This window comes from Phascolarctos cinereus, unplaced genomic scaffold (assembly GCF_003287225.1).
Source record: "Phascolarctos cinereus isolate Bilbo 61053 unplaced genomic scaffold, phaCin_HiC Scaffold_3;HRSCAF=262, whole genome shotgun sequence".
Taxonomy (NCBI): domain Eukaryota; kingdom Metazoa; phylum Chordata; class Mammalia; order Diprotodontia; family Phascolarctidae; genus Phascolarctos; species Phascolarctos cinereus.
Genome location: NW_027555736.1, coordinates 73,296,293 through 73,440,471, shown reverse-complemented (window position 1 = coordinate 73,440,471; position 144,179 = coordinate 73,296,293). Strand labels below are relative to the sequence as shown.

Genomic DNA, 144,179 nt, shown 5'->3' with positions numbered 1-144,179 from the left:
GCCCAGGGTCACACAGCTAGTAAGTGTCTGAAGCTGGATTTGAACTTAGGTGTATGAGTCTGCCTGACTCCAGGTCTAGAACTCTATCCACTGTGCCTCCTAGCTGCCCCCATCCCTAATTTCTTTCCCCACCCTTCACATAAAGTGTTTCCTTCATCCTTCACTACCTCAGTCACCTCACCCTGGACACTTTACTTGTATGCTAATTAATGTGCCTATTGGGGTGACCACAATGTCCTCAAGGTTCCTAACCATTGACACTCTATGTCACACCTTTGTGCCTTTTCATAGTCTGCAATGCAGCCCCTCTTCACTTCCACCTCTTAGACCTCCTGATTTCCTCAAAAGCTCAGCTCAAAGGCCACCTCTTAGAGGAGACTTTTCCTGACCCTCTAAGCTGCTAGTGCCTCCCTTACTGAATTGCCTTGTATTCTTTTTTGTATACATTTTGTATGAACAGCCTTTGTGTAAGGGTGGAGTCAAAATCACAGCACCCCATTTTAGTCTCGATACCTTAAATAGGTCTCAATCAAACTACAAGGAGCTTTAGCCTAAGTGTGGACGTCCTTTAGAAATGGAGTGCTTCTGCAAAGGAATCATGTTTGGGTAGGCTGAGGAAACTTGGCCACGACCCAATGACCATCTATAAATTATTGATCAAGTTGAGAAGGAAGTCATTCCAGAACTAAAGCAAGTGTGGCTCTCCAGAATACCCCTGAGGAGGACTTGTCTGAACTTGTTTCGACCTCAGCTTTGACTTTGGCCAGGTCTTCTTCTCCACCCCCTACCCCTCGGGTGGAAGAAGACCTTGTGAGCTCAGAAGAGTTTAAAGAATTTTGGACTCCCTGTCTTCCCAATAGCATTCCAGTATCATCCCGCTGGGACAACAATCTTGACTCTGCCATCATGCCCCAGAAAACTCTCCATCCTGGAAGAGTGCTTCAGTCCTGCAATTCATTCCTCAAGAGTACCCTGAGCCCCTGAGACCCTCCCTCAGAAAGGATGACCCCTCATAAGACCTCCATTTAAGGAGGGAGCTCAGGCCAGCCATCTCTTCATTTCTTACCAGGCTGCAATGCAGACTTCTCCATCCTACTTTCTGGAGCTGGATAACTTCCTCCTCAGTCCCCTCCCCCCACCTGAAGCTTCCTCTTTTATGTTATCTTCCCCAAAGCTCCTTGAAGGCAGACTTTCTTTTTGCTTCTATGTATACTCATAATGCTAAAGTACAATTCCTGGCAAATAGTAAGCTTCTGATAAATGCTTGTTGACTGTCTCACAGCAGAAGTTAGGGACAGTGTCCAGATTTGGAGCTAAGAATAGAATGGATAAATATTCACCTTGTTTGAGGGGAATATTGGGGGAGCTAGGTGGCGTAGTGGATAGAATACAGTGGCTGGAGTTGGGAAGATTCATCTTCCTGAGTTCAAATCTGACCTCAGACACTTACTAACTCTGTGACCCTGGGCAAGTCACTTAATTCTGTTTGCCTCAGTTTCTTCATCCGTCAAATGAGCTGGAGAAGGAAATGGCAAACCATTCCTGTATTTTTGCTAAGAAAACCTTGAATTGGATCATGAAAAGTCAGACATGACTGAAAAACAACAGAATGACAAAAAGGGAACGCTCTTTGGCACCCCACAAATGAGGGACAAAAAACTTTAAGAGCCAGGAATTGTGTGTGACCACTTTACTACAAGTACCCTCTGAGCTGGAGCTCACTTCCTCCAGAACTCTGTACATACTTGTGGGAAAGCATGTCACAGACTTTTGGGGGGCTGCTTCAAGCCATCTGTTCTTACTACACCATCTTAGTAAATATCCCTTTCTAAAAGCTCCTAGCTAAATGATTCTCAACTAATAATCTCGGAGCAAAGCACACAGTGGATGCTTGAGTCAATGTCATTACAGAATCACCTCTGGCTGCCTCTGGAATCCTGAAGGAGGGATAGAGCCAAGCTCTGGGCACCCAAGACTCATTTATGAGAGTGGGATTGGGGAGAAGGATCCTCAGAGTTCATGTGGTTTACACGTGTGTTCTTCTGTGTGCATTGCCGATTCCCTCCATAGAACGTCAGCTCCTTTAGGGCAGGGCCTGTTTGGTTTTTGTCTCTGGTTTCCCAGCACCTAGCATGGGACCTGGCACTGAGCAGTTCTCTAACAAATGCCTGTTGATTGATTGATTCACTGATGGATGTGGTCTGACCAGCACAGAGTACAGCAGGACAATTGTTTCTTAATGGACACTAGAGCAGAGGTGTCAACCATGCAGCTCCAGCTGGACACAGCCTGCAACACTCCTAAGCGCTGCTGAACCAGATTTAACAAAATAAATAAAAATATAATGAAAAGTGGATAATATTCAAATGTAGGTTTAAGTCACTGTGCTGCCTGCTGGCATCCTTATGTATGGTTTGGTATCCCCGGATTAGGTAGGGTGGCAATCCCTAGTTCAATCCCAACCACATTCTTCTGCACTCCTGTACTGGCATGGTCACACCTGTGACCTCCAAGTAGAAGAGTGGTAAGGGAGGAAGGAGATGTTGAATTTAAAGTTAGAGGACTTGGGTTCAAATTCTGACTTTGCCACTTATTACCTGTGTGACCTTGGGCAAGTCACTTTGCTTTGGGTTGTTGTTTCCTCATCTGTGAAATGAAGAGATTGGACTGGGTGACCTCTAGCCAGGGATATGCTGGTAAATGTTTAACAACCAGCTCTCCAGGGGGGGAAATTGTATAGAGGATACACTATTAAGTTTACTCTACATTTCATCTCTTCAAGTCTAGTCAGTCAACCAAACAATAAATCACACTCTGATTTACAAGGTATAAATGCTCACATTTGAACATTTAACTGCTGGCTCTCGAAAAGCTGGTTCCATCTCACCCCTGCCTCTAAATACTCTGTAACTATGTTGTTATTGATGTTGATCTTCAAAATTCCACTCTTCCATTTTTTTTTGTTTAGTAATTTTTTTTTAGTGTATCTGACTCTTTTTTTGGGGGGGAAGTTTTCTTGGCAAAGATACTGGAGTGGTTTGTCATTTCCTTCTCCAATCTCATTTGACAAATGAGGAAACTGAGGCAAACAGAGTTAATTGACTTGCCCAGGGTCACACAGCTAGTGAGTTTCTGAGGTCATAGTTGAACTGGGAAGATGAATCTTCCTGATTCCAGGCCCAGCACTCTTCTAAATTTCCACCTCTTTCACTCCTTCATACTCAGCCTTCTCATTGACTTTGTCATGACCTTCAGCCCCTTCCCCTATCCCTATTCTCCCAGTCTGCCTCCCTATACTCTAGCTTTCCTCACCTCTATCTGGAGTTTTGGTCCCTTTGATCTTCCACTTTTATTCAAAACAACACACACACACACACACACACACACACACACACACACACACATATATATATATATATATATTAAATGCATGCTGTGTGCAGACCATTGTGTGAGATGCTGGGAACTTTGCTTCACTAGCAGCTATCCTAGAATCCCTTGCCCCTGTGCTTTTGCTGTCCCTGATCTACAAATCCTTATCTTCTGAGTAATTTCCACCACTCAGTTTTTCTGTTCCTGCCCTAGGGCTGTGCATCATCCCTGGAGAAAATCACAAAATTGAGCTGATTTCACCCAGTAAAAATTTATGGCATATGACCTTAGTTGAGCCCTTGGTGCTGCTTGACAATCCTTCTCTGCCTTTATCGATTCCCAATCTCATTTCCGACAATGACTGTTCCAAACATTTTCTTCTCTCCTTTCACCCCAACTGGCCCTTCAGTCTTTACATTTATAGTAGAAGGCCTAGTCTTTTCTTCTCTGAGAAATAGAAGCGCCCAGTGTGAGCTTTCTCAATCCTTCTGCCCTTCCTCAAAACTTCTCAGCATCATCAGTCACTCTATCCATCTTCCCTCTAGTCATAGTGAAAGGGGTTTTTTTGACTTCTCACTAAGGCTTATCACTAGCTTCTGTTCTCTCTAGTGTCTCCCACGGGCTCAGAATGCTCTTCCTCCTCACCTCTACCTCCTGACTTCCCTGGCTTCCTTCAAGACTGGTCTCAAATCCCACCTTCAGCAGGAGGCCTTTCTCAGTCTCCTCTGCTACCCCACCCCCATCCCCACTCCCCACGCCAGGGCCTTCCCTCTCAGACTATCTCCCATTGAGGTTGTTTCTATCTGCTATGCACAACTTTTCATGTTGTTTTCCCCATTAGAATGTGAGTTTCTTGAGTATAGGGACTGTTTTTGTCTTTCTTTGTACCCCCAGCACTTAGCTTAGTACCTGGCATATGGTAAAGGAATTAATAAATGTTTGTTAACTTGGGCAGCTAGGTGGCGCCATAGTGCACAGAGTGCTGGATCTGGAGGCAGGAAGACTCATCTTCTTGAGTTCAAATCTGGCCTCAGGCACTCACTAGCTGTGTGACCCTGGGCAAGTCATTTAACCTGTTTGACTCCATTTCCTCATCTGTAAAATGAGCTGGAGAAGGAAATGGCAAACTACTCTAGTTTTTCTGCCAAGAAAACCCCACATGAGACCAGGAAGAGTCAGACAAGACTTGTTGACTTCACCCAAGCCATACAAGAGTGTCAGATATAAGACTTAACCTCAGGTCTTCCTGGCTCTGGTCCAGTATTCTATCTACTGCCTCCCTAGTTACTTTTAGCTGCCTTGGAATGGGTGAGCTCTGGATCACTTATCTCCTTGGAAAGTATTGAATACTTGGAGTAGAGTCATTTGTATCTGCAAAAGGATGTGCTATTGATTGATTGATTGATTGATTGATTTCTGAGATCAAGATAGCCAGTAATCATACCAAAATAAGAAACTGAAGTATGGTAATGCTAACCAGTATTAAGAAAAATTGGGATGGCAATAATTGATAAACAAGGCAACATGCAGTAGTGGATAGAGGATGAACATGAGAATCAAAGAGACCAGGGTGCAAGTCATGTCTCTGATAGATACTAGCAGGTCATTTAACTCTTTCAATACCATAGGCATCTCTTTAAGTCACCAAAGACTTTTCTCTCTGCTTTGGTGGAAGGAATTTCTCCCCCAGGAATTCTCTACACAAATGAAATCAGCTGAAGACCACTGCCCCTTCCCATACTAAAAAACCATTACTGGCATGTGGATACAACTGTATGATTTACATAGTACTTTATATACATTATCTCTTTTTTCTCTCTTTGGTTAATGATTATGGTTTCTCTCCACCCTCCCCCATTGCTTATTAACCTCTTGTTTGATAAACCATTCCAAAATTTTTGTCAGGCACTTGGGCAAGTCATTTAACCTCTCTCTACCTCAGTTTCCTCTTCTATAAAATGGGGTAGCACTTACCTTAGAGGGATGCTGGGGGATCAAATGAGAAAACATATATAAAGCACTTTGTAAACCTTAAAGAGATATATAAATGTTAACTGTTATTGCTATTTTTTAAAATTTGTCAAGAATTGATTTTGCTTACAGGTTTGCAGTTTTTAAAATCTTCTATTTTCTCCTTTTTAAAAATTAGAACAATATTTGTCTAGCTTTAATCTTCTGGCACATTTCCCATTCTCAAAGATTTCTCAGAGAATAGTAACAGTAGCCCTGAAATCTCATCTTGAAGCCCCTTCACCTCCTGAGCTGTAATTTGTCCGGGCCTGGACACTGGAAATCATTAAAGTGACTGAATGTTCTCATACCATTCAATTCAATTTCACAAATATCTATTAAGCCTTTACTGAGTACAGAACACACACATCACTAGGAGCTGTGAGAGAGGGATAAAATGTAGATAAGATGCAGTCCTTTGACCGAAATAAGTAGGAAATGGAGAGGGAATCAGCATTTATATGAAGCCTATTATGTGCCAGGCACTGTGCTAAGGGCACATTTGATCCTCACAGCCACCCTGTAAAACAACTACAATGAAAAATAAAACCAAAGAGGGGGAGAGGGTCTACAAAAGCCCTAGTCTTTTTCTTTTTTTAAGAAGAATTGGGAAAGTATTTTTGTATTTTTTTAATTTATTTTTAGTTTTCAACATTCACTTCCATAAGCTTTTGAGTTTCAAATTTTCTCCCCCTTCTTCACCCTCCTCCCTCCCCAAGATGGCATGCAATCTGATATAAGCTATATATAATATATTACATTCCTATTAAACATATTTTCACATTAGTCATGTTGTAAAGAAGAATTCAAACCAATAGGAGGAACCACAAGAAAGAAAAAACAAACAAAACAAAACAGAAGGAGAAAAAAAGAGCAAGTATATGCTTCGATCTGCATTCAGACTCCACAGTTCTTTCTCTGGATGAGGATAGTATTTTCCATTATGAGACCTTTGGAGATATCTTAGATCTTTGCATTGCTGAGAAGGATTAAGTCTGTCGATATTAGTCATCGAACAACGTGGCTGTTACTGGGTACAAAGTTCTCGTGTTTCTGCTCACTTCACTCAGCATCAGTTCATGAAAGTCTTTCCAGGTTTTTCTGAAATCCAAAAAGCCATGTCACTATTACATGGAGCTGACCTTGAATCTTGAAAGGTGTTTCAGTTCAATTCAATTCAATTCAATTCAGCAGGTATTAGCGGAAAGAATATTGGATCTGGCATCAGAGAACGTGGGTTTGAATACTAGTTCTGCCACTTAACTACCGATGTAACTTTGGATTAATCATTTAATGTCTCTGGGCCTCAGTCTCCCTATTTGGAAAATGAAGGATTCGATTAAATGACCTCCAATGTCTCTTACAACCCTAAGTCTGTGATTCTATGATTATGTGTACAAGACCCTGTGCTAGGAAGCACTGGGGATACAGAGGCAACAACTACTACCACCACCACCATCATTATCATTATCATCATCATATCCCAGAAAGAACAGTGACCCATAAAAATTTAAGAACAATATTTTTAATGGGTGAGAGTAACAAACATTTATTAAGCATTTTTTATGTGCCAGGCACTGTTAAAAAGCACTGTAAAAACAAATACAAGCAAAAAGAAAAACAAACTCTGCTTTCAAGAAGCTTACATTCCAGGGTGGGGAAGAAGGGACAGACAACACGAAAAAGGAAATGTTAAAGGGGGAGGGGGAGAAGAAGATTCCCAGCTTGGGTGGGTGTTGTGTGTGTGGGGGGGAATAGGAAATGAAGAAATAGCTGGCCTGGGTGCCCTCTTTAAATGGAGTTTCTGGGAGGAGCCCTCCACCCTCCAATTCCAGACAGCATGGAATGAAAACCTTTCAGAATATACAGATCCAATAGCAGTAATCACTTACTACTCGTGTGATTTGGGGCAAGCCATTTAATCTCCTTGGGTCTTAGTTTCCTTATTTGTAAAATGGGAGGGTTAGATGTGCCCTAAGACCCCATTCAGCTCTAGATCTGTGGCTCAGTGAGAAATATGTGGGCACAGGAGGAGGCACATATTGTACCTGTCTTCCCATCTGCTACCGGAGTTTGCCTCAAAGATGCCTTTAGTGAGCCTTGAGAAGCTAAGGTTACAGGCTGATGTTGTTATTCAGTCATTTTTCAATCATGTCTGACTCTTTGTAACCTCATTTGGTTTGGTTTTGGGGTTTTTTCATTTCTTTGTTTGTTTTTGGCAAAGATTCTGGAGTGGTTTGTCATTTCCTTCTCAAGCTCATTTTATAGATGAGGAAACTGAGGCAACAGGGTCACACAGCTAGTAAGTGTCTAAGGCTGAATTTGAACTCAGTTCTTCCTGACACTAGGCCCGTAGGTCTATCCACTGAGCCACCTAGCTGTACATCCTAGTACTTTTCAATATTTCAATCACAAAAGGCAACTATTGAATCTACCTATATAATAGTCCACAGAACATTAGCAATTATATTGTATTATTAAATTATAAGAAATTATAATTATATAATTAAATTATAAGAAAAATTAGGAGAGCTAATTGTTTTAGGACCATTTCATTAAGAACTAATTTAACATAGAAAGAGAGAAGAATGAGATGATGGTGATGACAATAATGAAAAGAGGGGCTTCAAATTTATATAGTGCTTTCTGCATATTATCTCATTTTAAAACTAGTCCCTGTCCTCAAGAAACTTATAAATCTACTGGTAGCCAAGTTCAAGTTCTCAGGTTCTCCTAAGAAATAAAGGCTTTGAATAGAGGCCTGGATCATAGCATCATAGACTTAGACCTGTCAAAGACCTTGGAGGTCATCAGTAGATCACCTGTTGTCCAAAGGCCAACTTAGCCATATTTGGAGAAAAGGAGCATCAGGTAATAATTCTTTTTTTAGGAACAGCAATTCATTCAACCTTCTCCTGAGGTGTAAAGTTTCTGGTATCTATACTGAGGATGCTGGCAGCCACACCAGTGAAATTAATTGATTTTAAAAGATGTTTATTAACCACCTACTGCATGCCCTTGTGGCTGGACACTTGGAATACAAGGACAGACACAACACAGGCCCTGCTCTCAATGTGCAGTGCCTGTTGCATGGTAAGTACTTAATGTTTCCTCATCTGTAAAATGAGCTGGAGAAGGAAATGGCAAACCGATCCAGTATCTTTGCCAAGAAAACCCCAAATGGAGTCACAAAGAGTCAGACACGCCTGAAACAATGAATGACGACTCTCTTTCTCTCAGATCTATCTGTCTCTCCAACTGTCTAGCTATAATCTATTTCTAGATTATTAATTAATAATTAATAATCTATTTATATATTTGATAATGGGGAAAAAACAAGTACACAAATAATGATACAAAAGAGATAAGTGAAAGGGACAGGCAAACACTATGAGACATTGGAAGGAGGAGAGATCACTTTGATTTAGGGGAATCAAGGAAGGCTTCCTGGAGGGAGTAGCCCCTGATTTAGGCCTTCAGTGAAGATGTAGAGGTGGAACTAGAGAGAGGAGAATTCATGCCAAACATGCTGTAGAGTAATGTGAGCAAAGGGATGGAGAAGAGTAGAGAGTAAATGAGGCTAGGGAACAGAAAACAGTCTAGTTTGGCTAAGATCCAAACCACACAAAGGGGCATGGTTTGAGGGAAAGAGGCAGGCTGGAGCCACATTGCAGAGAACCTCCAAAGCCTGGAATAGCTTGTGTTTTCTTTTTTAGCTTTGGGAAGTTTTTGAGTAAAGAAATGGCATACTCATAGAAAACCCCCCTTTTTTTTTTTTGGCAATCAGGGTTAAGTGACTTGCCCAGGGTCACACAGCTAATAAGTGTCAAGTGTCTGAGGTCAGATTTGAACTCAGGTCCTCCTGACTCCAAGGCCAGAGCTCTATCCACTGCGCCACCTAGCTGCCCCTATCTCATAGAAAACTCTTGAAGCTGACAAACTTGGGTAAAAGAGGTCCAATGCTATGTTGGTTTGTGGTAGGAAAGATCATTATCCACTTTGGGGATTAGAGAAAGCTTCATGGAAAGAAGGCGATTTAAGTTGGACTTTAATATAGGAGCATAAGTCCATCCATCTTGACCTGTAATTCCTTCTTTACATGGTTTGTTCTATCCTTTCCAGTAGGAATACAATTATTCTTGCTGTAGAAGATCAAAGGAAAAGAACAATTCTCAAATCTCATTATCATTATATCATAATAGTAACGGACATTTCTATCATGCTTAAAACTCTGCAAAGTGTTTAACCTACATTATTTCATTTGAGCCTGAAATAGCCCTCTGAGGTAGATGCTATCAGCCTCCTCTTTTTCCATTTTAAGAAACACAGACTGGGAGAGGTTAAGTGATTTAGTTGCCTGTGGTCACATAGCTAACAAGAGTCAAAGGGTAGAAGTGAGCCCAGGTCTTTCCGATTTCCTGACTCCAAGTATAATGCTCACTACATGCCCTATTCTGACCATATATAACTGTGAGTACCAGGAGGTGTAGATAATAGATAGATAGATAGATAGATAGATAGATAGATAGATAGATAATGCATATATGTATATATGTGTATGTATATATGTATATATATAAAGAGAGATAAATGAGTAGATAGAGAGACTGAGATAGGTAGGAGATAGAAGGAGAGAGACTGAGTGATACATAGATGGATGGATGGATGGATGAATGGATAGATGGATAGGTAGAGAAACAGAAAAATGAGTAAGTAGATAAAGAGAAAGACTGAGAGGTAGATAGGTGGGTAAGTAAATAGGAGACTGAGAGATAGGGAGAGAGAGATAAGAGATTGAGAGAGAGAGAAAGAGAGAGAGAGAGAGAGAGAGAGAGAGAGAGAGAGAGAGAGAGAGAGAGAGATCTTTCCCTCACTATCTTTTTGAGATTTTCATCTCCTTCTGGGCTTTGGTCATCCTGACACTCTACTTACAGGTTTCTGTTATTCTTTGGTGCAATGAGAAAGTTAAAAACTTGGGAAGAAAGGCAACACTGCAGAAAAATCATGAAAAATAGTCAGCCAGGGCCCCTTTAATGTGAAGAACAGAGAGGCAGAATGAAGCCCAGGGAATTGGCTCCTGGTACTTTAGTTATATATGGCCAGGGCTACTGTCCTCCCTGAGATGATGAATTCCCTGAGGCCAGAGCTGCAGGGGACATTGGGAGCTTATGAGCAGCACACTGTCAGCTCAAGAGAAAAGCTGATCGCCAAGAGGGTTGCAAATAAGGGTTTCTATTTTGACCTTCTCAAAAAGTTCAAAGACTCCAGGCATTTGTCTCCCTTCTCAGCCGTGGGCCAGGATCCCTTACATTTGGGTGCATACTGAAAACATGGAGGGGAACTGGAAGCTCTAAATAAGGGATTTTAATAGTGAGGAACTGATTACTCTGAAAAGGAAACTCTTAGCAGGAAGGACCCAAAGACTCATCGTGTTTAGATCCTGTGATTCATGCATCACAGAATCACAGAGCAGAAACCACACTCAAGTCGTGTAGTTTTGCTGACTCTTGCATCCACATATAGCTAAAAATGTATACTCTTATAACTTGTGGAGGGATCACCTGACCATGTTAATTAGTGTACCACTGAAAGGCATGTATGACCCATGGAGCTATATAATAATGACCTATAATAAAAGTACTGATTAGGCATAACATGAGAGCATAGCTGTAACTAGGGCAGGGTGATTGGAGTTTTCCCTCAGGGCTGCAAAATGTATGAGGCAGGAAAATGTAAGATGATTTTAAAAAATCATGCAATATTAAAATTTATTGCATCGACTTTTTATAAGCACTTTCACTTCTACAACTACATAGAAACAATTGAGATTGGCACCAATTATCAAGAATAATTAATTAAAATAGGAAGCTAACAGATGCTTTCTCGATAAATAGCAGATATACAGCACTTCAAAGTTTGCTAAGTGCTTTACAAATATTGTATCATTTTTATTCTCAAGACAATCCTGGGAGGTGAGTGCTATTATTATACCCATTTTGCAGATGCAGTATTTTGCCCAGGATCACACAAATGTCTGAGGCTGGATTTGAACTTAAGTCTTCCTGACTCCAATTCTTCTTCTCTGGTGTAACATACCAGATAAACTCTACTTCAGCCTGGCGCCATCTTGCTTCCCCTCCTCTGGCAGCAGCCTCCTCAGCAGTTTGCTTGTAGTGTCCTTGGGCCTTCTCTCAATGTTTCCGCTACTTGCCCCCGGCACCAAAATTGCTAGTTACTGCTATGTTTCAGAGTTACCATGAGCTGTATTCAGTTACCAGGAAGTCAGAAAACAGTAGATCTAGCTCTCCTTCTGTTTTAGTCAGCAAACAACATTTATTATGCCCCTACTACTTACCCTGTGCAGAGTACTGTACATACTAGGTAGCACTTACCTCAAATGGCTGACCAAATAAGATAATACAGGTAAAGTGCTTTTCACATCTTAAAATACTATATAAATGTCAGCTATTATTATTATTATTAATGTAGCTGTGTAGCCTGAGTAATAAAATCTCATGTTTTACAATTTACAAAGCACTTGTCTAATAATAATCCTGTAAGGTAGTTGCTGGAAGTATGATTCTTATTTCAGAGAAAGAAACTGAGACTCAAAGAAATTAAGTGATTTGCCCAAGATGACCGGCCTACTAAGAGGCAGCACTAGAATTAACTCTAAGACTAGAGTTCTTTGATTTTCTGACTCCTCTTTGTACAATGCATATTTAATATTAATACACACACACACTACATATAGGCCACACTGCCTGTGCCAAGTTTCTCAATTTCCCCTCATGTGTATAACACAGAGACTTATAGAATGTCAGAGCCAGGAGCCCTCACAGAGATCATCATTTTTATTTGTGTTTTTTAAATAGATTTGTACTGATACAGTTTGTTTTCATCCCAGTGCAACCCACTTCTCCCCTTCCCACAACAAAGAATTTAAAAAGAGGGGGAAACCAGTTCAGCAAAAACCAATATATATATATATTTTAAAGTCTGCCACTAAATGCAGTGTTCTACATCCATAGTCCCCCACCTCTACCAGAGGCAGTGTATTCTCATACCCCTTCTTTGGGGCTAAGCTTGATCATTATATGATTTCACAACATTCCACTGCAGTCATTGTCTACATTGTTTCCTTGGTTCTGCTTATATCACTTTGCATCAGTTCATATAAGTCTTCCAATGCTACTCTGTATTCATTATATTTCATCTTTTCTTTGGTTAACCCATCAGCAAGTATTTATTATGTGCCAGGCACTGTGTTAAGTGCTGGGACTATAAATATAAGTAAAAAGAAACACAGTCCTTGCCCTCAGGGAGCTTACATTCTAATGAATGAAGACAAGACATAAATGCAAATTAGAAAGTGGGGGGAACTGGGGAGGAAGGTACACTATTTGGGGGCATGATGGAGGAGTCCAGAGTACAGGTTGGTGAAAACGGAAGACGTGACTGCCCTGGGTACCTTCCTTAGATAAAGGATATGGGAGTAGCTAACCAATCTTCTGAGATATGAATTCCAGAGCTGAAGTGAGCTTTCAGGATAAGAGTTTTCTGAAAGAGTCAGTAGTACAGCCTAGTGAGAAGTGGAATAATAATATTACATAATATTCACATACTACAATTTATAGGGTCATACATCATTTAGAGGTCTGCTCTAAAGAAGTTATCTAAACTCTCAAGTTCAAACCCTTTATCGGACAGGTGAGGAAACAGAGGCCCGGAGAGGTGAACACCTTGCCTACTAAGAGGTAGTAATGTCAGAGATGAGATTTCAACCATTTCCTTTAACTCCAGAGCTATTGCTCTTTCCACCCATTCCTCAATCAATGGAGACTTTGCTGCTATAAAAAGTCTTGCATGAATATTTTGGTATATATGGGGGTCTTTCTTTCCAAGAGATCATCTAATCCAATCTGCTCATTTTTCAGATGACAAAACAGGCCCATAGAGGTAAAGTAAGGTGACCACTCTCTCTATGTCTCTTGCCCAGGCTCCCCAGACCTACACTCAACCTCTTCCTACATATGATTCTCTTCCATCCTTATGTCTGACTGATTTTCTAAAGTATATTGGGGTAAGAAAGAGTCTCTCCTCTTGCTGATGGCATTTAGGACTGTAGACAGAGAAATTTGAATGAGGAATGGATATAGAGAAGTAGATTTTTTTTTCTTTATCACTCTTCCCATGGGACCAGGGAGGTAGAGAGCCAGGCAAGATTTTGGCTAACTGACAGGTTCTCAACAAGGGCTGTCTTCCATAGCTATGTAGGTAGTATAGAATAGCACCATACCAAGGGCATGTATCTGTATCCTTGGCATCCAGGATTTTTGCCTATTAGAGAAGTGATATTTTTTCAACACTTCCCTCAGCAGTTTCCTTGCAGTAAAACTGTGCAGTCGCCTAGGTGCATTCTAGGCTTACTTTCTCGTTCATCAGCACCAAATTCAAAATCGACACAGGATTTAGCAATCTAAATGCTCAGAATCGCTCTCTCCACCTACAATGTTGCCCTGACCAAAGTGCAAGTTGCATGTTGCACGTTTCCCGACAGTAAGAGAGACCCATTAATATTTAGCATGTTACATTTTCAAAGCACTTTACTAACACTAATTGATCTTTTCAGCACCCCTTTGTGAGATAGATTAGTACTACTATCTCTACTGGGGGCACTAAGGCAGAGAGAAGGGATGTAGCTTGCTCTTGGTCCAAAGCTAGAATAGGTAAAACCAGAGGTCAGTGACAGCCAGTTCTGAGCCTCAACACAGAAGCCCCCCAGTGCCCAACATAGTACCTTTCATATCATAAACACTTCAGAAATGTTCAATGAATTGAACTGAGAACTCCAAAGGGTCTTAGGCTTGTGTGCATGAACTTGTTTTTAAAAAATATTTTGATAACTGCTTTGTAATATAATCAATTTCTTTTGTAAAACTATGTCTTTTATTTTATGCATTTAATGGGGAGAAGGGAACAAGCATTTAAGTGCCTGCTATGTGCCAGGCACTGTGCTAAGCACTTCATAAATACTATTTCTTTTGATTTTATTTTAAAATATCATTTTGAGAAGGGTCCATAGGCTTCACCAGAATGCCATAGGGATCCATGACACAAAAAGTTTAATAAGCCCTGCTCTAGATAGATTTCCTTGGATGCCCCTGGAACAAATCCATGTTCTCTGGGTTTTAGTATCCTTAAGGTTCGTTCATTCATTCAATAAGTAATTATTAAGTTCTTATCCCATGTGTTGCACAATGCCGGGCATACAAAACCAAGAAGAAAATATGGTTCCTACCTTTGACGAGTTTATTTAGGGAGACTTACCACACCAGCTTCTGGCAACTAGAGGATTCATTCCAAGGTAATTACTTTTTACATAGGTGTTCACCACTTTCCAGCTTACTTCTGAAGGAGTGGAAAGAAGGGAAGTAGACAAAATTTTGCTTGGAGGTCCAGAATTTTAACATAACTTATTTTTTATTTTACCCATGTATACATCCATCTATCCATTCAACAAATGTTGGACAATAAATGTCACTTCCATCTCTTACAATTTCTTGCTTCCTTCAAGATTCAGATCAAACATCATCTCTTACACAAAACCTTTCCTAATTCTCCCAGCTGCTACCACAGTTAAGCCTGTGTGTAACTTGTTTATACATAGTTGTTTGCATGTTTTCTTGGTCATTACACTGGGATCTCCTTGAGGGCAGGAATTGTCTTTTGCCTTAGTCTCCTTAGCTCTTAGGACAATACTTCATAAGGTCAGTAACAATTGTAGTAACAACAACAACAGCTAGAATTTGTATGGTGCTTACTATGTGCCAGGCACTGTGTGTTGCTGTTTTTTAGCTGTGTCCGACTCTTCATGACCCCATTTGGGTTTTTCTTGGCAAAGATACTGGAGTGGTTTGCCATTTCTTTCTCCAGCTGCTTAATAAATGTTTATTGACTGCCTGCCTGATACCTCCCCATAGAATGTAAGCTTCTTGAGGGCAGGAATTATTTGCTTTTTAGACTTTATATCCCTAGTACCTAATGCAATGACTGCCAAATATTAGGAACTGGATAAATGCTTGTTGTATGCTCGTTTAATTAAACACTTACTGTATGCTATGTTAGATATTGAGGGAGATACAGAGTTTAGATAATATAGGGTTCCTGTCCTTATGGAGTTTACAGTCTGATAGAAGGATAAGGCTACCTACCAGTGGAGATAACTAAAATATATGCTATTACATAATCATTGAATTGGAGTTACAAAACTCCCAAGTGTAAGGATAGGTCCCATTCAGAACACATGTGTATCTGACTGTAGATACAATGTTTCTTTTTTTTGAGAAGGAGAGACAATTATGGTTAAGTGACTTCTCCAGGGTCACATAGCCAGCAAGTGTCTGAAGCCTCATTTGAATTCAGGTCCTCCTGACTCCAGGGCAGGTGCTCTTTCCACTACAACGCCTATCTGCCCCATCCATGTTTCATACCCCTAGTTACTTCTGAAATGAAAGATGCTAGATTTAGACCCAGAAGTGACCTGACCCCTCTGAGTGCCTCCTCTATGAAATTACCTCTGGTTTATCTGGTACATATCTTGTTTGCATGAGATCTTACTTATTAGATTGGAAGCCCCGTGAGGACAGGGACTATTTTTACATTTCTTTGTATCCCCAGTTTAGCACAGAGTATCTAGCACGTAGCAGATGCTTCATCTGTCAATTTGTCCTTCCCTCTACTATTAAATGTCTGAGGCAGGACTAGACCTCAGGTCCTTGGGATTCTGAGTCCTGTACCATATTCACTAGTCACTTAATAGCCTCTAGCTGCTTTAGAATACCTCAACTGCAGCCTACAATTGGGCCCACTCAGTTTTGAATCCTAGGAGGTCCTTTCCAATATAAGAGGAGCTCTCACCTATTCCAAGGTAGCTGGAGGCTGCTGGAAGTTAGGTGGCGCCATAGTGTACAGGGTGCCAGGCCTGGAGCCCGGAACACTCATCTTCTGAGTTCAAATGTGACCTCAGATACTTACTAGTTGTGTGACCCTGGATGAGTCGCTCAACTTCTGTTTGCCTCAGTTTCCTCATTTGTAAAATGAGCTGGAGAAGGAAATGGCAAACCACTCCAGTATCTTTGCCAAGAAAACCCCAAATAGGGTCATGACTGAAAGAAAAAAACTGTTCAACAAAGGGTGTGAAGCTTTGAGTACCTAGTTTGCATATGAAAAGACCAGGAAACTCAGCTTAGCTTCTAGCAAAGACAATGAATTTGCCCCCCAAGGTATAAATTGCCTCTGTTTCTCTGTACATCTTCCTACCTAAACAGAAGGAGAGATTTGAGTTTTAAAAAAATTGGAAAACTCTGAATCCCAGAGCTGTTTGTTGATTATTGGGCAAATTTCCATTGCCACTGTTTTATGGCATAGCCATAAATGTGCTGGATTCACGTGTCCGGAAGAGTCATAGAAAAGAAGAAGCCAAAGATTAAAGGACATTAGCCCTGCCCTCTCACCTCCTGCCTGGGAGTTGTCTGCTCTCCTCTCCAGTCAAGGCCCTGAGGGAGAACTGGGGAGGCTTCTGCTCGTCCTCAGATAAAAGCACCTTCTTGTTTTAAAGGGTACAGCAGTGCCCCAGCCTGAAGCCGGAGGGGGAACAATGACAGCTGACTTTTAGGTCTGTTCAAGCCGGGCCTACAGCTTACAGGCCAGACTTGAAAACCAGACATTGGGAGGATTCTGGAGAAGACGTGAGGAGCGGATACCTCTGGGCCAAAATTCTTTTATCTCCTTTCTTCCCTCAGGCTCCCTCGTGAAAGCCTGAAACCTTTCCTCTCTTCTAGGGGAAAGTCTGTTTACCTTTCTTTGGTTTAAACATTTACTTTGTCTTTATAAACAGCATTAGCTCTGTGTACTTATTGGAAATGCAGTTGGGAGGAGGAAATTGAACATCCCGGGAGAAGGGAGATATATTCAACACTGAGGTGTTTTGTTAGAGCACTGTCTTTGGCGGGGGGCATGGAGCTTAAAAAAAAAAGAAATAAAGAAAAAAAGAAAGAGATCCTTTTGTTACAATTTCCCAGCACAAAGCAAGAGTATTTGTACATTCCTCTATCCAGGTAATGAGTTAATTGTAGTGTGTGTGTTTGGGGTGGGGGGGCAAACAGGAGTGGTCAAACAATCCTGCTTGCTCTCTCACCTACATAAATGATCCAAGAGAGAATGAATCTGGGAAGGAAAGTATCTGGGATAAGGTAGCATCAGAATTGGACTTTGAAAGGATGTTTTGGGTGAAGGGGGATTTGGCTGGGAAAGGGCATTCCGAGTATAAAGAACAATGAAAGCAATGACATGGAAATGAGTGCTTTGTGGAAGGAGGGAAGGAAGCAAGGATTTATTAAGCTCCTTAACAATGTCATCCTGTTTGATCCTCACTTCAGCCCAGGGCAGTATCCCCTTCTTACAGCTGAGGAAACTGAGGTAGACTGAGGTGAAGAGATTTGCCCATGGACACTTAGCTACTAAGTGGTAGGATCTGAACACAGGTCTTCTGGATTTCAGGCTCAGAGCTCTATCTACTTCGACTCCCCATTGCCTAGTCGAGGTATGACCTTACTGGATCTATGCTATTTGACCAGCTCTCTCTCTATAGATAGACAGACAGATGGATAGATAGATAGATAGATAGATAGATAGATAGATAGATAGATAGATAGATAGATATAGATAGATAGATATTTGCATATTACATATATATATTTCTGTTATTTATCCCTTGCCCAGCTCTGCACTAAGAAGTAGATTTGGGATTCCTGATGTCTAGGTCCAAGCAGGTTTTTCTGGTGCCCTGCTGCCTTGATTTTAGTTTTTTTAAAGTTGTTTTTTTTAATAGCATGTTCCTGGGTGAAATGTAGCATTTTCAATCCCACTCTTTCTCAGTCACGCTGATAAGGACCTTCTTGGTTTTTTCTTTTTGGTGAAGGATGGTGAACAGAGGGGACAAAGATGCGGCCTCAGAGGAGAGTGATTCTGTACTCGAGGTTTCACTGTGAGAGGAGATAAAGACAGAATAATGTCTAGGACATTAGAACTACGCATTAGGCAGGGAAACTTCGAATAGCAGTCACGCTTTTTTCCTTTAAGCTGCCATCTTGGAGAAAAGACAAGCATATGTCCTGACTCAAATGTGTCAGTTTGCCCTCTACCACACGTTTCACACCATCCTATGAAAACTTCTGTATTATCTGTCATCATCTGGGGACTTCTTCCTTCTACTGCTGTTTGGGGAGAGAGGGTTGGGATGGAAAATATTAGTGACAAAGAAGTGATTCCTCCCTCACTCCTCCCCTTCCTGCCCCAGGCCAGGTTTGACTCTTTCATAGACTCAAGGATCAGTGTGACTGGATGGGAACTTAGGAGGTGCAATGGATACAGCTCTGAGCCTGGAGTAAGGAAGATTTGACCACAGATACCTATTAGCTATGTGACTCTGGGCAAGTCATCGAACCTTGGTTTAACTCAGTTAATAATTAGTGTCTGCGTCCCAGGGTTGTTGTGTTTGCAAAGTGCTTACTTAGTACAGTGTCTGGCAAATAGGAAGTGCTATGTAAATGTCAGCTATTATTATTATATTTTGCAGCCAAGCCAGGGATCCCTAAGTGGGATTCAGTTGGACACTGAACTTCAGATCTGCTCTGGAACCTCTATGAAGGGAAAAGGGAAGGCAACAATTGTTTATTATGCATCTCTTGTGTGCCAGGCACAGTGCTAAGCTCCACATAACTTCTCATAGCCTCCCAGTCTCCAGCTCTGTGAATTTCCTTACATCTGTTTGTCAAGTCTGGCTTGGAAGCTCCGTCAGCTGGAGTCTCTACAGATATGATCTCATTTGATGGCATGACCTCATAAGGCTGTTACAAAAATGGTTCAACCACGCGTACTTCCCTCCCATATTCTTCCCCCTCCTTCTCAGAGAACCTCTGAGAAATCAGAGGAAGGAATATGGTGTGACGGAAAAGAACAAAAACAAACAACCAGAGTGGAGGGTGGAGTTAGAATAATAACCTTCTTCGAGTAAGGCAGAAAATATAGATATCATCCGCATTTTACAGAGGCTCAGAGATGAAATGACTTGCCCATCGCTACTCAGCTAGCAAGTGCCAAAAGCTGCATCTAAACGCATTTCTTCCTGACTCCACGTGGAGTAGGCTACTGGGGAAGCATTAATCTTACCAGAAAACCTGGATACCATTTCTGGATCTGTTGCTTACCAGCTGTGCAACCTTAGGAAAAATAATTTGATTTCTCTAAGCCTCATTTTTCTCATCTGTAAAATGGGAAAAACAAGTATTTCACAAGGTTGTGGTAAGGATCAAATGAAGTAATGTAGGCAAAATGCTCTGTACCCATAAAACCTCCCATTAACATTAATTCATGATATTCTTTGGTACTCCTGAGGTTTTCCTCCAGCAGAGGGACCTAGGAGTTTACAGTTAGACCTAATTTCCTCTTGAAGTCTTCCCTGCAAGTAAATAGGGAATTGTTTCCCTCTTTTAAAACAAAACACCACCAACTATAGTCTTAACTTGAGTCAGGGAGTCTGCAGGTAGGGGCATAACCTAGAAGGAGAGAGAAAGAGAAGGAGGCTGTTTCCCCAGGTGCAATCCTGGAGTGGCAATCTGTAGATGAGGTAAGAGTCCCACATGGGGCCCTCCACCCTAACCTCCACTGGCAACAAAATGCAGTAAGGGATGTCATGACTGTCACTGGATCAGATCTATAGAGGACTTCAGATTTAGAGCAGGGAGAGACCTCAAAGACCATTGGGTTCAAAACCTCCCCACCCCTCACTTTACAGATGACAAACCTGAAGCCCAGAGACTTTGGATGACCTACCCAGAGTGAGGAGTGCTAAGTACTAACAGAAGTATAATTTGAATATTTGAATCCAGGTCCTCTGGCTTCAGACCCAAAACTATCTTGGTCACATGTCTGTCCGCATAACATTGGCTCTTGACTTGCCCAGTGTCACATAGCTAGTAAGTGTCTGAGGCTGGATTTGAACTCTGACTCCTTCTGACTCCTGGGCGGGTGCTCTATCCACTGTACCACCTACCTGCCCCACCATTCACTCTTTTTTTTTAAAGTGCATTTTTAGTTCTGAGGATAGGGTTCCCCCCCAATTCCCAGCATCTTCTTCTTCCTACACCTCTCCTTCCAAAAACAAAACAAAACAAACCAAAAAAACCCCTTTTCTTGGAATCTGACATGATCACAGAAAATATAGAGCACAGTACTGGATGAAAATAAAATAAGGCCAGATCCAGGGACCTGGGCCAGTGTTGAGTACCTGAGGCCATCCTGGGGTTCATGGTGTGGGCAAATGTGCTCATCAGCTGCTCTGCCCTAAATCACCTGCGGTTAGTGCTTCTTGTCAACAGTGGGGTGTTGAGGGCAGGGGGCAGAACAGCAGTCACTTTGAGACTAATGAGCACAGATCTAAATACCAGATTTCCTCTCCAGAGTCTGTCTGACTCAATAAGAAACCAACACACCCCACTCCCCCAGTGTAAGCTGGGCTCCTGGGGAGCAGGGAACTATGTGTGGAAGTCAAGGTGCCTTAATGCTGTTTCACTTAATGAGTGATGAAAGCCAAACATAGGCTCAGTTAAAATGATCTAGGGCTGGAAAGCATGATAGAGTTTCCTTCTTACTAGGCTAAAATTGTGGCATTGAACCTGAATTTCCAAACTGCCCTTTTACCACCTCCATCTTCTGAAGCCCTCCCTTCAAGGCTCAATGCTATCTTAATGTACCACCTCCTCCATATTACCACTGATACTTTTTTTTTTTTGGTTTGTTTTTTGCTGAGGCAATTGGGGTTAAGTGACTTGCCCAGAGTCACACAGCTAGTGAGCACTATATATCTGAGGCCGGACTTGAACTCAGGTCCTCCTGACTCCAGGGCCAATGCTCTATCCACTGAGCCACCTAGCTGCCCCTAACCACTGATACTCCTGATGAAAGTGTTGCGCTCTCTCTCTCTCTCCTTTGTCCCCCCCCCCCGCCCCCCGCTCTCTGTCTCTATCTCTCTCACTTAAAATTTCTCATAATACTTTCCCAGGACCTCTATACTTGCCATACTTGTATCATAACTGCTAGTGTCTATGTACATTTCTTTCTATTGGATTGTAAACACCTTGAAAGCTGGGTTTGTGTTGTATCCATCTTTCTATCCCCGATACCTCATTCAGTACTTGAGCATAGTAAGGGCTTAGTGTTTGTTGAATTAAAATGAGATTGGATTGGTAGTTCTGGTAAAAGAACATGGGAGAAACATGGAGCAGTGAAGCCAGGAATGTCCATCAAGCAATGACAGAGGGGGAGAAAAAGAGGATGCTTATGTATTATCCGGTCAGACTTTAAACTAGTCATTTGTTTCACTGATACTGAAGTTTGATGGATAGTAGGTGATTTTTAATAGTTTTATAATTTTATCTTTTCTCTCCGCCTGAGAAGCTTAATACAGAATGTTTTGTTTAGTCCTATCTAACTCTTTGTGATCCCTTTTGGGGTTTTCTTGGCAAAGATACCGGAGTAGTTTGCTATTTCCTTCTCCAGCTCATTTTACAGATGAAGAAACTGAGGCAAATAGAGTTAAGTGACTGCCCAAGGTCACACAGCTAGTAAGTGTCTGAGGCCAGATTTGAACTCAGGAAGAGAAGTCTTCCTGACTCCAGGCATGGCATTCTATCCCTGTGCCACCTAGCTGCCTTTATGCAGAATAGTGGCAACAATATTTATATTTTTAAAATTTTTATATTTTACCTCTTTTCTTTTTAAGGGACAAGTGTTTTGGATGTAGAGTTACTTCTTCATTAGACCTTCTTAAGAACTTCTTAAAAACAGGGACTGGTTTTTGCCTTTCTCTATTATCCACAAAGCCTGGCTTGTTCACTTGACCTGACTCTTCTGCATCACTTTTCCCACATCCCCCCTCAAGGTATAAGGGTATAATTGATGACACACCCTCCAATCCTAGGCCACTGAAGCCTACTGCCCCAGAATTCCACCCACCCATCATCTCTCTCAGAGACTTCTGGAAAGCAAAAAGGGGGAAAAAAATAGGGGAGCATTTTTTGGTTTTTTTTGCAGGGCTGCTTCAGTAACAATGCAGAGTACACATCTTATTTTTTATCCAACAGCTAAGAGCTGCAATGAGCCAGTCATTCCTTATTTACTGCTTCTTTTTTTATTCAGTGTGCTTTGGGTTTCATGGCCCCCTACGGTACTTCGTAAGGCACCAAGTACATTTTGGACACTGCATAAGAGTAACCTACTCTAACAATAGCAATTGAGACAGCTGAGAAACTCAAGGAAGCAGTGTCACCATTTTGAATTTAGCTGTTTTTTATTGACAGACTGATTTGGAAGAGACAATGTGGCTCCATGTCTAAATAGCTGGCTGAGACTCTGAGGACTTGGGGTCTAGTCTCGACACAGAGTTATCTCCAGATTCACTTAAATGACTCTAGACAAATAATTTCTTCTAGCTGGACCTCAAATTACCACATGAATCCCCATTATTAATGATACCAAGCTATCCACTAGGCATCTCACACAATATGATGAACAAGACAAGGATGATGACATGGTACTTTGTACACAGGACTGTGGAAATACTGGATGCCACACTCTGGAACTTCTAAGGAGGCAGCTATAGTACTGTATAGAAGGATCTGACTTCCTTCCTGGGACCCACATTCTTAGTAGCCTAGATTTCAGAAAATCCTGGGGTTCTGATCTCTGGTACAGCTGACTTATCAAGTCCCTTCAGAATAACCATGCAGGGTATGCTCAAAGCAGGAGACTAACAGCACTGGGAAAGATCTCAGGAGCCCCTCTAGTCCGTTTTAAGATGAGGAATCTGAGAACCAGGAAGGTTGAGACTGGCCCAAGGTCTCGCCGGTAGTAAGCATAAGAGGCTGGACTGCAGACTAGGTCTCAGCCTGCAGGAAGGAATGGAGAGGAAGGCAACCAGGATGGTGAAAGGACTGGAGCTCATGCCATATGACATAAAGCCCAGCTCTTTAAGGCTTGCAAAGAGCTTTACAAATGTTACCTCATTTGACCCTCACAACCACCCTGGGAAGTTGGTGCTATTAATACCCCTGTTTTACAGGTGAGGAAACTGAGGTAGATAGGTTAAATGACTTGCTCAGCATCACCCAGACAGAAAGTATCTGAGGTGGAAGCTGTGGTCAAGGTCCCCATTCAATTAAGGGTTGGACTATTACTCTGAGATTGTGTGGGGGTCTAGAAGAGGCTTGTTCCCCTGAAGAGGGGTGCTCAAGAACTGCCCACTTTTAGTTTTGGTAATAAGACATAGCTATCCTATAAGAAATGATGAACAGGCTGACTTCAGAAAAAACATAATAAGACATATATGGTCTGATGCTGAGTGAAGTGAGCAGAACCAAGAAGACTTTGTATACAATAACAGCCACATTATGCGATGACTAATATTTTTAAACTGAACCCTTCTCAGCATTACGAGGATCTAAGACATCTCCAGAGGCCTTGGGATGGAAAATGCTGTCCACATCCAAAGAAAGAACTATGGAAGTCAAATCGCTATCACTTATTTTTACCTTCTGTTGAGTTTTGTTTCATCTTTCTGATGGTTCCTCCTATTGGTTTCAGTTTTTACTTACAACTTCACTAATGTGAAAATATGTTTAATAGGAATGTAAATGTAGAGCCTATATCAGATTGTGCGTGGTCTTGGGGAGGGTGGGGGGGAAGAAGGGGGAGAAAAATTTTCAATTCAAAAGCATATGGAAGTGATTGTTGATAAATCAAAATAAATTAATAAAATAAAAAAAAAAAGACATAGCTATCCCAGGACTCCATCCCAGGGCTCTCCTCTATCTCTCCTTCTGGCTCCATCTCTGTCTCAGCTGAGGTAATAGATGTAAAGCATTTTGTGAATCATAATGCCTTATATAAATGCCACTTATTACTCTTTATTAAGCCCCCAGTCCCAGGATGACTTCGTTCCTGGAGTTTCTGCTTATAGTACTGTTTACAGAGCAATACAGGGTCGTGCTGGTAAATAGCCCGACTGGGGATGGAATGGGGGAGGGGACGTATGCACTTGCACTTTTAAGTGTAACCTGCATTATTAACAATTTCTTTAGTTAATTAACGCAACCATAAATCAAGCGTGGATTGGAAGCGTTTGGGGATTATTGGTGTGTAAATGACCACACAGAACATGGGCTCTCACAACCCAGTTAGGGCTTGCTCCAGAGTTAGAGTCAATCAAGAAACATTTATTAAGTGCCTATTATGTGCCTAGCTCCTCGCTAAGCGCAGGCAATACAAAGAAAAGCACAACATAGTCCCTGTTCTCAAGGACCTCAAATGGGGGGAGACAACATGCAAAAGACTACGTACAAACAAGACATGCAGAGCACAAATGAGAGATAAACAGCAAAGAGAGGGCACCAGCTTTGGGGCTCCTTGCAAAAGATGGGATTTCAGGGTGAGTTTCTGGCCTTCCCGTAGTCAGAGACCGCTTTTCCGCTGCCTTCTCAGCAAGGACTACAATTCCCAGCAGGCCTTGCGGAGCTGAGGGGGCGGGGACAGGGCCGGGGCCTGAGTCCGGCGCGCGCGACAGCGGCGCTAGCGGAAGCGCGCGCCGGCGGAGAAGCCTACGGAAGCGGCGAAGATGGCTGGCGCCACCGGGTAAATGCCCTGCCCCCCTCTACCCCACTTTCTCACCCCCCCTCGGGGGAGGGGGACTTTCCTCCCTCTGTTCCGTCTCGTCGCGTCCCGTCCCTTCCCGCCAGTGGCCGAGGCTCTGTTTTCCCCCTGAGGCCGGGGACCAGGCTTCCCAACGCCCTTCCACAGAGGCTGAGGAGCCCTTTCCGCCTCACGTGATGCCGTGGGGGGGGAGGCCCCGGGCGGAGGTTACGGGAGAGGGCGGGAAGGAGGAAGGGAAGAGGGCGGCGCCCGCCGCTCCTCTCTCCACCCCCCTAGGGTGTCGCGTTACGGAGGCGCCGTGCCCCTTCCCTTCTCCCTCCCACCCGGCGGCCTACCCGGCTGAGTGCCGCCTTTGTCCATCCGGACGGCGCCCCTGAAGGGACATTCCGGCTTGGGTTGTCTTCTCTGTGTCTGGGGGCCTCGTGCCTTGGGGACGGGCAGCCCCTCCCCCTGACCCCACCCATCCTCCTCCTTCCGCGCACTCCCCGCCCCGCCTCCCGCCTTCCATCACATCTGCGCTGCCTTCTCCTACCTCCTCCGCCGATCCCCCCTCCCCCATCCCGGCTGCGTTTCCCTCCCGCTGCGTTCCCATGAGCAGCAGCCGTAGGGTGATCCTTCCGTTCTCGAGGGGCCAAAGAGCGTTGGGGCTAGAACGACCTCCCCATCTTCGTCCCTACCCCCACCCCTCGCCTTTATTTTACAGTTTGGGAAACTGAGGCCCAGAGCAAGGAAGTGACAATTGGCAGTACTTGGGGCTAGAATCGAAGTTTGACTCCTGTAGTGTGACCTCCGTGCCACCCAGATGGCAATGATTAGGGAAGGAGAGCGGGGAGAGGACAACTATTTATTAAGTGCCTAGTACTGAAGAGATCTAGAGGTTTTGGGGTGCTGCAGGAACCTCAAGATCGCAGTACCGGACCCTGCTTGAAAGAATTCAACTTAAATCTTCAGCTAGAGGAAAAGTTCATTAGTGATAGAACACATGAGCCAGGTGACGCCGGTAAGGACGGGCGGGCATGAGAAAGTCTCAACCTTTTGGGCATAGATTCTCAGCCCCGATTGAGGGCCTGGGTAGATCTTATATACTAAAGTGACTTTGGGTGCCCAGACCAGGGTCTGGGAAAAGGTGTGGGTGAGAATTCTGATTGGAAGGTCTGAGAGATTGAATAGACAATGGGAATAGATGATGAGATCAAAAAGGTGCGGCTAGGGCTCTCAAAGGGAGATAAGGGGCTGGGGCCTGCAGACAAATAGGAATCAGATTCCCTTTGGGGCAAGCAGGGAAGACCTCCCCTTGGGCTACACCCCATCACTATGTGCTAGGCATTGTATAAGTATTTTTTCATTTGGTACTCTTGGAGGTAGGTGTTATTGTTACTCCCATTTTACAAATGAAGAAACTGAGGCAAGGCAGAGCATCTGAGGCCGGATTTGAATTCAGGTTTTGGTGACTCCAGGACCTACTTATCCACTGTGCCACCAACCTGCTTCTAGTTAGCTCCCAAAGAAGATTTACATCTGATTATTTTTATACCTACTCTCTAGTCTTCCAGTTCCCTTCCCCCATTCCATTTTGTTCAGGACCACCAGATTTCTCTTTCTAAAATCCCAATTTTATCACTATAGTTGGTAAGCTCTAGAACCTACCATGTTATTGCACGTGCAGCCCACCCTCTGAGCTTTCTTTTCTTATCCTGCTGGGACCTCCTGGCTGTCTCCCACTGGCCCTGCTAATTTTTCCCTTCATCCTTTGTCTCCTTTTTACCTCCATCCTTGAATGCCTTCCCACTCACCTTTTCATTTTACCCAGCCAAATTCTGTCCTTAAAGGTTTAGATCCAGTTCTCCCTCTTCTTTGAAGCCTTGCAGGAGTCATTCCCTACTTTGAATTCCTTATATAGGTACCTGCAGGATATTACTTAGTACCCTGTTATCTGTCTTGTATTCTTCTGAAGTTGTTTTACATACATAAGGAAGTCCTACCTTGATTAACTGTCCCCTCCCAGTTTGCCTCTGTACTGAGCACAAAGTAGGTTCTCAGGAAATTCTGTTTTTGTGGGTAGTAATGATTATACTAAGTCACCATTCCATAATCTGTTCCCTGCAGCTCAGCTATCAGGGTTATTGTCACCCATCCTGTCTGTGATTTGTGTCCCTGTAAGTCTCATACTTAAAGCACGGAACATAAATAACCATAGTTCCAATCTAGTTTCTAACTGGCTCACTACAGGACTGGGCAGGTCACATCTTTGTATCTTATCAATAAAGGACAGTTTTTGGATTTTTTCCCCCCAGCTATTCCCTTCTAGTGATTGTTAGGAATATTAATGGATAATGTTAGTAAAGCTGTGACCATTCTTGAAGCCACTGAATGGAAAACACTTAAAATATAGTTAGAGAGTACAACCTTATAGGTAGAGCAGAAAAGCTCCACAGAAATAATTTTGTTTAGATTTAGTTTCCTATTTCTACTTGGAAATGCTAATAACATTTACTGATAGGAAGTGTGACAATACTCTTAACTGAATGTCTTTAATCACTTTGGGGTCGTCAACTAAATAAGGCTATAGCTTTGCATTTAATTTAAGAAATGATCATCACACACCTTTATAGAGCGTGTAAGATTTTTGTAGTGCTTTATAATATTTCATTTGATAGCAACAGTCCTATGAAGTAGGTTCTGTTATTTTCATTTTCCAGATTAGGAAACTGAGGCTCAGAGAGGTTAAGTGACTTGCCCAGGCTCAAATACTAAGTAAAGAATGTCTAAGGCTGTCTTATGACCTGGGTTTTCCTAACTCCTAGTCCTCCACTGTATTTACTATATATCATGCTGGCTCAGGGAAGGATCAAGATGTCTGTTTTGCTCTATGAAGAATTTCTATCCTACAGTTAGGAATAAATAGAGTAATAAGTTTTGAGGCAGAGCAGCTCTTGAAGTTAACTTACTAAGTGCTAGATGAGGTGTGACCTTGACCATGATCAAACCAGTGTGACCATGGGGGTGGGATGTAGCCTTTACAAAGATGTGGAATGCTGCTTTCTATCTAGTTCCTGGAAATTGAACGTTCTGTAGGTACTTTCATGACTTGTAGTAACAGTGCACATTATAACTTGAAGCAGCATCACAACTATTTTTTTTTATAACTTGCCTATTGACTTTCATACAAGTAAAGAATTCTTGGTTTGAAAAAAATATCTGACATTGAGATATAATACCTGAAGGCACAGTCTGGTAGATTGAGATAGAAGAAGGTGTAAGAGGGTGTACTCTCCTGTCATCCTTCCCCTCCCGCCTTCCCCAATTTTGACCAGTGGAGTTATCAACCAGAGTGGTTGATAGGTGAGGCCAAATAGGAATGTCAAGTGGAAGAGGATGATTTAATGAACAAAGAGGAGAAACTAGGCTTCCATTTCGAACTGTTAGGGTTTCCATCAACTGGATGGGGTAAAGGAAGGTCTTGGGGGGGGGGGAGTCTAATTATATATTTATACTCCTAACTGTGCTCTGATACATACAGAATCAGGTGTTTGGAAAAGGTTTCCTTCATATCCACTTTGATTTCCCATCAATACATCTCTGTCTTGCCAGCTGCATTTTTGCTCACAGGATGAATCAGGAATAGTGTGCTATTTTTTCCCATAATGTGCTTGCATATGAAGGCTAAGGAATAGAGCGTTATTTCTATCCACATCTGCTTTGTGTGCTGTAGTGGATGTTACTCAGATTTTCTTTTAGATCTTTGTTCTGTGAATGCTTTTTACTTTTCTGAGACATTCTCACCTCTTTGGAAGGTTAGGGCATCCTCACCTTAAGCACCTAAAGGTATACAGTGGGTACTCAGTAAATATTGAATGACCATATGTCAACTAGTTAGGTAGCTGTTGTTACTGACTCACTATCAGTAGGACTTGCACTTTGAATTGTTTTTCTAGTAATGGTGATGTATTTGGCTAATCCATCTATACTCTTTCACCTAGTTCTTTCCTGTGCCCAATGTAGACATTTGCTGGCTGGGGTTAGGAGTGCAGTCTCTGAAAGTGGAAATATGGATTAGAGCAAGGTTAATTGGCCCACAGGGGGATTGAACCTATGACCTTGACTTCATTATCACCCTGAACTAACCAGCTATAGACAACAAATGTGTGTTATGATGTTTCAGTAGTTCCCGAAGAACTATTTTCTTCACTCAGTTCTTCCTCATTCCCTTTCCATCTGAATTGGGAGAACAAGGAGCTATAATAATAAATAGAGCCTTCCAACTAGTGGTACTCAATGTTTTTTGGTCTATGGACCATTTCACTGAGGGCAGAACCTTCCACTGATCATTTGTGCTACCTGTATACCACAGCCAAAACAAAACCAAAAACCCCAACAAGTACAACCCCAAGTCCTCAGTAAACTGGAAAGAACTCTGACGCACTTTCGATGAGACACAAGTGATGGATATCAGAAATAAATGAACTCATGCCGGAAATAAAAGAACAGAAATTGCCAGGTCATCAACTTAAATACCACAAGAAATCCTTTGAAGTACAACTCATGGTCATAGTTTGAGAACCACCTTCCTAAACCATAGTTTATAGAGATTCTTGCTAGTTGTTGAATTGCTGTATGTATTGCAAACTCTTGCTAGTCTTCTGGGAGAAAGAAGGAGATGCCCACTTCTACCAAACCTTCCTGTAGGAATTGTGCTGATCCCTGGGGGAGAGACAGGCCATTTAGAGCCCAATGTTGATGAGCCTAGCAGGATTCAGGAAAATCTCTGTAACCCTAAACTGCTTGTTGAATGGCAGAGAAATCCCAGTTGTCAGCCTTAGATACAAAAGAAGTTTCGTGGTGTGCACAGCAGGGCAGCAGCATCAGACCTCCATTTGGAGAGTCCTGGGAGGCCTATCCCTTAGAAAACATGCACCTGTTGCTCTTAACCTACAAAGTCTGTTTTTCACTGTCTTCTGGCACTGCCTCTGTACCTTCCCTTCTTCACATTCACTCTTCAGTTATTAATAATAATTAATTGTCATCCTGACTTTTTTCTTTTGTGTTCCAAACCTGGCTGGTCTTGAGCTGGTGATACCTGACAAGAAGTGCTAGAGACAGCAGGCTTTCAGTGTCAGGCATTGTGAAACTGCCAAAAAGTAGAGGCTGTACATGAGTGGAAGCTTCTCAGAAGACCTGTAGCCATATCACTTTACCTTTTTTTAACCAGTATTGGAGGCAGAGTTTTGGAGAAAACTGTGAAGTTCTGTAATACAAGGTATATCTTTTTTCAAATCTGAATATAATAGATCTGGTGATAGTATTTTTTCCATATAGTTTTTATTCTCAGTTTCAAATTCTCTACCTCCCTTCACCCCCTCCTCCACTCATTGAGAAGGCAAGAAATGATACACATTACACATGTGAAGTCCTTTAAAATATATCTTCACATTAGCCATATTGCCAAAAAAAAGCAAGAAAAATAAAGAAAATGAAAAAATGCTTCTGTCTTCACCATCAATTCTCTATCTGGAGGTGGATAGCATTTTTCATCACTAGTCTTTTGGAATTGTCCTGGATCGTTATAGTGATCAGAGTATCTGAGTCTTTTACAGTTGATAATCGTTAGAATATTGCTGTTACTATGAACAATGTTTTCCTCGGTCTGCTCACTTCACTTTGCATCAGTTCATCCAAGTTTCCCAGGTTATTCTGAAACCATTCCCTTCCTCATTTCTTACAGCACAATTGTATTCCATTGCAATCATATACCACAACTTGTTCAGCCATTCCCCAGTTGATGGCCATCCCTTCAATTTCTAATTCTTTGCCACCACAAAAAGAGCTGCTATAAATATTTTTGTGCATATACATCCTTATCCTTTTTCTCTCATTTCTTTGGGATACAGACCTGGTAGTGATATTGCTGGGTCAAAGGGTATGCACAGTTTTATTGCCCCTTGGGCATAGTTCCAAACTGTTCTTGGGTATGGTTGGACCAGTTCAAAGCTCCTTGGTGTTAGTATTGCCTTAGGGTTGTACTGTTTTATGGTCACCTTTCCCTGGGGTGTCAGGAGTCTGTGGCTAGAGAAAAAAGGAAAGTAGACAAGATTTATATTCTCAAATTCAAGCCAAGATTTCTGTTGTCCTTCTTAATAGCAGTGGAAAATTGGTGAGAAGGAAGCCTTGGAAATGTTGAGGTGCATATAGGTAAGAGAGAGACTCGAGGGCAGGTTGGGGAACGTGGAGAATCATAATTTTAGATCTAAAAGGGACCTTAGAGATATTCTAATCCACTTTTGTCACTTTTCAGATGAGAAAACTGGGATTCAAGAAATGTGAATTGATTTGTCCAGTGTCATACAAGTAGTAGTTTGCAGGGCTAGGATTTGAACCCAGGTCTTAATGAATCTAAATCCATCTCTCTTTCCATTGTCCATGCTGTCATGACTTCCAGCATGAACAGCCTCATTCTGATGACACCTAACTCCCTATCAGTTGAGGGAACCTGGTTGAAAACTGCCTCAAATGGAAAATAAAAGAGAAAAGTAAAAATAACATTTTTTAATAATATTTATGCAGAGTATTTTAATAAGGCCTCTTTCAGCTCTAAAATTCCTGATATGTGATCCAACATGGCTTTCCTTTGGTTACTAAATTTGTTTTTCATGCTTGGTATTTTTAAGTTGTGTACCACTCCAAGCTGATTTATGTATTATGGGCTTTTTTTTTTTTAAAGAACCACACAGTTGGCATCATTCTTGGGGTGGCAACATCTAAGCCTTTGTTTTGTTTTTGCTGTTTGTGTGCATCACATTCTGTCCATTTGGGATACTTTACAGCACTGTTGCCCACATTGCTGTTCATCACCAATGAGGATTACTAGTTGGAAAGAAAGGAGAAGTGAAAAGTAGGAAAAAATCAGTTTAGTTAAGAAAAGAAATAGTGATCAATGTGGGTGCTGGTACCCAAATTAACATATTTGGTTATGAGTGTGATAATAATAGTAGCTTACATTTAATAGTACCTTAAGGTTTATAAATTGCTTTATATATATTATGTATAAATGGACTATTGAGGACTCTAAGTAGAAACTAATGTTTAATTATGTCAGCACATCTTACAAGTTAGCAGATAAGATCTACTCAGATGTTGGGAGGGAAGAGCTTAAATCAGGTCTAGATGAAATGAAGCTAAAGAATTTTATTAAATCCTGCAAACATGTATTAAATGGAAAAATAGATTAAAAACAAGTTACTGACTTGTGGTTTTTTTTAATCTATGAGTATATTCTTATTTCTTAATTCACTACCACAGAAGTCCTACTTCAGTGCTTCATCCTTGTGTGGATGGGACCCTGAGTTCTTTTTTTTAAAATTATGTTTGATTGATGCTTTTTGCCTTTATGTCAAAGTCATTTTCCACCTCTATCCCTTACAAATTGAACTTTACTTTTTGACGAAGAGAAACAGCAAAAACATCCAATAGAGACAGTATCTGACAGTCTTACAGAGTATTTTCTTCTAGTAGGACCCCAAACTTCTGCTGTAAGGGAAGTAGTATGTTTTATTAGGTTTTCTACAGTGATATTGATTGGTTTTTTCCTTACTCATCATTCAGTTTCCTCTTAGTGATCTTTTCATTTATGTTGTAGTTATTGCATTTATTGTTTCCTTTGTTCCACTTACTTTGTTCTGCATCAGTTCATATACATCTTTCCAAGTTTCTTTAAATTTGTAGTTATTTACCATTTTTAAAACTGCATAGTAATATTAAATTGTAGGCATATGCCATAGTTTTTCAGTCGTTACTCAATCCATAGACACTTTGGATTCCAGATCTTTGCTACCACTCAGAATGCTATGAACATTTGGCTAAATATTGGGTCTTTGTCTTTGACTTTGGGGGCACGTTCTCAGTAATGGCATTGACCCTGTGCTCTTGAAGGTTACATTGTTAGAGCACGGCTCTGACTGGTCCTATCAAGGTAGAAATGTTTTTGGTAGAGGCATGGTGGTAGTAGACTGTGTGACTTCTAGCCAAGGACCAACCTAGCTAAGTAACACAGAGACTGACTGAAGGCTGACCTCTGGTTGATGAATGTTTAAGTCACAGAGGCCCATAAAAATATATACAATTACAAAATGATCCTCGGTCATGTTTGACTTCCTTGCCCAGTCAAAGTGGTAGAAAAGGGGGCAGAGGCTATTAACAGTCACATAGTTGTTAAACTATTATTAATAATAACTTACTCTTAATGTTCTTAAGGAGTGATTTTTGCTCAATGATCAGTGAGTTGGAACCAAATTATATATTACTATTTCTATTCAATCTAACAAACATTTACTAAGCATCTATGTGCAAAGCAGTTTCAAAACTAAATGGTTCTTGCCCTCAAAGAGCTTACTGTACTGGGGAGATAGTCTTGCTACAAATAAAAGAACTTGCATCCAAGCGAAATGATGACTCACAGGTGTTCTGCATAGGGGATGATTAAGGTTGCCTAAGGAATGTATGGGGAATGTTATTGAAAGGCAACAACAAACAGTTCACGGGACATTTGGTTATTTCCTTATAGTCCTCATGATGAGCATAAGCAGGCAGACCTTCATAAAGAGAATTGCAACTTACATGCCAGTCTGTTGCAGGGGGTAAACCATTCTTTTTTTTTTTTTTTGATTCAGAATCTTCTGAGTCAACATATATCCTCCTTAGTGACTTCATTGGAAATGTAGGAGAGTAGCTAAAAACTACATTGGTTAATGTAGGTCAGAATTAAGAAATGGAAGAAAACAAAGACTTTTATACTACTTCTAAGTCTCATACATGTATATCCTGAATACTTTCTTTAGGAAGAGAGTTGGGTGGCAGATAGGTAGCGCAGTGAATACAGCACTGGCCCTGAAGTCAGGAGGCCCTGAGTTCAAATTCAGCCTCAGACCAGACACTTGACACTTACTAGCTGTGTGACTCTGGGCAAGTCACTTAACCCCAGTTGCCTAAAAAAGAAGAAGAAGAAGAAGAAGAAGAGAGTTGGAAAGCACTGAATATCAAAAAAAAAAAGTGACAAAAAATAGATAGGTTCCATCTGAGATATAATCTTGGATGTTGTTATTTACACAAATCATTTCAAAATCAGTTATATGCATCAACAGGCTAGAGCAAATTGATAGCAAACATTGATAGCAAATTGGAAGAATAAAAATGAGAAGACATTTCATGTAAATATAGATGATCTAACCAAGGTGTGTAATAAAGATGGTGACTCCCTAAAATGAAGAATGGATGAAAGTAAAGGTACTGGCTCATTACCTTTTGTTTAAAAAAATATGATCAGGGCAGAATAGTCATCACAAAGAGGGATCCAGAAGAGTGTGGAAACACCCTTCAGCCATCAAACATTTGTTATTCTTACCCAGTACAGAGAACGGCAGCCACAGGTAACACTGGTTGAAACATTATCAGCAGTATTGCTAGTAATTACTAACAGTATTACTAGCAGTATTGGTTTACAAGATAACAACAAAAACTAGAAGTTAAACAAATCTGTGGAAAGCTTGGCGTAGCCATTTTATCCTAAGAACATTTATAGATGAAATGGAAGATCACAAATAAACATGAATTGGAATAGATCTACTAGTGTTTTTATAGGTAGGTGAGGACGTTTCAGGAGGGATGAGAAAGAAACTAAAAACTAGAGTTTAGTGTCACTTCCACTGGGTAACTAACTCCCTATTAGTAGCTAACTCCATTTACTATGGCATTTGTAGGAAAAATCTAGTAATATGGGTTCACAGATATGGATTGAGGTAGGCAAACAGTCATAATAGCTAACATTTATATAGTTTACTATGTTTCAGGCACTGTGCTAAGCACCTTACAATTATGATGTGATTTGTTCCTCACAACAACCCTGGGAGGCAGGTGCTATTACTATCTCCATCTTATAGAGGGGGAAACTGAGGTAGACAGTGGCTAAGTGATTTGCCCAGAGTCATACAGCTACTAAGTGTTTGAATCTGGATTTGCACTCAGGTCTTCTTGACTCTAGGCTTGGTGCTTTATCCACGGTGCTACCTACTTAGAGCTTCCATAACCTTCCTAAATAGTAACTACTGATGCTCACACATCATACACATTTCTCTATTGCTTCCTGGTTCTGAGCTATCAGCAAAGGGAAGGTTTTGACTCTATAATATTAAAAATAATAACTGGCATTTATGTAGCACTTTAATGTTTGCAAAGCATTCCACACGTTCTCATCTGACACAGTAACCCTGTGAGATAGGTGCTGTACTATCCCTATTTTACAGATGATAAAACTGAGGCTGAAAGAGGTTAAGTGACTTGCCCATGGTCACACAGCTAAGTAAGTGCCTGCAGCAACATTTGAACTCAGTTCTTCCAGACTCCTACCTACCTGCCTTAACTCTTCATTCTTAACACTTTTAAGTCACTAGTTTGAGTCTACCCTGCATATCGAAAGTGTTGCTGATTTCAGCTGTCCAGCTCCTCAATTTAGCACTGCTCTTATAACATCCCACTTGGAGGTGATAACAAAAGAAAACTGATCTTGAATAATCAAAATTTCTCCAAAAGAAAACTGATCTTGAATAATCAAATCCCAGTAACCTGAGGGTCACCTCTGCATGGTGCTTTGCTGTAGTAAGTACTAAATGAATGAATCTTGTCATTGTAGCTATTATCCATCGAAAGTAGTATGGTATCCACAACTATTTTACTTTAGTATTAGGGCAAATTATCTGACCCAGCCTGAGAATGAACAGCCAGCTCTCAGAGATGGTCAGAGAGAGGGGTTGGTAAATCCAGAGTGGCATAAAATAAAAGGGTTGGATTAGATAATCTCTAAGGACCCTTCCAGCTTAATTGCTAATAATTAGCTACAGATATATAGCTTCATGTTTCTAGGAGGAGAGCCTGGCTTGGACTCCTACCTCTGACATGTGGAAGATAAATAGTAAAAAGGGGAGAGGCTGAAAGCTGGGATACCAGTTAGGGAGTCCAGGCAAAAGGTCATGGAGAGCCTGAATTAGGTTGGTAGCCATGAAAATGGACAGAAGGGTTACAGATACGAGGGATTATGGAGATAGAATTGACTAGACTTGGCATCTAATGGGGATATGGAAGTTGAGGGATGAAAGAGAAGAATTGAGGGTGACTGGGATCACAGATATGGATGACTAGAAAAACAGAGCTGCTCTCAAGCAAAAGAGGGGATTTTAGAGGAGGGTAAAGTTTAGGGGGAAGTCTGAGTTCTGTTTTGGATATGTTTAACTTGAGACACCTGTAGGACACTCATTTGGAGATGTCCAGTTGGCTTTGCATGAGGTTGAAGTGGAACTAGGAAGAGATATTGGGGCTGGGTATATAGATTTGGGAATCACCTGCTTAGATCATTGAGTGAGTGGAAGCTGATGAGATCAATGAAAGAGGGTGAAAAAAGAAAGAAGAGGGCCTAGGTTAGAACTTTGAGGAATACGCATGGTACATGGATTATGACCTAGAAAAGGAAGATGTCAAGAAACAGTTTGCTAGGTAGGAGGAGAACCAGGAGAGAGGACTGTCATGAAAGCCAAGGGAAGAGAGAGTATGCATGAAGTAGGGGCAGTCAGACAATCAATATAGACGGTTACAGAAAGGTCTTAAGGATGAGGACTGAGAAGAGTTAATCAGATTTAGGAATAGAGAGATTATTAATAATCTTCATCCCTTTCATCCACATACTTTGAAAGGAAAGATCCCTTTTATCTACAAACTTTAATGTAACCTGGTTTTCCCTTGAGGATACCACATTTCTTTCAAATCCTCTCTACACTTAACCTGACCTCCCACTTCTTTCATAGGAAGGGCCAGGAGGAAAGGTGGGCATATTTCTTGATTCCCAGTACTACTTCTAGACAATTCCTCTACTATCATCTTACAATGATTTTTCCTCTTTGGAGGTTTGTACGGTTTACTTGTTACCACAGTCTTTTTACTTATTGCTGTCATCTCTAGTCTTTTAGGCAATTCTCCCAACTTTTTCAGTCGCTTTAATTACTTGTATCCCAGTCTTCCTCATCACACTATCATCCTTACCATCATCCTGATGACCTAACTTCAGCCTCCTCAGTTCTAGAGACTTCCTTATCCAATCCATATACCAAGAGACAGAGTCATACCTTACACTTTAATTGAAATTTCATGACTTGGAAGAGTTAGAATTTTGAAATTCCATTCTGTAACCCTGACTTTTTTTAAAACAAAATCAACTTTCTTTTATTTTCAGGTCTGGATTCTCTTCCTTTCTACTTCCACCCCCCCACTAACAAAGCAAGAAAAACAAAATCCATTGCAAAAGTATAGTTAGGCAAAACAAATTCCTGCTTTAGCCAAGTTAAAAAAATATGCCTTCATCTGCATTCTGAGTCCATCACTTTTCTCTCTGGAGATAGAATATTTTATCACACATCATCTGGATTTGTGATTGGTTATTGTGTTAATCAGAGTTCTTATGTTTTTCATAGTTATTTGTCTTTACAGTATTGTTGTTATTGTATAAATCGTTCTCCTCATTCTACTCATTTCTCTTTGCATCATTTCATACAAATCTTCCCAGGTTTCTCTGGAAACTGAAACTCTCTGAAGTTTCTCTGAAACTGTGCTGTTCATCATTTCTTACAGCATAATAATTTTCTATCAGCTAGGTGGTGCAGTGGATAGATCAGGGGGAGTTCTTTCCCCAAAGATTGGATCTTTGGGCCTATTACTGTGTTACTGTGGTCACTTGCTACCACAGTAGAGACTTAATAAATGTTGTTGATGAAGTTTTGCCTGCCGTTAAGGTGAACTTAAATGTAGCAGTTTGTCCAAGAAGCCCAAGCTGGAATCAGGGAACTGGAAGTAGCTTGAACTTGTACAATTCACATAGGCATTGGCAGTTTCTCTTCCCCTTCCCACCCCTGCAATGCCCCATTTTTCTAACAAGTTGAAACTTGTTCTGGGTTGTGTGTATTTACCCATATTTGTACAGGCTAGGACACTTTGACTTTAATTAGATTTTTACTACATCCTTGACCTGAAGCCTGAATTTGGGTTGCTATCCCGTAAATACCAAGAAGAATGCAATGTGTTTATATTTTTTAAATAGATCAGGGTAGTGATTCTCAGATTTTCATTACTGCTGCAGAGTATTTAAGTGGTTTGTCTTCATTTGGTTAACCCCAGTCCTCATAACCTTATTCTTTGCCTCAATCATCTTTTATTTAACAGCAGCATTGTGAATGACCAGAAAGTGCCTAGTAACCTGTGGAATTTAATTGGGTCAGGTTCCTAGATCATTTCAAGGATAAAGGCATACAGCTTGCAGAACACTATACAGAAAACATAGAAAATAGTCCTTTCCTTCAAGTGACCTATAGTCATGGGGAGAGAGAGGGGATGAGAGATCAGACTGTCATATAGAAAAGTAGAGAATATAAACAAGCTAGAGATAATGCCATATGACTACATATTTGGTATACATATATCTGCAGACACACATACACAGATACACAGACATATAGACAACATTGTGCTATATATGTGTTGTAAAGTAAAGCAGTGATGAGTGTGATATTAGGGAAGATTATTTGGAGGAGGTAGGTCTTGAAGTAATTTTTGAGGAAAGTAATCTTTATGAATTAACTGGAAAAAAGACAGAAGGGCATTGCAGGTAGGGGCCTGGAGGTCCAGATATGTGTAATGATGGTGAGGATTTTAGATAGAGAACTGGAAAGGCCCTTAGAGATCATTTAGTCCAGCCCTCTCATTTAACAGATAAGGAAGTGTGACCATGATAAATTAATGTGTTAAAGTGCTTTGGATATAATGGAAACCCTATCCAAAAGGTAGACATCAGAAATTATTTCTATGATAATAATGTGAAGCGCTAAGTAAGAGAGGGACAGTTAGTGGAGGGCCTTGAATGCTAGGCTGAGTTCAGATTTGATTCTATCCTTGATAAAGAGCCTTTGTATATTCTAGGGGAGACCCATGATAAAGTAGTGTTTGAGAAAGAGTACTCTGGCAGCAGCATGCAGGATGGAGAAATGCAACAAGAGATTGGTTGTCCTAGTAATCCAGTAATGGGATGATGAGTGCCCTGTAAAGGTTGAGGGGATAGAGTGGGCAGTAGGCATGATACAAGTTAAAGTAGGAATTACTAGAGGATAAGTAGACTAGAGGAGAGAAGAATGGTCAAAAGCTTAGAGCAGAAAACCAGATAAAATAGAGGAGCACAGAAATGCAGTTTAGTCTGCTTTGCAGTCTTGCCCTGCATCACAACCATCTTAATTTCTGGGTGGTGGTTGTTGGAGATGCCCTGCTCTTTCTTTTTATCTTCTCTCCCTTCCACGCCCTCCTCCCCCCATGCTTAACGGTAAATCTGTTTTTCCCACCTTGGCCTCAGACCTATCTAAGGGCTGTGGAATTAAGAAATTTGAGATCAGGACTAGGTGACTGATTGGCTATGGGGAGGAGGGAGTAGGTAGATAATTTTTTAGGTACCCTATGATAACAGGTGCATAGTAGTGCCGTTGACAGTAATGGGGGAAGTTGGGAAGGAGTGCTGATTTGGGAAGGGAGAGAAAGATGATCAGTTCAGTTTTTGAGAGGCGTTTTCAGATGTTGAAATATATGTGATGTGATTATAATAGATTTTTAAAAAACAAACATTAGAAGTTTTTCTGGTCCATCCAAATGTGGTCTGCCACTTTCAATGTTGTTGCCTTTGTAGATCCCACATTTCTGACAACAGTGTAACATTATAGCTCAAAGCCTTTTTTTGGAAAGTCTGTTGAAATTGCCTTCAAAGCAAAAGTCATACAGGAATCTCAGACTCTGTCTGTCCAAAGGAGAACTCATCTTTCTCCTCAAATCAACCATTCTTCCAAACTTCCCTATTACTGTCTAGGGTGCCATTGTGTTCCCTTATTCCTTTTCCCAGTATCGTACTCCAGATATGCCCACCCCTTCCCTCTGTGTCCTCTGGAATGCCTGCTCTGTAGGGAACAAGCTTACTTTCATCCCAGAGCTCTTCCTTTTTCACTCCATCTTTTTGCACTCATTGAGATCTAGCTGTCTTCTGATTTTAGTTTCTCTGGCCATTTTTCCTAGTACTGGTTGCCCATTAACTCATATGCCTGGCTCATAGGTGGTGGGTGGGGGAGTCTGGATACTCCTTGCTCCCCACTGCTTCTTTCAGACTTTTCCTCTACCATCATCACTCAGTAACCACTCCTCCTTTGGATTTCATTCAGTCCATATTTCTCATCTACTCAGCATTTTTGGCTGTTATCTGTTGACTTCCTGGACACTTTCCTCCCTTAATGAGTTCAGTGCCTGGGTCATAGTCTTTCTCTCCTCCCTAACTCCTACCCTTCTACTAGGGGACTTCATTATACATATTGATATTCCATAACTACCCAGTTCAAGTTACTCACTTCTCATAACCTGCTCTTCCACTCCACCTCAGCTGCACACAGAGATGGTCATATCCTTGATCTTGCCATCATCACTCACAAGTGATCCTCTTCCATGTCCATAAACTCTGAAATTTTTTAATCTGATTATAGCCTTTTCTCATTCTGTCTTTCCCTCTGCCTCACAACATTTAACCTTCTTCTTCATCCTCATTGTGACCAGCAGTCTGTCAGTTCTTTTCTAGGACATGACCCCGCACTGTCTATGCCCTCCTCCTTTCCTCACCTTGACCTCTCTTGAATTAGTTCAACACTAATGTAGTACTAAGTGTAGTTCAACACTACACTCTTAAGTGTCTTAAACTGCCTTATGCTATCTCCAGTCTTGCTTTGATGCCCACTGCCTTCATTACTGTTCATGTGCTATGAAGGAAACGGGAGACAGTCAGGAAACTCTGCTCACTGGGTCCTCTATAAATTTATGTTACTTCATCCTAACCTGGGTCCTCACTGGGCCAAGACGTTCCTTTTTATATCTCTCTAATCACTTCATTCTTCTGCTTACCACAGTAGTTTTTCTGACTTTTTTCTCTGTCCTCAAAACTCCCATGACTCCTTCCTTCAAATGTCTCAGCTAAGAGCCTTGCCACGTATTTTATGAAAAACATTGAAATCATTTGCCACGTGCAACTTCATCTCCTTCCTTCCTCATTTCCCATCATTCAGAGGCCTTCCAACATTCTCCTTCACCCCCATCTCACTTGAAGAGGTGGCCCTTCTTGCCAGTACAAATCATTCTGTACCCACAGGTGATTTCATTCTATCCCATCTTCTCCAGGAGAGTGCCCCTTGCCCCCCATCATCCCCACTTTTTCACTAATCTTCAATCTCTTTCTCTCTGCTGGCTGCTTCCCTGCTACCTACACACATGTCCATGTCTCCACCATCCTTTAAAAAAAAAAACAAACCTCTTATTTGAGCTGTCCATCCCCACTAGCTTTCACCCTATCTCTCTCTTCCTTTTTGTGGATAGATTCCTTGAGAAGGCTTTCTACAATTGGTACCTCCACTTCCTTTCCTCTCTTGCTTTTCTTAACTCTGTCTAGTATGGTTGGCTTCTGACCTCATCATTTAACTGAAAGATCTTTCCCTGAAATTACCAATGATTTCTCAGTCGCCAAACTTGACATCTCTGTAGCCTTTGAAAATGTTAATCATTTTCTCCTAGACACTCTCTTCTCTCTAGATTTTCAAGACACTTTGCACTTTTGGTTCTCCTGCCTAATTGAACCCTTCTAAATCTCCTTTGCTGAATCTTCATCCCTACTAAATTGTCTGTGTCACTGTGTCCCAAGGCTCTGTCTTGAACTGTCTTCTTTTCTTCCTCTGCTCTTTTGTTTAGTGATCTCATCAACTCCCATTGATTCGATTAATTAATTCTCTCTATGCAGATGATTCTCATTTCTGTTTATCCAGCCCTAACCTTTCTCTTTGTCCTTCAGTCTTTCATCTTCAACTGCCTACTGTATATCTTAAACTGGATGTCCCAAAGGTATCTCAATGTGTCCAAAACCGAACTCTTTATCTTTCCCCTCCAAACCCTCCCCTCTTCCCAACTTCCTTATTGCTGTTGAGGTATATCCTCCTAGTTAGCCAGCTTCTCAACCTAGGTGTCATTTTTGACTCCCTACTCTCTCACTCCCATATTCAGTTTGTTGTTGAGGCCTTTCAGTTCTACTTTTGTAACATCTTCTCTGATATTGCCACCACTCTCAGAAAGCCTCTCCTCATGCAAGTCCAGCCTCCCTTTAGCTTCGAAGTGATCTTGAAGTACAGGTGTGACCTTCCTATTTGGTAAGCTCCAGTTGTTCCCTTTTGCCTCCAGGATCAAACATAAAATCCTCTGTTTGTGGGAGGAATTTGAAGCCCTTTGTAACCTGGTCCCTTCCCTCCTTTAAAGTCTTGCTATGTTTTATTCCTCTCCATATACTCTACAATCTGATGGTACTGACCTCCTTGCTGTTCTTTGCATAAGACGCTCCATTCCTCATTCTGTGTATTTTCCCTGGTTATCCTCTCTGCCTGGAGTATTCTCCCTCTTCACCTTTGCTTCTTGGTCACTTCTTCCTCACTGCTAGTGCCTTCCCTCTGAGATTATCTCCAACTGTATATATCTTGTATGCAAATGATTTTTTTTGTGTTATATCCTCCGTTGGTTTGTGAGCTCCACAAGGACAAGGACAGCATTTGTTTGTTTGTTTTTTTTTAACTAGCACAGTATCTGGTACATAGTAGGTACTTAATAAAGGCTTGTTATCTGGACTTGTTGACTAATAGATTTGACTATTTCCAAAAGTTAAATTGGCCCCAAAGGATAAAGATTAGTTATTATTGAAATTACTTAGACTATATTAGTGGGTTCTGAAGGCATATTCAAAAGAAGAGTTTAAAAAATGTAATGAGTAATAGCAGCATTGTTAGAAGAATATAGCCTCTCACGGTGACTTCTTTGAAGGGAACAGCACTTATTTGGATGTATGTTTTCTAGTTTGTTTTAAGAAAATCAATCACTATGATTTTTTTCATTTATTTTTTATTGGTGCTTTTTGTTTTTACATCACATTTATTTCTAAATATAATCTTCCCACTTCAACTCACAGAGAACGTTGCCTTGTAACAAAGACTTAAAAATTTAGCAAAATCAACCAATACAGCCATTGAGTCTGACAGTTTTTAGTCAGTCCACAGCCATTTATTAAGCTCTTACTATGTGTTAGGCACTGTTCTACACCCAGCCTCCAATCTCAAGAATAAAAGACAAGAAATGCGTTTTCTCAACTTTTCTCCCAGGACCAACGTTGTTCATTATAATTATGCTGAATTCAGTTTCCATTTATGTTCTTTCCACTCATGTTGATGTAATCATTGCATTTATTTCTGGTTTTGTTATTTTACTCTGCAACAGCTCATACGTATTCTGAAGAATCTCTGAATTCTTCATACTCATCTTATATATTCCATTGCTTTTATGTACCACCAATCTGGCCACTTCCCAAGTAATCTACTGCTCCTAATACTTTGATGTTCAAAAAGTGCTACCATGAATATATTATTGTATTTATGGGACCTTTCTGTTTTGACCTTCTTGGGGTATTTGCCTGGCAATGGGATCTCTGAGTCATGTGTTATGGACATTTTTAGAACAAGTACAAATCACTTTCTAGAATGTTTGGATTAATTCACAACTCCACCAATAGTGTATTATTTTCCCGGTCTTCCTAAATCTGGACCAACATAATCACCTTACTTTATGATCATATCTTTTATAAGTGGAGCTATCCTGTAGACAGTTACAGGTATGGTTGGAATTCCTATGAAAGATCTGGCCTAGAAATGTGCTTTGTAGAAAGGCCTAAAAATGTAGCTTTGGTAGTCTTCAGTACAGAAATAGTAGCTGGAGCTGTGAACATATATCAGCTCTTTTTGAGAATGGGTATAATGGGAAAAGATCATGGGACTAAAGACTGAGCATTTAAGAATTTTCACAGTAAGGAGATGGGAGGAAAAAATAATAATTGAAGAAAACATTAAGATTAATTTGCAGATAGAGAAAACCTGGAGATTATAGTGTCATGGAAATCAAAGGAGGATTCTGACCTTTTGAGGGCAGTGCCTTATTCATCCTTGTATCTACAGTAGTACCATACTTCATGATCATTCATATGTTTGTTGAATTGAATTGTGGAGAACGTTTCAAAAAAAGTCTGCAGTACTGACTAGAAGAGGTATAAAAGAAGATGAGAACTGAGATTGTTGTCTGGACTTATTGACTAATAGATTTGGCTATTTCCAAAAGTTAAATTGGCCCTGCAGGATAAAGATTAGTTATTATTGAAATTACTTAGAATATACTAGTGGGTTCTGAAGGCATATTCAAAAGAAGAGTTTAAAAAATGTGATGAGTCTTCTAGGTCATTCAGTAGAGGGGTAAAGATACAAACTAGACGTCAAAGGAAAGAAGGGCGTGATTAAAGATCACTTATTTCACATTTAGCTCGGAATAGGCAAGTGATAGGATGGTGGTTAAAGAGGGATAGCAAGAGCAATCGTGGATTCTCTCCCCTCTTCCCCATAAGATAGTTTAGCCTATTCAAAGGACAGTGAGTCTTTAGAGGAAGGAAGATAAAAGATGTTAGAAAATGAGATGGGTTTTTCTAGGAGGTGGGAAGGTAGGTCATACAGAGCACATGGTTAGATTTAGAAGGGAGATGTTTATTACAGAGGTCATCTGTGTTGGCACAGTGCCAGGCCTAGAGTCAGAAAGACTCATCTTCCTGAGTTCAAATCTGGCCTCAGACACTAACTGGGTGACCCTGGGCAAATCACTAAACCCTGTTTGCCTCAGTTTCTTCATCTTAAAAGAGCTGAAGAAGGAAATGAGAAACCACTCCAGTATCTTTGCCAAGAAAACTCCAGATGGGGTCACACAAAGAGTCAGACACGACTGAACAACACATTTCCTACAGAATTAGAATATTAGACTGAGAAGGAGTTTAGAGATCACACCTGATCTCTCTCTGCAGGAAATGTCAGCATATCAAGCAAGCATTTTTCAGGTACCTACTATGTGCCAGGATAGATGAAGAGATAACAGCAACAACAATAATGAGTGACAGTATGATACAGTGGATAGGACCTTCAAGTTAGGAAGACCTAGGTACTTTTGAGCTATGTGACCATGACCATGTTTATTAACCTCTCAGGGTTCCCAGCAATTCTTAAGATTCTAAGTTACAAGTAGAGGTGCTAATTTGTAACAGTAGAGAGAGTTTTGGTTTAAGGAGTTTCTAACACAGGTCTTGACCCAAAAAATTTTTTCGATAAGAATGATTAATTTTTATTTAGTGCTTTAAATTTTATATGATGCTTTGTGTACATTATTACATTCGACTTTCACAGTAATCATATGAAGGTTAATTACTGTAAATATTATCTCAGTTTTTCAGATGAAGGAAATTGAGGCTCAGAAGGCTTAAAGTGACTTATTGATGGTCATATAGTAAATGTTTGAAATGGGGATTTGAACCTAGACCTCAACTGATTGGAAGTCCAGTGTTCTCTACCATGCTTTGCAGTAGAGAAAGCTTTTGAGGTGGAAAGGAGCAGTGGATCATAAGCCTGACTTATGTCATTGACTATGGGAGGGTGGCAGGTAATAAATGATGTCTTAAGGAGAAGATGGTTTGAAGTAACTGTTGTGGGGAATAAACCAGGGAACTTGAATATTAGTAAGATTATCTTTCAGAAGCTAAGGCCAAGTGAGCATGAATTGGTATTTGGTCAAATCTGTTTGGTTATATAGCATTTTATTTATTTATTTTTTTGTTTTGTTTTTTTTGGTAGGCAGTGGGTTTAAGTGACTTGCCCCTATATAGCATTTTATTCATCAATGCTTTGCACTTGTATGGGAGTGAAGGAAGGAATTAATTATTCTTTAGGAATTATCCAAGATTGGGATTAACTAAATGTGCTCTGTAAAAGATAAAGGAAATTCTATGATGGTGCTTAAGTATTTAAATTAATCAGTTGAAAACAGTTCAAGATTGACATCACAGGGTTAGTGGGTTAGTTGTTACATAGGTCTGTTTGATCCAGTGGTGGGTTAACTTTATTCTTATTGGCATGGATAGTTTTCAGAGAGGTATAGATGAGTAGTACAAAATGGCCTCAAGCTTCATTGCCTGTTTTGATCTAACTCTTTAATGAGCTACTGCAAAATATTTTTCCCTATTCTGCTCTCAGATCTCAGCAGTGATTTTTAGGTAGAATAGCAAAAGGCCAAGTGTACTTTTGATAGGTTGTTAATCTATGCCACTGTCCAAATGTGTACCATATAGTATCTGATTTTGTTGTTTCTTTTTAGTGTTTTTTATCTTTTTATTATTTTTGTTTCACACTATTCTTAGCCATACTTCCTAATATGGATTAATCAGAAAATTTAATTAAATGTGTTGTTTGCACTCTCTCTTCCTTACTAATGAATGTATAAGTAAAGCCAAATCTAACAATCTTCACTGTGCTGCAGTGATTGAATTCCATGTCTACTCAGTAATTTTGTGTTTTATTAGGTGTTACTTATTTCTCTTCTATCACAAGTGCTGGAGATTATAAAATTCTAGCACAGTGCCTTGCACATAGTAGGATTGATTGATAAATCTTGAAGACTCTTCTCTTTTATGTCTCTCTCCACCTCCCACCCCCCATACTCATCTACAAACAGGAGAAACATACAAGGACAGATTTGTAAAACACTGTTTTTGTGTTCTTTTCTGGAAAAAAAGATATATTGTATGTTTAGAATCATAAAATTTTTTACTACCTAGACTTTATTCTCTAAAATGATCTCTGAGAACTGCACAAATAGATAATTCTTGTAGGTAACTATTAATAGTATCAGACCGTTACAGTTCTTGTGTACCTCAAAGAGTAGAACACAACTGTCAGATACCAAAATGAAGGTACATTTTTTACCTACAGAAAATGTTGCTATTTTTTATGAGACAAAAAGATTCAGGGCATTGTTTGCTTGTGGGTTTTTTCTTGTGGATTTCTGAGTTAGATATTGGTAAACTGGCTCTCTTACCTCAGAGAGATGGCAGCAGAATGCACACTCCCATCCTTTTGTTTCTATAGGTATTAGAAACAAGTGGTTTATTCTCTGTCTTGTTCAAAAGGCTCAGGATAGGGAGAAGTTTTAGATTTAGAAAGAAGTTGGAATTTGACTCTTCTTAGCCTTGTGACCAGATGGTCTACAGTTCATCAAGTTTGGGAATTTCTCAGTTTCTTTTCTGAAAATGACTGCAGAAAATGACTTTACTTGACATTGTGGAACATACAAGGTCCAGAAAATATAACTTTCTGTGTTTTACTATGATGCAGATTTTTTTCCCTTTGCCATCTTATAAACTGGTAAAAACTAAGAGATTCCTTAAAGTTCAGAAGCTTGTGATTTCATTTATAATTTTTTAAAAAAGTAAACTCAATTAGTAATTTTTATGTGAATAATTATTCCACTTTTAAATTTACTAACCTGATACTATGAATAAGCCAAATGATGCATAACATGTTTTTTGTTATTCTTTGTTACAAACTAGTAGTGAGTCTAACTAAATAGGAAGTCTTTACAGTGATCTGTAAAGGGTGCTAAAAACAAATATTGCATATATTTAGTTTTTCTTCTTGGAAAAAAAAGGTAGAAAAAACAAATAAGTATGTGTTTTTTCATGGCTTCAGAATTTCTGGATATTTTTCATGTATCCAGAGCTATTTAGAGCTCTTTCTAGGCTGGCTTGCCTTGTTTCAGTTTTAGCTGATTTCTAAATAATATCTAAAATCCTTGACTATTCTTCATGCCCTCTGTTTACCTAAAGGCAGCTAGGAGGCACAATGTATAGTCAGTCAGCTAGCATTTATTAAGTTCCTTCTGTTTGCCAGGCACTGTGCTAAGTGCTTCGGATACAAAGAAAGGCAAAAAACAGTCTCTATTCTCTATAAGCTCACAACATAAAAACAACTTTGTACAAACAAAATATATACAGGATTAATTGGATATAAAGAGAGGATAAATAGGGAGATATTTCATAGGAACAGCACTGAGAATAAGGAGGATTGGAAAAGGTGTCTTGGAGAAGATGGGACTTTAGCTGAGACTTGAAATAATTTCAAAACCAGGAGGCAGAGGCGAAGAGGGAAAGTGCTGCAGGGGTAGGGAACAGTTGGTGAAAATGGCTGGAGTTGAGAAATGGAATGTCATTTTTCAAATGAAGTGAACATTTTTGGAATGTTTAAGGAAGCCAGTGTCATTGCATTGCAGAGTATATGAAGAGTAAGGTATAAGACAACTGCAAAGGTAAGAAGGGAAGTGCTGGACTTGGAGTCAGGAAGACCTGAATTCAAATCCCACCTTGGACATTTATTTTAGCTAAGTAACCTGGGCAAGTTTGTGTTTGCTCTAGTTTTCTCAGCTGTGTAATGGTGATAATAATGTCGCCTACATCAGAGAGTTGTGAGGATCAAATGTGATATTTGTAAAAAGTGCTTAGCATGGTGCCTGGCATATAGCGGGTTCTATTTAAATGCTTGTTCTCTCCTTTCTATTCCCCTTCCCCAGCTTCTTCATTTGTAAAATGGAGGTAGTAGTATCACCTAAGTCACAGGGTTGTTCTGAGAATAAAATGAGATAATAATATGTGAAAGTACTTTACTACTGAAAGTGTTACATAAATGCTAGTTATTATTTTAAAATAAAATGGCTCCTTAAATGCTTAATTGTTTCCTTTTCTCATTTCTGTGTAGAGGGCTTGGATTTTTTTGAGGGGAGAGGGGTCAGTATTTGAAATTTTCTTGTTTTCATGTCATTTTTTTTTTTACAAATAACTGTTAAAGTTATAGTGTCTTTTTGTAAAAGTAACTTCCATTTTTTTCCTAGGTATCAACATTGATGAATATAAAGGAATTACAAGATTTTCCTCCTTTTTCTTTGGAAAATTTATGTAGTTTTTTCCTGTCTTCATACGTAGTACCTCTTCTGCCCTGCTATAATTCATTAAAAAAATGGTAGTATTTTGGTAAGTATGTTACTTTGTTAAGCCTTTATATGTTTGGCCAGAATATTGAGAAGTTTTGGTTTATTTTCCCAAAGACCTTCAGCATGTTGGCTCGACACTTTCTGGAGGATTTATGAATAAATTGTCACATAGGATGAAATGGGATGGTTGGGTTTCATTTTGTATCCACATCAATGAGATCATGGACCCGTTGAACTACTGAAATGTTTTATTAGCAGTTTATTGGCTTTTTGTTGTTGTTTTTATAGAAAAACAGTTTTATCAGTGATGCTTTGAAAGAGATAGACACAGAAAGATTTACTTCTAGCTGCCCTTCAGCCCTTCTTTTTTTGAGATATACCAAGGGTAGTTTACAGAGGATGCCGATGTATGCCAGTATTTTTACTTCTGTGGTTAAAGCTGAGGTATCTTGACTTCTCAATCATCCCTTCCCTCTCTAATTTTCAGTCTTTTCCTATCTGCTTTCTCCTTCCCTGCCACATACAATCATGCCCAGATTTCCATCATTATTAAAAATTTTCACTTAACCCTTCTATCCCCTTAAGAGTCTAGTATCTCTGCTCCCTTCCATTTATAATTAGTGCCTTCATTCTTTTCCTTTGCTCTCACTTCTCAGCCCTTTGTAATCTTGTATCCAACCTCTCCTAAGTTTGGCTCTATCCAATCTTAACTGAAACAGCTCTCTTCAAGGTTACCTGTAATCTCTTAATTGCTAAATATTATGGCCTGTTCTCAGTATTCAACCTCCTTGATCTCTGTAGAGCATTTGACACCAATGACTACCTCCCCGTCTTGAATCCTTTTAGCTCCCTGGGTTTTCATGACACTGCTCTCTCCTAGTTTTTCCCTTCTTGTCTGTCTACTTCTCGGGCTCCTTTGTTGGATCCTCAGGCATATTCCATCCCCTAAGCATGAATGTCTTCCAGGGTTTTGTCTTTGTGCCTTCTTTTCTTTCTCTGTATGCTTTCTCTTGCTAAAGTCATCAAATCCCATGAGTTTAAAGATTGTCTCCGTGTTGCTAACTCTCATATCTCTATTTCTAGTCCTCTCTTTTCTGAGTGTTCACCAACTGTTTATTGGACATCCCATAGCAAACCAAACTCTTTTCTTAATCCCTTACAGTCTGATTTCTGACATCATTCCACTGAAACTGCTCTCTCCCAAGTTACTAATAATCTTTTAGTTGCCAAAGTTGGCCTTTTCTCAGTCCTCATTCTCCTTGACCTCTGTGTAGCTTTTGACACTGTTGATCATTCTCTCTTCCTTGATACTTTCTTATCTCTTGGTTTTTGGGACATGCCTGGTTCTCCTTCCCTATTTGACCACTTTCTTTCTGTCTCCTTTGCTGAATCTGCCTCCAGACCATGTGCTCTTTACCATAGGTGCCCTCAGAGTTTTGTCCTGGGCTCTCTTCTCTTCCTCTTCTCTACTGTTTCACTTGGTGATCTCATCAGCTTCCATGGATTTAATTACCATCTCTGTGCTGTTGATTCTCCTAACTAACTAGCCTTCCCTAAATTCTGTGTTGACTTCCACTCTTTCATCTCCAGTTGCTTTTCAGGTGTCTTGAACTGGATGTCCAGTAGACATCTTAAATGCAATATATCCAAAACAGAACTCATTGTCTTTCCCTTAAACCCTCCCCCACCCCTCACTTTCTCTTTTACCGTAGAGGGCAGCAACATGCTCGTAGTCCCTCAGGCTCACAAGCTGGGAGTCATCTTGGATTCCTCAGTGTCTCTCACTCCCCACCTCCCACCCCCAGTATCCAATCTGTTGCCAAGGCCTGTCAATTATACTTATGCAACATCTCCAATATATCCCCCTCTCTCCTCTAACCTTGCCACTACTCTAGTGTAGGCCCTCATCACCTCATTCCTCCTGGTGGGTTTACTTGTTTTAAGTCTCTCCCTACTCCAATCCAGCTTTCATTCAGCCACTAAAGTGATTTTTGCTAAAGCTCAGGTCTGATCATGTCACCCTCCTACAGTAAACTCCATTGGATTCAAATTAACCTCAGGATCAAGTACAAAATGCTCTGTTTAGCATTCAAAGCCCTTTGTAACCTGGCCCCCTCCTAACATTCCAGTCTTCTTATACCTTACTCACTAACACTACTCTTGGCTCTTCCGTGAACAAGACATACCATCTCTCTGGCTGTCCCAGTGCCTGGAATGCTCTTTTTCCTCCACTCAGACTACTGACCTCCCTGGCTTCTTTTAAGTTCCAATTAAAATCCCACCTTCTACAAGAATCCTTCCCCAATCCCCTTTAATTTTAGTGTCTTCCCTTGGTTAATTATTTCTGATTTATCTTGTATATAGGTTGCTTTGCATATGTTTGTTTGCATGTTGTCTCCCACGTTAGATTATAAGGGACTGTCTTTGATTCTTTTTGTATCCCCAGCACTTAGCACAGTATCTGGCAGTAGTAGGCACTTAATAAATATTGATCTATTGATTATTGACTGATGTCCCCTCATTATCTTCCACCACTACTCCCCAACCCTCCTCCACATTTTCCTCTTTCTGTTGAGGGCACCAGTATCCTTCATGTCACTGAGGTTTAGAATCTGAGAGTCTGCTGCTGTAACATCCTCAGCATCATTTCTCTTCCCCCTGTTTGCATGGCCACTGTCCTCCTTCAGCCCTCATCACCTCTTGACCATATTACCTTAATAGTCCCAGAAATAGCCTCCCAGATTAGATTCTTTCCTTTCCTGTTCCAGTCCACCTTCCATGTAATTGCCAAAATAATCTTTCCAAAGCACAGACAGCTTCTCCTGCTCAAGAAACTGCAGTGGCTCCCTACTGCTTCTAGGATAAAGTATAAACTCCTCAGCTTAGCATTTCAGGCCCTTCCTATCTGGCTCTAGCCTACCTTTCTATGCTTATTATGCACATTCTTCATCTTCATCCTCTCTGCATTGTAGCCAGCTGACTGTTGGCTGGTTCCTGAACTTGGCCTCCATCTCTGGCTTCCACGCTTTTTCATGGGCTTCCTCCCTACCTGAAATGTACTCCCTCCTCATCTCCAGCTCTTAGAATCCCTTGTTGCTCTCAGAGCGCTGTTCCTATTCCATCCCTTAATCGATGCATGTCAATTGATTGATTTTTTTAATCTCCTTGGTTGTTAGTGCTTTCTCCCACTTTGTCAATGATCCTGTTTATGCTTGTCTGTTTTTGTATTGTTTCTCCCCAGTAGAATCTAAGTGCCTTCAATGAGAAGCTGTTTTGTTTTGCATTTTGTTTTGCGCACAGTAGGCACTTGGTAGATGCTTATTGGATTGAATTGGGACTTCACTAAATTAGTATCTCAAGCAATAGGGCTTCATTTACTTTAGGCCCAAGGTACAAGAGAAGAATACGCACACAGTATGCTGGACTTTTTGAGATAAGGTTGAGTGATACACACAAAATCAGTGGACAGTTAATTAAAATGGCAAGGTAAATTATTAATCCTGCCAAACATCTTGGAATTAAAAAGAATATTAGAATATAGTAAAACATTTAGATTTTTAATAATTACCCTTGCAGATATATAATCTCATTAAGTTTTTAAAGAAGGCTTCAAGGGTAGAAGAGGCAACTGTTATGTGGGAGATAACTCTCATCACATACCGGCTCCGTGAGGAAGGTGGTGGAAGTGTCATCTCCAAATGAGGTAGTGACACTCAAAGGTTAAGTGACTCCTCTAGGGTAACACAGCTACTAAGTGTCAGAACTGAGATTTGGACCCAGGTCTCCTGCATGCAAGTGCTGCATCCCAGTCTGCCCCAGCTCGCCATCTTTGTCCATAGCATGGAGCAACTCCAGTGTAGTTGGGCCTAGCCCTGGAGTCTTTCATGGTGGTTGCTCTCACGATGAAGGTTCTAGTAGGAGTGGAGGAGTCGTATGGAGGTAGGGACCTCCAGTGGGGACTGAGACCATGCTGACAACAAAGGAGCAGGTAACCAGAAAAGATAAGGAAGGCCAGTGGCTGACACAGCTTTCTTATGACAGGTTAGCACAACTGAGTCTTACTTTGCTGCCCCAGCTGATACTTTTCTACCAAAAAGGCACAAAAAATGGATCCTGCATGAATGATAGTAACAGCTTGCACTTGTTTGTGGCCCACTGCTGCTACTTGCTTAAGTAACAAGAAGAATAGGCCACTACAGTGATTGTGGGCACTAATGGCATTAAATATTTTCCTAGTAGAGTCGCCAGAGCAATTCTAGGGAAGGGGAGGCACTGTTGAGGGATCAGTCAGTCAGCAAGCATTTGTGGAGCACTTAACTGTGTGCCAGGCCCTGCCTTGGGCCTGAGGGATACAGCACAAGCGAGACAGGACACCCCCCCCCCCTTCCCCCGAGAGAGCTGGCATTCTGCTGGAGAGATGTCTGTTCACAGGTTGGGAAATAGAGGACAGATACAAACTCAAGGTTCAGACTGCCTTGGTGCTTCAGCTGCTTGCCTTTTGTTTTTGTCTCACATACATCTATACTTTATGGTTCTTGAATAACCCAATAGTTAGTTGGTGGTTGCATTTTGCCTGGGTTCCTTCCTTGTTCTCTGTCAACAAACACCTTTTTGTCTAGGAAAACTTCTAGATTTATAGGCTGTATATAATGGCCATTGCTGAGAGGTGACAGTTTGGGCAGAATCCTGTTTTTTTTGTTTTTATTTTTTAATGCTAGACATTTTTCTGTGTTCTTGCACAATTTAAAATTTCTTTTCCTGCTTCTGTATGTTAAAATGGAGCAGAGTCTGAAAGTAATAGAAGATTTGGCATACTCAAACAATCACTCATTTATGGAGCTCCTACTGTATGCCCTGCACTGTATTTGGTTCAGTGAGATGGTTTTTGTCCATAAAGTGCTTACAGTGTTTGGGTGGTTAGACTCATATGCATGAAACAACAATGAAAATATCTGAAGTTTACATGGTACATTTGTGAAATGCTTTACGTTTGTTTAACCCTATTTGAGAATCACAATAATCCTGTGAGGTAGGAACTGCGGTTATTATGCCACAGAGTGATGAAGAAGTGCTAAATGGCCTGATGCAGATCAGAAGCTGAAAAGATGTGGAGAGGCAGCAAGAAGCTAGTGTAGTCTTCCTGGAGGCAAGATCACTTGAACTGGAGCATCTGAAGTGATTTACGAGATTTGGGCAGGTGGAGGAGAGGAGGCATATCATTCCAGGAAAGAGAACAGTAGGCATGGAGGTGAGCATGGCTTGCTTGAGGAACAGGAAGGCCCACCTGGCTCAGCTGAGAGGAGGGTATTGGGGAGTTTGGTGTAGATGATAATGCTTGCTAACAGTGCTGTCATGGAGAATTCTGAAAAATCCCTTCCGATAGGGTGAGCAGATGTGAGAAAAGAAAGCAAAGCGAGATTGCCCTTGGACAGGCTTTTGGTCCTTTGAGCATCTCCGTATTTAGGAAGCCATGGCCTTTTCCATTTCACAAATCTGACCGCTGATAGTCCTAACTGACACGTGGCTTAGAGTGAGCAGAAGGACGGGTGTCATCGAGCATGGCTTTGAGGATACCCAGACCCCCAGAGGAAAACAAAGAGAGGTTTAATCTTGGCTGTTTAAAATCTCCTTGTACTTGCCTTTTCAGTATTATTATTATTATTATTATTATTTTAAGAAGAAGCCAATCTGTACCTGGCCATAAAGAGTGACATTGTGTCTGTGAAAATGCTGTGCCAGCACACAGAGCCGTCCCACAAGAGCACTTCCCAAGTCCCCAAACACGAGTCTGACAATCTGCAGCAGCAGTCTGTGAGGTGGGGGGAGGATGGACAGCAGTGAAAGGGGGGATGTACATGCTATAGTTGGGGGTTGGGGGAGAGAGTGGCTTCAAGGCCTTGCAGACAGTTGGGATGGAAACCATTCGAGTTGACAGAATCAGGGAGTCAAATTGGCTCTAAAGCAGCAACTGATGCTTTGGGGTTATTTGTGGGTTGGGGTACATGTGTTTCACTCTCTTCTCAAGGTGTTGCTGTTTCATTTTGTTAGCAAGGCTGTAAGGTTAGAAGTTTTATTGATGGAAGTATAGATTGGATGGAATTAGAAATCTTGAAGCAACTAAAAATATCACTTCTTGCCAGGAAATGAGGCTGCCCAAACCCTCCCTGCCCAGCTGGGAGGACCAGGGTGAAGGGTGGAGAGTTAGTGGAGTTTACCTTTTCCAGGAATTATTACATTAACTGTGAAACCAGTCTCTGTATGCATATCACAAATTGGCTGTCTCCTCATCCCTGGCTTAGGTTTGTTTTGATGTTGATTCAGTGACTGGTGGGTCATTGTAAGTAACCTCATTCTGAACTGAAGGCAAGGCTACCTTGTCACCACTCAGATCCTGGAATAAACTTGGGGTGTTTGCTGTTGCAGCCTTCTGTCTGACTTAATTGAATCATTTTTTAGTGAATGTGGAGAATGAATATGTTTGATTACTATTTTTAGTCTTGTACTCAGTTTTGCACACAGGATTGGAACTCAGGGAAAAGTACTGTTCCTAACCTATTCCTCCTATTTTTCCTTTTCTTGGCAATGTTTGAGCATAATCAACATGTGAGTAAGCGATCATAACAGTGTTCATAACTCAAAATTCGGTGGTCTGTCTTGTTTCCATGCATTAATTATACAAATCCAAAGTCAGGTTGATAGCAGAGAAAAGGGGCAGAAATAGTCTGGGGGAAATTGGTGAAGGAGTAAGAAAAGGGATGTGGAAGTGGAAATATTCTGGTAGTACCACTTCTTAGGCCTCCAGTGTAGGCTTTCACTGGCTCTTCATTGCTTATGGATGAAGTCCAAACTTGTTAGCTTGGCATTCAAGGCCCCTAGCCAAAGAGAATTTATTTTATCCTAGAAGCAGCAGGGTTGTTCATTTACCCCCAAAAGTACCTTGTTCATTTTCATCTCTCTGCTTTTCTATGATCCTCCTTCTACTTCCTTGCTTTCTTTAAGGCCTAGTTCCTCTGTCAGTTTTTTTAATGATCTCTTTTTCCTCTAAACTTCATAACCTTGTACTGCTATTTATATTTGCTAATCATATACTGCCTTGTGTTGTTACTTTTCTTTTTCTGTTCATCTGTTCTGTCTTCTGAATTAGATTGTAGGATTTTTGCAGACAGTAGTTACCTTTTCATTTAGGAAATCTAGTACACAGGCTTTTGTTTAATCTAGATTAAATACTCCCATATCAATCAGTATAGAATAGCTGCTTGTTACCTAGCAAGCTAGCATGCTAGCATTCATCCTTTCGGTCTTACTACAGTAATTTAGGCTTCTAAATTTAAGTACGTTAATCCCATATAGTATTACCTGGTCAAACTTCTTAACCCTTTTCTATTCTTAAAGCTTGATAATAACCTTTCCATATATGAAAGAGTTATCCCTTATTTACTTATTATCTAATGCTTTCTGTGCTCACAAGTAAAACGTTTTGCTTCTATTTCCTTAGCAGCCAGATTTCAGATTCACACTTCCTAGTATGACTGGGAGCAGGAGAGAGAGATGAAGCCCCGATACATTGGCTGGTCCCTGCATTCCCCAATCCACTAATGCCTGCGCCTGTCCCCATGTAATTGTTCTTTTACACTACTACTACTTTACTGCTTCATCAAGCTAAATTTCACCATCAAGCTACTCAGTCTTAACTTCGATAAGACATAAGCTTCTAAAAAAAGCAATAATGTTCCAGGCTGGTTTTTTTTCATGGTTTCTTTATGTTTTATTCAGTGGTTTGTAGGCTTCAGTCTGTGACCTGAGAGGAACCCTAAGGGGAAGAAAAATGACCCAGTGTACAAGCTGTTCAGTAAATGTCAAACTTTGAGGTACAATCTCAGAATCCAATCCACTCTTTGTGTTCCAGTGTAGAAAGTCAGTCCAGATTAGAATAGATCCAGCAGGGGAACTACTCCAGTGCCATTCTAGAAGGAAGTTATGCTACTTAGAGGAGCTGTGTCAAATTTAGTCACAGAACTCTAGAGTGAGACCCAAACTAGATTAAAATGTAATTGGGAAATGTTTAACAAAATTTAAAAAAAAATACAATACATCATAGATAATGTTAATTTGTAGTTTTCTAAGTCAATATATGGCCGACTGGGGTCAGTATCAACTGAGTTTGACACGACTGTTTAAGAGGGACATTTAGAGATAATTTGTAAAGATAAAGCTTAAGAAGTCTTGAGCTCCAGGATCCCTGGACCCTCTTCAAGCTGATTCTAACCTCCCTAGGTGGCCATGGAATTGGTCTTGTCTGAATATTGGAATTAGTGTGAGAACAAATTCGTATCTACAACTTCAAGGAGGTAAGAGTAGTGTACCCCAGGCTTGGAAGCCAGGCAGATTGATATGCTCACCAGTCCCAATAAGCTTCCTTATTGCTTGCATATGCCAACATGTGCCTTGTCCTGTAGCTATCTTAAAGGAGCATATGATAGCACCATTTAACTTGGTTACTAATTATTTCCAGACATTGCTTGTTTTGTGATATGATGCTGCTAAGAGGTATATTTCAACTACAAAACATATTTTTTGTCTTTTTTTATGACTTGTTCATTGTTCAAACCTATTAAAATCTTAAACTGCCTGCCTTTTTCAGTGGTCACTATAGGTGTGAATGTTAAACTCTGAATGGTAGGTTGGTGAGCTATAGGGTTACCACATCAGTGGAGTGTGAAAGAGACTGAGCTTCAGGCTGTTTCCTAGTCCATAGAGATTGAAATCATTTGGTGCCAATGCATGGCCACTGAGGCCAGTGGAGTGTAAAATAAGTTGGGGGTGTGAGTTGTGTTATGCTGAGAGATAAACCTCTTCGTGCCATAGTTTGCTTATGCCCTTGGAGCTGCCAAGATCCTACTAGAACCATATATCCCATATCCTTAGTCTGTCTCAACACTCAGCTTTCTCCTGAAATGTTTCCTCCTCTTGTGTAAGTAATGTTACTTGTTCCACTGCAGAAAGGTGCAAGCTACAGATGTCCAAGGTAGACATTAAAACACCTAACTTTGTAGCATACTTCCCCTAAAAATACCATCTATAGCTGAAATTTACTGTGTAAGTTTTATTTGTTTTTAGACTTTCTGGCATGGGAGTCGTACTCTGCTTGGGACTTTCTGTAAGACTAAGAATTGTGCTAATGTCACTTTCATTGGTCTTTGTTTCCATGTATACATGTCCCTATGGAGTAGGGAAGTACTGTAGAGAAGAATAAGATGTTCTGAATAATAATATGACAGAGATGGTGGGAGGAGGAAATACAGGAAAGATTATTCATTTGGGGAAAAGAAGGGAGGGATTTCATCTCCTGACACATGGTGAGGTATCCCTACCATATGTTTCTAAGGGTGAGGCAAGGTGAATGGGGATGTTTTCACAGACAACTGTGAATTATGATTATTATCACTTTTAAATCTAGAAGGTTATTGGCAATGGGCATGTCACTGAGCGCTCCAGTTCATGTATTCTTATCCTTGTCAAACTTCACCATTCCATTACACTGGTCTCCTGTCTCTCTTGGCATTTGGACAAGCCCTAGAACTTTGTTGAGTCTTTGCAGATGTGAAAGTTGTGAATATTTGTAAAGTCAGTAAATTACTGTAAGACTGACAGGCATACCTGTCTCACTCCTTTCACCTGTAGGGTCCAAAACTATGGAGTATTGCTGATCAGAAACTGTCATTCGCCATAGTTAAATGGAAGGCAGCCAAATCATTTTATAACTGACTAAAGCAGACAATTAAAAAAAAAGAAGCCTAACATTGCCAACTTTGGTATAATTTGAAGGTCTTTCTGTACCAGGGAAATGAAACTTATATGGGGAATTGCCTGTGAAAAGGAAAGGGTAATCATATTGGACCTTACAAATTAGGATAAAAAATTTACTAGTTCAGAAAGCAGTTAAGTAATAAAAGCAATACCCTCCTACTAGGGAGTTATATAGATAATTAAACAAGAAATAAGAGAAGTGACATTCTTTATTTCTTGCCTGAGAGATGTTATTTTCTCTTAGTAAGTGGGAAGTGCTTAAGGTGGGAAGCAATGTTTTTTTCTCAAGTGCTAAATAGCCTTGTAGAATATAGTAAAATTCTTGTCCAGTCTTTGTTGCATTTTTCTTGCAATAATTTCAATTAATTTCAACTCAGACATTTGTTAAGCACCTGCTGTGTGTAAAACAATATACCTGGACAATGGAGACTTAAAGATATGACAGAAACTCTATTCTCAAGAAGCGTATAGTCTAAGAGTATGGATGATCTCATTTATCATATCCGCTGATGGAGAGGAGCTATAGTGTGGTAGATAATCTGAATTGAGTGTTTAAAGATATCATGGGATATTTTTTTCAGAGTGTTTATCTTCTTGTTCAAAATTTACTTTGTCTTTGAAATGAATGTCTGGTGCATGGTAGGTGCTTGATAAATGCTTATTGATAGATTAATTGGTTGTGTCCTGAGCCCATATGGACTGATTGGGTCAGCAGTTGAGGAAGGCAGTTTACTAGTAGGTGTTACAATGATACCTTCTGCCCACAAGAGGGAAAAGTCCAGTCTTGATCTAAATCACAATGATCTACTGAAAGAGTGCCTTGCCACTTTTCAGTGCAGCCTATGGACAGGGCTGTTCCAGAAACCCTGGTGAAATAGGAATGAGGGCTGACCTAGTTGCTGGTCTTATTAGTCAGCATTTCAGTCCAGTTGTTCTTATAGGAGAATGATTTTCAATCTTTTTTTTTGTATCCACAGACAGCTATTTCATTTGCTTCTCCCCCTAAAGCTATGCCTCACACTTCACTAGAGTTTGTAAGGACTGTCAGTGCTGTTTTTGATAAGACACCAGTGAGATGTGGCCTTTAAATTTATTAAATATCTTAAGCTGGTTCTTCTTGTCAGAAAGAAGACCCCATATCCTGTAATTGTATAAACATCAATACAGTAAGAGACCAGTTTGCAAAATAGAAATGCTCACTACTGAAAGAATAGAATCTCTTGGTCAAGTATGTTACCTGGGTATGAGAAAAGGAGATAGCGAACGATTATCTCTCAGTAGCTAACCCACCACAGGTAAGTACTTTGAGTTTTTAATGTTATTTTCTTTCTCTTTAGTTCTGTTGTTCTCATGTAGTTTCTTTTTTAATTTAGTTTTAACTTGGGTTCTGTACACTTAGCAGGATCTTTTCTGACTAAAATAATAATAAAACTAAAATCAAAGAAAAAATAAATGGGGAAAAGGTCTTGGATAGTAGTACAATTTTATCCCTTTTTCATTCCTCTTAAATATATTAGGGCTAAATATGTTAGCAATATTAAATATATTGCTTCTCCCCTAATCCCCCCTCCCCCACCAAAGAAAAATACTTTCTGTAGACTATTGAAATCCAGGTAAGTAGTAAATACCCTTCTGGGGAGTATCTTTTTAAGGGTAAAGCCCTGTATATTTCCCTTAGTCTGCCTATTGTAAAAGCCTAGATTTCTTGTAGCCACTATCATTTTCATTGATTCTGCTAGTTTATATTTCCCTTAAATTGTCCCAAACTATAGCCAGACCATACAAACTCAATATCAGCACTGGGTTCTTGGGTAAGGGTAAGTGAGGATAGGGTAAGCAGGGTAACATGCAGGCAAGAGGTCCCAATCAGGTGCTCAGTTAGCCTTGAAATAAGGTGTGTGCAGGTACTGAGGCAGCTGGTCAGACCTGCTCACTTCCTGAGGTGGAGTATTTCTATCCATGTGTAGACATATCAGTAGTAATAACTAGAGTGACCGATGGATCCATAGGTGTAACCACAATGCACCAAAGATATTGTTTCATTCCAGATATACTTTCTTACCTGGTTTCTAATTGGCATACTCATAGGTACGTGGTGTTTTCTTACTCATGATTGGTATTTCACCTTGGGTGGTTTATTTACTCTGGAGTAGAAAGCAATCTGTCTTCCGTGTAGTAGAGGAAGGCCACTTACTCTGCAGTGCTGGCAGAGCTGGCTGTCTCCTGGTTAGACTTGCTGGGTGCTCACTCCTTTACATTGCAGAATTAGAACACAAGGCTGAGATTCAGGGGCAGTGGGGCAGATGGGCAAGTTTCCTTTGTTCTGGTATCACTAAATTGTAGTTAGTTAAGTATCTTGACCATGAGCTTTCCCTTAAATCTGTAAATAAGTCGTGTGAGGTGCCTGTTACTGGTACTAGTCCAGAAGTCTAGGTCAGAGTCCACGCTTTCATTCCAAAACAGACGAGATAAGATGTGACTGTCTAGTTGACAGGTCTCAGCTCTGTCTGAGAGCTTCGGCCAGAAATTCATAACAGTTAGAATGCCATAAGCAGAAATGCAGTCAGAGAATATAGGCATCAGCCTGCATCTGGTTTTTGAAGGGTACAAGAGGAAACAGGTATGAAGTAGAGTTTGGAAAGTTTCTCAGAATCATGAATAAATGGGCAAGTCAGCCCACTAGGGTAGCTAGAGTGGGACTGTTGATGGTAGGGTTGGGCTGGTTGCCTTCTTCTCTGGGTTTAAGCACTTCTGATTTGGACACAGAAGGATTATGTGGTATATACTTCAGGGCTCAAAGGACTTGTAAGACTCTTGATTGCTTGATTGACAAAAGTCTGAGTAGATCTTTGGGGAAATTCTAATGATTCTCACTCATACCCCTGAATATACACGTAGAGTGATATGTCCACTGCTTTGGTGGAATCTATAGAGTACGTTTTCCCAGAGCTGATTAGTTAGAAATACACAGGCATTTCTGGCTTTTGATGTTTTTCAATCAGTACTAAAAACTGAGCCCAGCTATTTCTTCTGAGCTGTAAACTAGTAGAGTTCATTGGACTATCATCTAGAGAGAATGAAATTATATTTTCAGCTATGTTTATGATTAAAGCAAAGCAAGTGTTGGGATTTCTTTTCAGGAGGTTAACCTGATTGTGTATCTTAATATTACTGGTTCTGACCGCTGAAATATGGCTTAGATCGATGGTGGTTTGGAGAAAGCAGAACGAGGGCCATCCATCATGCAGAGGCTCCATCGAAGCTGGCTGATAATGCTGCTTTCACCAAGCGGCCATCTATCCATCCATCTATCCATCAGCAGGATGAAATGAGATTTAGCGGAACAGGCAGCAGGAACTCTGAGACACTTTCTGACCAACAGTTGCAGCCATGGCTGAGGTCTGACCACAAAATATAACACTGGGGCTTGGCAGGATGTGGAAGCCAGCACAATCTCCTTCCCGTCACTGCTCTCTTAGCACATACTGCAATATGGGGCAGTGGCAGCAGCACTGCCTCTCATACGGAATTTAATTGAAGCTTAAAGTGAATGTGGAGCTTGAGAAAAGGGTAGCTCTGTCAGGTTGAACAGACACATTTGAATTAGAATTTTCTCTTTGATTTAAAGAAGACATAATATTTAGTTGATTTCCAGTTTGCTTGGGATCTTACCAAAATTTAGCCTTAAGTTCATTCCCTCTAATTGGCAGAACACCTTGCAACTGAGAAGTGCACTGAGAATGGCACAGTCTTGTCTATTGGAAACACCAAAGGAGCCTTTGGGAAATTCTTAGGTTTCCATGACCTGGAGGGGGTGAGGATGATATAGTTAAAGTAAATTCACAGACAATCCAAATCCTTCTTCTATTTTCACATTTTAACTGTGGTTGTTAGCAAGTAGGTAAAACTATGGAAAGACCCAGTTGTTGAGGACAGAAGCTCTGGTGCTGCCTTTGCCACTGTTTGTGTGACCTTGGACAAGAAACTTCAGCTTTTTCAAGCTCAGGTTCCTTGTGTATGAATTAAGGGCGTTGGACAATCATTAAGTGACTTTTCAGCTTCTAACAGTCTATGAGTCCATGGTGTTCACCAGAAATGAGACAGCCAAAATATGAACAGGAAGAATGGAGTTGGAAAGCTAAGAAACAGATAAATATGTTAGATAATACATAAACTAGATAGCCTCTGGATAATTGATTGTTAACTATATCTCCTTGATTGCTGGACTGTCTCATCTCAGTTTGTATTCTGTGGGTATTTATTTGATACCATTTGTTTATCCATTTGCCACCTACTGAGTTCTTGGACAGTAAATGCCTCCCCCTGGCTGTTTATGTGGATGCCACAGCCCACTTCACAGTAAAGACCCCCTTTCTTTGTTCTGAAGGCTTCGTTTTTGTTTCAGATTGGGGGGAGGGGTTGAAGGGAGCCTAATGTACCGGAGATGCCTCGGAAATGAGAGCCTTGGATGAATTCCTGGCCCTATTGATCCACCGGCAGTTTATGCATCCTGACATTCATAATCTCAGTAGGCTGCTGATGTTCCTGATTAATGGGCCCAGGGGCTGTCCATCCGTCACTTCACATTAATTACTGAAGAGGTGTTTTTCCAGTGATTTACCTGACAGCGGCCTGTGATGAATACCCCTAAACAGAGTGGGCAGTGATTAATCACAGGGCCACACCCCTCCCCCACTCTCTCTTCCCCCTAACCACAGGCCAGCATTGGGATTTGACCAAGGAATGCCCCCTCCTCACCAGCCATCTATCTCCATAAATGCTTGTGGGTGCATATTTATCGGGCATGGGGCCTGGCAGATAGCATTCTAGTATTTGTGCCAAAGATGATGAAAAATAAATCTTCCCACCAGAAAGGGGCACCTAGCAGGCTTGTGTAGGGGACAAAGAAAAGTATGGGAGCTGCCTTTGTATCTCTCTTATAGAAATCTGGTAGGCAAATAGCTAGCCTTCAGAACAGCAATCAGTAAAAATTCATTCAACATTCGTTCACTAAACATTGATTAAGCACCTGCTATATGTGGTTGGAGGTATGTGAGATTAAAAAAAACATACCCCCTGTCTTACAATCTAGTTGGGAAGAAAGAATCCCTAGGTTCTTGTGAGAACTAGAAAACAATTCAGAGTGATCTTACGTATTGAACTTTGGGGTGGAACCAGGGAACTCGATTAAGAGTTTTAGGATTTCATTTTTTTTTTCTTTGTGGCTTTGGGGTAGGTCATTTAAATTGCCCTTTTCTTCAGTTTTCCAGTTTGTAGAACATTGTGCTTAGTTAACCAGCTCCCTTATTGAGTGCCTACTGGGTGCCCACTATCATATTAGTTGTCATAGGGGATTCAAAAGAAATATAAAATGATCTCTGCCTTTAGGGAGCCAGTGGCATAGTTCTGGAGATAAACCTTTCATATGAAGGTTTTAAGCCATACAAGACCTTCCAGATGTCAAAATGGATGACATAGGTAAGTACTGTGTTAGTCAAATAGAGAGTAAAGTCATTACTGGCAAAAGTGGTCAGTGTAAGCTGTAAGGAGATCACAGCATTTCAAATAGTCCTTTTGAAGAATGCACGAAGGTTAGCTAGAAGATGTAGGCAGTCATTTCAGAAAAGGAAATGCGTATGGTGTATTTGGAGGATAGTAAGAAGACCAGCCTGGCTAGAGCAGAGGATTGATGTTTGAGAGCAATTGGAATCAGAGTTGGGGCCTGATTGTGAAGAGTCTTGAATGGCAGGCTCAGGAGTTTGGACTTTATTCACTAGGCTGTAGGAAGTGATTGAAGGCTTTTGAATGGAGAGTAATATGATAAAAGTGATGTTTGGGAAAAATTAACTCTGCATTGATATATATACACAACATGGTTCGAAGAAGCTGTAGAAGCTCAGGGTATTCTCAACACCCCACATGTTGAGACGCTTCAGAGTAAAAGTATCCCCCAGTTGATACAGCTCCATTAGTAAAAACAGATCAGGAGGCAATGCAATGTGGTTACATGTGGAGTGGATAATATAATTGACGGCCAACAAGCAGTCGCTTCTTCTGTTTTCACTCAGGCGAAGCTCAGTAAGTCAAGGGGAGTTAGGAGCAGTGACTGCAGAATTAAAGTAGGAATCTGTGGCCTCAGGTTTTAAAAAGAAAATTGATTCTGAGACTTGCTGATATAACTTCATTAAGGCTACACTAATTACTCTCTGGCCTTCAGGTAGACAAATCTCAAAGCTGAAAGTTTGTGATTAAAGGGTCAGTGGAGCCAGCTGTATTTCAGTAGGAGCTTCAAGAGATTGGAATTTTTGTTGAGCTTTTGCAGAAGATGTCCCACCTTTTTCATGTCAAATGTAGATCTCTGCTGGAAAGAATGCTGTTGAAATCTGACCCATCCCTTTTCTCCTAGGAAATTATGGCTGTCCAGCAGTAAGCATCTAAATAGGTTACCACAGAAATTTGAAGTTTCTCTTCTTCCTGGAGTGACTAAATGGAAATGAACAATGGTTTACTTCTACTATCACCATTCCTGGGCCACAGTCCAAAACATATTCAAGCTTTGGGTGGGAGTGTGGGTAAGGAAAGTAGAAGGAGAGAGAAATAGAAATGATGTAGCGTGACGTTTTCTTGACTGAACTTTCTTCTTTGGGTGATGAAAATAACAGAAAACAATTTGCTTCCTTTGGTTTTGATTGTTAATCCTTTGGAATACAAAAATATGCCTTTGAAATAAACCATAATTCAGAATAGTTTAGTAGTTGCTCTTTCTGGGAAACTATTCTGTGTAGAAATTTATTCACCATATTTGTTCACATAACTTCACCCATTTCCCCTGTCATTTTACTCTCAAATAGAAAGTGTAATGGTAAGATTTTTTTTCAGTCTGTGCTGCTGTCAGTGGCAGCCTGATTGCTCAGAACTTAACACCACTGGCAGCTAAGTCAGCCTCCTGAAAGGAACATTAAGTGCTGCCCTGGATCTGTACTTGAAAGCCCTAGCTTTTTTGTTTTGTTTTGTTTTGTTTTGTTTTTGGATGCCCCTGACTATCTTTTTTTTTTTTAAGTTTTATTGGTGATTTTGTTTTTACATGGTAGTTGTTTCTAAATTTATATCCCCCGTGAATACCTCCTTGAAGAAAAATAATCAGCACAGTGATTATACTAGCCATGTATATATAACTTCTGAACTTAGTCTGACTCTTCCCTATGTGCCAAAAAGAAGGAGCTGCTTCCTCATCTCTTCTTTGGGGCCAAGATGAGTTAACAATACTTAGCATTTGGCTTCATTTTAGTATTGTTTAGTTTATATTATTGTAATCGTTATATTTAATGTTCTTGTGGTTCTGCTTGCTTCACTTTGCATCAGTTTATACAAGTCCTCTCACATCCTCTGAATTCTTCATATTACTCATTTCTCATGACTCAATGTTCCATTATGTTCATATACTACAATTTGTTCAGCTCTTCCTCGGTAGATGGACACCCATTTTGTTTTCAGGTTTTTTTGCTACCCTAAAAATTATTGCTATAGATATTTTGGTATATATGAAGCCTTCCTGTCTGTCCTTGACCTCCTTGGGATATTTACATAGTTGTGGAATCTCTGGGTTGGAGAGTATAAACATTTTATGACTTTTCTTGCTCATTTCCAAATAGTTTTCTGGCTTGGTTGGATCAGTTCACATTCACAACTCTCCCAAAAATGTTGTTTCATATGCCTGATTTTCTGTAGCCCTTCCTATATTGACTATTTATAACCTTTGTCATTTTTGGCAATTTGCTGGGTGTGAGGTGAAATAAGGGAGTTATTTAACTTGAATTTCACTTATTAGTGATTTGGAATAGTCTTGCATGTGGCTGTTGACAATTTGTGATTTTTTTTCTTTTGAAAAAAAGAAATGGTTCTTGGTTGCACATATTTGTGCTGATTTCTTATCTGTCCTGGATATCAAATTTTATCATGTATTTTTGATGCAAAATTCTTTTTCCCCCCCAACTGACAGTTTTCCATAGCCTTATTGATTTTACTCATGCAGAAGCCCTTTTATTTATGCATATTTGTCTGTTTTCTCTTTTATGATCATTTCTATCCCTTCTTTGGTTACAAATTCTCTCCCTATCCCTAATTGTGAAAAGTACTTCTATTCTCAAATTTTTTTTTAATGTTGTAGCCTATTGTGTTTAAGTTACATTGTGGCACTATTCTTGTAGAAGTGAATTATTGGGACCAGTAGTGATTTAAAGAGGGAGGATCATTTGTAGGTATTTTCTTCTCATTGCTTTGGGAAGGAAAATAAATGGTGAGACCAGTACTCAGTAACACTTATGATACTGAATATGTGTCATGGAATGGAGATGGAAATAGATTGTCTACAAACATTTTTTTTATAATGATCTTCTCTAAAGGGTGGTGTAATATTAGAAGGCCAGGTTTTAGAGAAATAGGAAAAGTAGGTAAGGAAACATGGTATGTTAATCTAAGGCTTAGTTTTCAATGTCAAGCATATAGGGAATAAAAAAATTCAGAGATTCTCTGGAGGAATATGCAATATTAACCTCATTTTCTCTCTCTCACCTTCTTGAGAAGTGGCAGGCTTAGCAAAGAGATGTCAAGCAGCAGCTGCCCCAACCAAATTAAAATGTCTTTAGGAAATATTTAACAAAAGAAATAAAAATACAGTACAACGTAGATAATGTTAATTTATGGTTTTCTAAGTCAATATGGAGCCAGCAAGGCTGTTTCTATTTGATTTTGACACCAGTGGCTTAGTGGATAGAGAGCTGACCTCAGAGTCAGGAAGACCTGAGTTGAAAGTCCTACCCCTGACACATTCTGACTCTGGGACCTTGGTCATCTCTCAGAATATAAGTTAAACTGACCAGGTACCAAACTACATTGGTAGGGTTTCTTCACTGGGAGTTCCCTATTCCAGTGTAATCACAAGTCTGAATAACAGTAGCCCTGGCCCTTAAATTCAGTCAGTTAATATATTTATTTAGTCTTAGAAATATTCATAGCAAATTGTTTCCCACATACTTAAAATTGTATAACTTCTTTCAGTTGTCTTGTCTGTAAAATGGAGAGAGTTAAAAAAATTGGGGTGTCAGTTTTCTGCTGCTAATTGGAAATTATTAGCTCTCAGAAATTAATGAGTTGTGAGTATTTTTAAATATCTGGCCCTGATTCAGACCTTTGGTTTGACCAGAGTGAATGAACTTTCAACTCTCTAATCTATAGCTGTATTCATGTGTTTATACATATAGAGCAAATATCATATGGGCCAAAGAATGAGTACTAATTGTAAATGGTTTGGAGAATGCCTGTTGTGGGGAATAGTTAGTTGAAGAATGGAGGCAGAGAATAAGCATGACAACAAAGGATTTGGTAGGACATTCTAGGATATCTCCTCTATCTTCTTCCAGTGCTCTTGTTGTTCTCATATACCCCACTAAAATGCCTTTCCCTTCCCCAAATAGTTCGGTTCTGACATCAAGATCTACGGCATCATACGGACTGGAGCAACCCTAGCAGATTTGAACCTAAGTATTTCTTGGTCAGAAGAACTGTTTTACCTCGCTAGGGTTTAGACTCACTATAGGCCAGGCTCATTGTGATACTTGACAAAATTAGTGAGACTTTTGAGAGAAGTCCCAAGCTTCAATGTTAGCCATTTTCACTTCTGGCAGTCCTCCAGGTCTACATTTTTATGCTTTTAATTTATAACCAGACCAACTTGCCTGCTAAAATAATCTACCTCATTCTTTCATACCTCCTTATGCTTGCAAATGAAGGAATTCTCAGTGATCCCATTTAAATAGTCACAAAGGATTGTTGAAGGTCTTTTAAAAGTTTAGGATAGTAACTACTTGTCTTGTATACCTGAGATTCTTTATGTAGATGAATTCATAATATTGAAATTTTGAGACTTTAGTCTCCAACTTTTCCGTTTTCCCAGTCTTTTTTTTTTTATTATTATTATTTGAGGCTTCATTCCAAAAATGTTCAAGATTTTTGCTATGTACCGTAGTACTTCATTTATTTGGCAACCTCAGCTATTCACAGTACTAGGAACGAAAGAAGGAAGGAAAAAGAGACTCTGAAGAGCCAAAAAATAGATGTCAAAAAGTCTGTCTTCATCTCTTGCTCCACTTGAGACATGCTGGCATAGCAGATAGAGTCTTGTACCTGGAGGCAGAAAGACCTAGGTTCAGATTCTGCCTCTGACACTGACAGAGTAACCAGAAAAGCAAGTCACTTAATCTCTCTGAGCCTCAGTTTTCTCATCTATAAGATGCGGAAAATAATAACTAGTGTACCTCTCTCACAGGTTGTTGTGAATGTCAGATGAAGACCAAGTATGTAAATTATTTTGCAAACCTAAAGTATAATATAAATATCATTGGTATTATTAATTATTGATATTCCACTAAAGCTCCTGAATTTATTCATGAAAAAAGTTCCATTCATGTTCTGTTTACTGTTAAGGTCACCATCATCGTCCCAGTCACTGAGGCTCCTCTTCTTACTGTCAGCCTCTCTTCCTCACTCTCACTCCTAATATCATGTCCAGTCTGTTGGCAGGCCTTGTCATTTTTACTCTCACAACATACCTCATCTATGTTTCTTCCTCTTCACTCTCACAAGCCGATTCCCTGGGATAGGCCCTCCTCCCCTCATCCCTGGACCACTGCAATAGCAGCTGGTGGGTGTCTCCTCAGTCCAGCCCATCCTCCACTCCAGTTCTGCCTTGTGACCCCACTGTGAGTAAGTCTAGTTTTTCCTTAAAAGGTATTGACACCTTCTTTGAGACCTGGTTGGCACAGGGGCCAAAAAGTCCTGATTGCTGATGCCACTTCCTCCTCACCTGGGTATAAAACAACCACAAGGGGGCCTCAGGAGCTGCATTTGTGGTTGGTGCATCAACCTGAGTGAGTCTGGCACAGCAGCGACATACAGCTTGATCAAATAAATCAATCCTTGTTGAATATTCTTCCACTATGGCTCAGCAGATCTTTTTTGTTAAGTGGTGAATGACCTACCAGGGTCTCATTTTGTTCCTATATGAAACTTAAACTACCTAAAGACTGCCTAGAACCCCCCCCCCCCCCCCCCCGGTAAACTCAGCTGGCTTTTTGTGATTCACAAGATCAAATATACAGTGTTCTGTTTGACATTGAAAGCTCTTTAGAACCAGACTCCTTCCTGCCTTCCCAGTTTTCCTGCACTTGACTCCTCTCCAAGAACGCTGCTGTCTTGCTAGCCTGGCCAACTTGCTGTCCTTTGCATCCATTTGCAGACTCCATGCCTTTTCAAAGGTTGCTCCCCATACCCGGAATGTTCTCCCTTCTCACCTTCTTCTCCCGGCTTCCTTTGCTTTCTTTGAGAATCACATCAAATCCCACCTTCTGTAGGAGACCTTTCCCATCCCTCCTCCCCCAGTGCTTTCCGTGGGAGACTACCTTCCATTTATACTGTTTGTATTTTATATATGCATAGTTCTCCATATACTGTCTCCTCACTAAATGTGAGCTCCTTGAGGGCAGGCACCCTGCCTGTGCTTGCCCCTCTTCGTGACTGCATGCTTAGCATAGTGCTGGACACATTGTAAGCATTTAGTTAATGTTTGTTGATCAACTAATATGGTTCCTCCCACCATAGCAGGTTAGAAGTGAGGATAGTAGTAATTTGGGGTTGTCTTTGACCGTCACAAACTGATCTCCTTCTCTGAGGCTATACAACAGTGACTTTCATAGCAGAAAAGATGCTCAAATTGATCCAGTCCCACTGATAGAGTACACCAGACTGTTCTCTAGAATGTAGTGATTTGAACAGGCATTTGACTCTCGCCATTCAGTTCCCTATTACGGACCTAATTTATACACTCTTTTAGTTAATTAAGGTGTTCTGAATAACTTTCTAAAAGTATCTGCACAACTCCAGTGTGTACATCTCATCCTAAGGTGTCTTTGCAGAGAAGGCCCAGGGTAGTCTCCTGCTTCGCCTAAAAACTTGAGTGTTACAAGTTACTAATTTTATGGTATTGATCTAAAATATAATAATAAATTTTCCACAACCTATTTTGAACAGATGTAAGAGTGCACTACTCCTAAGCAGACATAGAAATTATTCTGTTTTTTCAGCTGTGAAGTATCTCATTGTATTAACTGGTGCAAGCACATTTATGGAAGAGTACGTTAAGAAAACTACTGCAGAATCAGTTGTGGTTCATTAACAGATTCCATAGTTATTTAAATGTGAAGTCACATCTCTGCTGTCCAAGTAGAATCTTTCCTATTATTATGCCCCAGATGAATGGCTCTGTGGTGTATTTGGATTAAGCCTGCTTTAAAGTGAGTCTCCTATGCAAACGAAGGGCACATTTTTAGAGTCTTATTTCTGCATGAGTCGTTGACATGTTGGGATAGAGAACCTTGATAATATAAAGAGAATATGTAGTATTGTGTATTTTGAATCCAGGGTTTATTTTTTTTTCCCTCCTAGAGATGCCTTTTTTTAAAAAAAATATCTGACTAGGTTTCACATACTCTTCAGATTGCTTTTATGTTTTCCTTTCCCTTACATGTACCATTATTTACACATTATGCCAATATTTCTTAACCTTTTAAATATCTCCTAAGCCTACTTTAAAAAAAAAAACCTTACACCCTACCAATTCTTGCTCCTTTTCTTTCAGTATCATATTTTAGTCCCTACTCCTAAACTCCATCCTTTTCTTGGTTATTAGCACTAGTCCTTTTTTGTTTTTGTTGTTTTTTCCCAATTCTTTAAAACATTTTTATTTAAAGCTGTGAGTTCCAAATTCTATCCTTCCTTCCCTTCCTTTACTCCTCCCTCTCTTAGATGGTAAGCAATCAGATATAGATTATACATGTGCAATTGTGTAATACATTTCCATATTAGTCATTTTGTACAAGAAGACTCGAATAAAAGAAACAAAATGAAAGAAAGTGAAAAATAGCAAGCTTCAGTCTATATTCAATCAATATCAGTTCTTTATCTGGAGGTGGATAGTATACTTCATCATTAGTCCTTTGGGATTATCTTGGATCATTGTATTGTTGAGAATAGCTAAGTTATTCATAGTTCATCGAACAAAATTGCTGTTACTATATACAGCACTCTCCTGATTCTGTTTACTTCGCTATGTATGCATCAGTTCATGTAAGTCTTCCCAGATTTTCTGAAATCATCTGGCTTACAGTTTTTTATAGCATAATAATATTCCATTGCAATCATATACCAGTTTGTTTAGCCATTCCCCAATTGATGGGCATCCCTTTGATTTCCAATTCTTAGCCACCACAAAAAGAGCTGCTATAAATATTTTTGTACAAATAGGTCCTTTTTTTTTTTAATGTCTTTGGGATATAGACCTAGCAGTGGTATTCCTGGATCAAAGGGTATGCATAGTTTTATAGCTCTTTGGGCATAGTTCCAAATTGCTCTCCAGAATGGTTGGATAAGTTCACAACTCCACCAACAGTGTGTTAGTGTCCCAGTTTTCCTACATCCCCTCCAACTTCCAACATTTTCCTTTATTGTCATATTAGCCAATATGTTATATGTCAAATATGTAATATGTCATGTTGGCCAATAGGTGGTGCCTCAGAATTGTTTTAATTTGCATTTCTCTGATCAGTGCACTGGTCCTTTTTAACAGCATCTTTTTGGCCCAAGGACACCAGTTGGAACCTTGGAGTATCCCTAATTCATTTATGTAAATCAGTGTTGTGACTGTGTTGTTCAAATTCCTATCTACTCAAGAACTAGCAGCATAAATTTGTTAATCCTAATGATTATTTTAACTTAGCGTTATTGTTTATAAATTAATATTTAAGTCCCTTCCCTTTTCTGAAGACTCATAAAACATCCATCACTTCAAAGAGAACATCATAAGCTTCATAGACTCCCCTTCTCTCCTGTATAAATGCTTTGGCCTTTAAACAGCAGTGACCAGTGAAGGTGAACAAGAGTCAAGAACTTACCATGGGTTCATTCAACAAGTATTGGGTGACTGCTTGCTGTGTGCAAGTGCAGGGGAAGATAAAAAATTTAGATAAGATATGGTCTTTGCTAATTTCTCAGCTTGCCCTGCCCATTTAAAAAAAAAAGTTATCAGTGAAGGTAAAGGGGAGAGTGTGGTATAGTGGAGAGAGTGCTGAACGTGGAGTCAGGAAGACCTGGATGTGAGTTCCATCCCAGACGCTTCCTAACTGCATGACTTTGGACAATTTAATTACTCTCGCTGAGCCTCAGTTTCCTCATCTGTAAAATGAGGATGTTGGGCTTGATGACCTTTGAGCTGCCTTTCCTATGAACTAAGATGGGAAACATTTAGCTAGAAAGTAGTTCATGGGAAAAATAACCTGGGGATTCTAGTTTATTGAAAGCTCAGTGAGGCAGTGGCATGTGTGATAGGCTGTTCAAAAATCTCATTCCGTTTTAGGCTGCATTAGTAGAATACAACATGCAGTAGGAGAAAGGTGAAAGTCCCGTTGTACTTTGCTCCAGTCAAACCACTAGATTTTAGAAAGGATATAGGCAAGCCAGAGCATGTGAAGAGGAGGGAAGCCACAGTGATGAGGGGACTGGAAAAATATTGTGAAAACACTGGCGTTATTTACTCTGGAGAAGAAAAGAGTTGTGTGTATGGGAGTGAGGATAGGGGAGACTATAAAGACTATCATTTTGACAGTTATTTTGAGGGAAAGAATGAAGACCACTAGGTAGAAGTTACAGGAATGCACATTTCAGTTTAATATGAAAGACCCTTTTCCTACCAAAATAGAATACCTTGTGAGGTAGTAACTTCCTTGTATCTGAAGGTGTTCAAGCAGAGGCTGAATGACTGCTTGTCACTTATGTTGTAGAAGAGATTCGTATGCATTTAGGAGTAGGACTAGGTGATTTTTAAATTCTCTTCCAATTCTTAAGATTATATGGTTCTGTTGATTGTTACACCTGCTTTTCTGGTGGTAGAATGACATTTGTCCGTCCTGGCCTGTACTAAAAAACTACGAAGGTTGATTGAGATAACTGGGGAATAGGTTCTGTGAGGAATCCAATCCTGAACTTGGCCAGCACAAGGAAAATATTTAAGAAAGATTTTGAGCTTATGATCTTGGAAGAAGCAGATGCTATGACCTAAAGTGCCCTGAAGCAAGTTGAGATTCAGAAATTTACCACGAACACCAGTTCTACCTAATGTATCCTCCATTGCTAATGAGGCAATAGAAACCCAAGGAGGTTAAATTACCTTCCCAAAGTCACCCTATTAATTTTGGAATTTCTAAGATTCTGATTCCTAAGCTATTGCTGTCTCCTGTAGACCAGTCAGTTCCTCAAGTTTAGTGTTATCAGATGTATCATTGTTGTAACATTATTAATTATGAAAAAGGACTAGTGAAAAAAGGTTTGAGCTAATCAAGAGACTGTGTATGTATATGCATTTAGCTTATCTGCAAGACTGCTGTAGACTTATAGATAAGAACCAAATACAGGATTAACATGTTGTGTTTAAGCATTACTTTTCCACTGGGAACCTATTATTAGAAAAAGGAAATGATTCTTCTGCCTATTTTGGGGGTACTCCAGAAAGAAGTTGCTTTTATGTCCCCTGAAGGTAATTTAAATAAGCATGATTTATCACGTGATTTATTTAACATATTTATCTAGGGTCAAACAGTATTTTTAAAAATTATTTACATAGCAAGTTAACTGACCACCACCTCTGAGCCCCCACAAATATTCTTTATAGGACTTTTATATCTCTTGTATTGCTAAAAATAAAAAAATTGGTAATGGTGGTGGTAAACTACTAGGTGATATTTGCCTGAGTACTTACTATAAGGGGTCTATGGTGATTAACAGGGCTAATTATTTCAGTGTGTTCTATTATATTCTTCAGCATGTTACCAAACTGCTGTGGGTGAACTATGCCGGCAGCATGATGTAGTGCATAGAGCGCTGGACTTGGAGTGAGGAAGACCTGGGTTCAGATTCTCAACCTTTTTGACCTCTAGAATTTGACATCTTCTAACCACTGTCCTCTTCTGGACACTGTCTCCTTTGTGGTTTTGGCCACCATGCTTCTTTCTGGTTCTTCTCCTGCCTGTCTTACTGCTCCTTTTCAAATTCCTTTGCTGTATCTTCATTTCAGGTTGTGCCCACTAAGCATGGATATCCCCAAGGTCTTCTCCTGGGTCCTCTTCTCTTTCAGTACTAATCTCGCCTGCTGATCTTATCAGCTCCCATGGGTTCAATTATCACCTCTATGTAGATGATTCCAGCTATATATATATTGCCCTGGTCTCTCTTCTGAGCTACAGTCCTATATCACCAACTACCTAATGCATACCTCATACTGGATGTCTCACAGTGCTCTCAAATGTAATGTAGCCAAAGCAAAACTCATTGTCTTTCTCCCCATTAGCTCCTCTCCCCTCCAGTTTCCCTGTCATTGTCAAGGACACCACCATCATCCCAGTCACCCAGGCTCAGAATTTCAGTGTCATATTTGATACCTCACTTGTGCTCAGTCCACATGCCATATTCTATCTTTTGCCAAGTTTTGTTTCCATCTTCAAAATATCTCTCATATGATATCCCCTTATCCTCTTTATACTCACACAGCTACCACTCTTGTGCAGGCCCTCATCAATAAGCATTTATTAAACATTTAGTACTGTTCCAACACTGTGTTAAGGACTATGGATATAAAGACAAAAATGAAATAGTCCCTTTTCTCAAAGAGCTTATTGTTCTAAAAGAGGAGGAAGCAAGGATGTGTGAGTGTGTGTGTTCGTGTGTGCACACAAGATACATACAACATAGATACGAAGTAATCTTAGAGAGGATGCCTCCTGTAGAAAGAGGAGTGTAAGCAGAATTCCTGGAGAAGAGGAAGGTATAAAAAGACTAGAAAGGTAGGAAGGAGCCAAGTTATCAAGGGCTTCAGATGCCAAACAGGATTTTATATTTGATGTTAGAAGTTTAGGGAGCCACTGGTGTTTATTGAATGTGGGGAGTGGTGTGTGTCACATGGCCATCACATGGCCAGATCTGTGTTTTAGGAAGATCAGTTTGAAAGCTGAGTGGAGGATGGAGTAGAGTGGAGAGGGGCTTGGAACAGGAGGCCAAGCAGAAGCCTTTTGGAATAGTCCAGGCATGAGGTGTGGAGGGCCTATACCAAGGAGCTAGCAGTGTCAGAGGAGAGAAGGGGTCATATGCAAGTGATGTTATAAAGGGAGAATCAACAGGACTTGGCAACAAATTAGATTAGAGAAAGAAAGAGAAGAGTGGAGGCTAACACTGAGGTTATGAGCCTGGGTGACTGACAGGGTCGTGGTGCACTTGTCCCATGTAATCAGTGAGTTCTGTTTGGTCCATTTTAATTTTCAGGAAGTCTGTTACTTGGATAAGGTTTTGCATCTCTTGTGCTACTAAGCTGCTAATGTTCCCTAAAAAAAGAGGTCTTAACCTCTGGCACTTAACTCTGTTCCAGTTTGTTCTTCTAGAGCACTCATTTACAAACTGATTTTTAAACTTTTGCTTCATTTCTTCTAGGAATTCCAGTTGATCTTGTGATAAAGTTGGGTTTTTCTTTAAGACTTTGCTTTTAGATGTTGTAGACTTATTCTCTTAGATATCTCTGGCTCCATAATAGTCCTTTACCATAGTTTTTTAATTTTTATTCTTCCAGCCTTATTCCTGAATTTGGGACTTTTTGTTAGGACCAGGCTCTGCATACTTCTGGAGAGAGTTTTGAGGCCTTTTTTGTTTCTGCTTTGTTTTCTTTTATATCCTGCTGTTGGTTTTTCAGGGTATTAAGCATTATATTCTTCAAGGATCTTAGCAATGGCTCTGACTAGGGAGCTGCAAATTTTCAGTATCCCTAAATGGTCTGATCTGGGGAGAAATCTGTTCGAGGCTTTTCAGGCTCCCAACCCAGGATTTTGTCTGAGTGACACAACTACAGGTTTTTCCCTGGTTGGGGCTTCAGGAGAGACATCTACTAGCCCCAGACCTGTCAGCTTGAAGGCTGGACAGGTTCAGAGGGACAAAGCTTCAGGCTTTTCTTTGGTTTGAGCTCCCTGCTCTGGTAACTCAGCTTCAGACCTTCCCCCTGGGAGATCCTCATCTAGGATCAGAATGACATACTTTCTGGAAATTCTGCCTATTCCCACTCCCTGCCTGGTATGCCATCCCTGTTTCTTGCCATGCTGAATCTGTGATCTTGCTCTCTTTTCCCTGGTACAGAGCTGTTGACCCTAGCCTTAGTCCATACTAGATCTGGGACCCTGTTCTATGGTAAGAGCAACATAGCTTCCGGCTCAGTTTGCTTCTGTTCCTGTTCCCTGCCTTGAGGGAACCTCAGGCTTTAGCACGGAATCTACAACCCAGCTCTGGAATCACTGACACATCTGCCAGCTCTTTTCTGTTCTCCAAGCTGAATCCTTGATCTCTGGAGGCTCCTTGCCCTTTTACACAGCCACAGGCTCCAGCCATGTCTTTGTGCTATAAAGCTCTTTCTTCCTGGCCAGACCTACTCTCCAGTGCCCAAAGTCATGTTGACCTTTGTTGAAAAAATGATGCATTGTGCTTTCTCCTTGGATTTCCCAATCACTGCTCAATCTGGTGATCTTCCTCAGTCTTTGTGGGAATATTTGTGGAAGAGAGCTAGGCTGTACCGCTTTCTCCTTTTCTGCCATTTTTGCTGGTTTCCAACCCCATCCAGTCCTGAGTAACCCCCAGAAGAAAGTAACAGTTGTCTATATTGGGGTGAAAGGAACAGTTATTATGGTTTTTTCCTTTCAGAATAAAACATGAACTTTGAACATTGCTGTCAGAGTTCTCCACCTTTTGGTCATACTCTCATCTTCTGCCTTTGTTTTCTGCTTTACAGTATCTCACGCACTCCATTCTAGCTAAAATATCTTCTTCTGAGCTCTTGTAACTGCCTATTTCTAAACTTTGGCCCACCTTAAAGGGTTGCCTAGTCACAACTCAGAAAGGAAAAAGAGAAGAGAAAAAATAGCTAGGGAACATAGGAGGAGCCCTTTATCCCTATCTAGTTAAATCCAGTAATAATAGAGGTGGAAGCTGGAAGTGGGCTTCGGATAGTGATGATTTTATCATTTCCTATATATTCAGTCTCTCTTCTTTCCTCCTTTCCCTCCTTAACCCACCCAAGTTCTATTATTGTGCCATGTACAAAAAATTCATAGAGTCCCAGTTCAAGTTTTATTTATGGACTGCTGCCTGCCTCTTTGGTCAATGAAGTCCAAGGATCTGGGTTCCTATCCCCCCCTCTGAGCCTTACTTCCTATGCTTTTCTGGCAAGTCATTTAACCTCTCTAAGCCTCAGGTTCCTTATCTATTAAATGAGTTGGTGAGATTAAATGACTTCTAAGATACCTTTCAACTCTAAGTCTATGATCCTGTACCATATTTTAGAAAGTTTTCCTTGATTAGCCTGTTCTATTTTCCAACCCATGAATGTAATTAATAACTCAGTTCTTTAGTTCAGCTCATTCATATTGATCTTTTTTATCTTGTCCTTTTACAAAGGCAAGTCTTGGGTCTGTTTGGTAATATATAACCCCTGAACACCTAGAGTATAATTTCATTCCTTGGTGACTCCTACTCTTCTCCCAATATGGATCTGTTATAGCCATGAGTAAGGTAAATTGTTGAAAAGTTGAGAGACTCATGGAAGAAAAAGTGTTTTTAATGTTGTGAACAGGAAGTATAAAGTAGAACAAAGGAATTTTGAAGAAAAGAAGGAAATCAGAGGTGTAATTCATGGGCTCGTGGATTATTTTGGAATATGTTTTTCTTGGTTGTATGACTAATTCTTTTCCAGGGTGATTTCCCCCCCACCCCCAACTCTGGAAATTTGCATTTCTTTAAGTAAGTTATTGACCTTAAGTTAGTAAACTGCTGGAGTGGGGGGAAAAATCCACATAACTGTTAGCTATATATCTAGTAGCAAATTAATGTGAACTAAGTAATTCTTTTTCTCCGTGCAGATTGAGGTGGCATCATGCAGCCTGATATTGAGAGATACAGACCTCGGGCCAGAAAGCCAGATATGGCCCTTTATGTACCCAAAGCTCGCAGAGGTTCAGTGCTTCCCATATCAAGTCATCAGGAAATGAGCTATAGTCATCTGAATGCTGTAGTGAAGCAAGGGCAAGAAGAAAGTCATCTGCCCTCGAAGAATGATGTCTTCAGAGTCAGTTGTGAACTTCAAAGACCTATTAGTAATCCTAGCAGACAAGAGCACAAGGCCAGGGATGGAAAGAGACCTAATTCAAAATCAAAAAAAGGCACATACTTGAAAGAAAGAAACAAAGGAAAATTCCATACTCAAAAGGGAACTCCCGAGTCCAAAGAAACATTCAACAAAAATCAACAAAAGATCCCAAATCCTAGTAGTTTTTCCAAAGTACCTTCACAAATACATTTTAAACCAAAGAAAGAAGAGAAATTTATGAATTCCAAAACCAGCAATATTTCAGTACCACAAGGACTACTTATATCACAATCTAGTACAGAAACCTGTGAGACTCAGGCTTCCAGTAAACCATTCCAAAGTGTGAAATTATGTGATTTCAGGAAGGAAGAACTAAGTGGAATGAGTTATGCAGAAGGAAACTTGAAAAACCGTGTTAGTACTGATTGTAAGGTAGTAGAGATGGGAGCTAGTTCTCAGTTTTTAGATGAGCCGGTAGGTTGCAGTCCTCTTTTGAATCCTGACAATGTGTTGGCAACCGCACAGCTAAACTCACATTCTGAAATTGTTCAAGAAGTTATCCATACAACAGCTGGCATACCACTAGACAACGAACCTAAGAATGTCAGTGACCTAACTGATGCAGTGTTCCTCAGCAGTGCAGCTGGCATCTTAGATCAGACAAGTGTGCATAGCATATCTGGGGTTGGGGATCCTGTCTCTGACCACGTGCACATAGTCAGTATATTAGAGAATGCCAATGATGTTGTGGATCCAACTTGCATGAGTGGAGAGTCTGAAAAGAATGGTGACCCTGCTGATGAGTCGAATGTGTGCTATGAACCTGATAATTTAAGTGACTTTGCTGATGAGACATCTACAGGTAGTGAGCTGGAGGATGACAATGACATCACTAAGCAGGCATGTATGAGCATTACAGATGCTATATCTGATGAGACGTGTGTGGGCAGCACCTCGACAATTGTGGGTGGAATCACTGAACAGGCTTGTAGCAGCATAAACAGTTTGCTAGAGTGTATGGGAGTAAGTACTTATATAACCCCTCTTCTAGTAGCTAACAGCTTCGAGTGTGGGAATGAAAACTCAAGCAACTTGACAGTTTGTACAGACGGTTACGTTGAAGATATTTCATCCAGTTATCAAGAGTCAATGGGAGGACTAACAAAGGCCTTGTCAGATTGTACCTCTTTGATACCTATAAAGAAGGAAGCATCCAGCAATCATGGTTCCTGTGCAGACTCTGAACTCTGCATGTTAAATAGGACAGAATTGCTTTCTAACAAGGCCTTGAGCAGTGATCTGGATTGTGCAGATGACATCACAGAGTCTTTGAATAATCTAAGAACTGGTGAAGAGTTCCAAACAGGTGAGGAAATCAACTCTGGGAAAGTAGAATATACTGTATCTTCAGACAGACAACTGGAACTGAAAGCTCCTCATCCTTCCTCCAGTGATGAAAGTGCTCCTGCAGAGGAGAGCTGGGATTCTTTGTTTAATGATGATGGAGATTGCCTGGATCCGCACCTTCTAGAAGAGGTAGGTTTAGATGAAATAGGATGAATCTGGGGATGTCTGTGGGTCTGAGACTACTCAGGCAAAAGTGTGGTGTGCATCCATGCTAACACAAAGTGATACTTATAGACTTAAAATGACAAAAGTTCAAAAAAATCTATCTGCTAGGTCTTTTAAATGAAACCTGTAGAATATAGCTTTGATTCAGTTAGTCATTGCCTCAGGGACTTGATGGAGAATGTTAAAGAATCAGGCATTTGCTGGTGGACAGTGGCTGCCTATTTGGGAGAGACAGAAGAACTTTATTTTAGAGAACTCTATAGTGACAAAATGAATATCAGGTTGCCCCTGTTTAAGATCATGAGTTTTCAGTGGGTATATTCCCATGCAACACATCCTCATGTGTTGTTTTAATTGGTTCCACAGAAACATGACACTAGGTAAAACAACATGGAGTTATAGAATTTAGAATGTAAAGGACCTTAGAGATTCTCTAGTCCTGGATCTTCATTATACCAATGAGGAAACTGAGGCCCTAAGAAATTGACTTTTCCAAGATTAAATAGTATTAAGCAGTAGAGTGTGGATTTGAAGCCAGGTCCTGTGATTCTAAATCCAGGACCCTTTTAGATAGTTAGCCCATAGGAAATATGTCATAAATGGGAAATACTTTGAGGCAGGGAGAATTCAGACTATGAAAGTTTGAAATAAGTATTTATAGAGACCTCAGGGTATATAATCTGTATCCTGGTAATAAATGTTAAATAAAATAATGCAATTAGCATAATTAAAATTTTAAAAAAACTTGAAGAAATTCATAAGGACGGTCCTTCCAGTGTGATGACAGTAAACAGATTGATTTTTGGGAAATTAATGCTGTTGAGCTTGAAGTACTAGCTTGTATCATTGCTGACTATACAATTTTTATCCTGGGTGATCAACTGAAGTATATTATACCCATCACCAATGTAGCATTGCATGTCCCTGCTATAATAATGTTCCTGCAAAGTAATATTGATTGGGTAATGCTATGAGGCGCATCCCTCTATTGATCCCTCTCCCCCTACAACAAATGTATTGTATTGTGTTAGACACTGTGAGTTGAGTTTATATTTATAAAACATAAAGAATACACTTCAGCTATCCTCTAAGAGTTTGCTCTCTAAATTAAAGGAGATATACTACAAAAAAAATCATAGGATTAATGCTTGTACGTTGTATATATAACATACAAGTGAATAATGAAGTACCACGGTGTTGGGTGCTTAGTGTAAGTTATCACCTCTTACAGCTGGTTAGGAAATGCTTTGTGTAGGCTTCGTGTAGGGGTAGCATTTTAAACTTAACTTAGAAGAATGTAGAGGGAAATTAGGTGACTAAGAAAAGGTTGTTCAGGAGAGAACTAGCTTCAGAGGAAGCTTTAAATTTTAGAAGAACTCCTTGCCTTGGGTGGAGAGCAAACATGTATAAGGTGGCAACAAAGTCATTTGGTTTGCTTCTTAGCTAACATATCAATTCAGTTCAACTCAAAAAACATTTACTAAATGCCTGTTATGTGCAGAGAACTGTGCTAAATATTGAGAGAGATAATGGTTTAGATAAGACATAGTGTCTGGCCTAGTAGGGGGATGAGTATTGCACACTACAAATAACTAATAAAAAAGAGAACATCATGAGTGAATGATCAAAATACAATGTGAAGTCCAAAGGGGAAAAAGAACTCACTGGCTGCGGTTTGGGAAAGAATCTAGGAAAGCTTCCCATAGGATATAGCATTTGGATTGGACTTCATAGAGTGGGTAATAATCCAGCAGGTAGAGGCAGGGGGACAAGGTGAAGTATTCCAGGGATGACAACAGTGTACCTTAATAAAGGGATGGAGGACAGCAGAATAGTCGAGTGTTACTGGATCATAGCATACATTGCAGAGAGTATTGGAAAGAGGTTGGCAAGATAGCATAATGCTAGATTTTGGAGGATCTTAAATGTGAGGCTAAGGAGTTTTGATTCTACTTGTTAGGAAGTAGGAAACAACCATCGAACAGTTTTTGGTCAGATTCCACCTGACCAGGTTTCTACAGAAGGAAGATTGGTCTGGCATCAGTGTGAATAGTGATTGGCATGGAGAGGGTGGTGGTAGGAAGACTCATTAAAATGAGTGTAATTGTACATGTGAGTGAGAATGAGGCCTATGCTAGGATTATGGCAGTGGAAATGGAAAAGAGAGATGGATCCCCCTGCCACAGCACCTCCCTTCCCCTCTCTCCTCACTCCCCGGACACCTCAGCTAATTGTACAATGTCATGTTAGACACTAGCTGGTGATGGTAATGTAGACTATTATATAGAATATATACTCTAAGAGTTCACTCTCTAGATTAATAATATGACATAGAAATCAAAGGATAAATGCTTGTACATTGTATATGTAATATACAGCTGAATTATGAAATGCCACTCTGTTGGGTGCTTAGTGTAAGGTATCACCTCTTATAGCTGGTTAGGAAATGCTTCATGTAGGAGATAGCATTTTAAACTTAACTTAGAATGAAAATAAAGAGAGATTATGGAAGTCAAATTAGCAGAAACTAACCGGATATGAGAACCTAGGGATTGTACCACTGATAAAAGTCAAGTCAGGAAAACAAGCAGGTTTTGAGAGGAAGGTAATAAGTTCAGTTTGGGGTATATAGAATTTAAGATGCTGATGGAACTTTTAAAAATTACTTTAGTTTTGGTTTTCAGCAATCATTTCCATAAGCTTTTGAGTTTTAAATTTTTCTCCCCCTCCCTCTCTACCTCCCTCCCCAAGATGGCATGCAGTCTGATACAGGCTCCACATGTATATTCCTATTAAACATATTTTCACGTTAGTCATGTTGTGAGAAAGAATTAGAACCAATAGGAGGAACCAAAAGAAAGAAAAAACAAAACAAAACAGGGGGGAAAAAAGCACAAATGGTGTGGTTCGATCTGCATTCAAACTCCATAATTCTTTCTCTGGATGTGGATAGCATTTTCCATCATGTGACTTTTGGAGATATCTTAGATCCTTACATTGCTGAGAAGACCTAAGTCTATCAAAGTTAGTCATTACACAACATGGCTATTACTGTGTACAATGTTCCCGTGGTTCTGCTCACTTCACTCAGCATCAGTTCATACAGGTCTTTCTAGGTTTTTTAAGTCCACTTGCTCATCATTTCTTATAGCACAATAGTATTCCATTACATTCATATACTACAACTTGTTCAGCCATTCCCCAATAGATGGGCATCCTCTCAATTTCTAATTCTTTGCCACCACAGAAAGAGCTGCTATAAATATTTTTGTACAGGTGGGTCTTTTTCCCATTTTTATGATTTCTTTGAGATATAGACCCAACAGTGCTATTGCCGGGTCAAAGGGTATGCACATTTTTATAGCCCTTTGGGCATAGTTCCAAATTGCTCTCCAAAATGGTTGTATCATTTCACAACTCCACCAGTTATGCATTAGTGTTCCGATTTTCCCACATCTTTTCCAGCATTTGTCATTTTCTTGTTTTGTCATGTTAGCCAATCTGATAGGTGTGATGTGGTACCTCAGAGTTGTTTTGATTTGCATTTCTCTAATCAATATGATTTAGAGCATTTTTTCATATGACTATAGATAGCTTTAATTTCTTAATCTGAACACTGCCTGTTCATATCCTTTGACCATTTATCAATTGGGGAATGACTTGTGTTTTATAAATTTGACTTAGTTCTCTATATATTTTAGAAATGAGGCCCTTATCAGAGAAGAACTCTCCTTTTAACAGTTGGAGAGGTACATTTGGCACCCAGGGAAGAAATCAGTGATAGAGATTTGGGAGTCTTCTATATATATACATGATAATTGAAGCCATGGGGTTGCCAAGAGAGACAATATAGAGGGAAAAAAGTCAAGGACAAAACATGAAGCAACACTTAGCTGGAAGAGAAAGTGCCAGAATAGAACAGAGAAGGAGCAATTAAACAGATGGAAGGAGAACCAATAGTGCCCAGTGCTTGGAAGACACAGAAAGAGGGTTGAACAGCAGTCTTAAATGCTGTAGAAAGGTCAGTGATGATGAGAACTGAAATATTTATACATCCAAATGAGTATTGTTCCCTTCAACGTAACTATCATAGAAACTATACAGTTATTCTAATGGTGCTGTCATTGTTGAAATTCATTTTGGAACTCCTCTTTAGAGAAGGTTAGAACCCTTTGCATTGCCTCAGTTACAGGAAATCTTCATCCCTTGAGTGTGGATTTGACTTTTGCTAACAGCTAAATGATGTTCTGTGCCAATTATGAATAAGGAGGATGATCAAGCTCGGTCACATTGCTTTTGTTTTGTTTTACTTTTTTTTAAACTGTAATTATGAAATAATGATATGGATTTTATGCCTGTGCATGTGACTCAGAAATTGATTCTAAAGGCCAATAACTTGGCAATCAGTACCTATGAGTCTGAAGTCTCAGAACCATAATGTCCTGACCTCATGTAGGATGTGGAAACAGGTGCCAAGTGACAGCCTTGTCACCTACTATCCAATCACAGGTCATAGATCCAAGGTGGATTGTGAAAGGGACCTGCAGTCAGGGGTGGATGTTCCAATGTGAGAAGCAGTCACAGGCCCTAGTTTGTATACTGATAAAGGAAGAAGTTCAGAAGCAAACAGCAGCTCTGTGACTCAGACCCCCAGGAGCAGAATGAGATCTCAGTTCTAGTCTCTTGCCTCTAGCCCAGTCTGAAGCCTGTAGAGGAATAAACAGGACAGAAATCCTAGACTGAAGGGTAGCCTACAGAATGGTCACTCTGAACCAGCTAGCTTATTCTGATTGAATCCAGCCAGCTAAGGAACTTGTGGAGCTTAGGTCAGGATGGGCAGTGATCAGACTATGCCCTGGATCAGACACTTTGGGTACACTAAAAGCTGTTTCTTGAAAGCCTGAAATAACAACAATCATCCCTGAAAAAGAGCAAGACCAAACTAGACCTTCCCTCAAGAAGTCTTCAAAGACTAGTCTAACATCAAGTCCAGAATCAGAAGGTGGGGCTGGAGCATTGAGCAAACGAAAAAGGAATCCATCATCAAAAGCTGTTAGATTGACAGTGATACTCAAGACACAGATCCAGAAAAAGACACTTCAAAACATCTACAGGCAAAACCTTAAAGAAAAACACAGTTGAATGTGTACCCCAATTCAGCTAGAATTCCTAGGAGAAATAAGCAGTGATTTTAAAATGTTTTTGTCAATGAGAGTGCTAAATGAAAAAAATGGGAAAAGAAATGAGAGCTATGAAGGAAGAATTAATCTTGAAAGATTGTAATTTTGGTTCTCATAGTGAGATCAACATTTCATATCCTTTTGGTATTGATGATAAAGGAGAATCATACTCTTTCTTAAAAGGTCTCAATTCTAGGCTTGTCAGCAGAAAATTGCCTAGTGGTATACTTAGTTTCTCTAGCTATTTTACTATGCTGAAGATGAGGTTACAAATGTTTCTGGAAGAGACCTCAATGGGAAGTATACCCCCATCCCATTAACTGGTGAGTTCTGACATGTTGAATTAAATATACATTTCATTGAAATGAATATGTTTTTAGTTACTTTATTACTACTTTCCGTGGGGGTTTTTGGTTAAAGAAGCATTGTTAGTATTTATTGAAATACTCAGTCAATGACATTAAGTGCCTACTATGTGCTGGGCACTGTGCTTAGTGATTGGGGATACAAAGAAAGACAAAAGACAGTCCCTTTTCTGAAGAAGCTTCCAGTCAAGTGAGGGAAAGAACATGAAAAAAACTGTATACAAACAACATATACAGGGTGTCCCAAAAGCCCTAGTGCTTTTAAAACTTTTAAATGTTAAAACTGCACTAAGACTTTTAGGACATCCTGTGAACAGGATAAATTGGAGATATTCAACAGAGGGAAGACACTTGGATTAATTCATAGTGTTGACTTTGTGAAGTTTATAACACATTCACACGTTCAGGGAACATGTTTTTGTTTGAGGTTTTTTAAGGGGCAGGCAGTCAGAAATGTTAAGTAAAGCTTTCCCAGATGATTTTAGAAATCTTTGAAAGCTAGAAGAGGAAGAGGAGGAGGAGCAATAGTGACAATAGTAATAATAATTAACACTTACATAGTCTGTTGCTTGAAGTTTACAGGTTTACAAGTTTGTGGTTACATTCTCTTGCTCAATCCTCCCAACAGCCCTGGAATGTAGGTATGATTGTCCTTACTTTTCAGATGAAACTTAGGCTGGAAAACGTTAAGGGACTCGCCCAATAAGTAGCTACTGATAGGAGAACATTGAGGGGGAAAAAGGCATTACCTAAATGACCTACAGTCCACCTAACATATCCTATTCTATCATGCCCTGTAACTCTACAAGTCTAGTTATCTTCATTCTCTTGATCCCACAGGTACTAGGGGCTGGTACATTAAGTCCTAATGTGGGCATCTCCCAAAATATGGAAACCCACTTAACTGAGTTCTACATTTGTAGAATTCTAAAATTGAGGTGCAGAAAAAGCACTCTGAATGACTTCCCAATTTCTTGAGTTAACTAATAACTTAGAGCTTTTCTCTTATCATCTTCTTCATAGTTTGTGGGTCACACTCTTCATGATGTTATTGTCATCCTATCCTTCTACTTCCATGGGCCACCCTCCCATTTTTGTAAATCTTTGAAAAAGAATGTCGCTAAGGAGCTATCCCCCAGAAAATAATCCTCCTTTTTTTAAAAAAAGTTTTATTGACGTGTTTTGTTTTCGCATTACAAACATTTCCAGATTACCCCCACTCTATGATAGCTCTCTTGTGACAAAGTAAAACAATTCAGCAAAACTAACCATACAGTGACTCCACAGAAGTTACATGCAGTATTTTGTGTCTGTTGTACCCCAGTGTCTCTTTAAATGTTCTTAAAATGAACAGAAAGATATTTTCTTTATCATCCCATTGAAAAAAAGAGAAAAGAGAAACTAATACCTTGGAACAAATATTCAGTCAAGCAAAATAGGTTTCCTCAGTGGCTGTATATAGAAATATATCTTCCTAATTTTGTACCTTAAACCTATCCTCTCTTGGTCAGAGAGTAGATAGTGTCTCCTCATCAGGACTGTAGAATCATGGATGATCATTGTATTAATCATAGTAGTTACAGCTTTTGAAGGTGTTTGTCTTTGCAGTGTTGTTATTGTAGAAATTGTTCTCCTGCTTCTGTTCATTTCATTCTTCAAAAGTTTTCAAGATTGTTCTTTTTCATAATATGGATGTTATAATATAAATTGTTCCTCTAGTTCTGTATATTTAACTTTGCATTAGTTCATACAAATCTTTGTATGTCTCTTTGAGGCCATCTCTTTCCTCATTTCTGACAGTGTAACAGTATTCCATCACATTTATATACAACAAATGACTTAACCTTTCCTTGATTGATGGGCATCCCTTTAGTTTCCAGTGTTTTGCCATAACAAAAAGAGCTGCTCGTGTAAGACCTTTTTCTGTTTCTTTGATCTCTCTTGAAAATATATGGGTCAAGGAGCATGCAACTTTTTATACATAATTCCTAATTGCTTTCCAGAATGGTTATACCTATTCAGTGCCGTTTTTCCCCACAGCTCCTCCAACATTTACCATAAAGCTAAGATTAAATGGAAAACAATTAATCAGGGGGAAAATCTTAGCAGAAGATTTCTCTGATATAGGTTTTGTTTCCAAAATATATATAGAACTGATTCAAATTTGTAACAATAAGAGCAAGTCTTCAATTGACAAATGGCTAAGGATATGAACAGGCAGTTCTCAAGGGAAGAAACCTAGGCTGTCTGTAGCCATATACAAAAATGCTTTAAATTGCTCCTTATTGGAGAAATGCAAATTAAAACAATTCTGAGATTGCACCTCAGATTGGCAAAGATGACAACAAAAAAAGGAAAGTTACCCTTCCATTTGAGAAGGGATATCTAGACTTCTCTGAACATCTCATTACCAGATTTATAGATATTGCAGAAATGGAACAAGAAATAACCGCTCAAGGCTTTCCCTTTTTAACTTCCTTGTGGGTGTTGTATTTTTAAATGTTCATATTAATTTTGGCTTGGATTAGACACTTTGCTCTCTTTATTTTTATTTTTTTTGTTTTTTGTTTGTTTGTTTGCTTTAGGCAATTGGGGTTAAGTAACTTGCCCAGGGTCACATAGCTAGTAAGTGTCAAGTGTGTGGCCTGAGGCCGCATTTGAACTCAGGTCCTCCTGACTTCAGGGCCGGTGTTCTGTCCACTGTGCCACCTAGCTGCCCTTAACTCTTAAGTAAGACCATTCTGCTCAAACACTTCACAGTTCAGTTCAGGCTTTTTCTCAGCCCCTAGTCATGCAGGATTTTTTTTTTCTGTTCCAGCGCATCTTAACACATCTCTAATTCATTTTTGTTGTAAAATTGTCTGAATTAACATTTTTTATTGACTGCCTTAGTGGGGATTTATAGACTTTCACCTTCCAGCCATGATATATTCTGATGCAGTCACTCAGGGCACCAGGAAAGGAGTCTGATTAAATTATGTACTCTGTTTAAGGCACTGTAGTCCTATCCATTAGAGGTTGATGATTAGATCTTTAGGTCATCCATAGATAAGGAATGTTAAATAGATTTGTTAGATTAACATTAACATATTGCTTTCTTGTTTTTATGAGGTGGCATGTCTTCAAAATAAAAATATTCCTCCAAAGCTTCCATGACATTTCTTGTCTAATAATTTTCCTCTGAATCAGAACAGAAGTCTTTTTACCCAACATATTTGCTTTCATTTTAAATAAAGAAATTAAACAATTTACATCGCTGAACTGGCAGAGTGGAAAGAGCATTGTACTAGAAATCAAGATGTATATTGTAGTCTTGGATTTGCCACCAACCAGCTAAGTGACTTCGAACAAATCAGCTTGTCTGCACTTCAGTTTCTTCATAGGTAATATGAACTGGCTTATCTTTGATATCCCTTCTGACATTGATATTTTGTGTTTCTAAGAATTCTAGATTCTATTACAAAAAGCTCCCATTCAGGCATTCCTAATTGAGGTTTTTTGTATTTCTAGTTTGGTTTGCTGTGGAAGGCCAGGGCTGGGCAGATTTTATAGTAGTTGAGGTTTAAGATTAGCAGGAAAAGGAAATTTACAGAAATTTTATTTATTGAGGAAACAGTTGATTGAGTTGAGCATAGCTTTCTGGTGGTGTGTTGGTCATCTTACATGCTTTCTGGTCTATAGGTCCCAAGCCTCAGGGCCCAGGTGATACTCCTCATGGTAGATATGCCATACCATGCTTGCTAATCCAAGCTGTGTACCCAAGTAGTGACCTTTTCGTTTTCACTAAATGTGGTGGAATATAAAATTCCAATGTGATGAGGTTGATAATAATGAGGCTGAAATGCTGATTTTAATGGAATTTATTCTTTGGCAGACTAGAAGAGAGGAATGATGATAAAATCAGATGAAGCAAAAAAGAACCAAAATATTTCTACCAGTTTAAAGATTCCCTAGACTTACCAAAATCTTTTAAAAATGTAAATGCCCCTAGGGAGGATTGTACTTTTGTATTCCTTAATGTGAATTTCTTTAGTCAGAAATAGAAGGCCAGGGGGTATTTTGGTTTGGCAAAGCAGACCTATGTAGTCCACATTTGAAGTTTTGTGGTCTGTTCTGGATACTACATTTTATTTTGCCCTTTTTTTAATTTTGAATGTTCCTTTTAAAAAAATTTTTGAGTTCCGAATTCTCTGCCTCTCTTCTGCCCATCCCCCACACATTGAGAAGGCAAGTAATATGATATTCAGTTATATACATGAAGTCACATAAAACATATTTCCATATTAGCTATTTTGCAAAAAATAAAAAGCAAGAAACATAAAGAAAGTGAAAAATCTGCCTAAATCTGCACTCATTGTTGATAAGCCTCTCTGTATTAAGACTAGACTGACTCTTGATCTGTTCCCACCTGTCCCTTAGGTAGCCTAATATTTAAAAAGTTATTCATCCCTTTTGGTAGCACTTCTCTGGTAATAGGGGAAATGGTGTATTTTTTTAAGGTGTTATTTTCTTCAATATTTTTTGTGTCTCCTTTACCAAACTCTTGATTCTTTTTTCATGATTGTCTTGCATCACTCTCATTTCTCTTCCCAATTTTTCCTCTGCCTCTCTTACTTGATTTTCAAAATTGTTTTTGAGCTCCGCCATAGTCTGAGACTAATTCATATTTTTCTCAAAGGCTTTGGATGTAGGAGCTTTGACTTTGTTAGATTCTTCTGAGTATATGTTTTTATCTTCCTTGTCACCATAGTAATTTTCTATGGTCAGAATTTTTTCTGTTGTTTGCTTATTTTCCCAGCCTGTTTCTTGACTTTTAACTTTTTGTTAAAGTAGGGCTCTGCTTCCAGGGTGGAGGGCACACTGTCCCAAGCTTCAGGGATTTTTTGCAGCTGTTTTGAGAGATACTTCTAGGGACCTGTAAGTTTTCAGTTCTTCCAAGGTGGTATGATCTAAGGAAAGGTGTGTTTACTTCTCTCCTGGCCTGTGCTCTGGTCTGTGAGTGACTGTAAAACACTCTTTTCTGCCCTGCCTTTTTTCCTTGCTCCATTGCAGCCACAAGCTCTGATGTGTTAGTGTTCTTCCTTGCCCTAGGACTACCACCTAGAACTGCAACCAGATCCAAGTATGGGCAAAACAACAGAATTCTGCCTCAGTGCTAGCAAAGACACCCCTGTAATCTCCTTCTGACCAGTTGTTCGACCCCTCTTACTGTCTGTGGGCTGAGAGCTCCAGAAGCAGCCACTGCTGATTCAGTGGCTCCCAAGGCCTGCTCCTCGTTTGCTGGAACCTGGTCTATGCTGGAGTGTTCCACTCTCACCTAAGTGTGACAGACCTTTCCTGCTGACTTTCTAAGTTGTCTTTGGTTAGAAAATTATTTCACCCTGGCATTTTGTAGGCTCTGCTGCTCAAGGAATTGTTTTATGGCATTATTTAAAGGTGTTCAGAGGGGGTTTGGGGGAGATCTCAGGTGAGTCACTGGCAGTTCTCCGCTATCTTGGCTCTACTTTGTCTGTTAAAACAGCCTTTTTTTCTTTTTTCTTTTCTTTTCTTTTTTTTTTTTTTTGCTTTTTGGTGAGGCAATTGGGGTTAAGTAACTGGCCCAGGGGTCAACACAGCTAGTAAGTGTCAGTTGTCTGAGGTTGGATTTGAACTCAGGTCCTCCTAACTCCAAGGCCAGAGCTCTATCCACTGCGCCACCTAACTGCCCCAAAATAGCTTTTCAGTCAGTCACCCTGCATCCAGTCTTGCCTCCTCCAGGCTATCCTCCACATTGCTGACAAATTGATATTCCTAAAGTTAAGATCTCACAGAATTACTCCCTGCTCAAGAAGCTTCATAGAAGTTCATGCCCGAGGATGAAATGCAGAGTCCTCCCTTTGGCCTTTAAAGGCCATCACAGTCTGATGCCAGCCTCTTCTCCAAGCTGATTACACATTGCTCCCCACACATATACACACATTCCATACTTTAGCCAGACTGGTTTGAGTGCTGTACCTTGTGTACAGCATTCCATCACCTTCTCTGCTTTTACATCAGCAGATCCCAATGCCTGGAATGCTCTCCCTCTTTACCTCTCTCTACTTTAGGGAACCCCTCCCTACCTTTCTGGCTCAGCTCAAGGACTGCTTCCTTCCTAAGAACTCCCTTGATTCCCCCAGCTGTTAGTGCCTCTTGGTAACTTTGTATTTATTTTGCAAGGAGCCTTGAGGGCAGAGACTTGCTCCTTTTGGTATGTGTAATCCCCAGCACCTAACGGTTTCTGGCACATGGTAGGTGCTTAATAATTACTTGTTGAGGAGTAGAATCAGCAGCTCCGAGTTGTATTTTCCTGTCTGCCACAGAATCTTTGAATACAGCTGTACCAGGCATGCAGATTAACAATAGCAGCAAGTGACACTTAGATAGCACTTTAAAATTTCAAGGATCTCATTTTGTAAACACCCTCATGTACCCCGAGGGCCTTCTAAACTGGTCCAGGACAGTAAGTTAACCAGTTGCTGGGCCTGCCATTACTGCCAGCACTATCACCTACTGTCTTACTTGTTTTAAAAAGAAAATGGTTTTGTTTTGAGCCACAGTAAGGCCATTTGGAGACAGCTAGGTGGTGCAGTGGTCAGAGCACTGGGCTTAGAAACAGGAATACTCATCTTCATGAGTTCAAATGTGACCGCAGGCACTTACTGTGTGACCCTGGGCAAGTCAACCTTGTTTGCCTCAATTACTCATGTATCCAAAAAAAAAAATGAATTGGAGAAGGAGATAGCTGAGCACTCTAGTATCCTTGCCAAGAAAACCTCAAATGGGGTCACAGAGAGTTGGACCTGACTGAAACAACTGCACAACAACAAATGCCATTGGCATGGGGTTTCGAGGAAAGCACTGGGTTGGGAGTTAGCAGAATCAGTCAGTTAGTATTTATTAAAGCACCCACTGTGAGCCCAGGCACTGTGCCAAATGCTAGAAACTTTGGTTAACTTGTTTTATGACTTTGAAAGTAAGTCAGCTTCTCTAGGGCTTGTTTCCTTATTTCTGCTGTGTGGATAATACTTCTTCCATGCCCTCTTCACAGAAGTGTTTTTGTGATCAAATAAGATAGTAGTACCAAAGCATTTTACAAAGTATGAAACTTATGTAAATATTGGTATTATTTGACTTGAGGGCTGGCTGAATAGAACTGATCATCTAAGAATTCTATTCCTAGTGTGTTTCTCTTCCTATGGCTCAAAACAAAACCAGACCATTCATTTCTTTTCTTTTTTTAAAAGCAAATAAAATAACAATCCTAGCATCTCTCTTGTTCTTGCAGCTCAGCAGTAAGTCATAGTCAAAGCAGATGAGGTGTCCTGAGTTTGTTTTCAAGGCTGGGCCCTTAGGTCATAAGAATGCTAAACTGAGTTATTTGGAAGTTAATTGAGCTCTAATTCTATGACTTTGTGGGGATTATTCATGAATAAATGAAAGAGGTTTTCTGAAAGCTTAGATTTAACTCAGTGCTTTATGAGCAGCAGGACTAGCTGCTGGTACATTCTTCAGTATATGCTCATGTGCCAGAACTCAGATGTTCATTCATACTGGTTCATAGGCTGCTGAATTCCCCCGTCCCCTCTGTCAGTCTCTCACTCTTCCTCCTCCCAGAAATATTTCAGATTGGTCTGACATAATCAAAATGCATATGAAAAGAGCCTTTTCTGATGCAGCTGATCTCTCCCTTCTCAGAAGTATCAGAGCATGTTGTGCCTTTCTTATGCACTTATCTACCATATTCTAGTTTGTATTACAGGATATTTATGTACATGTCTTACCTCCCCAACTAGATCTTCTCCAGGATCAGGTTGATGCCTTATTTAACTTACAATTCCTTCTGCTCCTGACACATTATGATGCAGAGTAGACACTTTATTTGCCCAAGGAAGGTATACATTGAGTGGTAAGACACTGTTGACCCAAGTAAGTGAACTGCAAGTTACATTGTTCAATATCTAGCACGGGAGCAGTAGATGGGGAAACTACTGGTAGATCTCTTAGCTGTTTGCTGCTGCCTTGTACAGCTCTTCAAGGATTCTGTAGAGCAGTAGTGTCAAACTCAAACAAAAAGGAGTTCCTGTAGACCACATATTGACTTAGAAAACCACAAATTAGTATTATCTGTTGTACTGTATTTTTATTTATTTTGTTAAACATTTCCTAGTTATGTTGTAATCTGGCTCAGGCCACCTCTGCTTATAGTGGATGGGAATGCATGCAGCAGCAACATACCCTCTTCTACTCTTTTCAAGAACTTGAGCAGTTCATATGATTTAGAACTGGAAGGAACATTAAAAATCATTTCAGTTTCTTTGTTATGGAAATTATCCGAGGGGATTAAGTTTTCCAAAATCACACAGATAACAACAGAGCAAAACTGTGAAGCCAGATCCTCTGATTCCTAATCCAGCTCCATTTCTACTTCACCACTCTGCCTCTCAGATCCAACCTGATGGTCCTAAGGCTTCAGAGGAATAAAAAGTAGTTCAACCTAAAAAAAAAGTTAGGTACTTCTGAAATAGTCTATTTTGGGAATAATAGGGAATTCTGCACTTGGAATTTTGTCCTCTAGAATTTTATAAGATTCAGAACGAAAAAAAAGTATATTGACATTATTGGTAACGGAGTGACTGGATTTAGTCAGAAGAAAAGCTTAGTAATGGGTTTGAACCAGTAGAAATAGAAAAAGTTCCTGAGGAAACATGATTCTGCAGAACAGGAGATCAAGTTAAGACCCACATGGAAGATGGCATTGGAAGCGGCCCACCAGTCTTCTTGGTCTCCTTCTTGCCCTCACCCACAGGGGGCCAAAATGCTTAACAAATAGCTCATTCCTCTTTGTACTGCACAAATAGGTAAGAAGCAGATGCATTTCTTTTTTTTAATCCCATGTCATCTGCAAATTTGATAAACTTGTTAGTCATACGTTCTTTCAAGTAATTGATGAAGTTGTTAAATGAAGGGCCACAGACAGCTTCCTAGGACACGCAACCAGAGACCTCCCTCTAATCAGAACCCAGTATTGACTGTCCTTTGTATCTGGCACTCAGCTAGTTCAAAATCACCTAACTGTAGTATAATTCAGCTCGTATCCTTCCTTTTTTTTCCCTGCAAAGAGACATGAAAAAATTTGTCAAATGTTTTGCCAAAATCTAGACACACTTTGTCTGTAGCATTCTCTTATTATACTAACATCCTTGTCTTCCTTCCTTTCAACCCCTTCAACCTTGAACTACACCCTGACCTCTTCAGCTCTGATAGATAAGGTTTCAAAAGCCTTATCTTGCTGGGGAACCAGGCCTCCACTCTATTTCCCAGCCATTGCCTCACTATGTTACTGCCTACTCTCTGGCCACCATCTTCATCTTAGCTTACTATAACCTTAGACTGTCTCTGTGTCTTGAGGATCTGAAAGGTGAGCTTTCAGCTTACCTTGCTGAGAACTTGGTTTCCACTACACTTTTATGCCTTGTTCGTATCTCATCCAACCCTTCTGGCTCCTCTATGTATATTTTTTTCCCCATTAGGATGTAAGCTGATTGAGGGCAAGGACTGTCTTCCTTGCTTCTCTTTGTATCCCTCCTACTTAGTAGCAAGCCTGGCACAAAGTAAGTGCTTAATTAGTGCAATCATTAGTAGGCATTCTCCCCTTCTTTGAAAATTAAGACATTTTGCCATTTAACAACCCTGGAGCATCTCTCCCAGTCTCCACAATCTTTTAAAAATCGCTGACAATGGCTTAGCAATCAGGACCCTGATATACATAGCTTATCCAGATCTGGTTATGTGAACCATCAAGGGCAACTACATGCTCACTTAATATCTTCTTAATCTCATGCTTCAATTCACTGTGAATCAGATTTATTCTCTTTTTTCCAGTTCAGAGACAAGAATTAAATAGATCTATCTTCTCTCTGTATCCCATTATCCTCATCTCATATCGGATCTAACCCTTCTTTGATCCTCTTCTTCCTAATATAGCTTTAAAAATAAAAAGCCCCTTTTATTGTCCATAGCCTTTATTTCTAACCTCAGTTCCCTCTGAGTTTTGACACTATTCTTAAAGTACCACATCATGCTTTCTGTTTGTTTTCCCCATTTCTTCCCCTTGCTTCTACCTTACATATGTGTTTTGTTTTAAAGCCCAAAGTCGAATTCCCTGGTCAAACATTGGTCCATTTAAATACCTCCCTCTTTTCTGACTCATTTTAATTGTTACTGTTTGCGTGTTCAGAATTTCCTTTTTTAGAGCTTTCCATCCCCCTTAGTATGACTTCCTTTACAGAATTTTAGGCCAAGGGACCATAACTATCCTTTCTCTGAACCCTTTGAAAACTACTTTTCTAAAATTTAGGGTTATATGACAAACTATGCCTGGCTTTCTTCTTCTTTTCTATCATGAATGCCAAGTTGGAGCAGTTACTTTTCCCAAAGGTTCCCATCTTCATTACTTGAGGCATGGGTTTTTTCTTGTTGGCCAAAATCAGGTCCAGAATAACATTTTCTCTTGTTGCTTCTTCCACCTTTTGAGGGAAGAAATTTTAAGTTAAGCAAGCCAATTTATTCATTCTGTTAATTTGACAGAGTTCCAGGAGATATCTAGATAATTGAAGTCTCCTATCACTGTTATATCTGGTTTTCATGCCAGGCTTGTTATCTGCCTCTTGATGTATTTCACATTTATTTCCTTCTTTCTTTTTCTTAGGAGTTCCTCTGGAACACCTCATTTGTTTTCCTGTTTTCCAGTGGTCTATAGGATATCCCCCCATTCTGTTGATCTTCATCCAAATACTCATATCTGTCTTACTTTCCCCTGCTTTGGTTCCTTAATTTCTTCACATGAGTATATCTTTTTAATATACAATTCTGTGCCCTTCTTTATTGATTCTGTTGTTCCTTTTGAATGAGGTAAACCCTTTTAGAGTCATATTCCAGTTGTGATTCCTACCTTACCAAGTTTCACTGAGGTGAAATTTGCTTTCTTGTATTGGGATATCCAGTTCACCTTCCTTATTATTACTTATACTTTATATATTTGTGCATAAGTATCTAAGACCATAATATTATTCCTAACTGTTTTCTTAGATTTTTATCTTTTATGAATTATCAGATACTCCTGCTGCTATTCTGTGTTGAACCTGTTACCCTCTGTGATATCTAATTTGGCAGAGGTATGTGGGCAAGTTTCTTCCAGTTTTCTTTCTTTTTTTTTTTTCAGTTAAAACCTTTCTGAGCATATTTGCCAGAGTCCAGTAAACATGTATTTGTCAACCTCCCCGACCAAGTCTGTCATTCTTACGTTTTAAGCTGTTGTCCAGAAATCTAAATCCCATTCTTAACCACCATCTTAATAAATTGTATACTTCCCAAGTCTGCCTTTCCCTTCTGAAGCCCAGGCCCTTAAATCACCAATTCTGATGAAAACCCAACCTATGTCCCTAAAGTTTCTTGCCCAGGACTTCATATTCCCAACAACACTTTCTGGGTTTCTTGTAGCAGCATCATTTGTTCTTACATTAATCACCAGACAAGATTTCTCTTTAAAATTAACACATATCATTAAGTTGGAGTACTTACCTTTATTTCCAAGATACTTTGCAGATAATCATGTGTCAGTAGGTAGCCATCATAATGTACTTCAGGATTCACACTGCCTTTTTACGGAATTGTCCGCAAATCAACAGAGTACATCATAGAATCAATGCTGGAACTTGGAGCTTTTGGATATCTTTCTCTTGTTGCTTAAATTCCTCAATTAGGTTGTTGATATTCTGTTTCTCTTTTAACATAGAATTAGAGGTATGTAACAACAATTCATTTTTCAGCTGCACCCTCCATATTCTTAAACCACCTTCCTCTCTTCTTTTTTGGTTCTCTTCTCCATCAGAAGAACATGACTTGTCACTCACCACTACTTTATCTATTATTTCTGGCTTGGAATGTCAAGGAATACACATTTGGGACTGTAGTGAAGGGTAGGAGCAAGCATGGTGAAACTTCCGGGGAACATCCTACCTCTTTGCCACTATGTCGGGGTGAGGTAACCTTGGGTGGTCACTGTGTTCTGCTACTGACAAACAGGAAGCATAGTAGTCAGTGTACTGGCTTTACTGCTGCTTTCTACATCCCCACTCCCATTTGATGATCTTGAAGATCTGATTTAAACAAACAGGTATCAATCAATCAATGAACAAGCATTTATTAAGCACCTTTATATGCTAGGCCCAGTAAAAGTTCTCCCAATGGAAAGACTTTTATATTGATTCCATTTCGGCATTTGAGTAGGCCAAGAATAAATCTTTTCAGTTGACTTTTAGGATGTCAAATTTTGTATTACTGTTTCCCCCACTAGCCCTTTACAAATTCATCACTTCAGTCTAGTCAAAATGATTCCTTTAGATAGCTTCAAAGCCAGTGATCCTGAGTATACCTCCTTATATCATTTACCTTGGAGAAAATTCTTTTTCAAGGAAATTCTGTCATCCTCTTCCTCAGCCTTCTTAACTTGGTCAACAGAAAGTAATACATAGATTTTTTCCCCTGTGTTGTTAAATTGAAAAAGCATGCACACTACATGATAAATCTGATCCATAAGTACAAAAATTACAAGTGTCATTAATCCATCTCCTGAGTCAGGATCCATAGTTCATTCACTAAAACACACCATTTATAACTCCCTGCATTTATCAGTGTTTATTTCTTTATGTGCTGGCACGTAGGTGAGAATTCAGTTTCTGGTGCTACCTGTCCTCAGTGGAAGTTCATTAAAAGTTCGTAAGGTTTTATAAAAAGCCTTATTCCCATCATTGTCCCCATCATGTACAATCTTAATGATAAAAAGACTAGAGTCAGAGAGTAGGGGCTGGATGAACAAAGAAGATATTCACATAGGAGACAGATTTACAATATTTTGGCTTCATGGCTCAGTCACTGATGTGCTTCCTCCTCCTCCCTAGTTATCTGGGAGTTCGAACAACAGGAAGAGTCTCCAGGAACCTAGATTTGATTATTACAACTATGAAGCTCGTGAACTTGATATCAGCGATTGTGAACTTCCCCATGTCATTGAAATCTATGACTTTCCTCAGGAATTTCGCACCGAAGACCTCCTACGTGTCTTCTGCAGCTATCAGTGAGTGTTCTTGCATGGTTGGGGATGGTAGGGGGATTTGGGGTAAAGATACTTTGGAAACCCTTCTGCAAACACTTGTATGTCTTCAGTTTTCCTAAGAATGACTACAGCTTCAAGTGAACTTATGTCCCTAAAGTTTAGAATTTTTTTTTACCAATACTGTCATAAAAAATAATTCTGCACAATTAATGCCTTTTCAAACTCTTTCACACTCCTTAAGATACTAATTAGTCTTTGTAGACACCCTATGTACCAGATCATTTCTCACTCAAAGATCTATTGCCCTTGACTTGCTTTCTTTGCATTTACTCCTTTGAATGGTGTAATGGTTTCCAGTTGGCCTTGCTATTTTGTCTTAGCTCTTAAAGGAATCCAAACTGTTTCTTGTAGCCTGTCTGTTGGTCTCACTATGTGTCTGGACTTCATCTCCCTAAGTTTGCCTTAAATTCTTCTGACTGCTTCTTTTTTGGCTTCCACTAAAAGGCTTTTTACCGCTATTCAGATAGGATCATATGGCTATCAAGTACTTTGCTTAGACTTAACTACAATAGCTAGAAACTTTCTTTACCCTTGACCTTGCTCATACCATTTTCTCCCAAATCTCTTCAAAGTGACTGTCCTCAACTTGACTCTGTCATTTTTGACTACTTTCTGCTAAACCTTGTAGAGATTAGTGTGGGAAAAGATTACTCTAGTGGTTTGGGCCTGTGTCTAACTAGGACTAACAAATTTTTCACCCCACAGAATATTCTCTAGTGTTGAGTTCAGTCTTTTTCTAAATATCTTTGTAGTAAAGAATCTTATTCTTTTGTCCCCACAAATCCAAAAGGATCTCCATGCTTCTTCACCTAACCACATTTAAATTTAATCATATTTGCTTAAGAATCAATCCTTCAAGCCCTTGAATTATTTCTGTCTTATTTCTCAAAACTTTCTACTACTCGTTCAACTGCTTGTACCCTGCCACTTATTCACTTTGAATATCAGTTCTTTTGATTACTATATATTCACAATTCTTAACTTTAACATTAACATGTCAAATATTTCTTATCCAATTAACAGGTATTTATTTAAAACCTATCTTTCAGTAATACTTGCCTCTGTCATCTCTTCTCTCACTTTCCTCACTTTCTCACTCTTTCATTTGGTAATTATTTATTGAGTGCCTATAGCCTACTTAATCATTCTCTTTGTACTGTGGGGGAGTCAGAACAAATATAATGACATAGATTCACCCCTCAAGAAGTTTGTAGGCTTTCCAGGAAGATGAGGCATCCACACATAAAACAAAATATGATTAAGTGCTATACTAAGTGGTATAGTTTAAGTATTAGAATATTATAGACCATTGCTTATACTACTTATTACTCTGTAAAAGATGTTTTTCTGACCATATAGAAGATTTTGTTAATTCTATATGTTTCTTCTATAAGGGTAGAGGAATACCTTCCTAAGTGCTAATTACCAATATTGCTAGTAAGTGAACTGCCAGGAAAAGGGGAGACATGAGCGTTTTTAGGAACCCTGGCTAACATAATAAACAAGTAGTTTTCAGTGAGTTTGCAGGCAGACTAAGGATTTAGTTGAAGAGTGGGAGTGTTGTCAAATACTTTTTTCAACTTAGAGACAAGGAAATATTGATACAGAAGAAACTCTTGCCATGTTACATAGAACACATAAGGTATGTTTTTCTGCCTGAGTTGATCACCAGCTGTATCTAACACACTATAAGCTAGTCTACTAAAGAAGGTGAAAGGCTTGGAGTCCATCTGAAGTACATTTCTATCTTATTAGAAATGATAAAGTTTTCTTATATAAAATGAAAAAAATAATTTTAAAGCAAAATTATTCAGGCACAAGAGGACCAAAATCATTGTCTAGAGTTAGGTAAGTGAAAGATTGAGACATCAAGGAAAGAGAAGAAACATTTTCTTTTTGGAACTCTACATTAGATATCAGATTTATCTTCAAAGAATAATTTGCTATACTCTGAAAAAGTACCATCCCATATTCCACAGAACACAAAGAATATTCACAGGCACAAACCAGAATTTGTGGCAGAGTTCTGTTACCATCAAGATGAAGAGATCTATTGATGATGCTAGATCTGACAAAGCAAGTGAAAATGTGTGCTATCACAACATGTCTTAAGACTGTATCTCCAAAAGATGACAGAGACTGTGAGATAGATAGATAGATTAGATAGATAGGTAGATAGATAGATAGATAGATAGATAGATAGATAGATAGATAGATAGATATACGTACACACACAATAGAAACTGGCATGTTTGGGGAGGGGGGCAGTACATGATACAACTTAGGCGAATAATGTGTATACTCTCAGCTTCCATATACAAGTACAATAGACCCCTTCCTCCCTCTGCTTGAAGAGGGTGGAGGTTAGACATTGGAGAGCTACTCCTAGATCTTCTACCATTTAAAGAGGGCACCCAAGAAATTCTCTGCATCATTTTCCACCCAGCTGTTCTCCTACATTTTAAGATCTATAGAAATTCATCATTCTGCAAGATGAATTCAGATCTGTAACTTGTACCTCCTCAACTCATTTCCCACTTTGGCTACAAAACCACATCATGTTCCCTCCTACGGGGTACATACCACTACCACTACACACACACACACACACCATTTCAGCTCCTTTTTTTGTATTGTCTCCCCCATTAGACTTTGAGCTCCTTGATGGCAGGAACTATCTTATTTCTTTCTTTGTACTCTCAGCATTTAGCACAGTTTCTGGCACATAGTAGGTGCTTAATAAATGTTTATTGACTCTGACAACAAAGTATAGATAGCAAAAAATGGTTCTTGAATTCAGGAAAGTAAAATTTGATAGGTTTCACTGAAACTTGGCACAAGATTTATGACTAGAATATGACATTAGAAATGTTTACATTGTTCAAAAGGAGATTAAATAGAAAGGAAGTGGATGTAACACCACATAAAGAAAGTATGTTTGTATTTGAGAACATGAGAGTAAAAATACAAAAGAACATTTACTAACATGTAAATAGAGAAAAAATAGAAACAGTATTGTTATAGGGGTATAAATGACCCAGCCAGGTAGAGAATATAGATGATATTTTTCTAAGACAGACTATAAGACTGGCATGGGTAGCAGAATTTGGTGATAATTTGTGTGGGAAGAGAATTTGACAAGGCAAGCATCTGCTAGAAGTCTCATTCTTTTAAAAGCAGAGCATCTGATAAATCCTTGACTGGACTTGGTGTTAATTTATTTTCCCATAAGGCAGAGAAAGCAACAAAAGGAATTATTGTGGATGTTTTAGGATTATAGCTTCGATGTGTTAAGGAACTCGGAAACTGTCTGGTCTCTCCCCCCAACTCAGCCCTGTTTTACAAATGGCATTACTGGCTTGAGGCCAGTGGAGTTTCAGTGACTTGTATGTGTCAGAGGTAAAATTTGAACCCAGACCCTCTGACTCTAGAACCTGTATTCTTTCCAGTGTACCAAATTCTAACAAACAAGAAAGAACTTGTGGAAGGGGAGATGGTAGGAACCTTGGGGAAGACAAACTGATCTTGAGATTCCTAGGAGCAAGGGAAGGGAATGCTAGGCAGAGTGGATCAAAACAAAGATAAGAGGAAAGAAGGGTGTGATGACTTGGTCAGAGACTCTGAAGAGAGGCACAGCTCTTTGTAGCATAGGAGAGTCTTAAGGGGAAAAAAAAACATTGAAAACTCTGTCAAAGAAGGGGCAGCAGGACACACAGGTAGAAACCAGTGTGCCACAAACGTGCTCTCTTATTAGCTCGAGTTTTTAAAAGATGTGTCCAGAAGATGAAGGAAGGGGCATGTGAGTGAGGATAAATAGAAAAGAGGGACACAGCCTAGCAGAAGAGAGTCCAAGAGGTGACAGCCAAGAAAGAAGAGTATTTTCAGATATGTTTGGAGAAGATTAAGAAAAGGATAAAGGAGGCCTGTTGGAGATATAATAATAGAAGGCAGAGCTACTTGATTTCTTCTTTCCCTCCCTACTCCCTGTCATTCTCTCCAACAAACAGAATGGCATTCTTACTGAGATGTAGAAATCATGTGATGTGAGAAACATTTGGAGGACCTAAAGATATTGAGGCTGGAAAAGAAGGATGGGGGAGGGAGGGAGATAAAGAAACTGATGATCACTGCACTGAAGAAAGAACAGATGTATTCTCTGTTGTTTGAAAGGCCAGGAGATGTAGTGGTGGAGCAGCTTGGGCTATTAGTGTGAGCTCCTGTGGCCGGAAGTCTTCAGAGAGATGATATATCCCTCATTCAGGCATGTTTTAGAAAGAACAATTTCATGGTCTGGGAGGCTGGACTGGAGAGCTGCTAATGTTCTCTTCCTTTATGTAGTTCTGTGATAGGAGTTTGGAAAAGGGGTAGATCAGAGGTGCGGCTAGATTGCTTAAATCAGTTCTTCATGGAGGCCATGGGAATGGAGTGGGATCTTTAAAAATGGTTACAGAAGAAGGAGTAGAATATTTCTCTTGGAAAAACAACTTGGGCAGACAGAGGCAGAACTGACCGTGCACTGAGTCATTTCAGTGAGGAGTTTTGGAAATAAATTTGTGTTGAGGAGTAATAAAATGAGAATGGCTACGCCCTGGAAGGGTTCAGATTACTAAACGTAAAACATAAACGTAGAAATTAGGCTGAGGAGCTTTGTCCTGCAGGCATTTGCAAACCAACTTGCATTTTTTTCATAAAGGATTTTGAATAGGATCAAAGCACTGTGTTAAGAAGTTACTGTAGCTACTGTAATTCTAAAGGTAGCAGCCTCTCCCTCCTTGGGGGTTTTGTGTCCAATGGCCTCTTTTCATCTTGGTTGTAGTGGCAATTCTTTTTCAGGTGTGGGGTGAGCTAACATCCCTTCCAACTTTGAGATCCTTTATGTAGATAAGTAAAAGAGAGATTGAATGGAGAAAAGACTAGAGGCAGAAAAAAGCAGTTAGAAGATTGTTGGGAGTGATACAGGCATTAAATAATAAGGGCCTCAATTACTTTGCAATGATAATGGAAGAGATTGGTTGGATACAAAGGGCTTCTTGAAGGAAGAATAGACAAGATGTAATAATGAATGGGATCAATGAGATGAAGGAAGGATGCATTTAATTTATCATCTCTATGCAGATGACATCCAGATCTGTACTCATCTGCCAGAGTGGTTTTTCTAAAGCATAGCTCCACCACCACCTCCCCACTCCTTCTCACTGGTTCCCTATTATCTACAGAATAAAATATAAATTCTTCTGTTCGGCATTTAAAATTCTTTATAATTTCACCTTTTCCTACCTTTCTTTCTAGTCTTGTTATATGTTGGTCCCTTCCCCAAACTCTACGGTCCAGCTTCAGTGGTCTACTTGCAGCTCCTTGAACATGACTTTTCATTTCCTGTCTCTGTGCCTCACCTCTGCCTCTTAGATAACCACCTTCTACTGGAGGTCTTTCCCAATCCCTTCCACTGCTAATCCATTCCCTTCTCAGATTACCTTCCATCTTTTCTGTACACATTTCCTGTCTTGTATGTACCTAATTAATTACCCAGTGTCTCTCCTCATTAGAATCTAAGCGCCTAGAGGACAGGGGCTACGTTTTCTTTTTATCCCCAGTACTGAGTATCATGCCTGGCACATGCTGCGTGCTTACAGATGCTTTTTCACTAACCAGTTGACTCCATATCCAGGCGTAGTCTCTTTACTGAGCTCTAGTCCTTCCTTGTCAGCTGCCTGTTGCTGTTGTTTTATTCTGAAATTAACAAGCAAAACCAATTAAATGGGCATTTTCTATAGATAGTAAAACAGAGGGGGAAAAAGGATTTCACAAGAAAACATCCTGCAGGTGTCTGTTATGTACAACTTGTTTTTCTTCCAACATATATAAGAAGTTCAACCTGTAGCTTTCAAAGCTGTCTGTCTTATCTGTGCTTCTTACCAGACTTCCTTGTGTTCTCTTCTCTGCATTAAAAAAAAAAAGATACCTCAGTTATCCACTTGTCTTTCTTTTTTTTCCTCTCCTATCCATATCCATCTTGACTTCCTACCCCTCCTGGTGTTGAAAAAAAAAAAGCCCTTGTAATAAGTTGGTCAGAAAAAATTAAGTGCCTGCTATGTGCCAGGTACTGTGCTAAGCACTGTAGATAAAAGAAGAAGCAAAAGACAGTCCCTGTCCTCCAGGAGCTTACATTCTAATGGAGGAGACAAAAAACAGAGATGCTTGAACATGCTCATTACAGGACAAATGGAAAATAGTTAAGAGAGAACAGGCACTGGTGTTAAGAGGGAGGATTTGGGTTGGGACTTAACGGAAGCCAGAGAGGTCAGTAGGTGGAGATGAGGAGGGAAACGTTCCAGGCACGGGGGAGGGCCAGAGAAATGCCCACAGCCAAGAGATGGAGGCTCATGAAACAGCAAGGAGTAGAGACAAGTAAAGCAAATTCCCACATCGACTATATCTGAAAATATTTGTCTTATTCTGCATCTTGAGCTTCAGTACATTTCAGGCTGTGATCTCAGACCCAGGATGTTCAAAACAGAACTTAATATCTTTTCCTCCCAACCCATCCTTCTTCCAGACTTCTCTGTTATTGTCAAGGGTACCACCATTCTTCTGCTTCCTCAGTTCACAACCTCATAATTATCCTTGACTCCTCATTTTCTCTTACCCCATACATCTAATCAGTTGTTTATACTTCCACAATACCTCTCACATCCATCCTCTTCCCTCTACCCATACAGCCTCCAACCTAGTTCAGTCCTTCATCACTTCCTGTGTAAATATTGTAATGCTTCCTAATTAGTTTCCCTAACTCTAGTCTCTCCCCAGTCTTCCACACAGCTTGCCAAAGTGATTTTCTTAAAGCATGGGTCTGACTATGTCACTCTCCTATTCAGTAAACTCTAGTGGCTTTCTGTTAGCCCTGGACCAAATATAAACTCCTCCATTTGGAATTTAAAGACCTCACAACCTAAAGGATCCAACCTTTCCAGCCTTTTTAACACTTTCACACTCCCTGTGGTCCTAACAAACCGGCCTTCCTGCTGTTCTTCATATACAACCTTCCATTTGCTGTTTCTGTGCTTGAAGAATAGGGCTGATGGGGTCACTGAACTCCCAAGCCTTGAGAATGGATCTTCTCTCTGGAGCAGAAAGTGTCAGTTGTGCTTCCCAGCTCAGGAGCTGAGCCCACTTTTGTGTAACTCTAGAATTTAGCCCTAGAGTCAACGAAACCTGGCTATGGTTCTGAGGGCATCTGAGAGACCATGTCAGGAATCCCGTTGTGCTCCAGATTAGAGGGGCTTCTCAGAATTGAGTTTGGTCACTAACACCCATGTCCAAGAATTCACCGGTGTGGGCTGTAATGATAGATACCATGATGTCCAAGCCAACCTGAGTTGTTCCAGGGTGTTTAGTACCTCACTTTGATGAGCTTCAGCTTGATAGCCATGATTCTTGTTTGAAAATATTAATTTAAATATTCATGACTTTATATATTGAATTCATGAGGTCCTAATTCTGAACATGTAAAATAGATCAAGGAGTCTAAAATATGTTGCAGTTTTTTTCAGCGTCAGTATTAAAGGCACATTGCTTTTATAAAATGCATAACAGATTTTAAAAACCAATTTAATCCTCTCCCAGAAGAGGAATCTTCTAAGTTAGGTTATTGTTAGTAAATGGCATATGTTAAAGCTATTGTCCAAGTACTTTTATTGTAGTCTTTAAGGGATAAACATTTATTATTTGTTTTCTAGACTTTGCCAGAGAAAGACCATAGGCCCTTCCCATCACTTTCAAATATACAGTTCAGGCTGTGGCAACAAGAATCTTCCAGAAATTATAAAATTTATCTTTTCATCACGCAAATTTTCTTGGATAGATAGTTATCATATTACTGAAACTTTCCAGAAAAAAACCCTCTCCAGTCTCTGTAGTAACTTGAAGTGCTTAATCACTTTTTCAGCAAGGAAATTCTTTTTTTCTAATTAACCTAAATCACTTTAATTTCCTTCTATCTGGTTTTCCTCAAAAGGGTCTTTTCCTGGCTAGATATCCTGAGAGTAGGGGTGGGTAATGCCTGGATTTGTGTGCTTAAGTTAATACATAATCACCTTTTTGAGAAAGCAGGAGGGCAGATGCTGGAGTTATGCCTTCAGACTTGTGAATTCACTGGGTACTATAGAATCCTAGAGTTGGAGCTGTAAGAGACCATAGTAAACATCTAGTTCAACCCCCTTCTCTTATTGGTGAGAAAATGGAAACCCCCAAAGAAAGACTTGCTCAGAGGCCTACAGCTACTTATGGCAGAGCTGGGACTAAACCTGGACCTTGGCATCCTAGAGCCTGTTGTTTCTACCTCCACAACGTCTCATCTCCATCTTCAGATCTCCACTGACAGCCATCGCCCTCGTGCAGACTCTCATCGCCTAACTGTTGTAGTAGCCTAGCTGTGAATAGGCTTACTGAATTGTTGCAGCAGCCTTTTAACTGAACTTCTTGTCTAGTCTCTACCTTCTCTAGTCCATTCTCCACACAGCTACCGAAGTGATTGTCCCAAAGTGCAGGTCTAAACATGTCATCACCCTGCTCAGTAAACCTCAGTAGCTCCCTCTTACCTGTAGGATCAGATGTGGTAGTACAGTGGGTAGAGTGCTGGGCCTGGAGTCCAGAAGACCTGAATTCAAATCTGACCTCATATACTTACTAGCTGTGTCACACTGGGCAAGTCACTTAACCTTTCTTTCCTTAGGTTCCTCGGCTGTAAAATGGGGATGATAATAGCACCTGTCTACCAAGATTGTTGTGAGGATGAAATGAGATCTTTATAAAGCACCTAGCACAGTGCCTGGCACATTGAATGCCTGCCTTCCTCCCTTAGTCCCTTCCTCCCTTCCTTCTTTTCTTTCCTCTTTCCTTGCTTCCTTCTTTCCTTCCCTCCCTCTCTGCTTCCTCTCATCATTTTTCCTTCTTTTCTTCCTTCCCTCCTTCTCTCCCTTCAGGCATTTAAAGCCTTTCACAGCCTGGTCTCATCTTACCTTTCCTGACACATCACTCCCTTTTTTGTGTACTGTGTTCCAGCCAAATTGGCCTTCTTGCTTTTCACAGATGGTACTCCATCCCCCTTCTCATGCCTTTGCATGAGTTGTCTCCCATGCCCAAAATGCACTCCCATCCCACTCCCTTCTCCTAGCATCCCTAGCTTCCTTCAGGGCTCAGTTCAAGGCCACTTCCCACATGAAGTCTTTCCTGATCCCCCCTGCCCAACTGCTAATATCTTTCCCACAGATGCCTTGTGTCTGTTCTGTGTACCCTGGTGTATATATGTGTAATCTGTCTCTCCAGAGACTGTAAGCTCCTTGAAGGCAAACAATGGGATATCTAAAGCCTAGGAAAGTGCCTAGCACATAGCAGGTGTTTAACCTTATTGATTGATTCTACATGGCTCCAAAGTAGGTAGCCTATTAATTCTTCTAAATGACTAACTTTCCACTGCTTTGTCTTCTGATCTGGTCTGACATCCATTTTATATTTCCTTTGTCTTTATCATAGTTCCTCTGACTTCATCATAGTTTTTACTTCAGTAGTGCAAAAGAAAAAACAAAAGGCATCTTTTAGTTGAGCTGCCCCTTCTTCATTATTTGCTTTTTGCCTTTTTTCTGTGAACTCCATCTTACTGTGTAATCTCTCTATGCCCTTGAGCCTACATTTGCATTAAATCCAAATAACCTTCCCAGTTCACCTTATCCCTTCTAGTACTCCTCCACCCCCTCCCCTGTACCTGCTTTCCACCTCTCCCTTGTCCCCTGCCCACAAGAATACCTCTTCCAAATAATGCATTTAGTACATTCCCTCCCCAGGGACTTGTGAGGATTAATTAGTTGATGTCTGTAAAGTACTTGGGAACATAAAATACTCCTGGGTAGTGCTCTGTGATGACATTATTGCTTTTAAAATTCAGCTACAGTTTCTGTTCTCCAAGCTGTTGGGGTTTTTTCCTGTGTATCATTATCCACTTTTGACTTCATATGAGATTGGCTCTATTTCTTTCCCTGCCTTTCTCAGTGTAATGTGTTTTATGAAACTTTATAGGAACTTAATAAATGTTAATCAAGTGAATAAAACTGTATCTCATTTTAAGGAATAAAATATTTGCTTTCTTGTGTTGTAGAAAGAAAGGATTTGATATTAAGTGGGTGGATGACACACATGCTCTAGGAGTGTTCTCCAGTCCGATTACAGGTATTTCTCTTTTATCCATTCTTATCAATTGAAGGAACCAGGCTTGTTTAGCTGGAGAGAAGACTCAGAGGAGACATTAGAACTGTCTCAAGTGTCTGAAGAACCGTCATGAGGAGGAGATTAGGCTTGTTCACATCGACCCCAGAGGACAACTTCCCTAAAAGGCAGATTTCAGCTTGATGCTAAGAAGAACTTTCTCACAATTAGAGCTGTCTGAAAGTCAAATGGCTTGTCTCCAGGGGTGCTGACTCCCTCCAGCTTGGTGGTCTCGATGCAGTGGCTGGGGAGGGATACCTTTAGTATAACAGGTTAAATTAGATGGCCACTGGGTTCCCTTCCAGCTTCCTTTCCTGCCCTCTTTTTCCTCCTGTAATATGGCAGCCTTTATCAGTTCTAATGCTCATTTGAATTTCTCTTCAGACAGCCAGGGCTCTGGGACAACGGCAGGTTTTTTAAAGTGGTATCTTGGCACCTTCATCTGTAGATAATGGTGATAACAGAAAGGGGGATCCTTCTCTACCTTCTGAAGGATTACTTCTGAATCTGGTGGAAGGTGTTACATTTATTTGCTAATACCTGGAGGCAGAAGTATTTCCACAGTACTTTTGATGCTATTTCATCACCATAAGCAGCAATGAAATCATAAATCTGAACACATGCCCCCCCCCCCCAAAAAAAGCACCAGAAATAATTAAATTGTGGTACCAAAACACCCCTTGGAAGCTTGTGATAGCCACACTTTGGTTGTCATATGCCTTCGCGTATGTAAGCAACCCCACGAAGGAACTGAGAGAGAGAGAGAGAGATCTTTTTAGACATTAGACTCCCCCTACCCTCACCCCAGTCCCTTGAGGCCAGGATCTGTTGTGTTTGTATCCTGAGTACCTAATATAGTTCCTGGTGCATAATAGGAATAAAGAAATACTGGTTGAGCAAGCGAATACATGGATAGTCTCTATCACTTCCCCCCAATTTTTTTTTTATTTCCAAGAAGTTCCTTCTGAGAACCAGCTTCAGGTTTTTCTTTCCTTCATTTCATTCCATTCTTACATGTTCATGTTTAAACTTCTCTGCAGCTCGTGATGCCCTGAATAGTAAGCACATGATGGTAAAGATCCGGCCACTCTCTCAGGCCACAAAAGCTGCCAAAGCCAAAGCAAGAGCTTGTGCCGGTGAGTCGAGCCCTCTTTGGTGACTGGTCTTCTGTCCCTGCGTGGCACCCACCCCAGCGCTGCCTCCTCTTGTCTAGTTAGGAAGGTGTCATGGAGGCAGGTGTGGCATCACTCCAGCCTGTCTTACTTCCCTGGCCTTCTGTGTCTCATGACTGCTAGATCCAGGTCTGGCTGAGGCTGACTTGCTTAATGCATTTGCTGCATAAAGTTGTGTTATTGCAAATGATGAAGCCAAGTTGTACTTCACAATGTTAATTTCCTGTGATGCTCATCTAACACTGATATTAATTACTGCTGATGCAGCCCTTGTTAGTCTATTTGGTATGTTAATTACTGTGTTAAATCACTTAGGACTGAGCTGCTTACTCCTTCACTTCCTCCCCCTCCCTGCTTCCTCCTCAGAGTTTCTCCAGCCAGCCAAGCCACGTCCTGAGACATCTGCTGCCCTGGCCCGAAGGCTAGTAATCAATGCCCTTGGGGTGCGGAGTCAGCGTACCAAAGCAGAACGGGATGCAGAACTCAAGAAACTGCAGGAAGCCCGTGGTAAGTTGAAGAATTGGTTCCTTCTCTAGCTCTTTTTAAGAACTTTTCCGGATCTTCACTTGAAGGCCAGCAAGGAAAGGAGAGCAACCTGTTTCGTTTTGCCATCTCCCTCCCTGTGAAGGCTCTCAGGAGTAATGAGATGGTTCTTGTGCTGGTATTTGGGAGAAAGGCATTCTAAAATCTGCTTGCCAGTTTTATACCCAACCAGATATTCTAATCAATGCTCCTTGCAGTGTTTTTCATGAGACATGTGTGTATCAACCTTCTAGATAACATCTATGGTTCTTTGTGAAGCATAATAATGTTTACCCCAGCCTTTAGCAAGATCTTTCTGGTGAAGTACATTTCCAGTTGAAATCCTACCTCTAGCATGAAAGGAACTTTGCCATGGTTTATGCTCAGCACATCCATTACATCACTGTGATCTGATCTTATCAATACTCAGGTAAGAAGTAACAGAGAAAAAAGTGCTGGCAATTCTGTTAACAATTAGAGGGAATGATTTTGATTTTGATTTTTTTTTTTGGTCTGAGACACTCCTGAATATTTGTAGTGTGACATGATCTGGAGTTCATCTTCTAATTATTTACTAGTAGCTAGAGTAGAAATTCTAGGAAAATGTTTCTAGTCTACAAGTAGATTTTTTTTTCTTTCCCCACAGTTGGGAGCTGAAGTTAAAGTCTGTCTCTTTCCCTTTATCGGCTGTTAACTTCTTTGTAAAGGCTTAGAATTCTGGCTTGGCTCCTAAGTACTTTTTATCGACATTTAAGGTTTAGACAGTCTCATTGCCCCAGCTTAAGATCTGGGGAATCTGTGAAGGCATTTTATTCTGAGAATTCCACTTACCAGAAAGTAACTTCATTTTTCCATTAAACGAATTGAAGTTTCAAAGACCTTGTTTATTGCTGTTCTAACAAGGCCATTAATACTTCCTGTCCACTCTGCTGTGGTGATAGCCGCCAGCTTGCGGCCTCTCAGCTGCACTGACCAGATAACCAGTGACAGAGTGTGCCATGGCAGGTGCTGAAGTTTCAAAGCTGAACCCAAACTATTTTTGAAACCTTAATGATTGTAATGAGCTAGTGGTGAGTTCTCTCCCATGCTCCATCATTGAAGGCTTCTCTGAGACTCTAGAGGCAGGAGAGAGGTTTCCTGCTGGTTTTGAGGAGGCGGTAACTAAAGGGCTATGTGAAGAATGGTCAGGGTTGTTAATCCTTTACTTACAAGTGGAATATTACCCCAATGTTACATCATTTTCCTTTGTAGATGTATCAGTTGACGAACATGAGTCTTGCCTAAATGTCCCCTTCAGCGCCCCTCACTTCATGATTTTCTTTGTAGGACTGCAGCAGACAATGCTAGCAGTATAACCATATCAGTACCTTGCCATGCAAATTATATATAAATGATGTGAATGTTAGGACTGTGACTAGTCTGTGCTAGAAGGGAGGAGGGAAGCAAACATTTTATTAAACACCTGTTACATGCCAGGCACTAAAGTGCTTTACAAATATTATTTTATTTGATCTTCACAACAACCCTGAGAGGTATGTGCTATTATTATCCCCATTTTAGAGTTGAGGAAACTGAAGCAGATAGTGGATAAGAGATTCCCCCAGGGGTCATACAGCTAGTAAGTATCTGAGAACAAATTAGAATTCAGGTCTTCCTGACTCCAGGCCCAGAGCTCTGTGTCATCAGCTGCCTGCAAAAAGACCACTATCTTGGTGTAGTGACCTACTGTGACAAATTTCTTTCTGGTGGTACTGATGGTCTAAAAGATCTGAATACATAGACTCTTTCTTTCTTATTGTCTAGAGATGATCCCAGTCTTTGTGTCTGAGAACAGGATTTGCATAGGAGGATTTTGTGTTGTAGTAAAATTTCCTCCCTAACTAGCTTTGTTCCAGATTAAGTAGATGCTATTGTGTTTCTGTGAAGCCCCAAAATGTCCACTTCTCAACATCTGAATTCAGCCTTCTCTTTGAAGATGAGAAAAAGCTCTAGAAGAAATGGAAACCCACCCAGCACTATTTCGGTCACCTTTTTTTCAGCCACAGTGCTTTATATTTTCAAAACATTGATCAAATCCTACCACTGTCAGGCGGCTTCCCCCCCCATTCATGGGTTAAGAAAATATATACCTCCCAGAGGCATCATAGACGAGTAGTTTCTCTTTTCATTGCTGCCCTGCAGATTAAAGTTAAGAATACAAAAGCATAAAAATCCTATCATCAAGCCAGGTTGGATGAGACCTTGAGGCCATATCATACTTAAATCTTCCCTGGAAAGTGATAATCAATTCTGTTTTGAAAGACTCCAGAGGAAGAAATTCCACAGCCTCCCTTGGTAGCCTCTTTCAGTTTCTAACAGCTTTCATTGCCAGGAAATTCTTAAATCTAACTTAAATTTGTTGTTGTTGTTATTAGCCTTTTTCTCCCTAGTTCTCTCCTAAGTGGAAGTAGAGAATCCTTATGAAGACAGACTTAGGAGTGGGAACAGACTTGAGTTTAGCAGTCAGAAAATCTGTGTTCTGATCTGATCTCTGCTTTTATGTGTCTGGGTGGCCATAAGAAAGTCATCATGCCCCAGTTTCCTCATCTGCAAAATGGGCATAATAATTCTTGACCTACCTCCCTGATGGAGTTTTTGTGAAGATAAAAATGAGCTGGTCTGTGAAAGTACTTAGGAGAATAGACCTCGGTTGAATTAGGTGATTTACAAAATCCCTTTGAGCTCTAACATTCTCTAATTCTGCAACTAAGGAATCCTATTCAAATGCCAAATGCTCTTGTGATTGTTACTGGGGTGAATTTGGTGTAAAATCATTATAACAGTATTGACATTATTGTTGCTGATTTCATCACGTCCCTATCCCTCAGCCGTCTCTAGGACTTGATGCCTTTGACTTTTCCTCATAAGCCTTATTTAATCATCTTCATGCCTTGCTTCTAATCTCCTTTACAAATTTTCTCCATCCTCTTAACTATGTAACCTGGATAGCACAAGAAACTGTCCTGTTCACAGATTCAGGATTTGTGATCTTGATTACTTCACTTAGTGCTTCTTCATGCCATGAAGCCATGTGTGAAAAGCTGACTCAGAAAGACCTGGGGAACTTTCCCTTTTCATCTTGGACAACATCTCCTCTCACGCCGATTTGTGATAGCAGCCTAAACTTAAGTACCTTTCTGTACTTCTAGTCCACACTGCTCTCCGTTCTGCCTATTGTGGCTGAGTTGCACAGACTGAAAGAGAGAGTAAAAGTCAGCTTTCATCACCCAATCTACCTAATTAAATCATTGATAATTTAGAAGCAAGTTCTTTTTGTAGATGACTCTGGAGGTGCCTGTGATAGAATTATCTTACAGAATCTCTGAGGTGGAAGGGACCCCAGAGGCCATTGAGTCCAATCCATGCCCACATGAGACTCTCCTGGGAGACAGAAAGGGATAGGGTACTGGCCCAAGAGTCAGAGGACCTGGGTTCAGACCCTGTCTCTGAGGCTTCACCCTCAGTGACCGTCACCAGATCACCTCACCGCTCACAGCCTCTGTCTTCTGTGTAAGATGAAGGTGTTGGACCATGTGGCGTCTGACAGCCCTTCCAGCTCCAGAGCTCTTATCCTCTGGTGCTTCTGCCACTTACATAGCAAATGGTCATCCCCACTTGGCTAGAAAATCTCCAGTGAGGGAGGAAGCCCCCACCTCCTGAGGAACCCATTCCATTTTTGGACAGGTCGAGTTGTTAGGATGTCACCCTCATTTGCCACTTTAAAACATTTTTTCTTTGTTTTTATGAACTTAATAATCATTAACAAATACAGCTATTCAAATATACACACGCTTGGGTTGTATATGAAACTGTGAAATTCTGTTATGTAGTTTGTATTGAAAAGTGTGTATTAAACTTAACATGATGATAAGAAGATTACCCTAATTGTATTCCCTTCGGAACTTTTTTTTTCTTCTTTGTAATTTTAAAAATTTAATTCTTTTTATCTAGTACTCTTGCAAAAGCTGAAAAATGTTGTTTTAACTAGAAAATAATGCATTCAATAGTTGAAAGAATTTAAGTTTTTTGATTTTGAATTAATACTAGTTAAAAGAACTCCCTATGATCTTCCTTCCTAAAATATTTATTAAGTCACTGCAAGGTTCCACAGTCCAGGTGTTGTTTAGGAATACAGAAATATAAATCATAGCCCCTTCCTTATGAAGCTTACAGTCCATTCAGGAAGACAATTCAATTCAGTCGCTCCTATATGAAAAGCAAATAGACAACCTATCATAGTGACTGGAGAGCTGGTCTCCAAGTCAGAAGGAGCGAGGTTTACGTGCATCCTCTGACACACTGGCTCTGTGGCCTTGGGCAAGCATCTTGTACCCTAGGTAGCAAACTAGTTGCCAGATCTTCATTGGAAGAAGAAATTGGCTCACCAGAAGTTACCTACAACAGTGAAATCACAGGTCTAGGCCAAAGTTCATTGTAAAGGACTGTGCTAGATTGTAGGAGAAAGACAAATTAAATAGACCTTGGCCCTCCCCTCATGGAACTCACAGTCTTAATACATAAGAAATATATTAGAATAATCTAAAAGGTGAAGTCAGAAGGGAACAATTGTTCCTGACATGGACATTTCCGGCAAGGTTTAGTTCTAGTGTCAGCATTCCTATTTATGCATCCCATTGTTGGGCTGTTTTTAAATCACAAAACTACATTGATGACTATTGCTCAGGTTTGTGCCATTTAGAAAGTTTTCTGTTTGTTCCCTGAGTGTATTTCCAATCCAGATTACTCCTTATATAAATTTCAGTACCTTAGTATCTGTCTGACCACATCACCGACACATTCAATTAATGCCCCCTTCAGGGTCATTAATAGCTTTAATGAGCATCTCATTTCTTCCATCACAATCTGCAACTTGACAGTTCGTAAAGTGCTTACCTCTCCACAGCTCTGAGAGTATGTCATTATGCCCATTTTACAGAAAAGGAAACTGAAAACTAGACATAAACGATTTACCCAGGGTCGCAGAGCTAATAGGTGATAGGACCATTACATAAATCTAGGTCTTCTGACTTCTCCAAGTCTCCCTCTTCTTTCCACTAAGCCATAGAAGAGTGATGAAAATGTTTAACAACCTTAGCCTAGGAGCCCTGCTGAATACCACTTAGTTCCCCAGATTGATAATACTAACCCATAGATAATCATCCTTTAAGTATGACCTTTCATGGTGGTGTATCTCCCCACCTCTAATATAACTGTTCTGCAAACTGAACTATGTTTTCTCAGTATATTGATAAATATCTAAATGCCTGCTAAATCAAAAAGTCCAAAGCCTTACCAAAATCAAGATGGGTCACATTTTTTCACCTCCCCTTGATCTACCACATTTTTCACTCAAAGAAATAGAAGGATATTAGATTAGTATGGTTGGACTTGTTCTTAATAAAGCCATGTTCATTATTATTCTATAGGTGTTTCTGAATTGATTTTGTGATGATTTTTTTCATTATTTTTCCCGGGTGTGGAAGTAAATCATACAGGTCGCATCCCCTTTCTCTTTTAAAATGGAAACACTGGCTCTTTTCCAATCTTTCGCTCCCCAAGTCTGAGGAATGGTAGCTAGTGACCCTTCAGTGACTTCATTCAATTCATTTAAAACTAGGAAATGTATAAATCATTAGGCCCTGTTTGTTTTCATATTCTGGTACCAGTTCTGCTGTCCTTTCTTCCTCTCTGTCTCTCCTAATCTGTCTTTTACAATGCTGTCCCTGCTTTTAGCTTCTGCATCACTTATTAAAATCATCTTGGAGCTCCACAGAAGCAGGCAAAACAAACTCCTACCATCTTTTAGTGTTTTCTGTTATGTTCATTTGGATAAAGGGACAGCATTTGTCTTGAGTTTTCTGCTTTACATGTTTTCCTGTTTGTGTGTTCCAGTTGTATTTTAAAGTGGCATTGGGGCTTAGGGGAAGAGAACATAGAAACCCTGGCTCCCAATGTGGACTTTGGAAGCCCCTCTCTGGTCGTCCGTTCCTTGTCTGTAAAATGAGGAATGAGGAAGGTGACCTAAATGATCTCTCTCCTTCAGCTCTGAGATTCTTTTATCCTAGGCCTGCTTGAGCAATTCAGAATGTATTCACTGTTGCTTTGAACTGATTGCTAAGGAGGGTGCGGGGTGTAAGTTGGGGTTGGCTTGTTTATTGGCATGAACCATCTAGTTTCCCCTCACATTTCCCATGTTTTTTATATTCTCTTAAACGATTAATGTTCATGAAGTCATCCCTATTCTACTTTCCCCTAGAAAAGCTGTTCTTAACCATTTTTGTGTCATGGATGGACCCCTGTGGTGGGCTTTTGAAGCCTTTGGACCCTTTCTCAGAATGTTTGTGGCCTACATTCCTAATTTAAGTGAATGCTAACTTTTAGTGAAGGATTAATAAAAAACAAAGAGAGAGATACGCATATATAGAATATACATGTGTCTATATATGTATTATATATGTATGTATTATACATACATACGTGTGTGTACTCGTATATTTTTTTCTTCTCGCCCTGCCCCCCATTTAAAGTTCACAGACCCCATGGAAATCTCTCCCTTAGTGGACCATAGACACTAGATTAAGAATCCCTTGACCTCCAGCCTTTTATAGTTTGCTTAGCTTGATTGAAAAGCTTGATTTGTAAAAATTCGCTTTTTGCTTGTTTTGCAGGAGTCCCATTTACTTTTCTTGTAGTCTAGAATCCTTTTCTGTTTCTGCTCACGTTCTCTTAAGGTTCCTCCACCTTTGATTACTTAATAAACTTCTCTGTGTTGGAGAACTAGGCAGTTCCTCAGTTTTCTAAACAAGCCAGTTACAGCCAGTACATTTGGATGCCATATGTCTAGCTACCCTAGTCTGACCTAGAGCCAAATCATAACCTTGGGGTTATCCCCAAGCAGTCATTTTCTATCAGGGAAAGAACAGGGCACTGGATTGAACAGCCATTTGCCTTGATAGAACTGCACCTACAGGCTCGTTCCCATTTTTTTCACGCGGATGTCTTGGCTGCTGTATTCAGCGCGTACCACAAGATGGAGCCCAAATTGCAGTAAATTCCTTTCCCTGTCATTGTCACCTGCTGCACTGCAACCTGGCAGTGCTTTTGCCCCTAGAGTGTTAGAGCCAGAGAATTAAAGGCAAGATATCTCATTTCTTTGTGTAGGTATAATTTAAAAAGTATTTTTATTTATGCAGCCTCTTTGATCCTCCTGCTATAGACATTAACATATTTAGTCCTTTCAATAGACCCAGATGGCAGATAATTGGTAAAGCGTGTTTTATAAAGTTTGGAGATATAACTTATTTGATGTAGGAACTCCCAGGTGAGGAAACTCTCAACCAATGTAGGTTAGCAACTTCTCTACAACTTAGAGTCTTAAAGAGTGACCTAGAGCACTGAGAAGTAACTCACCTAGAGTCACATGGCCAGTTTGTGTTAGAGGTAGGACCTGAACCCATGTCTTCTTGTCTTCAGGGCTGGTTCTCTATGCCCTGTGCCATGCTGCCTTTCACTGTCAAATAGAGAAAATTAAGTCACTGCCCCCAAAATTGCATTTTCAGTGATCTTCAAAGCAACATCAGTCCTTCACCATTTCTTGTGGTCATTATCATTTACTGAGTATTGATTCTGCCCTCATCTACCCCCAAAAACTTCCCCATCAGTAATTCAAAAACACGGAGCTTAAGAAGTATTTTGCAGTAAAGCTGTGTCAAGAAGGTATAGCCTATTGCAGTGTTACCATTTCTATTGGAGTTTTGAACCAGAGGTTCAGTAGTGAGTACGTAAACACGTTCTTGACACCTCACCCTGACCCTTGTTCCTCTTGAGAATAAATGAGGGATCAGTATAAAACAACTAACCCCAAAATGATAGGCAGTCTGAAGGAGGCATTGATACAGTTGAGAAGTAGAGTAGGAGAGGCAAGACTAACCAAGCAAGAACTGATATCTGGAATTTGCTGGAGTCTGACCCTAGTTCTGAAATATATTTTTTCCAATAACAGTACTAAACATATGCACACCAAATGGTTTAGCATCCAGATGTTTAAAGAAGTTAAATGAGTTACGGGAGAAAATAGTAAAACTATACTAGTAGAGGATCTCAACTTTCCCCTCTCAGAACTCGATAAATCTAACCAAAAAAATAAACAAGAAAGAAGTTAAGAAGGTGAGTAGAATTTTAGAAAAGTTAGATATGATAGACCTGGGGAAAATTGAATGGGGATAGAAAGGAATATATCTTTTTCTCGGTGGTATATGGCATCTACACAAAAATTGACCATGTATTAGGGCATAAAAATCTCACAGTCAAAGGCAGAAACATTAAATGCATTCTTTTTAGATCATAATGCAATAAAAATTACATTCAATAAAGGGCCATGGAAAGAAAGATTAAAAATTAATTGGAAACTAAATAATCTAATCTTAAAGAACAAGTGGGTCAAAGTACAAATCATAGGAACAATCGATAATTTCATTAAAGAGAATAACAGCAATGAGAAAACATTCCAAAATTTGTGGATTGCAACCAAAGCAGTACTTATGGGAAAATTCATATCTCTAAAATCAACAAAATAGAGAAAGAGCAGATCAATGAATTGGTCATGCAACTTAAAAAAAAAAACAAACAAAAAACCAGAAAAAGAACAAATTAAAAATCTCCAACTAAACACCAAATTGGAAATCCTGAAAATCAAAGGAGAGATTAATAAAACTGAAAGTAAGAAAATCATTGAACTAATAAATAAAACTAAGAGCTGGTTTTATGAAATATACCTTTTTCTCGCCTCTTCATGCTTTCCCTTGTTTCTCTATAATACGACATTTTCTTATTGGTGTTGCAGAGGCATTAGTTACTCGTAACCATATTAGGAAAAACCAGTGATTCTACTTGTCTTGGTTAAAATTTCCCTGAAAACTTGGACTGAAGGAAAGTCAGTCAGTTGGTGTTGTGTGGAACCAATTTTAACATTGCTTGCCTTTACAGAAAGAAAGCGGTTGGAGGCCAAGCAACGGGAAGACATCTGGGAAGGCCGGGACCAGGCTACTGTCTGAACATCACCCAAAGAAAGGGATCGTTCCACAGATTCAGAAGGCTCCAGGCTAGAAGACCCTTACTGAATTTCCTTTGTGTGTGAGAAAGACAGAGGCTGTGGATTCAGAGAGAAAGTAAACTTCTCTGTCTTGGTGGCACTGCTTCCTAGACCTGGAAGGAACAGTTTGGAATCACTCCACATGGAAAATAGGAGGAAGCAGTGTTCAGCAACGAGGAAGAAACTTGGAAGATGATGCCCCTTCAGAGAGTCCACTGGGCAAGAGAAGCCATCGATGTGTGAACGATTTACCTGTGAAGAGCTTAACCCACCTAATAGCAGAACAGAAGAAGGCTAGAGGAGTCACCAGGGCCCCAGGCCAGAAGATACCAGGACCTTGATAGGAAAGATATAGGCCCTGAAAGACATCCTCCAGCCCCTCTTCCAACTGTGAGCAGAGATGTCTGGACAGTCAGCAGATGTAGGTGAAGAATCCAGTATTCTCAGGGTGCCCGGAACCAGAATTTTAGTGCTGGCTCCTTTTTAAGGATAGGTCCAGAGCCCCATAGCTGGCTGACAGCAGCACATGTTATGGATGTTTGGTCTCAAGAGTTTCAGCTTTGCTGAGAGCCTGCCCGCTGCTGCTTCTGTCACATGATAGCCGGGGTGTGCCCACGGCACAGTGGCCACCAGTGCCTATGTAAACACTGATGTCATGATGCATTAAATCTATTTCCTCACATGGGCGTCTCCACTCTGTTTTGTCATCACCACAGCCATAGGGAAGGTGGGGCTGCAGAAGGAATTCCTTTCTCATCTTCATCTCAGCAGTACGTATAATGCACAGGTTAAGTGGAGTTTTTACTCATCCTGCACCTTAATGATCTAATCCCGTGTCTCCCAAAGTCCTCTGTAACAGTGGCCTTTTCTGACGTGGGATTATTGTACAATTGTTAGCATTTGGCATTTGTGACTTGTAGCCCCCTCCTTCTCATCAGCCATCACCCTCTAATCTGTCATCCCACAGAAAGCATCTGGCACACAGCATGTTCTTAGTGTAATCATCTCAGCTTGTGCCAGCAGCACTTGGCAGGCAGCTAGAGACAATCCATTAAGGCTAGGAGCAGCCAGGGTCAAGTAAACCCCCTCTGGGCAGGGCCAAGAAACTTTCCTACAGGAAACAGGACAAGTCAGAGACCTCAGCCCAGGCTCCAGGCACCGTGGGGCCAGCAGGCCATGCTGCAAGGTGCCAGCATGGAAGAACTGGCCTTTCCTGGGGTCCTCAGCGAGGCTGGGAGCTCTGTTCCTTGTGGCTTAGTGCTAGAGATGGCCATAGATGAACAGCACTGCCTGGGTCAGGATGGAGGAGGGGGCTGTGGAGGAAACGTTGCCCAGATGCTCCCCACGAGGGAGCCTTCATCCTAACCCCATCCTTCTTGGAGCCTCCATGGGCCTGCACCAGGATCATTTCTTTGGTGATCCGATTCTTGGTTATCGCTACCACTGTCCCTTGGTCTTGCTCCCTACGTACCCTGTTTTTACAGTTTTTGAATCACTGATACTTCTGATTCTGATCCTTAATCCCATTGTCTCTCTCTTCAACCTACAGCAACAAGGCCTTCTCCTCCCTCTCTTCCCAAAACAAGCTTCCTTGAGGTCTTTAGCCCGATTTCTGAGAGAGGAGACCTCTGTTTGGGAAGTATTAGTGTTGGGCCTACAATAGAGTGACCTCATCTATGGTGGTGTGTTAAAGGAAGTGCCACAGAACTGTGGCTGGTCAGCTCTGCCTCCTATACCTCAGAGGCATCCCTTTTCTTGTCTCTGTTTCCCTGAAGCCAGGGGGTCATTAACACAAGTAGAGAGTTTTTTTTATTACTTCCCATTGAGGGCTCTTGACCTTTCCTAAGAGCATTTTAGCCTTCAAAGGCAGGATCTTTGTTAAAGTGTGCCATCTAATGCAGATTACATTCATTATCTGAGATGTCATGTGTCCCTTTCTCTCAGAAAGTCCCTTCTACTTCCTTCCTAACATCCCAACATTCTTTTTCTCCTGGTGTTTACTCTCATAACCTAAACTAGAAGGATTTTTTTAGACAAAAGTCAAAAGCTCTGGGACTCCTCTCTTTCATATACAAGTAAGATTCTACTGCCTTACCAGTAGGACATATGCTTTGAGTTTTTTCAGTAGAGGCGATGAATTTGCACCAAATTGTTTCCATTCCCTTTCTGAACAATGACTTTTTTTCAAGACCAGGTTTGGGTGAAGGATGCAGGCAGATGTCATGGATAGGATGAACCTACCGGCCCTTCCATAGCAGCCATGGTAGCCCTCTGCTGTAACCCATTTCCTACCAACTAGAGTCACCCCCAGATGGAATGGGCCTCCTGCGGGGGTTGGTAGGTTGCCTCTCATGAGAGCTCTTCTAAAACTAAGGTTAGATCACCACTTGCTGGGAATTTGGGGCACCTCTTGGTGAGGGTCAGACTAATGCCTCTGAGATCCCGTCTGACTCCGAGAGTCTCTGATTCTGTACCAGGTGGGGCTAGTCATGGTGAATCATGGCATTTAGCCCTGGAAAAGACTTCAGAGAATATTTCATCTAGTCAGAGATCTCCACTTTATAACTGAGGAAATTCAGAGAGGCAATGGTAGCAAATTGCAGAGCAGGGCTTCAAACCCAGGTCTCTGACTCTTAAGTCCAGTGCTGTTTCCCTGTACTGTACCATTTCTGTTAGGCCCTGAGTAGATGCAGTCATCTTTACATGCGTACAATGTTCCATCCTTATTCAGTCATTAATGTCTTGTTATTTAGTGTCTTAATGCCTAGAATTAAGTCCAGATAACAAATATTCCCGGTTAGTCCTAAAATCCTCTGCCCACAGCTGAAATACCTAATTGCAATTACTAAAGCCCAGGAGACATGGAATACAGCTAAGCTGGACTTCTGAGGAGTAAGCTCGGGCTTCTCGGGCTTCAGCTTCATAGAGACTGAAATATGCTGAGGCCCCATCTTCCAGCTTTTTGGGGTCTCTCTGGAATCTGGTGGTTGGCCCTTGGTTAACATTCCTCACCCAGCTATAAGCTATGTTAGCCAACACCACCCCCTCCACATCCCCCTTCCTTCCTTTTCAACTCAGCCCTGTAACAGCACAGCCCTTGTGTGGCCTCTTGCAAAGGTTGGAACTAGCCCCTCCTCTCCAGCATGTGATGTGGGCAGTAGCATTGGGACCGGGACGGTGGCTGTCTGCCTGACCTGCTTTCTCTGGCACTCTTTGAAATTGGGTCCTGCCAGGAGCTATGGGTAACCTCCCTGCCGTAGTCATCAATCACCACATACTCCCCCACTAGATGCACGCTTTTCCACAGACCATTAGCTACATGTGTGGGTATAATGTTGTTACTGTTTTGGAGCTGTTTGCTGAAGCCGACAGGAAATCGGTCCTTCCCTTGTTTACCTAACCTGCCATACCAAATATAATATAATGTCACTTCTGCTTAATAAAAGAACTGGGGGAGTTGGGAAGAGAAAGTACAGTACAGGGAACAAGGGAACACAACCACACCATTTTATATTTGTGGAGTACACCCTTTTGCTCCCAGAGAAGAGAGACAAGGCTAAATGGAAGGAGAGAGTAGCTGACGTGGGTGGGGTGGGCATTTGGTTATAAATCTGCCCCATCCACCCTAGACTTTGAGCTATAGGAACAATAGAAGACCTTCTCCAATAATAAAAACTAATAACCCTGGGGATTTATCTTTTTATTTGTTTTCTTGTGTCCCACCGCTCTTGGCACTGAGCCTAGGGCAGACTGTTTGAGGGAGGCAGGAAGCAGAAGTTGGCTTGTGTGGGAGGTGGAAGAGGGGATTCATTTATCAGACACAAGGTTGGACTAGATGACCTCTAAAACTAAGTATCTGTGATTCAGAGGTTTGTGGTAGCCTAGGAATTTGGCCGGTCCCTAGTTGGAGAGACGGTGTGAGGACCAGCACTCTACTGACCACAGTGCCCCAGGGTGTGTTCCCAGAGTGGTTGGATTTCATGCCACCTGTGTGGGGGCTTTTTGATAGCACACAACAGCCACATTGCCCAGTTCAAATTTCCATCAGGTACTTTGTCTCCTCTCTTTCTCAACCACCACTCTTTCCCCAAGATTTGTTAGCAGATAGATACTCATTACATTGCAAAACTTATTTATTTATTTGTTGTGAAGTTCACTCTAGAGACTTTGTTCAGACCTGGAATTAAATTGGACCAGAGGCCAGTCCTGAGACAGAGTGACCCTGAGGCAAGCATGTTGATGACAGACATCATTCTTTGGTGTAAAGGCCCCTGGCATGCCCTAGAGCCCAGATTTTTACCGTCCACTGTGTTTTCTTGGGCCATTGTTCTGTGTGACCTATATGTACATCCTCACAGACATCAGGCGCTAATGGTGACCTGAGACCTAAGTTGCCAGGGAAATGGGACCTGCAAACATGCAGCTGAGTGTGGGTGAAGATCCAGAAAGAAGACTGGGCAATGGTGCAGGGAAAGAGAGCAGACGGAAAGCCATGGCTGGTGCAAAGCATGGGACCAAATCCACTGACTTCTAGACGTCACTGTTGACTTTTACTCAAGCTATGCTGCTTGAACTGCTCACAAAGAACAGTTTATTCCATCAAACTTCTGTTGGCTTTATCCCCAGTGCCACTGCAAAATATATAAAGCACCGTAGAGTTGGGGCTCCTGGCCATCCCACGAAGGTTAGAGTCTGTGGAGCCAGTGGATGGTGGCACAGAGTCCAGGGAAAGGTGGCTCTGTGAGAGACTCAGGGCTTGGCGTCTACAGGCTCCATACGACAAAGGGCCAGGCCCAGTGCTGTCTTTAGGGGCTAGGCACATCCTGGTTTGGCATTCTCTCCTTCCAGGGCTCCCTGAGCATATTCTTGTTGCTTCTGGGCACTGTCCCCTCCTCCGGAGGCTGAAGCTCCATGAAGGCTCTGGCTCCAGTAAGCTGAGGTATCTGGTGTTTGGACAGCAGATGGAGGGTCATGGCCAGGGCCTCAGATGAGGTTGTTCACCAGTCGCTGCTGCTGTTCTAAGGACACTTCCATATTGGCTCCGTAGGCATCACCTACAGTGTGGGACGGTAAGGATGAAGGGGAAGCATCAGATTCTGTCACCTCTCTTTACACCATTGTAAATAGACACATCCACCAGTAGTCAGTCCTGTGTCCTGGCACCCATCCACAAGAAGAGAGCCCCTTTCCACCACTGCCCCCTGAAGTCAGGATGAATAGACTGAGGCTTTGCTATGAATTGACAGAGGCCTCTTTAGCATCCTCAGAAGTCATGGAAACTAACTTTGAAAGAAACATGGTTTCTCTTCCCCTTTCACTTCCATGTTCGTGGAATGACATCCCAGTATTCTAGAGCATGATGCTCTGTGTAGGGTAGGCATGACTCCTCTCACTCCCGGCCTCCATCACTACCACCATTATCATCCTTAGCTTCTGCTTCCGAAGGGTATCCCTGAACTTCCATCCAGACCCTGCATCATCTTCCAAAAAACCAGCCATTGCATAAGCGCACGAAGCACCTTGCACATAAGTAAGCACTAAAATGTTCAAGTTCAATTGAACTTAGGCTAAATTTGAAACTGAAATCAGGGAAGATCTCCCAACTGGATGACCTTTTTGTTCCCCACCACCCTTCACTTCTGCCCTAACTCCTCCCTTCTCAGTCTTGCTCAGGATTGGGTAGCCACAGCTTGAGATGAGAGCGTGACACTGAGAACCATTTCTACCACTTCTGCCAAGCATTACCATTGTCCATGTGGCAGCTAGGGCAGGGAGAGGCTAAGGGTGGGTGTGGATAGGAGAAAGTGCCAAGGGGAAAAAAAAAACCCCTTGTTTTCATCTTTGTCTGTAGCTAGGAGTGAAGGAGGCTGGGGGGCAGACAAGAGGCTCTTTCTTGAGAAGGCTTTGGGGAGCTATAAGGGTCATATAGGGGTGGGAAGTGTTAGGAAAGTAGGTTCTGTATATCCCCTCCATCAAATGCTCCTCACACACGGTGAATAGTCATAACTTGGAACATAACTCTACAAGTCCTTCCTTCACGAGGTCAGCAACTCCAACCTGCCTGGATTCTCCCACCTGCCCTCACAGCTCATTACCTGTGTGACAGCCATGCAGCCAGACCCGATGCCCATCATACTTGCACCGGCACCGCATCATGTTATTGGAGAAATCTGACTCGGCCACCTCAAATTTGGGATTTACAACCACCTGAAGGAGAAGTAGGGGACAGAGAAAAGAACATAGAATCTGTAAACAGCGTAGGGGATGGGCGCGTTGGGCATTGGAGTGAAAAGGGGAGAGGGGAGATTGGGAGGACCGCAACCCCCGAAGTGGAAGAGACACATCTGGCAAATTAGACTCTCTCCGTGCTGGTGGGGAGGCCATTCCAGAAACAGACCACACTAAACATCCTCTAAGGGCAATGTTATAAAATCTTAGATTAAGTCACAATCTCCCTAAGCATCAGTTTGTCTGTATAAAAAATACAGTTGGTCTTTCTTCTGTTACCTATCTCACAGGGTCATTTGGAAGAAAGTGTTCATTTTTTTTATTTTGTTTTTTCATAGTCTCAGTGACCCCAGGGAGGTAGACTGAAAAGCACTACTCTCAGGGCCCCAGGAGGAAGAAGGTAGATTTGTGAATTATGGTGGACCTGATCCCTGGAATGAACCAACATTACCTGGAAGATGTAGTCCCCGGGATGCACATCTGTAATGTCCACCCACTGGCAGTCGATATCATGACGATAGGTATCCCAGCAGCCCACCGTCACCCCCTGCTCTCCAAAGTTGGCACATGCATAACGCCGCTGTAGCCCTAAAGGAAGGCAATGGCAGCTTCAGAGGCCTTTGGTAGTGGGAGAAATAGTGACCTCCAGGATATCTTCCCCCTGCATATTCCTAGGGACCCGGGCAGCAGGAGGACTTCCTTTAGTTGACTGCTAGCTTTCTCCAGCCCTTACCTGAAGGGTCTTTGAGGGCTTGGAGCAGTAAGAAATTTAGCAGCATAAGGAGAAAATGGGAGGGGGGGTGGGTAAGAACCTGAGAACAGAGTCTAGTCTGAGAATCGAGGGCCGGCTATTTTTCCTAGGTACCATGTACCTGTGGGGCAGTTGGTATCCTCGAGACAGAAGCTAGCCTTGTGTCCTTCAGCAACCTTGGAGCCGTTGAGAGTAAGAAGGTCATAGTGGGTGAAGACTTCAATGCTGTGGTAGTGCCTATGAAAGAAACAAAGCTTGTCACCCCTGGCATCAGGACAAGGCCTGTTCTGGGGGAGTCAGCTCCATTATTACCTGGAGGAGAAGTGTAATAGCAGAGCGGTGCCCAGGGCTGCCACCTGGATGCAAGACCAGTGTCTGGCCCAGGGCCTACTTTCCAACAGTGTGGTCCCTGCCCTCTGCCAGGCAGCACAGCAAGGCTGTCCCTGTACACCTGTCCTCCTAAGCCTGAAAGGGCAGCTTAGCAGCACAGGGCATGATAGGGGCTGGAAGCTTGGTACCCTGAAGCCTGGGGACGTCTATGGGAGTTAAGATGCCTTTAAAGGGAGCTCTTCTGTGTCAGTCTGAGACCAAATTGCTAGTGTGCTGTCCAAACTGGTAGTAATAACAGCTCTGTTGGGAATGGTGCTTATTATCCTGGGTAGGACCAAGGCCCCAAAATGCCTCCTCTACACCGCACCCCTTGCATTGCTTTTCCCTAAGAGAAGGTGTTTTCTATGCTAGCCTTATCACTGGTATTATCTCTTCCTCTGGTTGAGACTCTATCACGTCTGGGACACCATGGGTTTTGACCTTTCCCCCCTGACTTCTGGGGTCTCCTGACTTCCCCTAGCCATTGAATGATCAAGAATTTGTGACTAGGTTTTCCAAGAGCCAGCATCCTGGGTGAAGTACCTAAGATGCAGAAAGAGCTTAGAGGGCCAAGGGGCCAGGACAGTACCAGAAGAGGGAGCCCCTTCTAAGCCAAGGTTTCTGGGTACCATTACCCTGAAAGGATCCTCCAGGAGAAGGTGCCAAATCCAAAGTTGCCACAGGGTCTAACCCTGTTGGCAAAAGCCTGTGTGCCCAGGAGAGCAGTGGAGTTTGGGGCCAGGACCCTGAAGAGCCTTAACTAAGAATTCTGGTACCTATGACAAATTCATTTTGGGGTAGGGGAAAGATGCCAGACATCAGAGGCCTAGGGGGAGATAGGGGTGCCGGGCTTCTTTCTCTGAATAGAGAAAGGTCACAAGCATCCTCTATGAAAAGGGTGGCATGGGTCCCCAACAGGGCTGAAAGTCTGATCTGTGCCTCCATGGTGCCATTCAGCTGATGTGAATCCCTCTCCCAACTCTCAAGAGAAGGCAGGTAGTATGACAGTAGCATTGTGGGGGGTGGGAGCTCAGAGGGTCAAGGGAGCCGGATCATTGGGCAGGGTCAGTCATTCAGTGCCGGGCTTCTGTTGGAGGAAGTATACCCTGTCCCCCAAATGCTTCAGTGTGCTGGGACAAAGCGCTTCTTAACACAGCTGAGATTTTAACTCTGACTCAACATGGCAGCAGCTAGGAAAGAAGGAAGACACTGCACGGTCTATACCCATCCTGCCTTGACTCTACAGTTCCTACCTTGGAGAACGGGACAGCTCTAACCTCTAACCATCCACCCCCAGAGAAAGCCCTTCTTCAGGGAATGGTTGAAGGTTATAGCTGCCTAACGCTGTGGGTAGCAGAGAGCTCAGAAGCCCCATTTCATACTGAAGCAACTGCTGCCCTGATTAGGACAGCTTTCCCATGGCAAGGCTAACATGGGTGCCCACCTGTGGCACTGGTGCCAGATCCAACTATGGCGCCCGGTCTTGGGTCGGAAGTCCGCCCGGCCAAGGTTGTGGATTTGGGAGGAAAATCGCAGCAGGCGGCGGTGCCCATAGGGCCACTCCATGTGGTCAGCTGACTTTGAGAGACAGTTTTCCTCATGGGCACAGTACAGCAGACTCAGGGGGCGGTCCTCCAGGTAGGCTGTCTCTTGTACCAATTGTGCATTCATCACCAGGTCTGGGGCGCCTGGAGTCAACAGAGGGCCAGAGGCTAATGGCATCCTCCGACCCCGCCCCCCAAGAAAGACCTTCCCTCCTGCTCTGCCAAACTGGGGCCGGGGCCCGGCTTTCACCTGAATAACACTTCACATGAATTCTTTGGAGTTTACAAGGAACTTTCCTGTACAGTCTCATGTTAAGGCTCACAAGGCAGGGAGATATTAGTATGCCCATTTTTCAGAGAAGGAGCCAGCGTTCAGAAATGGAAAGTGACTGTTCCCCAAGATCGCACGGCTGCTAAGTACAGGAGACAGGACATAGACCCAGCTCTTGAGTCCGGGGCTTTTCCCTACATCATCGTTCATGATTTCGTCAGCTGCCAAGGCCGAGGCTCCCTTCGCTCCCCTCCCCCTGCGCCAGGAGGCCCGGCCTCAGGCAGGGCTCTTGCAGCCTAGGCACCACGTCCCTCCCTGTCCACCCCTCACCCAAGGCCCGTATGCCCCAGTCGTCACTCACTATCTGTACAGGTAACGCCTGCTGAGAAGCGGCCAACCCCGTGGGAGCAGTGTACCGGCCCGTGCCGCTGACACTGCTGCAGAGCCAGCTCTGTGCCCGAGCAGCGCACCCCACTCATCACCACCTTGCCAGCCCCTGGAGTGCCCTGCCAGTACCAAGTGTCCTGAGAAAACAGCCATTGCAACATCAGTCAGCATAGACCAGCTTGCCATAGGAACAGACTTCAGGGGGCCTAGCGCCAAGAACCCAGAGACTTTACCAAAGGGTAGTACCACCTCTCCCCAAACTCCCATGAAACCAGAAAGGGATCATTGGGGAGGCCATATGGAACCTACCTGGATGGCGTGGCTGGCAAAACCCATCCCAAGCTGCCTACAGGCCACCATGGCTTCATTGAGTCCCCAGAGGTCACTACACACAGCTCCCCATTGAAGGGCCCCATTCATCTCCACCAGAACCTCCACCAAGCCCTCCTCTGGACTGCGCCCACCGGCCAATCGGATCTGCAACAGCCAAAGCTGTGTGAATAGCAATCATCTCCACCCTCTTTGGATGGCGATAATGTCCTCGAGTGACTAGGAGGTGTTAGCTGAGGACCGCTGCAAGGTCCCAACTGCCCCTGCAACCACCTGCTGCCTAGACTAGCCTCCTCTCCTAGAAGCCCAGAAATTCCCACCATCAGACAACATTCCCCTAAGGGTAAGATTTTGTTTTTGAAGGCAAGACTGTGGTTTCTATTAAAAACACCTGGTACTTAGGAGAAACGATCTGTTTCCCTTTCCCTACTAGTGAAAAATAGTTGACAGCTGAAGGTATCTGAGATCTGGCACTTAAGTTAGAGGACCTGGAGTTTTCAAAGCGAGGCAAAATGCCCTAAAGACATTGGAGGAGACAAAGAAGAGGCTGGGTTCTGGAAAGGGTGCCTCAGGGAACCCTGAGCTAGGGAACAGCCCCAGCACCTATCACCAAGGGCAGGATGCCGAGCTGACCTTTGTTGTAGAGCTACCAGGGACATTGTGGGCCAGGGCTGGCATCTCCCTGTGGAAGCCTTCTGGGGACGCCCCTCCTGCCCTCAGCCTTGGCTCACCTGTTTCTGGAAGTCCATGTTAGGGATATTGCATCTGACGGCAGCATCGTTCTCATGCTGACAGCCACTCTGAGCTGCATCATGAGCAGAGCAGTCACTGAGGACCCTTTCGTACCCACTGCACCGCACTTCACTCAGGTGAATGGGTCCCAGCCCTGTGCATGAGAAGGGGACGGTAGATTAGTCTCTCTGTAGGCCTGCCCCCTTGAAATGTTGCCCACCTAGGACTCAGTTTCCCTCTCATTCCATGCCCACATTTATCACTTTGTGGATGCTGCAGGATTGGCACTGTTATCCCAGTTGGGGCATCAGGCCCTATCTCGGGGCTCCTCACTCACCTTGGCCCAGCTGAGCCCCAAAGAGGGCCTCCCGGGCAGAGCCAAAGCCTAGCTGGCGACACAGGACGCTGGCTGAGATCAAGTTCCACTTGTGGTCACAGACGGTGCCCCACTGGCCGTTCACTAACACTTCTACCCGGCCCTCACCCACCTGGGCCCCAGCCCGAAGCCGCACCTGGGCCTCCTGGAGGGAGAGACCTGGAATAAGCAGGCAGCTTGGAAGCAAGGATGGTGTCTAGGGAGGGTAAAGAGGCTGGGGCCGGGGAGTGAGGAGAGGTGGGGTCTGGTCCTGGCCCTGCCACAGATGCAGCGGGTGACCTCGGCAAGCCATGAAAAAGGGTTTTTTAGTTTGTTTTGTTTTCTTTTGTTTTCAATCTATAAAATGAGGCTATTGATGACTGGCAATGTCCCTTCCAGATCTTAATCTTCTATGATTCCAAACCTTTCACATGCCAGAAGTTGATAAAGCATCCTTTGAAACAGCCTAGCGTCATAGAAAGAGGATCAGACCTGGAGTCAGGAGGGACCCGTGTGCAAATAATTCCTAGCTGGGTCATGTACTATCTGTGTGTATGGTGGTCTCTCCAGCTTCACCTTCCTCATCTGTAAAATGGGGTTACTTACAGTGTGAATACTTACACCGCCTACCTCTCAGCGTGGATGTGAGCAAAATATTTTGCAAATTTTAAAGCGCTTTGAAAATATGAGCTGTTTGGAAAATGCTCCCCCCAGGAGCACCCTTATGCCCTGCACCTTAAAGCACTTCTCCCCAGGAGCCCCTGATCATTCATTTCTGACCGACTGCTGGAGCTGCTTGTCATCATGAAGAATAGCCTTCCTTCTCCCCTCCCCATAAAAATCTTTACCTCCTTGCGGCGGGGCTTCCCCTTGGGGTGGCGGAAGCGTGGTCCTGCCACACAGCTGACCACAGCGTGGATGCCTGTGGGGCAGGCCGGCTGCAGCTTGCCCTTTGGTGGGGACACCTGCACTTGGCATTTAGCCATGTGGGGCTCGGTCCCCAGGCAGTTCACCCGGTGGATCCAAAAGGAATTCTTCTTGGTCAGGTTCCGTAGCCTGCAAAACAAGGGAGGAGGAGAGCATGGGCTGCCTGGAGAGAAGGGAGGGAGCAGGGAGAGAGAGACAGAGAGACACAGAGAGAGAGCGACAGAGACAGAGACAGAGAAGGAGGGAGGAAGGTAGGGAGCAGGGAAAGGGAGGGGGCAAGAAGAGGAGTGAGCAAGAGGAAAGGGAAAGGGAAGAGGCTGACCCTTCCACCCACCTCCCCACTCTTCACCTGGATTTGGGGTCCTTCATCTTCATATTCCAGAGTTTCCTGCAGTTGAAGAAGACTAGAGTTAAGGGATCAGAATGTGGCTGCATGGACCCTTCCCTTTAGCCCATTCCCAGTTGCTCTGGGGACAAGCATTGGGGTTCAATGGAGAGAGCCAGATGATCTGTATTCAAATCCTGCTTCACCCTACTTCCTACCTTTGTGTCCTCAGGCAAATGTTGAACCATCCTGGGCCTCAGTCTCTTTATCTATGAAATGAGGGTCTTTGGCTCCCTCTGAGGGCCTTTCATACTCTAAAGCTATGACACCCTGAGTTCCACTCCATCCCCTCTCCCCTGCCTCCTTTCATTCCCTCCAGATCCAGGGGAAAGAGACAGGGAAAGAGAAATCACCCATCAAGGTGAAGGTCACTGGTTCTAGGGAGCAGCAGCCTAGGCTGTAATCAGAGCTACTGGGGCCTCCCAGGGTGGTGACTGAGTAAGCAACAGCCCAGACGTGCAATTAGTAAAATTTAGGCCAAGCAAGGACCTGTGTCCTGGCAGCAGCTGAAGCAGGAATCACATGGTCCCCGGGTGGCCCCTTGTCACCCTTCATCTGGTTTATATTGGTCTGTGGGGCAGGGAGGTAGCACATGAGGCTGGAGCTTGGGGCAGAGCCACATGGAGCAGTCCGGAGAGAGGAGGGACCTGGGGGAGGGAGAGAGTTCCCAATTCTGCGGAAAAATAAGGTTTGACCCTCTCTGGAGCAGGGCCCCCACCCAGGCCATTTGGAATTAGAATCTTGGCTAGCTTGGAGTCACCTGACATCCAGCCAAAAACACCAATTAGACAGCACTTTAAATAGATTTGACACAGTCCAGATTTTTACTTCGGAATTTCAACATGAATATTCTCATCAAATTCCTTTAAAAGCTCAGGTTTTCAGTTTCACAGTTAAATACTTTTGTCTTGCAGATGGATTTTTTTCCTCCTTTCTTCTCTGGTCCATTCTATTTCTACACTCTCTATCTGAACAGTCCAGTGTTAAGCTGGTCTCTAACTTGGAGAAGCCCAGAGTGCCCCCGGGGGACTCGGGTCTGGCTTCCTTCCTACTACATGGAATCCCTGAACCCAAACATCTAGCCTAGGGACACACAACCTCAGCCCCAGCACTCAATCCCTGACCCTCAAGGTTGTCCTTGCCTGCTGGCGCTCAGGACCTCCCTACCTGTAGAAGTGGATGTCGACTGGCGCCTCGCTGGGGAAGCCCAGCATCCCGCAGACCACTCTGCTGTTGTTCACAGTCCAGCCTTGGTCACACACCTGCCGCCAGTGGCCCTCGTATCTCACCTCCACGGCACCCTCCAAAATGGGGCTGCGCCGTTTTGCACTGGCCAGCACGGGCTTGATGCGTACCTCCTCTAGCCGCTCTCCCTGCCCAGACACACAGGATCCCACAGACATTGAGGGTGTAGGAAACCCCCCAGGGAGTCCTCCATGGAGTCTCGGGAGCCACCAGGAGTGAGTTCCTGGGGCTAGGAAGCTGTGCGCCCCCACTGCCTCTAGCCCGGTCCCTAGATCTTCCATCTGCTTTCTGGGATCCCCTCTGGCCCCGGAGCCGCCTTGTCCCAGGCAAGACCGCCATGAGGAGTTTTCCCCTTCATGCCCTCTCAGGTGGGCTGAGGGTGGCTGCCCTCAGGCTGGCGGCTGTCCCACGTATAGAGCCCCGCCCTGCCCAAGCTTGGTTGTTTGACCCTGGCTGTTTTTAGCTCTGGGATGTTTGTGATGGGAAGAGGCAGCAATTGTGGCGAGCTGTGTGGGTGAAAGCCCCCACTTGGCCTCCCTCTGCTCCCTCCCAATTGGTAAGCTGCTTCTGCGATTCCCAGCAGGTCCAGCCTCTTTCTTCTCCAAGTCTGCTCAGCCTCAAGAGACAAGATGCTCACTGGCCTTGGGACTGGGCCTCTGCCTTCACCAGAGAAATAGCCCCAGGGCCCTGGAATTCATTCTAAGCCCAAGGATCTCTCACTTCCTTATTCTGTACTCTCTGGGCTCCCGCCATCAATTCAGTGTATTTAGTGGGCTTCCATCCTGAGCAAGGCAGTGTCCTCCCCTCAGGGGATGCCAAGACCAAAAAGATATTCCCTGCCTTCAAGGACCTTTCCTCCTACTGATGTACAGTGAGGAGGTCTCTCCACCCTCGACCCCAAGGCCTGTGCGTTTCCTCTGTCCAGAGCCAGGGAGGGGCTCTTTTCCCAGGCCGAGTCGATGCTGTCTCCTCACCTGTGGCCCCAGGGTCTGCGATGGCCTCTCTGAGCGGTGGCCAGGCAAGTGCTGGGGGTGGCACACGACCCCAACGTCTTCCGAGTGGCTGCAGTCACTAATGCCCCAGCCATTGAACCTGCACTCCGCCAGGGAGTTCTCAGTGCCCATACAACGCACGTTATCCATCCAGATGCGGCCTGTGGGGGAGAAGGTGTGCGTGCTGGGTGCTTAGGGCTGGGAGTAGATGAGGTCAGAAGCCACTGACCGCACTTTTTTTCCTTAACCTTGAAAAGATCCATAAATTCAGCGATTTCCTTTCAATCAGTCAACTCACAAGCATTTATTGGTGATAGGTACTGCACCAAGCAGTAGTGTATGGGAAAATGGAACAGTGTTTGTGGTCAAGGATATCTCTTCTACATAGCAAAAATCAGCACTTTTCAGGCTTACAAAGCGCTTTACTAACATCTCCTTTGATCTTTACAACAACCCTGTTATTAGCCCTACTTTACAGATAAGGAAACTGAGGCTGAAAAAAGGTATGAGTTTTGCCCCTAGGTTATGCAGCTAATAAGAATATGGGGCAGGATTTAAACTCAGATCTTTCTGACTCCAACTCCAGCACTTTATCCATTATGTCACCTTAAGAGAGCTATCTCCTTGGGTTTTTTTTCTTAGCCAGGGGCCTCCTTGAAGATCTCCCTGACAACTGAAGGTAAGCACCCCCAGTAAGGAGACTAAGAAAGAGAAGGGGAAAGGGGGGGGTCAAGGGAGGTTAAGGTTAGAAGGGACCCTGGTAATGATCTAGCCCAAACCCCTCATTTTTAAAATAAGGAATCTGCCTCTGAGAGTGACCTGTCCCCAGTCACCCAGAGCCCAGGTTCTTTCTCCTAAGTCATGCTGCTGGGCTCCTGGTCCTGCTCTCACCCCTCCTGCATCCCACCCATCAGGGGCTCTGGCATGAGCTCAGCCCTGGAGAGAGCAGTCCCTCAACCCTGTTGCCTGGCAGCCTGGTCACTCACCCTCCCCTTGACCATACTTGGCACTGTGCGCCCATGTCAGAGCCGACTCAAAGCCAAGCTGGCGGCAGGCCACGTTGGCCTCGGGGAGACTGAAGTCATCGTCACACACGGTGCCCCACTGGCCCTCATGCAGCACCTCCAGGCGACCCTCCTCAGGCTGGCTCCCGGCGCCCACCAGCCGCAGTTTAAGGGATCCCAGTGATTGTTGCCAGCTTAGGGGGGCCTGGCACAGCCACAGCAGGGTCAGAAAGCAAGCAGCAGGTAGAGGCCACATCAGGGTAGCTTCAGAAGCAGCAGGGGCTCAGTTATCTGGGGAAATAAAGAAGATGATGATGGTTAAGCACCCAAAATCCAGTTGGGCAGTCGAGGCTTTGCCCGTTTGGGGATCCCAAAGTCTCAGATGGAATCCCCAGCCTTGCCTGATTACACAAGGTGGTAAGGAGGACAGTACCTGGCACACAATAAGTGCCTAATAAGAGACTGTTGACTGACCCTAAGAGCAGCAGTCTGAGGAATACAGCATCTCCACTGTTGCCTCCATTTACGGAGCAGTCGTGTTCAGTGCTGGGCTGCATCCTCAGAAAACTGTCCAGGACCTTTGCGTTGTGTTGAAACAATTTAGCAGCTGGGGAAGGGAAGGGAGTGCCCTGTGCCCCTCGGTGGGCTTGTCACCATCTGGCTAACCTGTGAGTTACTCTCAAGGTAGTCAGCAAAGGCCAGCCAGGTGGTCGCTTCCTGGCTGTGTACTTGTGGCCAGCTCTACCAGCCCCAGTGACATTGGGGAAAGCAGAGTGGGAATGCTTCCCTCCCCTGGCTTTGGATGTGCCCTGCAACAATTGCTGGGGTCTTATCAGGACTTGAGCTCCTCCACTGATGGGCCCTTCCAAGGCTCTGAAGTGGCTTCCTGGCCCCTGGGGCTCAGCAGGGACCAGGAGGCCAAACCAGCTTGTACCGAGTGCTTTCTCTGATTGCCCAGGACTGACCCTCCACGGAGGTGAGGTAGGTGGCCCCCTGTGTGGTATAAGTGGGGGAGGAAGAGAGAAGGGCATCCACCCTTGAATCTCTCTCCTTACTTCTCACCTCACCTGCCAAGCTCCCCAGGAGTACCTCCTCTGGGTTAGACAAGAGAGGAAGGGTGGCTGTCCCTAGAAGGCCCCTGCACATGCTGAAAAGGCACACTGGGGTATTCAGGTGGGGTGGGCATGGAGGGAAGTTACCCCCGGGCTCCTCCCTGCCCCCAGACACATACCTGTGATTTCATTGTTAAAGGGAATTCCGGACCAGGAAAGTCCCTGTACCAACAGTCTTAAAGAATGACTGAAGGGAAGCTAGGTGGCACAGTGGATGGAACACCAGCCCTGGATTCAGGAGGACCTGAGTTCAAATCCGGCCTCAGACACTCGACACTTACTAGCTGTGTGACCCTGGGCAAGTCACTTAACCCCATTGCCTAGCCAAAAAAAAATTTAAAAAAAAGAGAGAGAGAATGGCTAGGGGCACTGAGAGGTTGAGTAATTTGTATAGGGTCACACAGCTGGTATGTGCTAGAGTGGACACTTGAGCCCTAGCTCTCCCCTGGCCTCTTACACTTTAAAAGTATAGGTGATATTTCCTAGTAATAGTATATTATTAACAATAATAACAATAGAGGGTTACAAGCTTGACAAAGGCAATTTGCATACATTATCTCATTTGAGCCCCAGATCTCCCGAGAGTATCATTGCCCCCATTTTACAGAGGAAGAAACTGAGGCTTTGAGAGGTAGAGAGACTTGCCCAAGGAGACACAGTTAAAGTGTCAGGGCTGGGACTGGGTCCCAGGTCCTCTGGCTCCAGTTTCAATGATGCCCCTCCTACACCGAGATGCCGCCATTAAAAAGGTAGAGAGGAGTAGTTTTAGGTTATCTAATTGTAACCCTGAACACAGAGAATGGTGAATGGTGAGGTTTGACTTGGTGGAGTCAGATATAGCCAAAAGGAGAGCAGCTGTGGAGAGGGAGGGAGTCGGGAGGGCAGGGAAGAGGGGAGCAGAGCAGCATGAGGACTTCAGGGTTTGAAGTCGGGAGGGCGGGGTCAGCGGGGTGCAAGTGGATAAGCATTATTTGGGAGCAGCAGCCCTAGGCTCAGAACTCCAATTAAGGCTAAACTCTCTTTCAGTAAACATTCTGCCTTGAGCAGCAAGGAGCTAGATGGCTTCAGCTCATGGAAACAGTCCAGGCTAGAAGAGCCTTCAGGGATCATCTGTTCCAATCCCTTCCTCTTAGAGAGGGTTCTGGAATTAAGTCTCCTGAGGTCTTTCTTTGAAGTTTCTCATCCAGCCCTTCCTCTCCACCTTCACTGCTGCCATCTTGATCCAAGTTTTCACATGGCATCTGCTGGGATGCTAAGCCATCCAAGAGTCAAGAGATCTAGCCTCTTGGCCCAGCTTTGACTTCTCCTCCATTTCATATACTGCCATCAGCTGGCTAGGTTGCAGCAGGAGGAAGATCATAAATTCAGAGGCAAAGGTCCTGAGTTAGAATCCTGACTCTTCTACTTACTACCTGGGAGAGACCTTGAGTAAGTCATTCACCAATCAGGGCCTCATCAGTGAGACACAAGAAAAGGACTCAATGGTCCCTTTCTGCTATGGATCCATGATACCAGGATCTTCCTAAAACTCTGCTTTCATCATTCCCCTCTCCCCTCCTCACATTGCTTCCTAAGTCAGGAATAAGCAGCACACACTTTTTGGTGCCTCCGATTCCGTCGAACTACTCAATTGACTTGCAGCCAAAGAAACCCGACCACGGATCATTCTTTGTTGCAGAAGTCATTTCAGTCATTGGGCCATGCCTGGCATAGAGCGATGCCTGTGGGTCACTCCCGGTCCCTCTCACCAAAAATAAAGAAATAATCACACAGTGTGTGAGTCTGCCCATGTGGTCAGAGAGGCTTGGAATGGTCAGTGGACAAAGAGAAATAACACCTTGGTCAGTTCGTCACCGGTTTGGGTCTGGCCCGGAAGGAGAGGCGGACCTTCAGGTGGGCGGGTCTTCCGTGTGGTTTGTGGCTGACAGCACCTCTGCCCCCAATATGAAGGAACTGGGAAGAAAGAGACAATGTGTGGTAGAACATCACGGACGGGTAATACGGGGATAAGGAAAGGCACAGCAGTGGGCTCCGTCACTTGATACCTGTGTGATGAGCCTCAGTTTCTCCATCTGTAAAATGAAGGATTAGACTTGATCAAGAGGGTCCTGGATTAGATTAGGGTGCCTTCTAACACTATTGCTGTGATCCTGTGGTCTTACAAGCTCTGTCATCCCGTTTGGCTCTAACACTGTGATCCTAAGGGGGAAGAAGAGGCTTCATTATCGAAACCAAAGCCAGGCAACAGCTCCAGGATCCCTTTCTCTCACTTTCCTTACTAGATGGGAAAAGTTCATGCAGCCACTGACCAGCCTGCTCCCCACCCCGAGTCCCCCCGCCCCAGTCCTAGGCACAAAGATCATTGATTTAGAGCTAGAAAGATAGTCCAATAGTCAAACTCAAATAGGAATGGATCTTCATGGGCCACATGTTGACTTAGAAACCCACAAATTAACAGTATCTATGTTGTGTTGTATTTTATTTTTATTTATTTTGTTAAACATTTCCCAATTACATTTTAATCTGGTTCCAGTGCTCAGGACTTTTGCCTCAGTTTGATAGCTCTGATCTAGTCCAACCCTATTTTTCAGAGGAGGAAACTGAGGCCCAGAGAGATTGTTACCCAAGTAGTAAGTAGCAGAGTGGGAATGAGAGCCCAGATCTCCTGACTTCCAGCCTATGGTTGTTGCTTCCCTTGTCTCTGGTCTTCTGCATTACTAATGATGTGTTGATCATATTCTCTGTGTGTGTGTGTGTGTGTGTGTGTGTGTGTGTGTGTGTGTCTATTTCTGTCTCTGTCTTTGTTTCTGTCTCTGTCTCTGTGTGTCTTTGTCTCTCTGACTGTCTCTCTCTTCTCTGTCTGTTTCTCTGTCTGTCTCTGTCCTTGTCTCTCTGTCTCTGTCTTTGTCTGTCTCTGTCTCTGTCTCTCTGTCTCTATCTCTCTCTGCTTCTCTGTCTCTGTCTCCCTGTCTTTCTCTGTCTCTGTCTCTCTCTTCTCCAATTTCCCCATATTGGTGGCAATGGGGCTGCCACCCACAAACTGCACCAAAGACTTGCTTGACTGCAGACACACCTCTACCTCTGGGTCAGACCCAAGCTGGTGACTAACTGGCCAAGGTATTCTTTCTTTTTGTATACTAAGCAATTCCAAGTCAGGATTCAAACTTGGGTCTTTGGACTCCAAATCTAGGCAGTACTCCTTCCCTGGCTTCATGCAGCTCTATCTCTGCTCTGGGTGGGCTGATAGGATGGGAAGGGGATGCTAGCAGAGATAGTTGGAAATAGGAAAGAGAGGCAGTTAGAGAAAAGGGGTAGGGTGGGAGAGGAAACAGGAAGGTGTCAAGAAAGCAAGACTCTTACCATGAAAGAAAGTCAGCTTAAGTGCCTAGTTTCATTCATTAAAGGGAGGTAGCAAAGGCAGGGCATGCAGATATGGGGTTATAGGTAACTGGGTATTGGATAGGAAAAGTGAGAGGGACATGTGAGGAGCAGAGATGGGGGAGAAGAATGAATGAAATTCCATCATGTTATGGGCTGATTTATGACCCTGGCAGAACTGTGTGAGAGCCCTGGGGTGGGTGCCAGCTCTGAGCTGAGCCAGGAGACACTTCCCAGCCTGGTTCCAGCTCAGGGTAGAATGAGGCACCTGCTCCATGGTCCTTGCCAAACAAGACTGGCACCTGGCCTGACCTGGCTGAGCAGGGGAACTGCTAGGTATGGGGGAATCCCAGAGCCTGCTAGGAGGGCCAGTGGGATGATTATTGGGAGGGGAAGGGGACAGTTTGGACCTGAAGGACTCAGGTCACTCATACCACCTTTTTTCCAGAGCCTCCTCAATCCTGGGCTCACATGCATGAGAAAAAGTGTTCGAGTTGTTCCCTTTAGTCCAAGCCTCCTGTGGCATAAGGGATGGAGGAAGTCAAGCTGTCCATTTAGAATCATAGGCTATAGAAAGTCAGAGTAGGAAGGGACTTTTGAGATCTTTGAGTTCAACTCCATTTTATGGATTTAAAAACACACACACACACACACAGAGGATCAGAAAGGTAAGATGTCTTACTTATAAATGGCAGAGGTGGGACAAGATTCCTGGTCTTCTGATATGTACACCAGTTCTCTTTCTACTACATGAATCTATCTCCTAAACCAGACTTCAATCTATTTCAAGCTAATGGGCTGAAGTACCTATCTTTCCAGGTTCATAAAAAGTGGAATTTAAGCCACATACCACTCACCTTTCTCTAACTCTAAGGAACATCCTCTCTCTCTCTCTCTCTCTCTCTTTCTCCCCCCCTCTCCCCCCCTTGTTTTTCCCCCATCTCTTTGTCTCTCCCTGTCTGTCTGTCCCTCTTTCTCTCTCCCTGTCTGTCTCCCTCCCCCACCCCATCTCTCTGTCTGTCCTCTTCCGTCTCTCCCCCCCGTGTTTCTGTTCCTTTGTCTCTGTATGTCTCTCCCCTCTGTCTCTCTGTCTCTCACTGTCTGTTTCTAACCCTAGCCTACTTTTTGCTACGGACCTCTGCACGCTTCTGCCAACCTCCAAAGGTTTGTCAACCTTGCCCAAAAACATCCACAAAAAAAGTTACCCATAGAGAAAGTATGTGTCTATAACCACGTGCAAACTAATTCAGTCATTTTACCAATCAGTAACAAGCTTATAAACAATTAGCAAATAGCTGAGGACCAACCCAATAATACAATCCAACTTACTGAATAATAACCATCCTTTTTTTTCTTCATCCAGAACTTTACTGTTTTCAAAGTACACACATCCCTGTCAATCCTGCCCCAACCAGACTGTAGGCAAAGCAAGAGTTCTTATTCTCTTACATATGAGAAAACTGGGGCTAAGAGGAGTGAATGGGTGAAGAGGTGACCAAGTCAGTCAGAAGTGGAGCTGGGCTTGGAATCCAGATGTCTGGATTCCTAGGTTAGTGTTCTTTCCAGTGCAGCAAGTTCTGTTTAGACATAGCCCAAAGTTGTTTAAAAAAAAAAACCTTCCAAAACTCAGAGTCAGACAAGCAGATACAGAGACAGAGAGCTGGGAGAGATAGAAGGAGAAATATCAAAAGATGGAGGGGGCAGGGGGAGAGACTCCAGTAGAGAACTGGGCATCCAGGAGATTAGGGATACTGACCCAACACTCAGTTGGTTCACTCACCTCTTGGAGCATAGAATGGGTCGGGGTAAGACCGAGGCTGCTGCTGCTGCTGCCGCCGCCGCCGCTGCCACTACCTCTTGGATTGCGTCCTGTCAGGTAAGTCTTGGAGCTGTCCTGGCCCTTATATCCTGGTTCCCTTTTCCGTAACCCCCTCCCTCTACTCCCACCTCCAGTCCAGTCTCTTGAAGCCTAATGAATACATGAGGAGGGGATGGGGAGGAGCTTCCGCGGGCCAGATGCCCAGCAGGAGGGAACCAGCTTAGCCCAGCCCAGCCCAGCTCAGCCTCCTGGGCACGAACCTGAAATAACCAGGGCCTGGCTCCAAGCTCTACAACCTGTACCCCACAACCAGGACTACCTCACTGGGCGGGGAGGGGTGGGGCGCAGTGAGTTGATCTCTGAGGCTTTGAAAGGGAGAGTTTGATCCTGGAGCCTGAGGCTAGAGGACAGAAAGGAAAACCTCAGCCCTGAAGGGCTGGGGAGGCGCTTCCTCAGCTCAGCCAAGGGCTTGTCCCAGTTGGCTTCCCCCAGAGACTAGGCAGGCTCGCCCTGTGCCCTGTGCCCAGGCTCCTGGTAACACGTGCATGTCATTCTTCTCCCCCCAAGAATTTTTTGCACGGCTTGGGGTCTTAGCAGTCGCAGGCAGCCCAGAACAAAGCTTGATGCGAGCTATTTTCACTGGCTATTTTCTATTTTCACCGAGGACCAAAGGAGAGGAAGCAGGCATAAACAGAAGCATGAGAAATCGAGGTCAGATAGAGGGAAGCATTTCCTGGCAGCTGAGTCTGTCAAATATTGGAACAGATTACTTAGAGGTTGTGAAATCCTGCTGAAGTTTGAAAGGGGCTTAAAAAAAGGGATTTGTATGACATGGTTTAGCTGTGGTCCTGCCTCAAAGGTGGGAAGTATAGACTTAGTCCTCACCATTAATAGAAAACATCTGTTGAACCCATGTTACATTTATATCCTCCTTCATACCCCACCCCAGCTCCTTTCTTTCTCACCTCATAGGGAAACTGAGACTCTTCCCTAGGTCAAGGGGAATCAGTGGAAGGATTTACATCTTTATCCTCCTGAATCTTAATTCCATTTTTTGCCACTGATTCACTATGTGACTTTGAGACATATATTCCCTCTCAGTGTTCTCATCCATAAAATGGAAAAAATGACCCCCGCCAGCCTACTTCCTTTCTGAGCCCCAGAACAGGGCCTGGACCTCTCTCCACCTTAGGTGAGCCCCCTGTCCTCTCAAATCCTTGACTTTGATCTCTGTCAGCATCCTCTCCCCCTCTCCCAGACCCCTCATCCATGTCTATAGCCTCTCTGTCCTATCTGTAACCCTGCCCCACCCTGGTTGGAAGTGAAATATTCCTCTAGCATGTCCCTGAAATGAGTCAACAGGAAAGAATGCTTCCAAACCTGGATCAGCTGATGTTTGGAGAGGCTCCTGGGGCCCCCTCCCTGGGACACTGAGGCAGCTGTGGGCCGGCATGCCAGGTATGCTGTTCCTGCCTGCCCCCTCATCCCCAGCCACCTCTAATGCTGAGCCAGGAACAACACCGGGCTGCTTGGAAACACCGAAGCCACTGGCTGCCAATCATTCTCTGCGCTGCCAAGTCCTAAAAATACCTCCCCCTCCCCCCCAGGGCCTGGAGGGTGGGGTGCTTTTGAGCTAGGATGGGGGGATGTAGTCCGGAGTTTCTGGGAACACCGGAAACAGGAGAAGAGGTGACCTCCA

The 144,179-nt window shown here is 41.8% G+C and overlaps 2 protein-coding genes across 7 annotated transcripts; one reads left to right on the top strand and one right to left on the bottom strand.

Moving 5' to 3' along the window:
* Positions 1-25,026: 25,026 nt before the first annotated feature.
* R3HCC1L (R3H domain and coiled-coil containing 1 like) lies at positions 25,027-121,333 on the top strand. 3 transcript variants are annotated; one of them, XM_020996809.2, is made up of 8 exons: positions 25,032-25,131; positions 49,078-49,216; positions 79,032-80,794; positions 99,356-99,531; positions 109,721-109,791; positions 110,868-110,963; positions 111,366-111,506; positions 120,546-121,333. In XM_020996809.2, the coding sequence occupies exons 3-8, from the start codon at positions 79,046-79,048 to the stop codon at positions 120,611-120,613; spliced, it is 2,301 nt and encodes a 766-aa protein (XP_020852468.1). In that variant the 5' UTR covers positions 25,032-25,131; positions 49,078-49,216; positions 79,032-79,045; the 3' UTR covers positions 120,614-121,333. The 3 variants fall into 3 exon arrangements, 2 of the variants coding, with proteins under 2 accessions (XP_020852469.1, XP_020852468.1); XM_020996810.2 differs by lacking the exon at positions 49,078-49,216 and having other exon boundaries at positions 25,027-25,131; XR_013485220.1 differs by lacking the exons at positions 109,721-109,791; positions 111,366-111,506; positions 120,546-121,333 and adding an exon at positions 109,826-109,955 and having other exon boundaries at positions 25,031-25,131; positions 110,868-110,954.
* Positions 121,334-124,766: 3,433 nt separating this feature from the next.
* On the bottom strand, positions 124,767-143,258 carry LOXL4 (lysyl oxidase like 4). Of its 4 annotated transcripts, XM_078150935.1 has the most exons (17): positions 142,442-143,256; positions 139,329-139,355; positions 139,121-139,236; positions 136,154-136,462; positions 135,150-135,328; positions 134,098-134,303; positions 132,895-132,933; positions 132,467-132,674; positions 131,601-131,784; positions 131,263-131,417; positions 130,511-130,678; positions 130,176-130,338; positions 129,444-129,687; positions 127,752-127,867; positions 127,331-127,467; positions 126,747-126,858; positions 124,767-125,705 (listed from the first exon to the last, which is right to left on the bottom strand). In XM_078150935.1, the coding sequence occupies exons 4-17, from the start codon at positions 136,425-136,427 to the stop codon at positions 125,635-125,637; spliced, it is 2,256 nt and encodes a 751-aa protein (XP_078007061.1). In that variant the 5' UTR covers positions 136,428-136,462; positions 139,121-139,236; positions 139,329-139,355; positions 142,442-143,256; the 3' UTR covers positions 124,767-125,634. The 4 variants fall into 4 exon arrangements, with proteins under 4 accessions (XP_078007061.1, XP_020852688.1, XP_020852691.1 ...); XM_020997029.2 differs by lacking the exon at positions 139,329-139,355 and having other exon boundaries at positions 139,171-139,236; positions 142,442-143,258; XM_020997032.2 differs by lacking the exon at positions 139,329-139,355.
* Between the last annotated feature and the right edge of the window lie 921 nt (positions 143,259-144,179).

Excerpts from the sequence above, each read along its gene's own strand:
- LOXL4 (XM_020997029.2), bottom strand. The coding sequence starts at position 136,427 with ATGTGGCCTCTACCTGCTGCTTGCTTTCTGACCCTGCTGTGGCTGTGC. Across the intron at positions 135,329-136,153 it reads CAAGTATGGTCAAGGGGAGG|GCCGCATCTGGATGGATAAC; the intron begins GTGAGTGACCAG and ends TCTCCCCCACAG. Across the intron at positions 130,339-130,510 it reads TTGCCAGCCACGCCATCCAG|GACACTTGGTACTGGCAGGG; the intron begins GTAGGTTCCATA and ends CTGTTTTCTCAG.
- R3HCC1L (XM_020996810.2), top strand. The coding sequence starts at position 79,046 with ATGCAGCCTGATATTGAGAGATACAGACCTCGGGCCAGAAAGCCAGAT. Across the intron at positions 109,792-110,867 it reads GTTCTCCAGTCCGATTACAG|CTCGTGATGCCCTGAATAGT; the intron begins GTATTTCTCTTT and ends ACTTCTCTGCAG. Across the intron at positions 110,964-111,365 it reads CAAAGCAAGAGCTTGTGCCG|AGTTTCTCCAGCCAGCCAAG; the intron begins GTGAGTCGAGCC and ends CTTCCTCCTCAG.